At 37.0% G+C, this 144,179-nt stretch overlaps 4 protein-coding genes across 7 annotated transcripts; 3 read left to right on the forward strand and 1 right to left on the reverse strand.

Annotated features, from left to right (window-relative positions):
* The first annotated feature begins 8,690 nt into the window (after positions 1 to 8,690).
* LOC145784587 (somatostatin receptor type 2-like) lies at positions 8,691 to 33,935 on the forward strand. Of its 2 annotated transcripts, XM_082596442.1 has the most exons (11): positions 8,691 to 8,798; positions 24,243 to 24,384; positions 26,135 to 26,297; positions 26,768 to 26,949; positions 27,213 to 27,344; positions 27,765 to 27,978; positions 28,449 to 28,712; positions 29,246 to 29,358; positions 30,774 to 30,967; positions 31,497 to 31,637; positions 31,893 to 32,029. In XM_082596442.1, the coding sequence occupies exons 1-10, from the start codon at positions 8,720 to 8,722 to the stop codon at positions 31,622 to 31,624; spliced, it is 1,611 nt and encodes a 536-aa protein (XP_082452568.1). In that variant the 5' UTR covers positions 8,691 to 8,719; the 3' UTR covers positions 31,625 to 31,637; positions 31,893 to 32,029. The 2 variants fall into 2 exon arrangements, with proteins under 2 accessions (XP_082452568.1, XP_082452567.1); XM_082596441.1 differs by lacking the exon at positions 30,774 to 30,967 and having other exon boundaries at positions 31,893 to 33,935.
* Positions 33,936 to 46,373: 12,438 nt separating this feature from the next.
* Positions 46,374 to 57,219, forward strand: LOC145784561 (somatostatin receptor type 2-like). Its single transcript, XM_082596407.1, has 10 exons — positions 46,374 to 46,513; positions 46,939 to 47,016; positions 47,993 to 48,134; positions 48,454 to 48,616; positions 49,296 to 49,477; positions 51,719 to 51,817; positions 52,105 to 52,336; positions 53,051 to 53,260; positions 54,884 to 54,996; positions 56,148 to 57,219. The coding sequence occupies exons 2-10, from the start codon at positions 46,983 to 46,985 to the stop codon at positions 56,350 to 56,352; spliced, it is 1,380 nt and encodes a 459-aa protein (XP_082452533.1). The 5' UTR covers positions 46,374 to 46,513; positions 46,939 to 46,982; the 3' UTR covers positions 56,353 to 57,219.
* Positions 57,220 to 72,549: 15,330 nt separating this feature from the next.
* LOC145784560 (nociceptin receptor-like) lies at positions 72,550 to 84,173 on the forward strand. 3 transcript variants are annotated; one of them, XM_082596403.1, is made up of 9 exons: positions 72,550 to 72,669; positions 73,417 to 73,552; positions 76,260 to 76,422; positions 76,963 to 77,138; positions 77,892 to 78,002; positions 78,372 to 78,690; positions 81,088 to 81,276; positions 81,733 to 81,845; positions 82,043 to 84,173. In XM_082596403.1, exons 1-9 carry the CDS (start codon positions 72,639 to 72,641, stop codon positions 82,227 to 82,229), a joined length of 1,425 nt encoding a protein of 474 aa, XP_082452529.1. In that variant the 5' UTR covers positions 72,550 to 72,638; the 3' UTR covers positions 82,230 to 84,173. The 3 variants fall into 3 exon arrangements, with proteins under 3 accessions (XP_082452529.1, XP_082452530.1, XP_082452532.1); XM_082596404.1 differs by having other exon boundaries at positions 77,895 to 78,002; XM_082596406.1 differs by lacking the exon at positions 73,417 to 73,552 and having other exon boundaries at positions 72,634 to 72,669.
* Positions 84,174 to 100,314: 16,141 nt separating this feature from the next.
* LOC145784358 (uncharacterized) lies at positions 100,315 to 107,648 on the reverse strand. The gene is made up of 3 exons (XM_082596161.1): positions 106,252 to 107,648; positions 104,106 to 104,324; positions 100,315 to 102,358 (listed from the first exon to the last, which is right to left on the reverse strand). The coding sequence occupies exons 1-3, from the start codon at positions 107,620 to 107,622 to the stop codon at positions 102,098 to 102,100; spliced, it is 1,851 nt and encodes a 616-aa protein (XP_082452287.1). The 5' UTR covers positions 107,623 to 107,648; the 3' UTR covers positions 100,315 to 102,097.
* Positions 107,649 to 144,179: the final 36,531 nt, after the last annotated feature.

Here is a 144,179-nt window from a genome sequence, read left to right on the forward strand (position 1 = left end):
TGTTTGGCGCACTCTTGTTCATTTGTAACCTACAATGTGTTTTGTATAGTAGCAAAAATAACAAATCTTATTAATTTTATGTGTTGAAAACTGTATTCTGTTAATTTGAGCAGCTTTAAAATATGAACTTATCTTGCATTAGAGCAAAACTTTTATGAAAATGCCTAAATCAACTTGACACAGTTGCTTCAAATCTCTAACTTCTTCTATTGATACAATTATGTAGCCTACTATGCCTATTTTGCACACACAAAATATCAAATTCTTTGAATATGGTTACTTCCTTTATGCAACAGCCAAAGTAGCATCATATTGAAGCCCTTTTATTAAATTTTGTATGTCGTTTGGGCAGGTACTAAATGAACATAGTTAAATGAATATTTATATCAATTTTTTTTTTTTTAAGGTTGAATCCTCACATTACGCTTCAATAATAATTAATATGTAAACTTCAGCAAATATTTACTTATTGTTTGCAAGCTAAAACTTAATAATAGCCTAGGTTAAAAATATCTGCAACCCCAGATATTGATTTTAGAAAAGCAACATGAAAATACTTCTTTTAAGTGACCGAAATATTCCTTTACATCTGATGACAGGCCTTCAACAAAGGTCTCAGTTCTTCAAGGACAGTGTCTACGTAAAGTGCAGAGTTTCCATTGACCAGGGCACAGTGGTAAATTTTACAGTGGCTTTGTTTACAGTTATATTATATGTATTCTACAGTTCAATCAATGGCTGTTTTGATGTATTCTGTATATTTGGGAAATTTCAATTAAGTTGCGTAAGTCGGGCATTTTTTGTTTGCCCCCAAAAACGTTTTGGGCCCATATGGAGTATGTGAGAGCTTTCGACTTATTAAAAATTTGATTTTTAAAAGTTAGAGCATAATTGTTTGAAAAGTCAATATAAAGCACTTTTGAGCAGGGCCTCCAAGAGCCCTGCCGGGCCCCGGTGCAGATGTTGCTGCCGGGCCCCCCAGCGCGGCATGTCGCGTGATATCTCACCAATCACAAGCAAAATTTGCGGGGCGCGTTCTTACAAAGGATAAATTAGGTTAAAGTATTAACGCTCCATTATTTCACAAACAATGCACTATTGTAAATATAACTTTAAATTCAGAGATACACACTAGTTATACACAAAAATAAAATGCTGTAAAATGCTAAAACACTACATAGTGTAAATATAGTCTCAATAGCGTTGTCAGATATGGAATTCTGCCGTAATTTGAGGAAAAGTTTATAGCTGTTGAAAACAAAAACTTGTATTTTGGATATTTTTTTTAGTCCTGGGCAAAGATCAAAACCCTAACCTTTCCTAACTCTAACCCTTCCTAACTCTGACAACACCTGATTGTAACCATGGCAACAAGTGGGTAAAATCAGCCATTTCGAAAATAAAAATTGCAATGGCCTATACTATCCTACATGGCTGACATAGCATTGCATATGTGTGCTTACAGCTTTACATTAACATACAATATCATTTCTGACCCTGAAATCTGCAGAAACTAGGGCAGCAAACTTAGGATGAATGCATTAATTGCTATTGTTCATAACATTAAGAAATACCAACTTCAATATGAGAAATACCAACTTCATACAAGAAATACCAACTTCAAAATATTAAAAATTTTTTTATACAAAATTGACCTTAACACGCAAATTTAAACATTTTATTGGCCCCCTGAACGCAAAAAATGAAAATATTGTTGTTCTAAAAAAGGGCGTACCCATGAGGGGGCCATTCAAAATACAAAACTAATATTCTTATAAAAAACAATATTTTATGCAAAATCGACCTGAGCACGCAAATTGAAACATTTTGTCGGGCCCCCCTAAACTCAAAAAATTGAAAATTCTGTAATTTAAAAAAAGGGCATAGCCCAGGCTACCCATAAGGAGGCCCCATTCGACATACAGAACTAATATAAAAACAATATTTTATGCAAAATTGTTGAAATCAATTTTTTATCGCGTGAATTTAGACATTTTGTCGGGCCCCTTTGAACTCACCGGGCCCCGGTGCAATGCACCGGTTGTCCCCCCCTCTTGTGGGCCTTGCTTTTGAGTTGCATTATATTTTAAAATCTAAATTAACATACAAAAATAACAGACACCACTAGTAAAAGTTTTGGTACTAAATAGGCTAACCTATATTTTCATCTGTGTTCAGAGTGATATATCAGTGATTTTTAACCATTGTTTTGCGAAACACTGGTGTTTTGTAAAATTCCAACAAGTGTTTCGCAAAATGTAGTTGCTCTGCAATACGATACAAATGTCTCTAAGTTTCGTTCGAAGATTGGAAACAATTTTTCAATAAAGAAAGTGTTCTATGGCAGAAAAAAGTTGAAAACACTGCTAAAGTTCGCCTAAATGTGAAATGAAGGTCATGATAGGTCAAATCACTTCAGACTTTGTTTTTCTTCTGAACTTCTTAGACATTCTTGAACTAAAGTTCAATCACTTCTGATCACGGTCGGAGTATACTGCACTGTAAATTACAATGACTAAAGAGCAAAACAGGCATCACATCGTGCTGCTACGAATTGCATTACTGAAAGAGTTGCTCGCATTGCTGGATCACTGCCAATTCAATCAAGAGTAGGCTACTTGGCCTAGTTGCAAAAGAAGCTGAGTTAATACTAGTGACGTAATGGCAAGGTATTTTTTGCAAAGGCTATAGTGGATCTATCTATCTGCCTCAATAACTCCAGTGGTTATCCGGCCGACTTCAAGCACGAAGAAACTGCAAGAACAAGCAGCGCTGGTTTGACTCTTGGGGTGTGCGTTTGAGCAGCGCATTTCAAGGAGGGTTTTCCATTCAGCTGCACTTAGTGGATAAGATAATTCACAAGTATCGTAACTTCGACAATCGGAATCTTTACTCTGTTAATCTCCTTGACCGGGCCTGCGTCAATGCAAAACCGCTAAGATAAAGCTATCAAAGAAGCTTTCTCAGTCCGAGAATAAAAATTTCCACAATCAACCTATAGTAGGCCTACAAAACGTGTTTTTCTTTGCATTTTATTCGCAGTTTCAAGTGCAATGGACTTGCAGTGATGACATAATACAGTACGGTAATAGTTATTTGCAGAAGTTTTGGGTATTATGACTGCATTTGCTTTCTCTTATAACTAGTTTTTGTGCTTCACGATTATTGAGCTTGTAGTCACCAATATTGCAAGACTATTAAATTCTAAAAAAACTCTATTAGGCCCTGCACTCTAGCAAGCTGAAAACTAGCCTAATTGATGTTTCGTATCAGGAAATCTTACCTAGGGGCCTAACCAACCGGTGGGCCGCATAGGCCTAACATAAAATGTTTACATGGGTAGACCTATAAATTTCAAATTTTGTACGAAATAATTACTTAGTTATATTCTTTCATTTATCGTTATACCATACCATGGTGGGAGCTTATTAAAGGCTTTTTGAAAGATTTGGGAAAGCAAAATCGTGTGTCCCATCAGACTCAGTAGTTCATAGTTCCAATCGTGCAATTGCCGCGCTTGTATGTTCTAACGTTAACCTTTACCTTAGGCTGCCATAGTTGAAACAAGCTGCCAAAAGGTTACAAATAATGCACTATTTCCCCATTCAAAGTTAATTTAGTAATAGCCTATATTTTTGTATAGGCTTGCAGCCATTTTGTTCTACTGCAGACATAACTGCCGTGAGTTGCCCAATCGGTATAAAATAAAGCTAAGTTGACTCTCTTGGCAAGGTAGGTATCAGTAACCTCTCGTTTTTGAAGTCGGGGATGCACGTTATTACTTACGTAACTGGAACGTTACAACGTAGAAAGAAACTGTCATCTGATGTCAGACATCCGTTTTGCTAGAAACTTTTTCTATTAATTTTTTGCTTAATGCTACGTTTTACACAGGATAGTCGCAAACGGCAAAATCACGGTTGTACGTGAGCGAAGTCACATAAAAGATATTATCACTGAAAGCTGCCAAATCTTTGCATTATGACTCGGTTAACAGTATTTTTTTTGTGTAATAGCCTGTTTGAAATAGACACTAAAATCAACTCCATGTATGGAGTCTGGTCTAAGTCAAAATGTCGTGACGAAAAAAGTTGAACTTTGAGCGAATGATTTCAATCAACATTTATGGACCAGGAGCAAACAGCGTTCAAAAATCTCTTTCAGCAACTTTGTCAATAATTATTTTGTTGAAACAATGCCTTCTATTTCCTGTAAATACTGTGAGTTGGCATTTGTTGCAGCTAAAACGCTGTGTTAGACACTGTTGGAAACCTTTGTCTGACTTATTTCGTGTCTGCCGTGTAAATCTTTTTTGAAAGTCAACGTGTGTTTGTACGGTAGGCTACAATAAACCAGCGCTTTTCAACTTGGGTAGCCTATATGGTGGGTGCAATAGTAGGAAAGAACGCATAGGGGTTTACCAAACAATAGTTGTCCATGACCATGAATCACGTCCACAGTTCAACACATGAAGCGAAATAATCGTTTGCCTTATATTGGCCAAAGTGCAGAAAGAGCTTGTCAATTGATGTGCGTCCAATCACAATTGAAGACCTGATTTAAAGAACTACTAAGTCATAAAATATAACTTTTGAGAAAAACAAGTTAACATCTTTCAAAGTTACTAAATCTTTTATTTCTATGCAAACACCAGCGCGTGTTATAGCGAAATTAAGTCGTTATATAAGTTAAAGTTTGAGGGAGCTTATGTATTGTATTAATTATTAGACAACACATTTTATGATTTTGGTGATGACTCAGTTTCCACAAAATGTGGCTTAGCAGTTTTCAAACGTAGATCATCAATTTTGCAAACCTTACATAAAATTGCAACACCAGCTCTGAAAAGTGCATGAAAGAAAACAAATGTTGAAGAGCAGTACCGATAGCCTACTCTGAACGTGCAAGTACTAAATCAATTCCCTGCTAAGCAAATAAGATTAAATATAGACTTACCGCATAAATCATTTTAATTTTTGCCGGTTGTGACAACATATAGTAGGCTACAATTGCATAGCCTACATGCACAACATTAAACTTATGAGCAGGCTTGCCAGATTGGCCCTTTTTAGAGGTAGTTGGCCCCCAAAAAAATTGTTTGGCCCCTTGGCCCTTTGTTTTCAATATTTGGCTCTTTTTGAAAGCAGTTGGCACATACTATCAAACTAGCTATTTAAATAAATGTCTTTCGGAAATTGAGACTGAAAAGTGTTATTACGATTTTTTAGACAGTGTTTAGCTGACAATGTTTATGCCAATGCCAAAGATTCGAGTGGAAACACTGTAGAAGATAAAGATTTGGAATTGTTCTTGTAGAATGTAGACTGTGTTGTTGCAATATTGTAACGTTATTGACGTTGTTAACGTTATTATGTTTTATTAGCAATGTTATTAACATTATTGAACAATTTGGCTCTTTTTTACCCAGTTTGGCCCTTTTTTCGACATTGTTTGGCTCTTTTTCTCAAAAGCTGTCTGACAACCCTGCTAATGAGGCAAGTTTCTATTGACCTAAAGACTTCAAAAGATTGTCTTCAAAGTTAAAATAAAAACTTCATTCCCCTAGCAAAGTCTTGTCAAATTAGTTTGATGTTTCTTGAGTTTTGATGAACGAAGAGTAGCCTTTTCAAAAATAATAATACACTAACACACACAAAAAGTAACTTACACAAAATATGATAAAAAGCTAGTCCAAGCGAGAGTGCTTTTGTGTTTTACTGCAATCAAAGATAAAGCTTTTGTGGTTCCAAAATCGCCACTGCCAAAAATCTTTGCCTTGGTTTTGTAAGATTTCGAATAAAAAGAATTTTGTTTAATTGTGAGTCCCACATGAATCGGTGCCAATTATTCTGATGCATGTAGGCTATGCAGTAGGCTATGCATGTGCGAAACAAAAAAAATACTGCATTTCGTAATTTCTTCTTTCGGTTCTACTTAAAATGCGCTGCCTTGATCTTATATCAAATCAAATGTTTTTGTGAAACATAACGTAATGTTGTTTTTTTAAATCGTTTCGAATAACTTAAATTGTAATTATTCGATGGCAGCCGCTTGATGACTTTCAACTTTGATTTAACATATACATTTTGATCTAACAATCACACCACAATAGTAAAACGGCTTAAAACGTCTAATAAATCGAAACCTTCAAATTAACATGTGAAATCTATTAATATTATAACCAGAACTCTTACAAAAAACGAATTGTGCAATGAAACTTACCAACATTAGTCTAAGTTTATTGAAAAAAACTTTCCCAAGCAATGGCAGAGCCTCAAATAGCACAAGCAGATGCAACACAGCGGATCGCAGATAACAGCGAAAAACTGTGAAGTTGTCACTTTAATTAGCCTACTCATAAAAACATCAGATAAACCTCTGGCAAGTGAATATGTTTTCATGATTGCCATATACCAGTGGTTCCCAAACTGTGGTACCCGAACGTGTGCTTCAAGTGGTTCGCGAGAAACTCACTTTAGTTGACAACACTACTTAAAATAAAATAGTAAAATTTTAGAAACTCACAATGTGCATTATTGTGACACAATTAATTTCATTCGGAGAGATGAAAGTGTTCATGACGCAGCACTTAAGTTAATGTTTTCAAACTTTTTTGTTGCAATGTGACTCCTTCAGAATAGTTTGTTGGACTTGTGAAGCACCCAGCGATAGTATTTTTTTTTATTTGTTTGCGTCTCCAGCTTTCATTTATCTCGTGACGAAGTGAGTGAGAAATAATTGCGCTATGTGATTGTTAAATCATAATCAATTGCCACAGTTTCGTAATAATAATTTTTAATGCACAAGGAAACAACAAACAAAAGATACTTGGAAACAAAAAATCACTAACGATGAAGTATTATCCAAATTCAATTCAAGCAAAATTCTCTTACAAATAGTCAAAAGAAGAAAATTGAAGTATTTCGGGCACACAATAAAGCAAAACTCGTTACAAAGATCATTACTGTAATAGAATGGAAGATAAACGTTAAAGAAACAAAGGCAGACCAAAAATGATTTGGACAACAAACATCACTAAATAGACCAGATTTAGTTATGAAAGTGCAGTACGAACAACTCATGGTAGAACAATGGCGCATTATACCCAACCCTCAATACGAGGAAGGAACTTAATGATGATAATGAATGCACAAGTTGGTGAATAATACCATCTGTAAGCGTTTTATTACCGCAACTGAGTTTAGATAGAAGCGAAGTTATTGTGCGACGCTCTTGAGAAATTAAATCCACGCACCAGGGCGTTGCCACGCACATTGACCTAGGTTGTTCTACGGAAGCGCCAAAGCCTTGCAGTTTTCAATTTTGCTATTGACAATAGTAAGGCAGTCTATTTATTGATCTTTTACTTTTTCGACGGCTAAATATCACATTTTGGTCAATATTAACAATATTTTTGTCTTGGAGCTCTTTGCTGATTTGCGCTTTAACTAAATGCCTGGTGCAGCCTCATTCAATTTTTATTGGTTTTTATTATATATTTTTGAGGCTTTCTGGATAGAAGTGGTGCACGCATACTGGATAAAACTGCTTATGTTTTTCTTTGTTAAATCTATGATTGTGTTTGAGATTTTACCTACTATCGTACCGTATTACCACGTTATCAGTTACCACATGCAATACAGTGTAATGATTCTCCTAAGAACAAGAAAAATTGACAAAGTGCTGTCAAGATTTCAAAAGCACATCAAATTTGCGTAGCAGGCAGGGGTAGTAGGTTATCTCGCAAGCACTAGCCTATAAGAATGTTGCTAGAGGGAAGTGGTAAACTCCACTCTAAATTGAGAAGTGTGTGATGTCACGATCAATGTGTTGATCACAATGGTAATATTATTTATTCATTACCGATTCAATCACGCACGTGATGTAACACATGCCTAAATTAGAAGGATTGGAGCTCAGAACCTAAAGTGGTTGTAAGTACATTACTAGCTTATAGCTGGCTTTTATTTTCATATTATTTGCAACACAAGTAAGACAGCCTACTGCACATATTTTGCTGGTAAAATCCTATCAGAAAACGAAATAGAACAATAATCTTGATATAAATGATATCTCATATTTAAAAAACTTTTCTTTCTTTTTTGTAGCAAAACGAACGTTTTATGTTATTCTTAGCTTACGGTTCCCAACACAATAATGACAGGTCATGTCATTTGCGAGGACGGTGAAGCTATGCGAAATCTTCATGACATAGCATGTTCCTGTTTTGCTCTAAAACTCTTCTTAGTAAATAGTCGCAAATAGGTTTATTGCAGACAGACAAATTGAGTAAAAGAGAAAGATTTAAAAGCTGTTAATTGTGAATAATGAAAACTTTCCAAATATTTCAACTTTAGATGTTAGTTCCTGTTGCAATAAGTCACAGCAACGTCATGAAAAGTTCGATTTTGTCTCATGCATGTGGCTTTTGATTGAAACAGCAACTGCAGTAGGCCATTAGAGTTGGACAGACCAGCTTTATACAATCCCAGCAAGAGAATTGTTTCAATTAAAAAAGCTTCTGATTCCAGGAAATGTATCAAATGACTATAGCCAGGGTATGTGCCATGAGGAAGTAGTGGATCAATGCACGTGACAAAAACATGCTGCGTTTGCAATTCTCTATTTTTGTTTTCTATTTAAATTAACAAGCACAAAAATTTTTCAGTTTAGTGTAGCCGCGTAGTTGTATATTTCACAATCGCTGCAAATTTCAACCATGCTTGGATTAATTGGAAAACTCCTTCTTTTGGGGATGCTTGTCGAGGTCATGGCCCAAGAACGGTATTATGATGAAAGTAAGTTTCCTATTTTTTTAAATATAAGATAAAGATATATTTATCAAAAAAAGTAGAGAATATCACAATAAATGAGCAAACTGAAGTTTATTACAGCTTTCGCCACACAAGTATGGCTTTGTAAGTAGAAAATCTTATCCTAATATCCCAGACAGCCACTTTATCTGGGCCAGATCTGGTAAAAATCTAGACCAGATAAAGTGTTGTCTGTGATACTTCTATTTGAATAAGCTTATATACTGATGAAGCCACACTCGTGTAGCAAAAACTGTAATAAACTTGTAATACACTGTAACAAAATTTAATTTGCCGATTTAGTGTGGTATTCTCTATTTTTTTCATTATTTTTATCATACTATTCTAGGCGTCCTGTTGGATTATTAAGGAATTCAAAGGGTTTAAACGCAAAGCTTAGTGATGACGTTATTATCAGTTTATTCTACTGATGTTTTATTCTTATACATAGCTGACTTTAAAATGTTATTTCCGAACAAGCAGTCAATTTGAAAGTTTTTTTCTATCTTAATTTGCGCTTAAGTTTTTTGTAAATATTTAGTTTGAAGCAGCAGAATAAGAATGTTCAACTTAAATTTAAAAAAAAGTACTAAAAGTTTATTTTTTTATTAGAAAAGTTTATTTATAAGCCACTTGATTGCAATTAACTCAATTTTATTTCCTACATAAAACATGGAAGACAGAACAGTAATGTCCGATAAGTAAATAAATAAATAATAGTTACAATTGTTGCAGTCCAAAAATTAAAACGAGTCCAATTTTAAGGACAGAATCAATCCCTAGAAAATAACTATTTAGAATTAAAACCTTCATTTAGCTTTGATGTCCAATTCAACTGCGAAACAATATCGAGTTGGTTGGTAAAGTAATAGCCTATACCTCAAACCGGTCCCAATAACTCGCAAATCGCATTAGTAATCGCATCGTCCATTTGTAAAAGGCATTTAGAACCGTAGGCTGCCTCATGGTTGCAATAAACCATTATCGCCGGATGTATCGCACAAAACAGCTTGGCAATTAATCAAGCATAGGTTTTTACATTTTTTTTGCCATAAGCTTGCACAAATTGAAATGGTATTGAAACAATTAGTTTTATCAGAACTAGATTGCTGTAAAATGAAAATTGCCGAAGTTTAGGCAACCAAGCACTGAATTAAAATTCCTACAAGAATTAGCTTGCATTTCGAAGAAGCAATGTCCGCTTTAAACTAAGATAAAAATAATTTTCATCATTAGTTTCGAAAAATTTCGAGATTGTTGTGTTTTGAATAGCCCAATTGCTGACAAGAACAACATTTGTGACGTCTTGATTGAACATAACGTGAAAAATATGCATAAATAATATACATCATAAATTATGTAATACTTACAACATATGGGTCTGAATGTGGCCTAGCCTTTTTCACAAGCTTGAGCCCAAATCGAGTTGGAGGTTAAACGGAGCTGCCAGCTCAGTTTCAACGCTCAAGTAAGATTGCTTTTAAATGTGGCTGGTAAGTTGTACTTGTGCTGAGAATAAGGTTGCTGTCTTGACGTAGCGCATGACTTATAAAAATTATATTTATTTGCTTCATTTTAACGTAATTTTTTTTGTCTGGACTTTCACTTCGTTTCGAACCGAAAGTTTTAAAACTTTGCATTCACGAGCTTTCGCTTTCGATGAGCCATGGATGAGCTATGGAAAGATCTTAACATATTTTTTCTTTTTCGTTTATGGCCATATGCTATTAAATTTTTGCACTGCAAAACAGCATATAGGCGACCGAGAGCACCTCCTTCCATCAAGGTTTGTTTCCACATTCAGAAAATATTTAAAAATGGTCAGCGTAGCAGGTTAGATGCAAAATCATAAAAATAAATCGTATTTGTTGTAAAGATCAAGTCATCTCGACTTGAACCTTAATTTTAATTAAAAAACAAACAAAAACACTTACTCAACTTTGTGGAGAATAGAATAACTTATAATGTTGTAAATTATCTGCTTTATGTAATTTTAAGTTGCTGCTGTCTCATTAGCATGCTAAAATATACAACTATATTGAGTTGACAAATAACAAGCATCAAAATTTAAGCTTCACATCTCATCTACACTTTAGTTTATTAAAAATTCTCTCTAACAATCGATCGATGCAATTTGGATCACGAAATTGAGTTATTTGAGGTTTAAAACCACTTATCAATTTAAGCTTTGCAAAAAAAGCTGCTGCAAACAAAATTTGGATTGCATCATCAAGTTCAATTGATCGCAGGCTTGCAACTGACGAAGATTAGAGGGGACTAAAGAAGGTTGCTACAATTTTCAGTAAATAATTATTGCCAGGAATAAGTCTAAAAAAATGAAATGATTGTTAAATGTTTACAGAATATGAGGGTTGACAATTATAGTTTAATTTAAACAAAAGCTCTGACAAGCTGCCAAAAGCACAACTTTGACCTCACACTTTAACAGGAAACTCATGTATTCACTAATTTTTGTGTTTTTACTATTGATAACTCAATAAAAATAAAAGCGTTGTTTTTCCATATGTTTTGCATTGAACCCAATTTTGGATTCCTACAGTGAACCTTTTTTGGTTCATATTGGCCTAGGTTTAAAGCATACCATTATGAGATGACCTGGGTTTCAATCAATTAGCGCAAATGAAAGTGAAGTGACGATAATCCATTTCAACAAAACGTTTTACGTAGTTTAATTGCAGTTGCTCTAACATTAGCAATACTACGTTCATACATACAAAACCAATGATCGCTGTGAAACAACAATCAACGGAAACGAAACTATTTTCTTCAATGAAGCTACAAACTTTTTCAGCGACATTTTATGTTTATAGACCATCAAGTGTAGCCTATACGTTGTGTAGACTTTCTTGAAGCTTTTACTTTTATTACTTTAATACTTTTATTTCAGAACATTTTTTAGCCCCAAACGATTCGTATCAGCAATTCTTTTATTATTTTATTTACTTTATGTTATTTTTATTACTTCACAAGCATAACTGACAACCCCGTTTGGTTTGACTGTTAACTGTCACTTTTCAGTTTTTGGTAGATGTTTTGTGATTATAAAACATTAGGGCGTTTCCTCGAAATAACCCAATCTCACTGCAACAGAACGTAACCGTCAGCAGTCATTAAAGTCCTTGGTATGGCTGCCAAGAGAACCAAGCTTTGACTTCTCTCCAGCACAGGGGCGCCGGAACGAATTTTGACTGGGGGGGCAGGATTACGAAAAAAGGGCACTTTTGTTTACTAAAAAGCCAATTTTTTTTCAAGTTTTAAGATAAGATATAGCGATAATGCTAATCTATCAGCTCACTATGTATTGAGTAATGATAGCCTACAAGTGTCCGGTATACAAAGAAGGGCATCATGCTATGTTACTGTATAATGATTGATGTAACCTACTGTCAAGCCTTAAAGCAGCCTGTGGACATGGCCGCTAAGTTGTGCTTGAATGACCGTCGGTGCTACCTCCTCAATCGGCCAAGTTTGACCGCCGGTCTCTTCTAGCCAATTATTTAATTTCGCAATAGAATGATCGTGGATTAACTGTCGACAATATGTAGTATCAAAGAGTGACGCAAATTAGGTCAGCGCGTCATGATCACCACTGTTGTATTGTTCGGGAATATTTGTTATTGATGGAAAATATCCATCTGCGATCACCAGCGCTGTAAGTCTTGTTTGTAATTCCCGACGTTTATTTTAACAAAGTGTTAATCCGAAGTGCTAATTTACATCGGCTGGCAATATTGTCGTTTTTATGTCGATTCGATGTTGTAGGACATTGAATCGTTGTTAAAAAGGAGAAATAGGTTAGTTGACATCCGAGGGGAAAACATTTTTTGATCATATTTTGCAAAAATTATGCTTCTTTTAATAATGTCCTTCACATCATTGAAATACTTATTACCTTGCCGTCACCGTCAACACATGTCGAACGTTGTTTTTCGTTGCTAAAAAGAATTCTAGGGGAGTGGCGAAGTTCTTTAAAATCAACCACATTGGAGACACTCGTGCGAGTGTCGTTAGATGGGCCTGCAGTACTGGATTACAATCCCGATAAAGCAGTTATTGCGTGGTGCAACGATTCTATTGTAGGACGTCGCCCAGACTTCAACAACACTAAGTGATGATTTTGGCATTGTTGCAAGTTTAATTCTATTTACTTGTGCTATTGTTATTTTTATTTTGTATTTTGGCCTCCAAGCACGCAGATTTGGCCGCCGAGAAGGAGCTCCCGGTAGGCCACGATGGCTGCCGAAAAAAAACGAATTTTAAGGCCTGTACTGTGTTGCAAAATTTTGTGCCGCAAATATTATTTTGAGGCAAAAATGAAAGATTATAATTAGGCTAAAAGCTAATAGCAGAAATTGTTATATTGCAAAATGTGCAGTAGCTTACATGACTTTAAAAGGGCACCATTGCCCCCCCTGCCCCTCCATCTGCAGAAAAGTTGAGGGCAGGGGGGCATCCGCCCCCCCTGCCCCCCCGCTTCCGGCGCCCCTGCTCCAGCAGTAGGGACAATAGATAGACGTGCTGATCTGGTGAATTACAAGTGTGATCCATATTATCGTTTTAAAGATAAACGTTTTTATATCTAACATTAACATTTGTTATAATCTTCACAAAGAAATGTGAGACAACGTGCTTAAAATATGCATCCTGTCTGCAAACTGACGATGGTAGGAAGAGAGTAAGTAAAACTGCGTTTAATATTATTTTACATACGACTTTTTCGACCTTAGCAGCAGGGCTGTGGAGTCGGGCGAAAAATCTACCACTCCGACTCCTCAGTTTATAATTGGCCGACTCCGACTCCGAATTTAATGTTGCCAGATTTTTTTTTAATTTTAGTCCTTTCTTTTAAATTTTATGTCACTTTAAGTTGTGATCGAAATTGAAACGGCGACTTTCATAATCACTAACAAGAACAAACATTTCTATTTTCTAGTGAAGTTGTAGAGCTCAATACGGGGAACAAGAAGTAATGTTTGAACAAAAATTGCAAACAAAATTTTTTTTAAGTGAATACAAAAAATTTCGGTAACCTATCAAGTGCATGTAGCAGTAGCTTCACACAAAATGAAAATTACATGACTTATTGACTCTTTATTTATTTAAAAAAAATATAATGTAGGCTATAAAAAACACTTTTAGCTGCAGACAGAGGCCAATGTTCTCTTCAGATCTCTTCAGTGCAGCGAAATGAAAGTAGAGAGTTGTCTTGAAGTTTCAGATAAGATGATTGTTTTCAAGAGTGATGATTAATAAGCCAATGACAATTGATTTCATTTTTAATTTCGAACTTCAGCAAAACGTAAACATTTTGTTGTTTATCGTTTTTTATCTAGTTGGAGTCGGCCTTCTTTTTAACGATTCCGACTCAAGGCACTTCAAATTCTTTCCGACTCCGACTCCACATCCCTGCTAAGCAGTTTAACGAGGTTCTCAAACCAGCTGCTACGACGTCATTATGATCATAATGACGTCGCTTATGTCATCTTGGTAGGTGCAAAATTTTTCTGCAGTGCTTGGAACGAAAAAATGCGCGCTTTAAGTGTATTTATAGTTCTTCTTCGTCTTCTTCTTCAAAGCATATTTTGCATACGGATCTAAGAATACAACTTCAAATTGAAACAATTGAATGAAATGAATGTTATCAATTGTTTGAAGTGCAACCTACCACGAACAACGTGTGATTAATTTCAGCAACACGAAGGACTGACTAGGTATCGAGTTAAATCAGCTCATTTGCGCAGTGGTCAGTGTTTTTGCTTCTGACAAGGTTTGGTTGGATAGCAACTTTAGTCATACCAAAAACTCTCGATAGTGTTCTTACGTGAGACAATGTAGATTTAATATGTTTCCATTTACTTGCCAATAATGCGATCGTACCTTTATATATAAAATTTCATCGCATAAAGTAGCGGTGCTAAAAATCTTTGGAATTGTAAACTTTAGAGGACAATATACAAACTGAAACTGTAACCTACAATAGGTATTTAGTGGCAAAATTGTTCCTCAGAGTCAGACCGGATATGACTCGACCGGGACCTCAGCTACCGGTTCTGGTTTTGGAAAGTTTGGCTTTGAATCCGGGTTGCGTTCTTTCAAAGCTATAGTGCTGATTGTGCTTCCTTGTAGAAAAGCAAGTGGGATAAGTCTGAGCAATAAACAAACATAATATGACAATGACACAAATGCGGGCAATGAATGAAAGGACCGTAATTGGCGTAACATTGATCAATAAAATTGCGATTAGTGAGCACAATTTGAAAAGATGATGTTGCATGTGAGTAAAAAGTCATTAAGCACCTTAATTTTGAATGAAGGTATTAATTGCATTGCCATTAATATACGAAAAATTGTTTAAAATACTGTCATTGGTTATGTCATGTCTATGCTTGTTAGCTATGAAGGTATAGGACATATAATGCGTTTATAAAATATAATCATTACTTTTAGGGCGTGGAATTGACTTTATAAATGGTACTAACGAATGGCTATTTATCATATTGCCATAGAAAACCTTCTACCAAATGACTAATTAAAAATCCAAATGGCCTATTTTCTTTCAAATTCTATTTTGCCAGCTTCTTCAGCGTTTGTAAAATTGCTCATTCATGCTGGTTTAAATTACAAACATTCGCTAAGTGGCGCACTTGAGCAAAGCCTTGGTGGAATGTTGCCAGATTGTCAAACCATGGTTGGTGAAACTCAGTGACAGCTTTCGCTCACATATGGACATCACAATGTGTATAAAAGTGTACAAGAATGACATAACAACACCAAATCCTATCGAATTGGTCAACTTTGAATCAACAGATCAGTTCTTTTTACATTGACTAAACATCTGAAAACGTTGAACCAATGTAAAAAACATAAAAGTATTGTATGTAATAATATTGCCATCAAAGCAATCACTCAAATCCTATCGGCTTATCAGATCTGCAATTGCAAGCAGATAACCCGACTACTCAGATAAGTTAACACCAGTCTTTTTTGTTTCTTCAAATAGCCCTCTATTGTAACCAATATAGCCTACCAATCTTGAGAAGTCAACTTTTGCTTCTTAAAATGGAAATTTGGAAATGTTAAAACAACAAATCAATGTTGCTAGATTATTTTTTGCTAGATAATTGTGCAAAGATTTATGAGGGTCTACAACAGGGCTGCTCAACTAATTTTAGCAAAGGTCCAATTTGACAAGTTGAATATTTTTGCGGTCCGGTGAATATTTAACATGCAACCACGAAAATTGAACAACCAGTACGAGCACCAAAACACTTTTCAGGTAGTGTGTAACACATTTTAGATTTTCGTCTGACACAAACAAAGAAATAAAAAAGGAAAAAATGTAGGCTATTGTGTGTCTTTGTAGTGTAGCTGTGTGGATCGCACATCCGAGAAGACGGCAAAGCGTTGGGGGTCTGGGGGCGAAGCCCCCAGCTCCTTGGATAATCACAAAAAATTGCTTTTCCCTAACGGAAATCTGTTTTAAGAGGCCCTAAAATGTGGCAATGAAGTTATTCTTCCGGAAGCCCAAGGTCCACCTTCATCATCTAGAAGGTCCGGATTCGGACCGCGGTCCGCCAGTTGAGTAACCCTGGTCTACAATTTTCGTGTTTGCATTACGTTTTCATCATAAACGGGTTGCAGAGGAAAAAATGTTTCGTTTCAACTGCAAAGTTTACCTATGATCCCACCCAAAGAGGCCATATATTCACATAAGGTGAAAGCTCGCTTCTTGAAAACAATGTTGAACTTTCTGTGACTGCTCCGCGAAACTTACCTTCCTTTTCTGGAGAATTTGCGTCTAATATTTAACATTCAAAAGCAGTTTATAAAGATTTTTTAAAAACTTTGTTTATTTGCAAGCGTCACGTTTCTTTGTTCTAAAACGTCGTAGACAAAAGGAACGAAAGGTAAATACCGCAAGCAAGTCAAGCTTTATCAAAAACAAAAAAAGCAGAGAAAAAAGTAACTTATAGGGCTGCATCTGCATTCAAATAACGTTTTGAAATACTGCTTGCCAAAATATCGCCTGTTCAAAACTTTAAAAGAAAATGGAGCTAAGATTCTAAGAAAACATATCACTAAGCTTTTGAAATCTAGAAAACTTAAGAGACGTAAAGTACACCAATATATAGCTTCAAAAACGAAAATCTGTAGATTTTTGTAGGCTATTAGTCCCATCTGAAAGACAAGTTATAACTTGCAAGCGCTCTGGTGGCTTAATAAGTGGCCAACAAAATCCTGTTAGATTAGTTTTGGAAAGTTTTTTACATATACGTTTTCGGTATCGCTACTGTAATATAACAATTCCGCCGTTTCCTTCATCTGGCAAAACTTTTGTTTAACGCACCTCAGTTCAGATTGTTTTTATTTCTGACCATTACAACGAAAAACAATGTACATGCTCTAAACATAGCAAAGGTCTAAAATAAAAGGTAGAAGCACATCATGTACTGCTAGAAACCCCTGGATGAATCTGATGAATAATTTTTAAATGAAGCATCACGCAACTTGCGCTCTTCATGTTTGCTGCATCCCAGACAACAAAATCCATCATTTTTATATTGATTCAACGTCTGCAGACGTTGAATGTAATGTAAAAACTGAATGTAAAAACGATAGATTTTGCTGTCTGGGATGCATATAAGTTTCTTTACGTTAAGCGTACCACAAGAGTTTACAAAACAAAACATCACTGAAAGTGGAATACCAGATTCAAGTGTTTAACTTTATCACAACACACGCAGGATTTGAAGATCCCCGTGTTGTTAAACTTGGAGAATACTCTCAATAGCGTGATAAGATTATTATGATTAAAATTATGAAATATTTTGGCTCAATCGATATGACGTGTCAAGTGTAGTCACTGCGATTGCGCGAGCTAAAGCCTTAGATGGGTGGAAAGATATTGTTTTTGTGTTATGACGTAGTTGTTGCTGAATGACGTATTCTTAATTGCATTCTGACGAGTGAAATATTTTAATGGTGTCATCATTTGCCAGAAGCAATTTATTTTTTCCTTTCCTGAGCATAGTTTTTGGAATTTAGCATTACGTAATTTCTAGTTGATGAGTCCTACTGAGCTGAGGCGTGGTTTTGTGCAGGGTAGCCTGTTTCTCCAAAGATAAGTTCTCCTCTCGGTGGTCCGGTCAGATTTAATGGCTGCGTTTTTGAGTAAGCCATCTCGTGATTTTTCCCCATGCTAAGACAACAACATCGTTGATCTGCACATGTTACTCATGCTGTGACCTTATGTTTTTCTTATTCCTGCATGGAGCAACACGTCATCATGTTACATCATGCTGTGAGATTCTGAATATCATGAAGCAACCAAGCATGCAATTTTTTTTTTCATATAGTACCACAGTTGTTACATTGTGCATTTAAAATGATAAAAGGCAAGTTATATTGTTTTGATTGCGTTATATTTGTGAAAATATTTTAACAAGTTAATGTTTTTAGTCAAAAATCTCAGTCTTGACAATATCACGTGCTAGAGCGTAAAGTTTTTCGTGATGTGATTCACAACTTTAAGTTCACGCATCAATTCCTTACCAAAGTTCGACATATCAAAAAATCCTTTGCATGCAGAGAATTTATCTGGCAGTTGTTTGTTACTGTAAATCAGGGGCTTGCAACTGCAGCACTTAAAACCATGGGCAGTGGCTTTCTCCCTTTTGACATTTAGGCCAACGCCCTTTGTCACGTGACGCATTGCATAATTGTTGTCAAATGATGAGTTAACAATATATTACGAAGTGGGGTTAATCTCATGGTTTAAACTTTAACCGATGCCGCTTTTTTTTCGATTAAACATGTCGTCACTTTTTCTGTATTTAAAATCATGATACATGTGTAAGGCTGACGGCTACACTTTTGTGAACTTTCTAAAACCTAATCACTTTGAGCAATTTATATTTTGTTTCAAAACTATCTGTTAAAAGAAGGGTTAAAAATGTGTTGCTAGATATTTTTTTTAACCCAGAGACTATTTTAAATAAACGAACTCATCTTTGCATGTAGAAACTAGCCAAGAGTTGTGCGTATTGCAAATAAGTTGAAAAAACTTATTGTAGCTTATCACATGTTTATCGTACCTTTTTTCACTAGGTGGTTTTGGGGCCTGGCATTTTTAAACATCTTCGTAGGACAACATGTTTTTTTTATCACAAAGGAAGAGCCGTCCTCCTAAACAAAGACGTATGATAACTCTACCATAATGACACTTCTGCTGCTTGCTCTTTGTTTCGCCAAACTTGCTTCATCTTGTTTGAGAACGTCGTGCCATGCTTGATGCAGATCCAAAAGGTGCAAAACTTACTGCTTTTTTTTGTCTTGCATTTTGTTTTCTTAAAGTGACTCACATCATTCACAATGCTCTTTCTTCAGAAATCGTAGTTGAGCTAGCAGCGATTTTCAAGGCTTGCAAACGCGTCACCCCTTAATGACATTGCTCATAACTTTACGGTATAAAGAAGCTTGCAAAGAACAAAGCAAGCGGCACATTGCAGTGCTGCCAGTACTTATAGGTTGTCATGTTCAGGCATATGCCAAGTAGTTTAAGATTTGAATTAAGCGGATAAGAAGGCAAAAAATCCAATCGTCTTGTCAGGCTTCAAGCGTGCCTGTGTTTTGCCACGATAGCAGCAGCGAGCTCTCGAAGGGTAACAGAAGTTGTTTGAAGTTTTAGATTCTCTTGACACTCAGCCATGTTGCTACGGTCACTCAGTCGACTCGTAGGAGAAAGTAACTGAGTAAAAAACTTCACAGGACACCCAAAGCAGTGTCATCAAGAAGTTACAAGATTCATAAGATGATAATTTTGAATGATTAATTGATACACTCAGCAACGTTTTGTGGGTTTCGGGATGAAGGTTAATTTTGCATTTTACGAGAGGTTTTTTGTCTTCAAAAAGCAAAAAAAAATTAAATAGCCTAGGTTCAAAGACTAATAGCTTAAACTAGACTTGTAGTCGTCTGACAAACATTTGATGAAAATTATTTTCTGATAGCGGTTATGAACTATTGCAATTCAATTATTGTTCTTTTTCAGCAATATGTTGTATAGGCTATAATTTGAGCCATTTGAAAACTTTCTTACTCAACATATTCAAAAATCGTTTTTTCTAAAAACATTGCATAAATACAGTACTGCAGTTTAAATCGTATATTGATACTCTTTTATTTTTTGCGCAGGCCCTACAAATTTTGGATTCACCAAACAAAAGAAAGGCAAACTTATAAATAATTATTTTTTGCCAAACAATGCAACCCACCTGCAAAAATCAGATACATTTTAAAGAGCAAAAACAAACCTTTTTTTGGGAGTTTTTTGAGTACCTTACAGAAATATTATACTCTAAATCAATACCACAACATTACACAGTGGTTTATAAAGTCCTACTCAAAGTTTAAGGACTGTTGGTATATCCACTTCAAACAATAACGTCGACATAGAAGTCGCAACATATCTTTCAGCATTTTTTAATTTGTGAAATATTGCTAATCAAAAATAAATGTCAATTAAGTTTAAGAATTGTCAAAATTTTGATGACATAACGTTGATCACATGTATCTTGGGTAAATTATGACATAAATCCACAATGACCTTTGACCGCGTTTGGTTATGATCAAATCACTAATCACATGTTGTATTTCACCAACACAGAATGTCAACTTTCAAGCGGTATTTAAAACAAAATCTGTTTGAAAATTTCGTACTATAGTTATTGGAATGATAGAAAAATGTTTAACTTGTAAGATATAACATAACAGCCTAAAACAGAAAAAAATACAATAATAGGTTAATGACTCTTTTTCATCTGAATCTTTTTCAAGAACAGATTTTGTGATAAGGTTTTAAACCAATAATATACTTTGAAATAAATATCATCTTTAAGAAAAATGACAGATGTAGAGGGTACAGTTGGTGCTGTTCAAGCAACATGTAAGTCAACTTATTGTAAAAAAGTGAAATTATACGTGTAACATTTGCTTGATGATACATCTAAGACATTGGAGTAAAAGTTTTATAATTTGTTGGTTTACATTCTGTGATGATGAATGTTGTATTTGAGAAACAATTTAAGTGCTATTACAATAACATTAACCACAGCCCATTCAGAAATTCAGTTTCGTTTTTTTGGTGCAAAAAATACTTATTTACGGGCTATAAAGTTCCGAATTAAAACAAAAAGTAATTATACAGAACTATTTACCGGCAGATGCTCTTTTTGCTGTGTATCTGTCACAGGCTTTTGTCACCCATAAGGTCGTGTTCATGAATGATGAACGCAAACAACAAGTCAGGGGAGAGTGCAGCGTCAAATTAAAGTTGATACCTACCTTCGCCAAAACTACTGCAGAATGATATAACAAACAAATATTACAGTTTTCGTACAGTTAAAATATGTATCGAATATTCCTCATCAAGACTATTGCGTGACAAAAATGGTGTTACTTGCTTATTGCACGAGATCACAAGTGAAGAAACAGCTAATTTATGCGTAATTTGGCAAATTTGCAGCAACCAGCTGAGGTATGCAATGACTCCAAAAAAAGGACAAACAAGTCAGGGATGTTTTGAGATTGCTGTTGCTTGCTTGAGCTGATGCTCAGCTAAAACATGCTCCACGTTTGCACTTTAGCATATTTAGGTGGGTGACTTATGAATCTTGTGCAATCGTTCATAGTTGACGTGATGGAAAACAGCCAAGCTGGTTTGTCATAAACATAAATGTTGCAACACCACATAAAAATAATTTCTAGAAATAAAGCAGCGCAATCTCGCTAGTGACTCACAAAACTATTACGTACTTTTGTCTGTTACTAGGAAAATATGCAATAAACATTTCAAGTTGACAATGAAATAATGATTGCGCGTCCTCGCAATGAGGAAGCAATTTCTTTGTGTTTTAACGACTGGGCTTCGTTTTTCTTTTTCCAACTAAAATAAATCGAAAAACATAAACGCTTCATGTCAACGATTGAAGTCTACAACGATTTTTGTAGATTCTGCAGACGAAACTCAATTTTGCATTTTCTATATCGATGTAGAACAATATTTCAGCCTATTTTACTTGTTCAACAAAATATAGATCATGTCACATTCAAAATTGGACCATGCGATCACCAAGCAACCCAAATCATGTCTTGTTTCTTTGCTGGCTAATATTACTCAAAAATTGAAACGACCTTTAGAGGTTACACGGAAAACAAGCAAAAGATCTTTTGCATACAAAACACCAAACAGGAAGCTCTCACTTATGCTCCATCGTGTGGCCAACTACGATAAATCTCTCTTGCCCTACAAATGAAAAAGAATGTTCGCGTTAGCTGATAACTAATTGCATTATTAAACTAAATTAATATCCCATGCAATACAATTGACTGATAACATTGGTCAACACAAATTTTCTTGGATGGAGTTTTTCAATGGATAGGTTAATTTGGGGGCGCTGAAGCCCAATCTGGTGTTAGTTTTTTATCATCACATCATGTTTTTAAAATAAGAAAACTTTTTTAAAATACACTTATTTAACAGATTTGGTACCGGGTCTGACCAAATCTGGTAAATATGTGTACCAGATAAAGTGGTTGTCTGGGTGCTAGCCTACACAGACGCACCTCCAACTTAAACAATAAATCCTATTGATACAACAAAAGTGTTTAATGCTAAGCAAAAAAGTCAAGCAAAGCAAATTACATCAAATACAGTTACTACTTTCTAAAACCTCTACAGCCTGAATTATAAAATAATTATTCTATTTGAATAAGGACCTTCTGATGATCCCCAAGTAAGAGTGAAACACCTCTAACTTAAATAGGTCAGAAATTATAGGCATCTTTAATGACGTACTGAAAATAAACATGATTTTTTAAAATTTGCTTTGAAAGTTTTCCATTTTGATTTGGTTAGCTCATGTGGCAATACATCACTGGCAGGCTATTGTGATCTGGTTAGTATAACCAAACCAATACTGTTATTTTGAAAAGGAAATATTGCAGACTATCCGCCTACAACGTAATGATGTGAGACGATTTGTAAAAGCGCTTTCATAAACATCAAGGATCTATAACTCGCAAGTCGATCACACCATAATTAGCTAGGTAGCCTACAATGCGTTAGTGCATATTTTTTCATAGAATTTTAGACGAAGCAAACGCAACAGTTGCGTGCAAGTAACTTTTGACGTACCGGTAATAAACGCAAACAGACAACAGAAAGAGGAACGCAAAGCGTAAGCTTTCGCAGCGCCAAACTTCACGAAAAAACGTCTATAGTGTCTCAATGCCATGATGCAGAGCTAAATTGAAAGCGCTGTCTTATAACTAGGTTTAGAATGTCTAAAAGTTTGCAGGAAAAAGAGACTAATGCACTTAGAGAACTTGCATCCAATCATGAAAACCATCAAGCGTACAGTACAAAAGTTAAGGCGGACGTGTTTTTCTACCTCCTTCGTTAAATCAAACAACACCCTTTTTTCAATAATGTTTACTGTATTGTAATAATAGCCAGTGATGTACGCGCATACAAAAAATATTGACGCCGTCAGCGTTAACGCAAACGTTCGAAAAACCATACGCCGTATGCGTCAACGCAACTTGTGAAAAAAGTTGGCGGCGTCAGCGTCAGCGCATACACTAGCGTAAACTAATTTTGTTTGCTAGGTGCCAAACATTCACACGGTATAAACCATTTGAAACAAACGAGTTTTATTTTGAATTTCCACGAAGAAACACAAGCATCTGAATGTGTTCATCTGACATTTTGCTGTGTTTTGGTTGCAATATGTCTTTGCCCATTGAAAACATTCTTTCAACTGCAGCGCTGGAATGTATTGACGTGTTGTAGAGAAAAAAATACATTAAAAAGTATGCGTTGACGCTATGCGCTAAAAATCCGCGAAAACTTTACGGCGTAGCCTCAAGCGCAAACTATCCAAAAAAATGTGGCCGCAAGCGTTAGCGTAAACAAAAGTCTACGCTGCATGTATGCGGCGTAGAATTTGCGGCGTATACGTACATCTCTGATAATAGCCTATAGATTGGTATCTTCCTCCACAACAGATTTATTGGCTACATGAAAAGGCTCCGCATTCTGCACAGAATATTTTGAGGAATTAACAAAACGACCCCTTATTAAGTTCAGTGCAGCAGCAGCAGCAGCACGTATAGTATTTTGTTGCCTCACTTTACAATGAGAGATTTGATCTGCCGTCATTATTCTACAAATAATTTAATGTTTTTAATTTTTCCAGCAGGTCATTGGTCCCATAAAGAAATTTTTGTTCCAATGTAGTCTGGTCGGCAGTTAAATGTTCTTTCTATTATATTGGTATTGACTTGAAGCTAACACCTTTTTTCTCAATGTGTCTTTCGAAATAAATTTAAAAAATACTTTTTTTTCAGTTGGAACTTCTGAATCCCAGTCCGACGAAACTCCCAAAATAGTCTTATCATTGATCATATGCATCGTGGGCTTGTTTGGAAACTTGGTAGCCATCTTTGTCATTCTTGTGCTGAAGGAATATCAAAAGTCTGTGACACATTGGTAAGACAATTAGGAAAATATATTTTTTGTTAATTCTGACAAAAACATGTTCTGATTACTATAAAGTTTACTTGAGTTGTCAAAATACAAGCCTAAACCATGTTTTTTGTCCAGTGCAGTAGCTTACAACACAGTTCACACATCCAGCAGCATTTACAACATAACTTATCAATATCTTTGGGCATTTTGTTATCCTTTGATGCAGTTCTTGAAAAGTTAGTAATACGTGATACATTTTAACTTTCAAGAAAGACTAAAATGTGAGGATCTCATTTTCTAAAGTCCTATGTTTGTATTCACTGCAGGCTCATGACAACGTTGCAAGTCGCTTGCTCAGGCGGTTGAATTGTTCTAAATTGCTGTTAAGTTAACATTGCCCTCTCGCGGCCATAACTGATTAGTTTTTATTAGCTCATATTTTTTTAAGTGAAGAGGACTTTAGTTGAGCTCGACGAATTAACCTTTCATGCGGAAAAAAGTAACGCGAAATTGCTATAGTTAACGCCATATTGTTTAAACTGCAACAATCTAACGATATAGTTCCTTAATTTTGTTTTATGATATAACTTATGCTTACAACAGATTTATGCTTTGAAGTAGATAGTTGTAATAAACGTTCTTTAGCATTTTCATTTTCCTAAATCAGGGCAAACTACTAGTAAGACAGAACTACAGTCCGTTTGTAATGGAAAGATTTCAAAAAATATTTTGCCTTGAGGTCATGTTGAGAGAAAAGCAGTTGCGTATTATTGTGTAGCTTAAACCAAACACACATCTAATAATTTGCCCATCATTCAGACTCAGTACGAGTTTTTGTTGAAGGAAAAATACTTCGAAGTTTCAAAATATTGTGCTTCGTTTCGACGCAAAATTATAGCCTATTGGTCTTTTTTTTTTTTATTTAAGTTTCTTTGAGAAGAATTCCGTTTTGTCTCTACCAACATAACAATAGTGCGTGCGATTCGAACATTAGCAGAAAAACGCATTACTAAGGCAGTAAAGCACATAGCTACAAACTTTTTTTCTACAAACGAATGTATTCAGTGAAAAAGAAGTCTCAGTACAGTATTATTCTAATTTTTAGAAAATAACATTTTTTAAAATATGCGTGGTACTTAATATAGCCTAGCCCTAATACTTGCATAAAAGTAAATCCACGTTTGTTCTTTTTAAAATGTGAACTTTTCATAGATGTAAAAGTTCTCATTTATCCCTGACACTGCATTTGTTGCAAGAATAATCCACAGCAATTCTTTTAAATGTGTTAGTAACTTAAATTTTTAAGTGGAGAAATGCGTTCGTGCAGTGAGCTTGAATACTTTAGCCTGTTATTAACATATCGAATGCAAGAACAAAGCATTGACACTTAACATGGAAACGACAAGTAACGAGAAACTTACGTGATTCATCACGTTGGGCGGAAAGCATGCAAATAGTGTTTCAGGTCCGCTTAAAAAAAACAAGCTTCAAATCCTCCAAAATGTAAAATTGTCGGTTTTCTTTTCAGTAAGTCATGAACCTTGCATTGGCAACCTTCTTCTTGCAAATCAGTTTTGCACCATTTTTCTTACATGCATGTTACAGGCCATAATTCTTACAATATTGGTTGTTTTTGCCTCGGTAGTTTTATTCACAGGAAAAAGGTAACACAAAGGAACGTTGCAATAACATGGTGTGTAATTTGTCTAAGGTAAATTGCCATGTCCTGAAAAAAAGGTAACACAAATTATAAATTATTTTCCTTATGTAGGTACGTGCTTCAGCTTGCCATCGCAGATTCTTTATTTCTCCTTACTCTGCCATTTAAAGTCTCAGAGGATTTGAATAAATACTGGATCTATCCGGAATGGATGTGCAAAGCGAAGGAAACAGTTCTTTTTCTCAACTACTACGCATCGATTTTGTTTTTGATGGTATGCGAAATTGATGTGTAATTGCAAACTTCACTTGTGATATACTTTTCTCGTACTATTGTGCTTGGTGTTGCTTAGGTACCATACGATGTTATTGCTGAAGCTTTTTTAAGTAAAAATTATTTGTGGATGGAGATGCTATCGCCAAATTTGTAAAGTTACGGATGTGTAAGTTTTGAAAAAAAAATGCTCCAGTTGCAACAACTGTACGTACTGCATAATGTGACCTTGAACATTGAACATGACTGTAAAGTTGCGTTTCACAAAACGTGACGCCACTCAACACTTCTCATTTAATGTGTGTACCACTCTCTTCTCAATTGCAGTCGTCAAGCAATGCCAACATGCATGCGTGCTGAAAGCAATCAAGTAGATTGTGGATACTCAAATAGCGCACTCACAAGCCCAAAAAGTGCAGCCTAATTTCTTGCAAAGATAAGAGATAACGATATTGTTTTGTTTTTTTGCAGATAATGAGCGTTGATCGTTACATTGCTGTGTGTCACACATTTACTAACTTTTTACAAAAACTGAGAAAACGCAGCAACGCCTTCATTATAGCGGTTGCTGTATGGAGTGTATCGCTGCTACTGTGCATACCAGTTATGCTTTACAGCTTCAAAATTGGATCAAAGCCAGTTTGTCACTGCTCGTAAGTCAGGGACGCAGCCATTGGGAGGGAGGGGGGCTTTTATCTTGTCCTCTAAATATATGCTTTTAATACTATTACAACATTATAATGATATTGTATTATATTTCAAATAACATTTTGTCAATGTTTCTTTGCATTCAGTAACTTAGTTATATTTTTGAACAGAGTCTTTATTTCAAACATTTATTTGCCCCCTCAACAGTTGCTTTTACTCCCCTGAAAAACTTTTCAATTGTAAAAATTTGTTTTTTGATATGCTGTAGATATGAATTCCCCGACAAATCGCAACCGAGAAATTTTTGTGAAGAGGAAGGATTTGATGGAGCTGAACTTGAGGAGTGCCTGAAAGTCTCCAGTCCAATGTATGCTGGTTTTTCAGGAGAGCGTTATTGCCGGTAAACATGCTAAAACTAATGTTGTTCTGAAAGTTGACTACAATTAAACTACTGTGTGCTCTCCTTCAATGTACAATTTTTAAGTCTTTTAAAAGGGATATTTTTCTCTTTGCATATTTGTTAGTCCGGTTTTTATGCAGTGCGTTATGCCAAATTTTTACGGATTATTATCTGTCTGTTTGTTACAGTATTTATCAAATGTTAATTTATAAACGATTTTTAAACTATGCCTTTCCGATATGATAACGCCTGCAAGCCTAAAAAGCACAAATGATTTTATGCTGCTTTAATGAAAGGAGTTATTGAACAAGCAAAAGCTTTGTAGAACAACTGATGCTAGAACGAACGAATTTGGCGAAAGTGTATTGAGCAAAGCACACAAGCACCATTTTATTTTCACCCTTTTGTATGTTATTTTAGGAAACTTGTTGTTCCTGGAAACATCTCCGATTATTTCTCTGGCAGCTCTAGTGGTAGTGGTAGCGGAAGTGGGGATGAAGGATTTAGTGGCGATGGTTCAAACTCTACTGGAGGCAACGAAATTCAACCAGCATGTCATTACTGGGACAAGCCAGACGGCTGGTTCGCTTTCTTAGGCTTCAACTTTGCTGTCATGTTCATTGTGCCTCTGATAGTAAGTATTCACGATTCTCGTGATTTCGTTCAATTAAAGGCTATAATCATGATTGTTTGGTAGAATTTTTTTTCTGTTTTAGTTGTTTAAAGACTGTGGAATACAAGAGAAAGGAAAAGCATGGGCTAAATTCTTAGCGCATGCCATTAAATAAACTTTTAAATAATTAGCATAAGTTTACACGGTTTGATCAACAGGGGAAGCCATCAGTCATCTGTTCAAGCTATTCAATTTGTCTTCTCATTAGGTCTTTTAGCCTTTGGTGTGTGACAAGGTTAACATCGTCTGTAGACAATTTAGAAAGTTTAAATTTTCACCACTCGTCTTAAAAAGTAGTAAAATCTTTATTTGGGCAACCCAAAGAAATCTGACTCAGAAAATATGAAACATTTTTATACAATTTTAAAACAAGCCATTTTTACATCTGCTGTCGCTTGTAACAAATAATGCGAAACTGTTTTTTGTTTCAGGTGATGGTAATTTGTTACGGGCTGATCCTTAAGCGCCTTTCCACTTCGATGATAAAAACTGCTACCCCCTCGACTTCAAGCTTTTCAAACGCCAACACAGGCTCTGTGAGCCAAAAGAGCAGGAAAAAATCTTCGAGCAAATCAAGCAACGACCGCCGACGTGTGACAATTATGTGCGCTGCTTTGGTGGGATGCTTTGTAGTTTGTTGGCTTCCATTCCACACAGTGCATTTACTCAAGATATCAGGAATTCCGGGTGCTACTGTGAGTGTTAGGCTATGCCAGTGGATTTTAACCCCCTTTCCTCATATTGTACTCCTTTATCAAACAAGATTATCATATAGGTTACTCAAACCCAAATGCACCCAAGCAGATATCTAAAGAAAAACAAAATAATTCTCTGCCAATCGCAGTTGATTACCAGCCACTTCAGTACGAAGTTGTTAACTTAGAGGCACGTGTTGCCATTGCCAGTTGTTGCAAATGATCTACCTACCCTCAATATCAGAGAACTGGGAATTTTCGTACGTGAAACCCAAAACCAAGAAATTTTTAAAATCTGCTAAATCCCAAATCCGGGATCCCCGTTTTATAACCTTAGCAAGAATCTTTTTATTATTATTATTTTTATTAGCAAGAATCTCCTTATTATTATAACCTTAGCAAGAATCTTCGGTAATTTATGACGTCAGGTTTCACAAAGCCATAGCTTCAATTGGAGAACCTTACGTTTGAAAAACTTAGAAGTTGAGAGAGTCAATGAATTGTTCATTGTTGATACCAAATTTTCTTTGCAGGAGACAGCTTGTAAAACTGCTTCAATTGTGGGATCTTTGCTGGCTTATTTAAACTCTGCATTGAACCCATATCTCTACAGCTTGCTGGGAACAAACTTTTCAAGGAGATGGAAGTAGGTGTTGTTGTTTTCACAAAGGCACTTTTTGTAGTGATATTGCCAATCATCATTTTTAAACTTCGTTATGCTGCAAAAGCTGAAAACATGAAATTATTTTGCATTAGTTTTAAGTTGGAAAGACATTAAGTTCAAAACAAGGTCAAGTTTAGCAACCACTAATCACTAACGATTTTTCTGTTCCTTTGTTGCTCCAATAGCAGCCTAGTTTAACGATTACAGTTTAACTTAGAAAATCTTACATCTCCTATAAACTGCAATGTGCAATGTGCACTTTGTGCAGCGTGCAATGTGCAACATGAAAAGCATATTTAGCAAAATATGCGTTTTTGATTAAATGTTGTGTGTCAGTAGTCTACGTTTAAGTTTGAAGTGTTTTGCTTGATTTTTTTTCTGTGATTTTTTCTTTACATTAACATAACATACAGTATGCATTGATTGTTGACAAAATGTTATTGCATACTAACGATACAAATCAGGCGCAGCGAAGAAAGTAACTTACATCTTTACTTTTGTGGCATGCTCAAGCTGAGTTGTATTGCATCAGTATGTATCGACATTTCTGTTGCATTTACGTGTCAAGATAAGTTGCTTGCACGCTAAAACGCATGCAAATCCACTAACCAAAACTATTTCGCACCAGAAAGCACAAATAAGAGTTTAGTCGAAGTCGTGCAGTGTCGCAGTTCAACGTGTAACTTAGCATTTCAGTTCAAGGGTCGTACAAAAATTAACATGTTATCAGCAATTTTATCTAGTCAGATTGTGTTCTTTAAATGTTGGCAACGTTTTGAATGTTCTACAATTTGCAACATTGCAAAAGGGCTGATAGAAAAAGAGGATGTTGCACAGCGAAAATATCTGTGGACAATCTTGCTTTAGTTGCGGTAAAAAAGGTCAATTACGTTTATTTAAAATTTCTTGCATTTAACAAAAATACTACGTTGGGAATTTCGATTTTAGCATAGCCTACTTGCGACAAGGTATTCTACTTTCCGTATAATCAGCAATAAACACTTAACGTTGGTAAAATAAATAATACAGCATGCTGGAAATATGGTTTCATGTTCTGTAAGCATGAAGCAATTTCAATAAAGCAGTTAAAAATAAAATACACTGACTCGAATTTGAACGCGCTTCAAGCATCTTCACGCGTAATTTCAGGAACACACACGTGCATTTAAGCATTAAGACACATGCGTTCCACATTGCACATGTAAAATGTATTGTTTTTATAACGCTAAATGCTACCCCGAATATCTAATATGGTATTGGGAGTTGATCGGAAACATTAATCGAACATTTGTCTCACACAGTAGCAACTAACCTTGATGCCAGCATGTGTCCTAAGGTTACTTAATCTTAATTTGGTGATTGCAACCAAAACAAGGCTAATCCCGACTTTTCTTCAGAATGTTGAAGAAATCTCGTGGAATACAGCACTTTGTGTCCATGGCCGCTTGGAGACGTAGTGATAGTACAGGTGGCAATGGACAGGGAAGCTCGAAGAAATCTAAAAAAGGATCCCAACAATACTCGTCTAATTGTGCACCTGACCCTACCATGACAACTAAGGCCATGACCACCAAAGTCCACGACACCAAAGGTCCGTTTTAACTACTTAAAACGCAACCTTAACGTACCGTACAATCGTAAGGCAAAGGTTAACGGTTTTACTTTTTGGCAAATCGCTTGCCAGTACAGCGCATACACCTGAGATTGAATTGGTGTAAAGCAAAACTGCATGTTCATAGGTTTGCATAAAGGGTTTGAATCAAAATTGCTTTGAATCTTTTTCTTTTGATTAATTATCGTACCCATAGCTACTAACAACATAATCACGTGTGAAAATTTATTAGCATTATTTTACTGTTCAATAAAACAAACGAAAAATTTCTCATGAAAGTTTTCGAGAAATGCATTTATGAAAAAATTTCTTGAAAATTTTTTTTAGTTTATTTTTGTGTGGTTGGAAAATATATTTAGAGTGATGAATAAGTTGAAGTGTTATGACGTTAGGTATGTTTAGCTATTGTATCCTTTCAAACACTTAATTATAACATTTAACTTAAAACTTCATCATGAGAAGAGTGCTTTTAGATGAAATTAAAAAAATTCTATTTTACTCTATTCAGCTCAGCCAGAAATACTTTACGACGTACCGTTAGGCGTACAAGCTCCTCTTCGGGAGTCGGATCAGTCCGAGTCGCCCATAAGAAGTCCACAAGAGAAGGTGGCGCCAGTTACACAACGACTGCTCTAACCAAATTATTCAGGTAAACATCCACTTGGGTTTTTGTTTGTTATCGCTTTTTTTCTCTGTGATTTTTTTATAGTCAATAATTGGATGCTATAGTTAAGGATTAACTAAAGTGCACAAGCGATCATATAAATTATAGCTGGGACTCAAAGTAGCAAGAAATCCAGAAAAAGCCTAATAATACTATCCGCTGTTGTGGCGTGATAACTGATGTCTTCATGCTCTTGGTATAGTAATAGATTTCACATGATATTTCACTCTTTATTTTCAGATCCAGAAATAGTAAGAGCCACTCTGCACAAGAAACTCATCAGTCCATGGACTCAACAGGCCAGAGAAGCGAATCCCAACATCTCTGCAATCTTCACAGTGTGCACGGTCGTAGTCTCATCGGAGAGGATAGCCCACCACCAACTTACGAGAGATCTATGGCTTTGGATAGCAAAGAAACAGCTTGAACAAAAAACATATGATTTTGCTCAGTGTCTAAGCTGCCTATTACTCGTTGTCAAACTAGCATTTACTTTGCGTGCTCAAATAGACCAAAACAGTGTAAAGCATAATATGCAGACCCTCTTACTATATTTTGTATATATTCACGTACGTGCAATTTTTAAATGGCATGCTGAAGCAGCAGCAAATTCTATAACTCCAAGTTATGATGGCTCGATTGTCTACAAATCGTTTTTAATTTTGAAACGTAATAAATGCTGAAGCTTGGTACCGTTCGCTGTTAGTGTTTAGTTCTTAACTTTGCTTACCGGTATTCGTTTTTTTTTCGTTTTATTTTTAATCGTACACAAACATTGCTCTTTTTAAACTTGCCTCTATTGAGAAAAAGTCGGTAGGTGTTTTGCCTTTGGTCTTTCATGTTGCGTTATCATCTGTTGGTCGCTTGATACGTGCCTGCTCTTGTCCAGTATTACAAAACTTACCGTCTTTCTCCAATTTTTTTCCTTGATTGTTTTTGCAAGGCTGATAATTGCAATAAGCCAAGAACGCCCACGTGATATAACCTAGAACCAGCAAAATGTAGTTATTAAAATGTCGCAATCATTCTTTTTATGCTTCAAGAATTATCTTTAGTTATTTGTGGGGTAGCCTTAGCGCAATATGACCAGTCCCAGTTTCTAAAGCATCTTGTTTCAAATGCAAGCGCTTGTTTCTGAGGCTGGAAATAGTTCATTATAGTTTAACCTTCTGAGCCTATAATTCCAACAAAGTATGTAGGCTACATTTTTAAAATCTTTCTATTTTTATGTTTTCTTAAAAATTCTCCACTACTCTAGAATTCCCTTTTCACCATTTGCTGTAACCTAAGCCTATTTTTTTTTCAGGATGAAACCATTTTTCTCTGACTTAATGCTATATGAATTAATTGTAGGCCTATTGATTTTGGCTGATTTGTTTTTCTATTTGCGTTTTGTGTAAAATGCTATGATTGTTTTTGTCGATATAAATATTTGTTCTTGACAATCAGCTCCATTTCACGGCCAGCGTAGTTTTTGCATAAATGGGTTATGAAAATTTGGAGATCATTTCCTTTGCCAAGCGCACTGTCATCTGACCATCATATAGCCTACTACTGCGGTAATGTCAATCTATCACCTATCAAGTTATTACTGTTACTATGTACTTCATGTAGTATGAAAACATCAGACCTAGAAGTAATTATAATTTATAACGCTGGACTACCAGAATTCATAACAAACTACGTGCTAGTAGGAGCGTGTTCAATCAATTTCAATAGAGGGCCGCATCATGGTAAAGAATGGACACCATGAAAGCTTATGATCACTTACAACAAAATCTTCAACTACCTTTGAAAAGGCACTGCTCGATTGCTACAACGACGTAACGAATATGTACTTATATTGTTGCAAACGTCAGTTTTAAGTTACAAAATTTTATCTGACGCAAAATATTTTTGTTCTGGTTTCCTTTCATTTTGCATCAATTTCTTAGTTCAAAATACGCTTTTTTCACACGAACACCCCTGAATGCAAGACGTACCCTAAAAGCTAAGGTAAAATTTAATTTGAAAATTTACCGATTACGCATTCAGGACTGCTAGTGCTGCAAGTTCAATCAACAATCTTTCAAAGGTTTGTCAAAGTTAAACATAAATTGGCTTGGACTCAAAAATCACATCTGAAATTGCATGAAAAGAAACTAAGGTGAAAGTAGTGAATTGATGCGTTGTAGGGCTGTAGTAGGCCTATAATCTTTTCTGCGTTACTGTAAGTTTAATTGTTTATAGTGATTTTAAAGTTGTGTGCGTTCCCGTGACTAGGACTCAATATACTTAAAAAACAAATAAGCAAAGTTGTGTGGTGTGTAGAGCGGAGCGTTCTTCCTGGCAGTCAGCACAAGGCTGAGAGTACTCAGGAGAACAAAGAGCAATTGCGATTCCATAACGGTGTTGCCTCCATGCTAGCCACAAGACCATCCAATCAACTATAATGCATTTCAGCAGCAGCCGAATGCAACAGCAATTGACAGCGATGGATTGCAAATTTGGCAGAGCTTTTTTTGTGTAACGCTCAGGGCTCAAGGTTGATAACCCGGGGTTACAATTTGCATGTTTATATTTTTCTTCCAAACAAAAGGAAATTTGTTACCTGGCTCATCATTATTTCGTACGCTTCGGGAGCCGTCCACACAGCCAAACACTCAGCAGACACACCATAGCCTACTTATTGTACATGGCCATACTTACATGGATTGCTGTACCTACCAGGGAGGTGCATTATACTTACATATTACATTAGTTACGACATACACTTACTCCTGCCGAAGAGGTACATCGTTGTATAATATATATGGTAATTAATGTGTGTATGGATGTATAAAGAAAGTAATATGCTGTCACAACTTTCCTCATGCTAATCTTAAATCAGACTTGGTGTGTGGCAGGTCAATTTATATTTCTACTGCAACTTGAAAGTACAGGTAAATGCTCTCTTTCTAAACAAATTAAACTCTTAGCAGCTTTGCGCTGCGGCTTCAACGGTCAAGTTACCCTTTCGAGATACATTTCTTGCAGCATATACAGTCAGGGTATGGGATGGAATGGAATGGAAGACGTTTTTTCCATCTTCCATCCTGAGATTTTCTTCTATTTCATCTCCATTCCATTTCAGAAATCTTCCATTCCATCTTCTATTCCATCTCAGAAATCTCTTCCATCTTCCATTCCATCTTTACATTTTGTGATCTCCGCGTTGAATATGCCACAAATAAACCTAAAAACCATAGGCTAAATAGCTAAAAATTTAACAGCAGTATTTTCCTAAGGATTACGTACTGTTTGGTGTTAGTAGCGTAGATTGATTCTAATTAAAACAGAGTGAAACAACACGTAGCAAAGTTAAAGAAACTGTAGCAGTAGTCTACGTTGGAGAAGATAACAAAGTAACGAAAATACTTGAGAAGTATCACGGATAATTGCTGTAATAAAAGCACAAGTTAACGTCATCATCAACCGATGATATGGTTGAAGCTAGTCCTGCGTGAGTTTCACAAACAAAAACACTAGTACTGATGGGTGGCAGCCACAAAAAATTGCATGAGCTGCATTGCATGTATCAGTGGCTTAATGGCAACAAAAGAAAAAACACGCAGGAAATTAAAGTTGCAACGAATAAAATCATTCACCCTCATCCAAGTAAGTTGAGATTGCACAGAGATAAGATGATAAATTCTGCCACATTACAAAGTAAGTTATTATTGTATGTAACTGATATTGATAAAGAAAGTTAGCCTAATTACAGGTAGCAACATGGTAATAAGATAGCCTACATTATTTGAAGCCAGAAAAGAATTTCAAAGCCAATAAGCAAATTGATCTGCTCAGCTGCTACAAGGCTTTGTCAGTCCGATGATAAAGATTCAAAACCAACCAACCTATTGCACAACACTACTTTTGTTCAGGTTGCAAATACTTTCAAACGTTTACTTTTGAGACATTTTTGTTTTGTTTCCTTCTGTTTTCTACCAATTTTGCCATTGTAGTTTTTCGTTTCGAAATGTACAAAAATCTATTTCGTTTAACTGCCTTCTTGAAACAAAACCCACGAGAATCTCCAAACATAGAACACAAGTGTCCTATGATGGAATGCTGTCAAACGTCAAGAAGTTTCCTTCTCTTGGAAAAAATGTGAATCGTTTATTGCAGGGGTCACCAACTGGCGGCCCGCGGGCCGCATGCGGCCCACCACGCTGTTATGTGCGGCCCGCGGAAGGTATCAGCATACAAGTATAACCAAAAATACTTTTCTTGAAGAGTTAAAGAGCATGAAGGCAAAAAATACTTTCCGGAAGCATATTTTCGCTTTGCATACGATTCCACCGACCGACCAATCAAATTGTAGTTCTAGGTGGGGTCGCTTAGAGTTATTCCAATGCGATGTCCAGCCACACTGTCCCAGTGGTTGATTAAAACGCGTACAAAGAATTATTTTACGCTATAAAAATAATGAAAAAAGATGGCGGGGAAATGTAAAAAGATGGTGGGGACATGTCCCCGCTGTCCTATAGGGATCGGCGCCCATGTGGCTTGGGTCCAGACATAAATTCTTCGGCTGGCTGAATAAGCAGTTAAAATTCTTTTCGTTCTTCATTGTTTAATTTGTTTGGTCGGAAGGACGTTCATCTGATGAAATAACCAATCAAATATGTTCATTTTCTTGAAGGTACACACAAAAGAACACTCAGTGAACTATGAGTAATGTAACGTGAAATAGTGCTGAGCTCAAATTTGATTGGTTCTTATCACCAACAAAAATTCAGCGTCTTTGTTAAGCGTAACAATGTAAAACACGACCATCGCTCACTCCGGTTCACATTTTTGTGGCATTTTCTTTTTCAAATCCTCCTCCAAATTTGAAATAAGAAAACACATAACGCAGCACAGCATGCTACTGAAAACACACCGCAGCAACAAACAAACCGTTTTCAGTGAAATTCTGGAACGTAAATCGACATGAATTGCTAGTGTACAGAAAGCAGTCAGCACAACGACAAAAGCGTTCTGATCAAAATAGTAAGTAACCCTGAGGAGTTTTTGCTTATCACAGTGTCTTACTCACAATCAGAAAGACACAGCTGTTCAATGAAAAACCTTAACTAGCAAACTCGCCCTTTACTAAATAGATTAAAAGTCTGTCGACGTTGAATTAATGTAAAAAAGGACTCATTTCCAAACTAGGAGGGTGAGCCCATGGGAAATTAGAAAGACGATTCTTACATAAGCTGATAGAGCTGAGGTTGCCTAATATTTGTTTCTTTGCCATCCTAACATCAACTGCAAGCCTGTGTGTGTGAGATCAACCTTTGTTAGCATCAGTATTCAGTATCCAATATTGAAGTGATTAGAAGACGAGAACTAAACCAGACAAACGTTTCTTCTGTAGCCTATAATTTTTTGTGATAAATCAATGCTCACTCAGTTGACTATTTTGATGCCTAGAAAGTCAGTATTTTTGAGTCAAGTTAGTGGCTTAATACAGTCAGGAACAACACAACATATTCAAAAGCGTGTTAAATTATGGCTACATCATATTGCAAGTCATGCAAGAAGAATTATTATACAAGTAATGGCAACCTGAACTGAACATAGGGAGATTACAATGGGCGTTTGTTTTAGATGTAAAAACAAGGCAGGCGAGCAAACAAAAGTTTTAAAGTTACAGCTATGCCAGTGCCACTATGACTTATTTATGTGGATGGCTGTTGGTCGTTGTACAGTCAGTGGCTCCGAGAGGGGGGAGAAGTCGGGCCAGTTTCCCCCCTAGCAAAACATTGTAAAGGAAAAACGAGTAGTTTTTTGTTTTTGCACTTTTGAGGGGGGCCCATTTTTAGTACTAAAGTAAAAATGTACCAACTAAATAATCAACAAATTCTTAAATGAAGTGCGTAGTTCCAAGTATTTCTCAAGCATTGTATATGTCACTCTCGATGTTTCTCATCAAGAACAAATCATTTTCGTGTTAAGGTAGGCGATGTTGAATAGCTTCAAGACGTAAAATCTGAAGCTGAAATGATTTCTGTATCACTGAACGGTTTCGATTGTATTGATAGTTTCAACTTGAAAACTGGTGCTGTTTTAGCTAAGCGGAAACTATTTTTGCTTGACAACTGAACCTTAACTTCAAAATCTGCGTTGGCCAGGCATAGGATGTTGTATCCAACATAAGTTATCTGGGAAAGTTAAAGGTATCGGTCCAAGCACGATCAAAGAAAGTAAATCCTGTATATTTTTTGTTTATGGATCATCATCAGTCATCATCTCCGCCTGCAGCAGATTGCGCATCAACATGAGTTATTTGCTTCCAAGAATGGCGATTTTGAGCCAGCTCGCCCAGTGTCGCCAAGTTGAGTCCGGTCCATGATTGGATGGTGTCTTGCCATCGTTTTGGTTGTCTACCACGTTTTCTTTTTCCTTCTGTGCAAACTTTGCTGATTCCGAATTGTGATCTTTTAGTGTGGCCGAACAGTTTTAAAACTTTTGATTTTATTAACTTATTGCTGCAATTGAATTGAATGTGTAACTTATTGCTGCAATTGAATTGTCTGCAATTGAATGCTGCAATTGAAATGTGAATCGTTTATTGCAGGGGTCACCAACTGGCGGCCCGCGGGCCGCATGCGGCCCACCACGCTGTTATGTGCGGCCCGCGGAAGGTATCAGCATACAAGTATAACCAAAAGTATTTGTCATAGTTATAAGATATAATTTTGTCATAGTTAAAAGATCTTCTGTTTTCATATGGTCAAGTAGCCTTTTGTTGGTCATGCTTCTCATGATGTGATTTTGGAAGGTAGGCTAGTGAGTTTTTTCTTTATTTGAGTTTTTTGTTTATGGATGTTGTTGCTTAAATCTAGTTTGAATTCATAATGTTGCCTACAGACAGCGTTGTTGAAATGTCTTATCATTTTTGGAGTAATTGATTATCTGTAAGCTTGTGGCATCTTTAAAGTTATAGCCCAGTCAGAGGACAAATTCTGAAAAATCTAAAGAAAGCTGTCCTATCATCTTGCAAAGAAAATTGACTTCGAGAGGGCAATCAAGGCGTGGTACAGTCAAACCCAATGCTTTACACAGTGATGTACGCGCATACAAAAAATATTGACGCCGTCAGCGCATACGCAAACGTTCGAAAAACTATACGCCGCATGCGTCAACGCAACTTGTAAAAAAAGTTGGCGGCGTCAGCGTTAGCGCATACTCTAGCGCAAACTCATTTTGTTTGCTAGGTGCCAAACATTCACACGGTATAAACCACTCGAAACAACACACTTTTCAAGCCACTTCGCGATTTCTCGTTACAAGAAATTATCTTTTTGGCCGGAAGGCACATCTGGCATTGAAAATATAAGTTTTTGCCTTTCGAAAAAGAGAGCTTAAAATATTTTTCCATGTAGGGCCATGGATTTGTATTATCATGCTCCATTTCACTTGGAGATTAATATTACCGTAATTTATTCCCTGAATACAATAGTGTAGTGTAAGAAACTGTACCATATGCCTATCAAGAAAATTCTAGTATTATACTAACTGTCGCTCCTAGTAATATACTAACTGTCGCTCCCTGAAAATCCATTATAAAAAACACTATTTTTAAAATGATTCCGTTTGAATAAGACTAATGTTGCTTTTAATGCCATAATTCTCTCAGTAAGCTCTATGCTTTTTTTTGATAAGGTTTTTAAAAAGTGGGTTAATGGAAGACAAAACTGCCAGACACAAGCAAGTTTAGATTCTGAACTGCACAACTCTTTGTTATTAGCATTCAGGGATAGTTAGCATTACTAGTGTTATTAGCAGTAGGCTACTCAAAAGCCTCTCACAATTGGCCCCTGGATGCATGTTTTGCTAAACTACTCATCAAGTTACAAAACATATATAATTACATACTTACGCATCAGAATGTATAAATTGTCAAGTAAAAATTACCTTAGCTTGATAGCCTACTGTATGTAGGCCTACACATTACTACGCTACATAGCCTACAACAAGAATAACCGGCAAAGGCAAAGTAATGTACTACATATAACATACAGAGTACATCATGCAAGCAATCACGGTCGGAGACCAAATATTTGAGTTTGTTTAGATACATAGGCTGCACTGCTCATTGCCTGAGAAGTTTCTGATTTGCCCCAAAATGCAAGACTTAACTAATATAAATTAAAGTGCTCACAATTGCTTACAAACGCCTTCAACACTGCTTGACTAAAAAAACTTCACACTACGAAGCCAAGTCATTGTTTACATTTTACACGGAGCGACATTACCAACCTACCTACTTGCTTGTTTACATTACATTCCTGTTCTGACCCGTAATTTACTAAGTAATTTCGCAGTAGGCCTAAGTTGTTTTAACTAATTCTTTCTTTTTTTCTGCAAGACTTCAGTCTCCACGTGGGACTCGAGTGTCATAGGCAGTAGTGCGATATACAAACAAACTCCAGCTGACTCAACAATAGATGACACTGTGACACAACACTAGAACAATGGGCAATTGCAAGACGTCAACATTTCGCAGTTTGACAAAAAAAATTGCAAACAACAACTAAGACATTAAAAAGTATGCGTTGACGCTATGCGCTAAAAAACCGCGAAAACTTTACGGCGCATCCTCAAGCGCAAACTATCCAAAAAAATGTGGCCGCAAGCGTTAGCGCAAACAAAAAGTCTACGCCGCATGTATGCGGCGTAGAATTTGCGGCGCATACGTACATCTCTGGCTTTACATTACCCTTTTGCAATTGAAGCTCTAAAGACGTTTTTTAAATGCATCAAGTTGAAACCAACAAGAGCTTGATCGGAAGCTGAGTCAATGCTAAAGTAGCCTACAACTAGCCGTTTTGAATTTGTGACTGCTTTGCATTAGCCTATGTGGATTACGGTCCTAAACAACATTTACTGATGAATTTAATGAAATTAAAGGGCGATGTAATCTAAGTAAGAGCTGAGATGAGTAGGCTACTGCTCGCAAGCTAAAGTTGCAGTGGCAATTATAAATTTAAAAGAAAATGATTTTCTTTTCCTCAGGACAGAACGCTTTTATAACTCCACTTAACTAGCTGAATCATTCGAAGGAAATGTATTCTACCGTACATTGCAAAGAATTCGATAGTTGTTGGAATTGACAAATGTATCAACAAACTCAAACATATCGTCGATGAGTTTGAAGTTCCATGAAAATCTCATCGTATGTCTGTTGTGCAGTTGCGGGCATGTGGGACAAATTTAAACCATTTGTAGGCTACAACACTGACATTTTGGATGAGTTGGTACTTTTGACAGAAAGCCACACAGCAAACTTCAGCTGCAAACCAGAACGAACCACCCCATAATCTCTACACAAGGAATCATTGATTGCAACTTTCGAAAGGTTTTTTCAAATAGTTTTGTTATGATTTTTTTTTGTTCCGGTAGCTACCTCCAACGGTTGCGCTTTGAGAACGTGGTTTTAGCAATTACTGAATTTTGTAAAGAATTGTTTGCGCTCCAGTAGGCCTTTGACTCAAAACCTATTGAAAAGCCTAACTATAGGCCTACATGTTGTGCATCAATTCAGACGTCGCAAAATTTTATCATTTGATGCTGTGATCCGTAACTTTGCATTGCAAAATGTCCAGAAAGGGTTGAATTAAATCAGGGATGTCCAAAGTCCGGCCCGCGGGCCAACTCCAGCCCAAGAGACGTTTTTGTATGGCCCGCGCCTGTTTTTGTACAATGTGTTATTTCTGGCCTGCAGACACACAAAAATCATATAAATTCAACTTGCAGTTTTCAGAAAAATTATTGTGGCTGTTGGCCGCGAACACTTATTATCAAATCTTGCTCGCGTGGGAAAAAGTTTGGACACTCCTGAATTAAATGCTTGGTTGAACTATTTTCGTTGCCTGTAAGCCTATTGTGTGTTTACAAAGCTTTCTAGACAAAATAGTTTGCCTCAATGGCATTTTTGCTGCAAGTGTAATCCAGTAATTAATTATTGATGATTTTTACATTGAACGAAGTTCTTTTCATGCTGAGGAAAGTAGGCTAATTTCAGCTTAACACGAACATGCAACGCAAGATACAAATTAGTTGTATATTTGCTAAAAATATTATGGGGCCCATTTTTCGTATTGTTTCCCGACCAGTGCTGACTTCTCTCGGAGGCCCTGTGTACAGTATATCCGTACTCTTGAGGAGGGCATGAGCCATTTCTTATATCTTATTTTTAATAAAACATTAAATTTCTTAGCTTAGGCCTACATATACGATTAGCATTTAGCATACTTGTACTCCGTAGTGCACTAGTGCCACTGTTCGAATTTAAAACAGCTTTACATTGAAAACGAAAAACATAGTAGCAAAATTTTGCTACTTCTTTTACCAGTAACTTTTATCTGATTGCGCGTTTCATTCGCAGATCATTGAAGGCATCAATTCTCATTTGTGCTTGTAATACAGTCAACCCCGCTTAATCGGCCCACGTTTAATAGGACCACCCGCTTATTCGGACCATTTTGCACTGGTCCCGAATCCAAATCCATTTTTCTGTACAATTTTCCCCGCTTAAACGGACCACCCTCCGCCCTAAAATAGGCCTTTATGGTTAACGTTTTTTACTTTTTGTACATTTTTCTGCGAGGTGACGCGTCCAAGAGTTGTTGATGGGCAACGTGCTACGTTCTCGCTAAGCCATTTTAAAGTGAAGTAGGCTACAGATAAACAAACGCTTGTTGTCACGTCATAAGGTTAATTGTCATCTATCAGAATTGCAGTAATTGTGATGCAGCACCGAATGCTGTACTGTACAGAAGAATGAATGAATGCTTTTAGTGCTTGAATAAAAATGGCAGCAATAACTCGCGTACATCGAACACTTAAAGAAAAAATTGAGATTCTTAACAAAATCAAAAACCAGCCTTCGGGAACGTCAGAGAGGAAGTTAGCTGAGACTGTACTTTGTTTTGATTGTTCATGGTGTTTTGGTTATTGATGGTGTTTTGGTTGTGTTTATAGCCGCAATTGTAAAATGCTTAAACTATTTTCAAAAACGATGAAAAAAATAACGAAATTCGTTCTCCCCGTTTAATGGGACCACCCGCTTAATCGGACCAATTTGGCTTGGTCCCGATGTGGTCCGATTAAGCGGGGTTGACTGTAGTTAAAACAACCTACTTCAGACAGCATTCATTAGTCGAGTTAATTTTTTGTTAAAAATTAATGAGTTGCAAGAATTGAAAGGTGCTTGGTAGTCCGTTGGAGTTAGATACAGGCTTAAAATTATAATTAGCAAGTCGTTGTTGGTATGGTTAATGAGGCGTGTGCATGCGCTGCGACATCTGATCAGTGGATTGTCAGTCGAATGGACAAGTCTGGGATTGATATGGTCAAGGTATCTGTGCCCAGTTGTTGAAGATTTGGATTAAGCAAACGGGAAGGCAAGAACGCCAATCTTCGTGTCCTGCTTCGGGCATGCCTTTACGTCAGAGGTGAACGGAGTCAGGTTTTCTGGACTCTTGCTCCACTCCTACTCCAAAGTCTGCGACTCCACATCCACTCCTGCTCCAAATATTTAGAAAATATTGACTCCAAACTCTAATCCGACTCCAAACGCAAAACATAAACTACAATCCACATTTTTTATAAACATACCACATATAACACTTTACCTTCCCTATCCCTTTGTCATGAAGAAAAGGCATATTTTTAAAAGAAAAAATTACTGCTTGGAAAATAAAACCATAGAAGTAGGCGTACACAAAAATAATAATTGTGCGAAGAACAGCGTAAATATTTGTATGCTAAAAGTATCAGCTGGCAAAAAAGTTAGACCCCGGCTCCAATCCGGCTTCTGTTTATGCCAAGAATTTCAGACTCCGGCTCCACTGTGACTCCGGCCGAAACCCGAGACTCCGTCTCGTAAATATTCCAAAAGTCCGGCTCCTGTACACCTCTGCTTTACGTGTCCAGCCACGACACAGCCGCATGCTCTTGAATGGCGTCGAACCGCGACGCCCTTTCGAGTACTATAACAGGGCTCTCACCACTCGGATGTACCATAGCCTTCTGAGGCAACGAAATAAGTTAGTTTTTTATTTGCTTAGTAGCAACGAATGGGTACAATGTGAGAGTGACCTATCTGTAAGGTTAACAGCTTTCTAAGCATTATAAGATCACCTGCTTTTACATTTCGGCTAAATTGGTCAATCACAGTTTATTTACAGTAAAACAGATGAAATACAGTCGGTGCAAACAACGAACTTAAGGTTAGTTGTCAAAAATGAAAATTAAACAAATATTAAAGAAATTAAGATTAGAGGATATTAAGGTTATACCGAAGCTTCAAGCTTTATATCCTGCAATCTAACTACAAAATAACAGCAATGACAATAGCTAAAATAACTGTACTCAAACTAGATTTCAACTGCATCTGGAGTGAAATCAAGAGCAAAATAGGGAAAATATCAAGCTATGTGGTCTCCTGGAGTTAGAAGCCGACAAATGCTTGCTATGTGTGGACAGAGTGGTCACTTTCATTTCACGATTTGCCTCTCCATTGCAGTGATCGGTGGCTGGCATTGCGGATTTGATTTCACTGAGCTTCGCTTTTCATTGACAGGAGTTGTTGTGACGTTTTGCTTACGTCAACTTTAGCATGACTGCTTTTCTGCTTATTCGGTTTTCTTGTTATTCCAATTAGAGTTGCCAATTTTCTCACAGTTTAATGCAAAAAACTAACCACTTTACATGATCATTGCAAATTTTGTTAATCCATGTTAATCGACGTTTTGATTCATGAATATATTAAAAATACTTCACTGTGGACCTGGAATACACAGTTATTGTATGTCGCAAGAAACATTTGTTTTTATTCGTAAAATTTTAATCTCGTTATTTGTATTCTATGTTGTAAATGCTTATAAAAAGAGAAAGGGCAATGCAGTGCCATGTGATTCTTGGTGCTAACGGGAAAACAATAGGCCTGCGGTATTTTGCTGAAATTTATTCTCGATTAAAAGCAGCACAAAACGTAGCCTATTTGGAAATAAAAACAAATATATTTGGATAGCTTTGAAAGAAAAGTAATTTTGCAATACCACAGAGAGATGACAGACAACGACTAAATTGGATTGGACAACATCACTCAAAAAACAATACAATAAACTAACAAGTAAAATAACACATTAAATTCGAATGGTTTTTCCAAAACTTTCTGCCCTCGCGAGGAAATAACCTGTTACATCTAAACAAAAAACAAATAACTTGGGGTATTTTTTGACGAGGGCAGAAAGTTTGTTCAAAAACATTTGAATTTAATGTGTTATGTTACTTTGTTGCATATTTCAAATTAGCTTCAAACTATTTTTAAATTTTAGCAGAAAAAAGATAAAGTTGATCAAACGATTTGAAAAAAAGATCATGACAGGCAAAATTTAAAACAATGGTTACATTAAATTGGAGAATATCTCGTTTTACGGCCAACTCATTATAACATAGCTCTGCAACATAGAAATCTGGCACCCTTGGTAAAAATCAATTTTGTGATGTGTGCTAAGCATGGATGAGTTAGGGATATTGTGTCACAGTTTTTGTTTGTAATATACTTGCCATGTTTCAGTTCACTCTTACTTACTCCATTGGCGGCTCTTAAAAAGCAAATAAGATCACTTAAAATGTCATCGTTTAAGACATTTTTGAAAGGAGGCATGATGCTTCTTCCTCTTTTGAGTACATCACTCTTGTAAGGCTGAATAACACTAGGATCATCCTTTGGAGAATAAGGCTCAAAGGGACTCATACCACTTTTTACAGTTCAGAGAAGCATTTGTGTTTTGGTTTAGTTTCTAACTACACAAAAATGCCTTTAAACTAAATAAAGATTTTTACTGAGAAACTTATCTTGAAATAAAACAAAAACAAAGAAAAGAAATTTACGATGAAACAAAATGTTTTCAAATTACATTTTTTTCAAAACTCTTTTCTTTTCGGCAATCCCGGAGGTCAAGAAGTAAAAGAAATTACCAAGACAGCGTTGGCCCTCCGACACATGGGGTAAATACGAAGAAAGATACGGTATAAAACGTCTGCCAGAATGAAGACTTTTTGCTTAGCGCCAACGCTTCTGACTATTGTATTAAATTTGGCGTTGAGTGCATTGATGGCAAATACAATAGTTAGTTCAACGAAACCTTAATAAAACCTAAGGAGATTTTGAAACATTTGTTCATTGTTAGCTACTGCTGCTACATATTCCGTCTATTCAAGGAAGGATGAAGTCTGTCATATAAGCAGTCAGCAAGTCTTTGTTTGAAATTTTTTCATATTTCCAACTTCCTTGTATTCACTTTTGATGCTCAAAACATTAGTTCAACTCATAAGGCTATTTATATAATCGAAGCTAAAGACGTTGTGCGGTGTACAATGCTTCATTGTTCGCTTTTTCACTTAATTACATCCGCTGCTGCTTTAAAAGATGAAAAAGTTTTGATCTGTTCAGCATCAGATTTAATATGGCTTACTTTTCTGCTTCGCTGGCCTGTTTATGATTTTATTGTAGCATACAAGTAGGCTACAGTTAAGGCAGGACTTAACTGATAAATGGGCAAGGGTTTCTCCCAGCAGGGTAAATGCATTAATTAGGCGTATTTGAATGGTTTGCTTTACAATATAGCATTTGCATCACTGCTGAAGTCAGTAAATCCATTTAATTTGTGTTTCCTATATTGGACCGGTTTGACAGGGATTTGTAAAGTAGCTACAAGCAGCTTGAAACAAGTGCGTTCTTGTAGTTCTTGTAGTTTTATCGAACTTGCCAAACTTGAAAATGAAAAATCCTGACATGTGAACTCAAAGACGGGCTCAAACAGAAACTAATTAAATTGGTAATTACAACTCTAAAAATATTTGCATGCTTTGTGAATTTTTCTCTCACAAGATTGAAACGAAACATGTTTTTTTAAAAGTTGCGTATAAATCGAATTCGAAATATAGTCCAGGCAAATCACCCTATTGTAGGCTAATCCGTTCTTTTCCTGTGGTTTCACTGCCTTTCTGTCTATTTCTGTCGGCTGCATAGCCGAGTGGTGAGAGTCCTGGGACGGCAATCGAAAGGGCGCCGGTTCGACACTGCTTAAGAGCATGCGGCTATGTCTTTGGCAGGACACTTAAAGGCATGCCTGAAGGTGGACACGAAGATTGGCTTCCTTGCCTTCCACTTAATCTAAATCTTCAACCACCGGGTGTTAAGCCTGGATACGACGACGGCCTTTCTTTAGGCTTATTTTCTTTAAATTCCATCTCATTGCAGATTGCTTGATGCTTTTGTTTTATTTTGCTTATTTCTAAAAAAACATGGATGAAGAAACTACAATTCCAAGCCCAACAGGTAAGAGGATCGTAAGGATTTGCAAACTGTTAAGAAAAAAACCATTGTTTTGTGTGTATCAGTTGCCATAGCTTAGTAATTTTCATATTGTTTTAGTATTTATTTGTTGCAATTGAAAAATTATAACTACTGTTCACCTTGTTGTAGCTTATTGCTTTATAAATAAAAAAAATTCAATGCTGAAGCGAAAAGGTTTATATTTAAATTATTTTAAATCGTTTACTAAATTACTTTGAGTGAATTAAACTTACAACGACCGCAATAATATAGTTTGCTTTAGTGCACTGTTTTTCAAACCCTTTTGCTATTGACTACGGCGTTTTTACTTTTGAAGGAAATCAGGGCATAAAAATACTACCAATCAAAAGTTCAAAATGCTATCAAACAGTAAGCAATAGTAAGCTTGAATTCAATACTAATTCTCAATTTATTTATCAATTATGTTAAGTCGATATGACATTGTGGGTTGTATAATTTTTGGATGGAGGACCGTTGAGATGATATTTTGGGCCGGTACCAATCAAAATCCCAGGCGCCATGAACAAGACATTTTTGAAGAAAACAATAAAGCAGTAAAGAATACGCCGTGCTGTGTTTCCAAGCCCACTGGAAAGATTTCGGGTCCCTGAGATGATCTTGTGCCGAGGTAGACCAACCTCTTGACTTCCTTGTTGATGCTATTGTTCGAAGGTGCATCTGACAGGGCCATTGAGAGAATAATGTGGGCCCAGTACCAATGACATCCTCGGGCTCCAAATAAAGACATTTTTAAGAAAGTCTCACTAGGCTATATGCAAGAAATACGCGGAGGTTGCTTCAAACCCCCGGGCCCCTAAAACCATGCCGGGCTCGATTCCAAAATACCCCTTGGACTCACTTGTCAACGCTATTGGCATCTGCTACAATGGCGCAATTCCGTGTGGCGGTACAATAATTTTAATCATAGCTCCAGTGACTAATCAGTGTATTTCAACAGATGCTTATGATGGCTTGCCTACAATATCTGTCATTCGAGTGATAGTGTTTCTTATTATCTGCACTTTCGGTCTGCTGGCAAACATGGTGGTGATTTTTCTTGTTTTGGTGTTGAAAGAATACAAGAAATCTGTAACACATTGGTGAGGTTTACAATCTGTTTGAATAGGCCTACACCCAAGTAAATTTTTTTTTTTTTCAAAAAGTGATCATGCGATTGCAGCATTATTTTTTGAGTCCTAAATAGCCTACGCAGTGTTGGTTTATTAAACATAAATGATTAAATTTAAATGTTGGGGTTGTCTCTTCAATAAATTGTGCAAGGCGTGATCAATTTCAGAAATAAAAAAAAATACCATCATAGAATTAATTTGATGCATAACAACTTCATTATTGTTGTATTTGTTACTGCAGTTTGTTAAATTTTGATGTTTTTTCAACATAACAATTCATCTTGCACAGGTATGTGATGCAACTTGCTATTGCTGATTCTATCTTTCTTATGAGTCTTCCATTCCAAGCGTCAGAGGATTTGAATGAGGCTTGGATATATTCCATTTGGCTGTGCAAAGCCAAGGATGCTGTACTCTTTATTAATTATTATGCATCAATCATGTTCTTAATGGTGAATATGGCTTGATATTTCATAGTTGATTTAGAAAATTTACTAAATTGATAGAAGTGGACAAAAGATATTTTAAACTTTTTTTTTACCTTGTATTTTTCACATAAAGATATGATTAATCAAATGCTACATCATGAAAAATGACGGGATAATTTGGAAACAGCTGAATTTGTTTTTTCGGTTGTTTGACAAATGTTAAGATGATGGTGATAGCCGTTGATCATTTCTTTGGTCTGAGACACCCACTTTAAAAGATTAAGTTCTAATTGGTTTTGCGTTACGTCTATGCTAGCAAAAGATTTGTTTTAAATGTTTTGGTTGATTTAGTATTGAATTCTTATCCTTGGACTGACAAAACTTTCCTGGCAGTTTCGCATACTTGTGGAGGCTTTGAACCACTGACGTAAGGCCGGTTACCGAGATTGACAGAGTGAAGTCTCTGTTTGTTGAAGTGTTGTTGGCCCGGAACTATTTGACCTATTCTGTGCCGCTGAATGGAGAGCAGTCCTGAAATGCGTTGCTCAAGCGCACACCCCGAGAGCCGAACCAGCACCGCTTGATTTTGAATCGAAACTAACATGAAAGCTTTCAATTCAAAACCAATCGAAAAATTATTCCCTCAGAAAGTCTCCCAGGAAAAATAGAACTAACCAGATACTTTTATTGTACTGTACTTTAGATTATGAGCATTGATCGGTACATTGCCGTTTGCCACCACTATTCGAATCGTCTGCAAAGCTTCAGAAAGCAAAAAAGCGCTTTGATCATCACTGCTTGTGTTTGGGTCATTGCAATACTTCTCTCAATACCAATCATGCTTTATGGTACAACTGCTGGTATAGAGCCTAACTGCCGATGCACGTAAGTTCCAGGCTAAATGTATAGTACCGAGGATAAGGAACCTGCAGTCACAAGAGCATTTGATGTGCCGCGCATAAGAATTCTGATTTTACAATATATCATAAAAAGAGCAAATAGCCTATCATGTCACCTTAGGTCAAAACTCAAAGCCACGAAACATTTCAGTGACTTTTTGTTCACTCAACCTCATATGTATTTGTAGCAACTGCGTTTTGATTTGACTTGTATGGCAATTGAAGTAGGATAAGTTCTAAAATGCGCAAAAGGCATCTTTGAAGAAAAGACTGGTGAAAGTGCGTAAAGTGAGCAAATAGATAAGTAAACTGTACTGAACTTAGCATCGGTTACTTTTGAATTTTTTTCGTGTATTGAGCCTATTCCAAGCTAATGCGTTCTTGCACAGTCTTTTTTCTTTGCTGTGTTCAGTCGTATCGAAATTAGTCATGGATAATTTTAAACTATGCGGCAAAAACAGCATTTATTTGGGCTTGGATATTTACAACATTTGGTAGGCCTATAATAAGCTTAAAAGCATCCCCTGTTGCGAACAATATTTTTAGTGAAATATATCTCACGAAAAGTCGGTTTAGCTCCGACTCTTCTGATGAAAATGTGAAAATCTACTTGCTAAGAATACTGTATATAGCCGTTTTCAACAGTTATCATACGCATCATTAAAGAGAACGTTTATCCATCTCACTTAGCGTGAAATATAAGCTAGAGATGTTAAAAAAATGGTAACGCATGGGCTTAATTTGATTAGAATATTTATTAGCTTGCCAGGCGATATTTAAAGTCAAAATATTCGTCGCCGCCAATAAATATTTCAAAACTTATGCAGCCCGCAAAAGCAAATAGATCCCTCACCCTTGGTGTAGTAGGCTAGTTAGATTATCTTAAATCGAAAAATTAACTCCTTAGGTGACAAAATGTAGAAAGTAGACTACGTTAACTTTGAAGCGATAAAAAGGGTTAACAAAAAGATTTCATGACTCATATTCGTTTAAATGGTTCTCAGCTTATGTGCCACGGCACACTATTGTATCAGAAGTTTTACAATTGTGCACTGTGCAGTTTAGGTTTTTTAACAAGATAAACTAGTGCTTCTATTTTGATGCATCTCAAAATTAATGCACATATCAACAATATCACAATGTAATTTCATTCGAGGCATAACCTATTCAATCGAAAAAGAACAAAAAATGAATTGAAGCGGACCTAACGGAATGCAAATCGTCGCGTTTCGGCCTGCAAAAAAAACGCTTGAACACATCAATTTAACTTTCGAGGATTTTTTTGTACTACAGTATAACTGATGGAAGCATTTTAATTCTGAAATTTTTGAAGCGAAACCTACCATTGAGCCAACCATTATAGGCCTACTCTTTACTCTTACAGCTGTTTTGATCTTACGTAACTCATCGCAAGTGCTTGACAGAGATTTTTTGAGATGTTTTTACTTTTTGCGGTTTCCTAAGGAGATAAAACTTTTTTGTTGCCTTGGAGAAGCAATAGAAAATGAGAAAAAGTAAGTTGAAAAACGCTGAATCAGACTGTTATTGAAAAATTAACAGTCTGACTAAAATCTTCGAATTAAAATTTTCTTTGTTTTTCAACATGTGAGGATGTTAAAACCTATTGTGTCATCTGGGGAAAACAGTGAAGAAACCATAGAAATCTAATTTTTATAAAAATTTATTTAAACTTTCGCCCAAAGTTAGAAAAACCTGGAAATTTCTGCAAAATGTGACAAATCAGGCCGTATCTTTAGGTGGCCATGCGTAACTTAAATGAACTTTTCATCCTCTGTTGCAGCATCATTTGACAGAGTTTTACTATTGATTTAGGCTAAAACTGCTTTCAGAATGCGCAATTTTAAGATATTTTTTCAAAATTTTATGACTTATGAAGGTCCCCCATTTTCGTTTCATAAACTGTTATTCAACCTACTGCAGGAGTGCGACATATGTTCATCGCGAAGACTTTATTTTAGAGACAACATTGCAATCAACAATCTTCACAAACCCTTTAGAAAATCCGTGAAAATACTCTACTCTTCTGGCTGGAAGTGTCACGTCACTTACATGTATATATGTCTAAAAAGTTCAACTCTCAGATATAGCCTATCACCTCGAAAAAGCAAAAACATTCAAACCCTTCCATGAGCCAGTCTGCATGGCATGCGCTTTATTGGCATCCGTTAACCTCAGTTGATGATGTTAAAAACCTTTCCGTTTGCAGAGCTATGTTTCCTTACAATAAAAACTACACTGCGGATTGCTTGAATCAGGGAACGCCACTGGAAGAATGCGAGATGATCGATCACACCATAACCTGCCAGTACACCATTGCTTATACTTTTTTTAATTTGAGCCATGGAATTTTTTTTTGGAAGCTTATATAAACATTGTATTACGGAATAAAGAAGTGGTCTTCATTCAATTTTTTTTAACGTCAGAACATTAAGTCTTGGAAGTTCACTTTTAAGTAGATTATCGCCTATCAAGATGCGATTTAGGCCTAGCATTGTGACACCATTACAGACAATTTTTTGAGCTTGATTTGCCATGTTTAATTGTTTTGTAACTCTATCATCGTAATTTTGTAACATGGTGATCTTTTAATAGTAAAGAGGAGAACGGCGATTATTATTTGGGAAACGGCGGCAATGGAAGTGAAACAAGTGGATTCAATTTTGAGGAGTACTTCGAGCAATATGGAATAGGGAATGGTTCTTACGACGAAAAAGATTTCATCGAAGAGGGAATAGCTGAAGAGTGCCACTACTTAGATCGTCCTTCTGGATGGATTGCATTTATTGTGTTCAACTTTATCGCTATGTTTATTGTGCCGTTTGTGGTAAGAATATTTAAGAATCAAATTTGTAGCAAATATGTTAACATACACTTTGTATTTTGTTGAATGGATTCCACTATCTTATATTTAGAATTTTAGATCAGCAACCAGTCACAATCCTTCCTTTTTTTTTGCAATATTTCCATAGCCTCAAATAGGATGGTGTTTGCTCTTCGTCTTCGATGATGGCTAAAGCATCTGAATAAGACTTTAAAACTGAATCCGGCCTTGATTACAAAGTAGATGAAGACAGTTAATTCCATCAGTTTTCTATAAACTGCTGTCATGTGGTATGACCTTCATAAATGGAAGCTACGATCACTTAGTTGATGCTTTCCCTTGATAGTTCAAGTTTAAATTCTTTGTAAATGATCAAATTACTCTAGTTAAATATTAGAAAAGATATCTTAATCTTTACATCACTGACATCTATCAAAACTAAAGTATGCAAAGCATTTCAAAAGTGTTTGCAACTTGCATTAAAATTTATAAAGCTTTTTCACTGTTAGCAGCATTTTTCTGAGTTTTCTGTGTCGAAAGAATTAACTTGGTTGTCCTTGCCCTTCTGACGTTTGAAACTAGGGCATCTAAAGCAGATAATGCATCCTAATTCTGAAAGAGCCACAAATTTTCGTTTGTTATGCACATTGCATACATAGGCCTACATCAGTTGAAACTTGGCTATTTTTTAATAAATCATTTCTAAATTTTCACCAGGTGATGATAATCTGCTATGGACTAATAATACGAAACATTAAAAGCGTGAAGCAAAGTGTAACGAGGTCGAGAAAAGGATCTTCTAAAAGTGATGATAACCGTAAACGCATCACTTTGATGTGTGCCATGTTGGTGATGACATTTGCATTGTGTTGGATTCTTTTCCATGCATTACATATATCTAAGATCCGAGGAATTCAGACAAGCCATGTAAGCCTTTTTTTGTTTTCAAAAGTGCGTTGAAGATTGACAGTTAAACGCCTAACGATACATTTATAGAAAAGTGCATCTTCTACTCAAACTACTTCAATAGAAAAAAATCCCCACATAATTATGTTTACTCATGTGAGATTGTCATGCTCTCTGCATAGGGATGTATCTATTGTACGCAGCGGCCATCAGGCTATAGCGTAACGTTGGAACTGCACTGTATTGAGTTTGTCCTGGTAAGGGATTGGAAAGTAAAACATTCACCATAACCCAACAGTAGTCTCAGTAGCGGATCCAGTGGGGAACCTAGACACGTGTCCACACCACCCTCCCAAAAAGAGAAAAGACATAGTTTCTCTGTTTTCAAAACATAAAAAATTTGTTCCACGTTTCATTGATCTAATCAGAGGCATAGGAAAAAGTGTGCTTTTAAAAGTGGGTGGGCTACAAGGCGTACGCGTTCTTATGCTCTTCAAAACTGAGAAACTAATAGCAAAATTCCGAAGTAAAATATATTGCTCACTCAAATGATGAATTATTGAATTAAACCTACTCTTGTCTCAATAGCAGTATTAGCTAAAATGTACTGTCTTTTCATACTTACTATAACTAACCTATCTGGTGAAATGGACACACTGCGGTAAAAATTGTCGATTATCTTACACTATACACAAAACTAGACAAAAAGTTCATCAAAAACGCAATTATTAAAATCCTTCTGTTAACCAAGAAAAAAAATCATGATTTGAAACTTAACTGAAGTTGGAAGCCAATCCTTGTAGCTCTAACTTCTAAAGAAATTTGATTTTTAAGTAGATCAATTCCCTGGATCAATTTAGTCAAACACAAAGTGTGCGTCTTCAACAAAAAGACAAAAAAATGGAGGACAAAACATAAGTGATCAAAACAAGGTAAAAATTGTCAAACTGTTTTAGAGGGGCAAGCTATTAGGGGGGCTTTTCCATGATCCCTGTCATCCTGTTTTAGATCTCAATATTTACATTTTTATTTTGATTAAAAAATTTTCGTTGCTAAAGTTTTGGTTTCCTTCCCACAAATAATTGTTTTTCTAAATCCGCTTCTGTTACAACGAAAAAACACACAATTACAGTATATACGCCCATCAACATCAAAGCAGTAGGCCTAAGCCTTTTAGTAACTGCGCTAGTAGCTGTTTTCTAGGTAGGCTACATTTTGCGTTTCGTTTTCGCTTCGAATAAGTTCAGTAAGTTTTTGAATGACAAATTACGGTTTGTTTAGTTTCGAAGTGAAAGCTATTTCATTTCATTGTCTATTCGAAACGAAAACAAAATTACGAGAAGTAGCCGCGACCTTGCATCAATTTCATGAATTAGGACTTAGGGGTAACTTTAAAAAAACATAGTTTCCAAAAATATGTTCTAAAAGCTTTTCCGTCGTCGTTGCAAGTTAAGGTTTTTCTTTGCTAAAGAAGATTTGTTTACTACACTTTTGATGAATACATTCTTGTTTTGCTTAACTTTGTGATTTTCAGGAAGCAAAGTTACTGAGCAATTGTGTGTTTGCACGCAACGTTTGTTTACAGGAAACTTGAATAAGTTTTCCGAAGTTGTTACAATAAAATATGCTCATGTTACTTTTCAGGGTAACTCATGCGTTATTGCTACGACCGTCAGCATAATCTTGGCTTATCTAAACTCGGTTTTAAATCCTTTTCTGTACAGCTGCATGGGCTCAGAATTGAAGCAAAAACTCAAGTAAGCATTTGTATTGTTATCATTGTCACAGCACTTAAACTTTTTTAAAATTTGCGATTGTCACTTTTTTTAAATAAAGCATATTGGTGTTAAACAAGAAGGGTTAAAAATATTGCATGTCTTCTGTACTTTCAACTTCGATAAAAGTTTTGTTTCCGTATATTAGTCAAATTTCATGCTGCCTCACATAAATATGTTAAAATAAAAACTTTGCACATTTCACGTGACAGTGATCTAAATTAATGTACATTGTAAGCTTGATTTTATGCTTCGTTTAGCTTTTTTATTTTTAACGAGATTTTTAAATTTACAAACACAATGGCTTTTTGTTTTCTCAGCGAGCGATGCAAAAATTCTAAGTAATTAAATTTTAAACTGTGAAACAGTTTCGATTTACGTTCAAGGCATATCGAATCAAAATAAAAAAAAAATTCCTAACTCTGCTGGAAAATAACAACAAAATATTGGAAACCTGACCACTGCTGTGCTGTTATGCTTTTACAATTTAATGTTTCATGAGTTTATCTGATTGTACAATTTGGTTTCCATTCTTTTCTTTTTTTTGACAACTTGATACATATTTAATGCGCTAGCCTAGTGTCAATATTTCCGTCTCGGTTTTGCAATAGGTCTATGTCTTCTTATTTTAGATGTTTTGCTTTAGCAAAAAAGCTTCTGTTGTGACTTTTCTTGTATGTTTTGGGATGGATAGATGGATGGTCATTTTACTTTTGTTTGGATGCGAAGCGTACATAAAACAAAAACGTACAGTGTGCAATGCATCCAATGAGAGAGTGCGAAAGACTGTAGCCATGAAGGCGTAAGAGGTCGTCGAGTCTGCACTTTCTCTAAGGTCGTCGAATCTGCACTCTTTCATTGTCGTGTACAGGTGCAATGGTGCAATGCAAGGTGACCAACTTTGGTGTGTTTCTTTATTCACATCATCAATTAAGTGTCTTGCAAAGACGCAAGCATTCTCACTTCTCGATGGAGTTTTCCAAAGTAGCCTATATATTAATCTATTCCCATCCTCTATTAACTTATAATTTTCTATCTTCTGGTTTGTTTCTTACCTTTTTCAGGTATTTTGCAACTGCCGTAAAACCAAGTTCGACTTTTCAAATGTTTTTAATTTTTTGCATTTTTCTTAGATCATTGCAATCAGTGCCGGCAATGAAGCCTTTGATTGCCATGACATCTCTGAACAGCAAAGCAAAGCGGAAAGCTAAAGATCGGACGCGATCGAAATCATCGGGAGAAACTGGAAAGTTTTCAAATGAGAGAGATCTTTCAAGTTCTCAGAATCCCTCTACAATGGTGACCAAAGCCGTTATATCCAAAGTCAGTGAAGCATAAAGCAACAAGTTGAAGGATACACATTGAAATCACGTAATTACTTTCAACAACATGTGTGTGACCGTAAAGCGGAAATTGATTTGGTGTCATGATGAAAAGATCACATTTTTACTGCATCACTTTTGTAAAAATCCTTCATTTCATTGATTTTGATTTTTGAAACAGCGGCAATAGCACTCAAAATTGTTATGGTAGAGTTATTGCAATTACTGTTTTGAAAACGAGGCATGCGATTCGATTTAAAATTCTTTGCTACTGTGAAAAAAACAACGTAAAATTATCTTAGCTCATTCAAAAAAATCTGTGAAACAAACAAAATTACAGAAATTAGAAATTGAGTAAGTTTCTATTTCACACGTCTTGAAATTCGTTTTTCAAAGAAAGTATGATTGGGATTTACTTTTCTTACGGCACATCAGTTGCGGAGCTCTGCTGTACAGTGAAATATGTTGTAGTAAAAATGATTTTATGAATAAGATATTTGACATATTCTGTAAGAAGTGCATTTACATTGTACCGTGACCGTGAGCCATATTACGTATAAAGCAATTACGTATGTTACGCGACTGCATTCTTGTGAACAATGTGTATTGGTTGTGTTGTGGCTGACGACTTCTGCTGACTTAATGTTGGCGACTTTTTGCTCTGTTTCGTTTCAAATGATGTAAAGTTTAGAAAGAAAAACTGTACCGGTAAAATGAATGTAAATATGTAAATTAAAAGTATGTTTTCAAAGACAAATGCTACTAATTCCGTGATTCAGTGTGTAGGCTGCTTTCCAGCGTGTTACTTTGTTACCTGGGCTGGGCTACAGCAGTCTAATAACTAGCAGAATTGTTTTGCCGCAACTATTAAGTATCTAAAGATAAAATGTGGCAAATGGGATCGAAGCTAAACGGAAATGACATCAATCTTTTCTACCATTCTGTTGGAACTGAGTCACTTTCGTCACTAACAATGACTATATTAACAACAGTTTTAATGCGTTCTTCTGCAAAAAGAGAACGGGACTTCAACATCGAAAAGTGCCATTTTATTGTAGGTTAATAATGCACACAAACAATTTAAATTGTATTTTAACTGATGTCAACTGCGCTGGCGAAAGTGGCGAAGAAATCTCGCCAGTAGCGGATCCAGAGGCATCTGGTCAAGTGTCATTCAAATAATAAACACTCGTTACAGGGAAAATTAAGGAACACGTCGGATAGATTTTCGAAATTTCTCTGTTACGTGGGAAATCATAAAAATAAAAATAGCCTGCTTATTAGTGCTTATCTTCCATAGATAAAAGTACCATAAATACAACTTAAACTTCTTTAAGAAAATTAATCATTAAAAAATTCTGTTGTGTCGGTACTCAAGCATGAGTATAAGGTTAAATCCAGCATTGAACCAAAAATTTTAACTCCAATTTCTACAAAAATCTGTAGACTACCTTTGATTATTGTGGTCAAATAAAAAAGTGAGCGTCGTAAAAAAAACGAATGAACCACAAAACACGTAGAAAACGGCAAAAATTAGGTAAAATTTAAAAACATTTCTATGAGTAGCCTAAACCCGCAGACACTGCCTGTGTTTTATTTATCAGCCACCAAAATTTTGCATTGTCCATTTTTTCTTAACAGTTTTGATTCATCGGACCTTTGGTGCCTCTTCCCCCAGAAAAACACTTTTTAGATCTGCTGGCGAATCTAGTAATTTAGTTGCTTGATTTTTTTGTTGCTTCTATAGTCAAGCCCATGTCACAATCCATGAGTTACATCAGCCCAAAAGTTACCAGGGCTGCCAAATGCTTTAATAAATTCCTTAAAAAATAGATGCTGAAATGCAACATTGGCAATTATAACCTAACTGAGCACGAGTATCACTTTGCAGTAGAAAAGTCGGCAACACTTCATATTCTTAGCGACAATGACGAACAACTTTCAAATCGTTTGAATGTATTACAAGTTGTTTACTTACATCTTTCAACATTTTTTAGCCGATAAATAAGTTAGTAACAAACTCTTTACTTCCAATATTAAAATCCCCCCCCCCCCCAATGTTTCTTTTACCCCTCTAAAATTTTCTTTATGGCTACGTCACTGTACAGCAATAGGTCAGGAGTAATTTTCAATGTTTTTAATCTTTTTAGTATTTTGTCAAATTTTTAAAGATAAAGTTACCCCAATGAGTTTTTTTGTTTTTTCTTAGATTAAAGCCTAATGGTGCATGGTATTTTTTCAGCAATTAAAGTGTAATTTTACTTGCAAGCTTAATGAAATTTCTCCAAAGGGAAGAGAAAAAAATTTGCTTACACATAAAGAAAGCAACGTTTATCTCTGATTGAAAATCTTCTCTCAAGATCTTTCGTACGTAAAACGATAGGTTGGATTTGATTAGAAAGGCACCCAGGGGTCGCAGCGATAATTTTGTTGCGACCAGGTGTGTGAGAAAACATCAAAGACAATTCTCCACAAATGGCGCTGGTCATCTTATCTGTTGCATATAGTGAGCTTACCAAGAGTTAAGCGATGCGTGGTAGGTGACTATTAACGCTTCTAAGATACTCTGTTACTTCTAAGATAGGTTATGTAAGATTGAGTTTCGTCTTTTGCAGCAATGATTGAGTCACGCCTTATAAATAAGTCAGTGAGTGCAGGTTCTGTAACAATTTTTTCCAATGTTTTTTTAATTTTTTGTTTCCAATGTTAGGGGGCTACGGACACTTCAGTTGTCCGTGGTAACTTTTTAGGCTGTCCGTTCCAGCTCGGCTGTGTAGCCGAGTGGTGAGAACGTCTGCGCGACGTTCGAAAGGACGTGAGTTCGACACCGCTCCAAAGCACGCGGCTGTGTCTCGGCGAAAGACACTTAAAGGCAAGCCAAAATAAAGGGAGCAGCTGACTCGAAGACTATATGTCACTTCGCTGCTTCCTGTCGTCTGTTGTATCGCATCTGTGATCGCAATGGGCGCAAATAAAAGCATGGTTATTATTATTATTGTTCATAAATTAGTTTTTGTAAAAATTACTGCACTAAAATTTAACCATCTCACATTTAAAGAAACATTTTTTCAAAATGCTTTCTAAAGAAACATTTTTTCAAAAAACAAAAGCATAATTGGTGCTCAGTGACAATACATTTGGAACGAAGTCGTGCAGTTGGGTCTTTGTTTGTTGCTTGCTCGTGATATAATTGTTTGTTTGCAACGCATTCTCTTTTTTTTTTAATTGCCTTGTCTGAACCAGGCATCGACGACCTCGGATGAGTAATAGTTAATTAAACCAAGTATTGCTATGATATGTTCTATCAAGGCCGACTCAAGAATTCTTTAGTGCGCAGTGGTTCTATAAATGCTTGTTTCTGCCTTGTGGATTGTTTCAGATGAGATTGTCTTTGTTCGCCAGTGGCCTGCTTTCCAAACATTTTACCAGTTATAAAGAGATGCTTCAGTTGTTGCGTTCCTATTACATGACCGAGAAATTCATACTGTCTTTTTTCATATTTTTAAACAGAGATCTGTATCTGTAGTTTGGTTCACTTGATGTAAAACTTCTTTATTTGTCTTCTTTGCATGCCATGGAATAGCCTACGTTGCATTCTACGGAAGCACCACATCTCAAGAGCATTTTTTTTTTTAACTTTTACAATGCATTTACGAAGCAAAAATATTTGAAACCAGGAAACATAACTTAACCGTAATTTTAACCCAACTTACTAGCCTACTTTGGTAAAGCCCAAGGCAGACATGCGCTTATCAGCATTTTTCAGTTTGTGATACTGATATCCTGTTGACTCAGTTTACCTTTAAAATTTGTGTTGGTGCTCGTAATATATCAGAGAATGACTCAATATCTATTTTAAATGACATTATGCGAAGGTTTCAATTTGACATGAGTCAGGAACAATTCCATATGCTTTCTACCATCTACCAACATACGGTGTAACATGCCACTCCCAAAGCTGATCTATTAAAACAATCAGTATACACCACAGCTGTAGCGCACCCAGCATGGGGCTAAGGGGGCTCAAGCCCCCCCAAACCCTCCACTAAAAATGAAGTTTTTGTATATTTCCCATTTATACACTTTTGCTCACAGGTTAGGTATGAATAAGATACAAGAATATTATATTTTACATATTTACAAATAGTTTTAACAGTCGAACGTTTTCGGTTTAACTTAAGCCCTCATAAGAAATCTGAAAATATTTATAAAAAAGCAATGAATTTAAACTTCTTGAAGGTAAAAATCCATTAGGAAAAGGCAACTACATACAGTTGCGTAGCCAGAAAAAGGGAGGAGGGTTGACGGCCGGCGGGCAAAGCCCGTCGGCGTGTTCTCCCAAAACGACACCCAGCGGTGGAGGGCCTCCCCCAGAAAATTTTGAAAAATTACTTTGAATTTGGTGCATTCTGAGAGCATTTTCAACGAAAATTTGGTTATGAATATTTCTGTAAAATGGTGCTGTCCGGTGGCATAGCAAAAGGATAAGATCATGTTTTCTTCGGCATTTTTCGGAAATAAAGCTAAGTCTGTATTTTCTTGTGAGATATTTGAATGTTTGGTATTGGCAAAACTCGCTCTTTTAATGCAGTTTCGTTTAAAATTAGGCAAACTTTGTTTTGGAGACATAAAGAGACTGAATGTATCATTTTCGTGACGTCACACGCGTGCCAAAGGGGGGATTGAAACCCCCAAAACCCCCCCTTTGCTACGCCATTGACTACATAAATAACTACTAAAAAATTTGGACCACAGGGAACTTGACACATCAAGTAAATATTTAAGAGAATGGACGCGCCTCCAGCTAATAATTGTTTGTTTAAATTTGAGTTATAGCGTTGACTGCCTCGTCACCCATGTATGGGTGACGGCCTATGTTTCATTCAGGCCGCGTCACCCATATATGGGTGACGCTATATGCAAAACGCAATGCATTATTTTTTTCAGGCCTGTGGCGCTATTTTTGGAAAATAGGCTTGGCAGTCAATGTGTTAACAGTGCTTCCTAAATTTTGGTGTCAATTTGGGATTTACCTTTGCGTAAAATTTTAAATAAGTCGGCAGATAATTTTCGATCAGAGCAAAAAGAACACTTCATGATATGGTCTTTGATGGTACTTTTCTCTCCCTAAAGTTCAGATGCTCCTGTACTCTCGTGGTCAAATGTCTGGTGGACATACCGATGTACCGTACGTCAATGCCGAATCACACGGACATGTAAAACTGCATACGACATTTGAGCAGAGAGACGAAGGCGCCTGGGACTTTAGTTGAAAATACGAACTAATTTTGAATGTTTTGTAAGGAGGAAAAACGTCCACATCAAATTCATTGTTTACAAAATTGTGTTTTGTTTCAAACTGTTTTCGTGCTAGTTGTTGTTTTCGCACTTATTTGTGTTGGCAAACTGAAAGCTAATTCTATTTTGTCATACTATACAATGTACATGACGAAAAAGTAGAAATCCATAGAAGATTGCGAGAGTGGACGTAGGGATGAGGATGCTGATGATGCTAGTAGCATGGGTTCACTAGAACAACTTCTAATCTAATTGAAAGAACGATTCTGATGATTCGGCAACCGGTGGGTTGTGAGGGCCTTTAAATATTAATCAAAGGGATAGGCATTGTTACTGTCACTATTGTCGCAACTCACTCGGCCGACATTTCTGAATTAGCCTCCCCCCTAACTTTTTTTCTGGGTGCGCTACTGCACCACAGTTAAGGTTGAACTAGCCAACGCTTATTCACATGTAGTTTCACAGGTCTCAGTAGTCAGTGGTTTGCATTACATCCAGACGAAAACCTAAACAACGACATCAAAATTTACCACTTCGTTGTATGCCAATGTTGGTTTTCGTCAACTTCAAGTTTACATTTTCTTCGCAAAAGTTTAAACGTTGTTCAGCCAACTGGAAAGCATGACGAACATTTATTGGCATTTGTGAACAAGTCAAACTATAACGTAACCTAATTGCGTGCCCACTATAACTGCGTAAAGTTGCAATTTCTTGTCAATGTCAAGGAAAATTGTTAAAGTTTTTATTAACATAAAAACAAAGGTTCCGGTAGGCGGGAACTTTCCTACAAGGCTCCAAGTGAATTCTACTTGCATAGCGACTCAGAGATATGTTCTGTATGGAAATGCGAAATGCCTATTTAGAAAGTTGTCAAGAAAAGCACAAATGGTAGCCCACTAAAGTGCTTTTGGACTGTAGTAGACCTGATCAGCAATTGAACCAAGACTTTTAAAACCAAACGATAAAAAATGCTTTTAAACTTCACTTTGGTTTGGAGTCAAAACTCTATCCAATTGATGCAGAAATGTTTCATAGATTCGATGGCAATGGTGAAACTAAAAAATCCGAAAAAAGGTGACCAAGATAGGGCAATTTTGTTACAAGTTTCTGAGAGGCAAGCCCCCAACACACTACTCTATTCACGTCTTTCATTATCCGAATCTCAGCTTTTACATTGTCAACTCCATGTCAATTTTTTTTGACAAAGCTATGGTTCCCTTCAAGATTTTCTTTTACAGCCGTAGTTTCGCTATTTATTTATTATTTATTTGCGTCAGACAAAGTTGTCTATATCCAAAACAAAAACAACGAAATAATACACAAACTGCAAATGTACAAAGGTCACAGAGAGCCACTTTGGATGCCGCCGGTTTAAAAGCTCACTAAATGGGCTATCTACTGTTACAAATTTAAATACAATGAGCGTTGGAAGAATTGAAAGTATTCAGAACGATAAAAACAATCAGATGACATCAGGTCTGATATAAAGCGATTTGAGGCGCGATTCAATGAGAAAAGTGTTTTGGCACGGTCGCAATATTTTGAGAAATCTAAAAGTGAAGAAACTGTGAAAGAAATCTCAAAAACAGGTTTCCAAGAAAAAAAAAATCTATATAAAAATAACAAAATAAAAACTTGATACACAATTGTTATGTTAGTCGCGCTGTGGTGCGGTATCAATGGTTTCAACGTTAAGGACACAGCTCTAAATGCTCTAGTGCAGTGGTTCTTAACCGCCGGTCCGCAGAAGATCTTACTTTCTGCAAAGCTTGTTTTAATGTGGAGTCATTAGCATATTGTAAAATTGTGATCGCACTGTAAAACATGCACAGCTGTAGAACTGACATATCTCCACGTAAAATTGCTTGATAATAAAAGTGAACTTTTTGATGACCTAATTCTGTGCCGTTGATAATATTTTGTGACAAATTGCGTGTAGTTTTCAAAAAGTTTTTGAACACAGAAATACATAACCAAATGGGGAATTTTTTCCTTGATTTTGAAAAATTTCAAAGTCGTTGGAGACGAAAATTTGGAATTAGATAAATTTGAATTTCCGGGATAAAGTCAGGCCTGCAATGGAAATTTGCCAGAATCGGAGTTTGAGAAAGCAAAGATCTTGTTTTTCAAAGACTTTGCGGAAATTAGCGCTTCGGAATGAAATGAAGACAAGCCGATTAGCTGTGGAAAATGCTGATGAAATGGAGTGGTAAAACAAAAAGACGTGCTGAGCATTGTGAGTCAACACTTGAAAGAGCTGGCTAACAATTTTGACGATTATTTTGTGTAACATGAAGATCCTCGACATGGAAACTTTTGAATAAATAATCCATGCATCGATGATGTCAACACATGCGACCTTAATCTTCATAAAAAGGAAAGTCTGATTGAATTAGCCTACAATATGTTGTGTTTCTACTTTGCAGTCCAGATTCGAAAAACATCATTGTCACACTTCTGGTTATCTCTTGCAAACGAATTCGTGCCTATAACTTTCAAAACAATCAATTTGATGTTTCTCAGCAGCCGATTTGTAGCAAGAATTGACAGCGATAGACACGTGTTTCGCCCATGAGGCTAGGCTCATTAGTATCGAACCGTGTTCTGCCACAAATTTATTCGACCACCGCTTTACCAGTCAGTTTAACTCTTATCTTTGTGGAAACAAAGAAAGAGCCAACAAAACCAGCAGGCGCCAGGGCAGAGGACATTGTGAAGAAAGGGGCGTTCTTCCCGGCTATCAGCACAAGGCTGAGCACTCACTGGTCTGAATGGCTAGCGTGGAAGCTACACCGTTATGGTTGGCGAATCGCAGCTGCTCGCTGTACTAGTGAGTGCTCAGCCTTGTGCTGATAGCCGGGAAGAACGCCCCTTTCTTCACAATCGATTTGATGGTAATTGTTTCAACTAGCTATTTAAGAAAGACAATTCTTTTTCATCTCTAGCTTTAATAACAAAGCAAAGAAATCGCCTGGATGCCGAAACAGAGCTACGTATTTTAGAAACTGCTTTGATATCTCGTTTTCCTCACATAGGCATAGGCTATGCTGGCAGCGTAACAGCAACAAATTTCCCACTGACATTGATTTTGTATGCAAATGGATTGACATTTTTCTGTTTGAGTTGATTAGGTTGCAGTTTTATTCCAATTTTTGTCCTGAATACAAATCATATGCTAAAACCTTGCATTATGGTGCGCAACGACAACTTTGGTTAACAAAACGTTACAAATATTCATTCTATTCACTACGATCTTTGATTGCCGGTCCGCGAACATTATTTTAAAAGTTTGCCGGTCCCCCACTGTTAAAAGGTTGAGAACCACTGCTCTAGTGCATTGAGGGATTAAATCAAACATTATTTCCGAAAAATCTATGGACTGTTGGTTGGCAGCCACCCCTCTGAAAGAAGAAATTCAAAGATTAAACGAAAATTTTTAGTCTTTTACTATTTAACATTAATGAACAGCATAAATCAAAGCCAACTCAATTTCTCAGACGCATCATAGGGAAAGAAGAATACGAAGATCTCGGTCCAGGTGGTGGCTTTCTCCGGTGGCATGCCCATTGCCGGTGGCAGACAACGAATAACATTTTCATCTAACTTTCAACAAAATAAATCAATTAGCCAACCAAGAACACGTTTAGACACTGTGCGATAAAGGGAACGCTGAAAAAAAATCTACAAACTGAGCATCTTATCTACTGAAGCTTATCAAAGGTCACATCGGCTATGACATATATGACAACTCTTCCAGCCTAGGATAAATGTTATGGCCAATAAATAGCTCATCTCTCATAGCTTTTTTAGTACCCGAGTAAATACCTGCCTACTGCTGATTTAATAAGCGTAATTAGAAGAAGAGGCAGTTTTGCTGAGATATGTTAAAAAAAACGATTTCGGCAGGTTGAATTTGATTAATTACCGTGATAATTGCTCTTGACTTTTTGTCAAGGTAGACGTAACCACAATACCTGCAAAATACGGTCTGCATACAGAAACGTCTTCTTGCAAATCAAGCGGAAAAGTTCATCAATTTATGAGACATCACGTGACCATCACTGTAGGCTGGCCAATGTTGTTTGCAACGTCAGTCACTGTAAGTGTGATGCAAAACTGATAATGAAGAAAATCTACACTTTAGTCGCATGAAATGAAAAAGCCAGCTGCATATTCAACTTCAGCATATCATTATCATGTGTTGGTAACTTTTTGCACGAAAACTTACAAAGCAATACTTTTTCTTTTCATCGACAACTTAATTGTGCTGGTCTAGTTCTTTAGTTGCTTAGCTTCATTGCTTGAATGAGACTGTGAAAAAATATTTGTTCAAAAATCAAAAGAGAATGCAAATTTGTGCCTGTGTTTCTACTGTCTACGACTTGCATTTTAAAGCTGATTTACTCTTTCTGGGGGCACGATTTAAAGAAGGAAGGAAGTGGCCAGCGCATTAAATTTGTTCATGTTTCAGTATTGTGATCATTTTATTCCAAAACAATCATGTTGCAATTCAAACTGCAGGCTATTACGTGATTAAGATTATATTGTAAGAGTTGTGATGCTCGAGGCTAAACTGCTGAAACAAAAGTGATTAGAATTGTCGCAAGTATGACGTCATAAAGCGTAGCCTGAAAGCGAAAGATTCAGAATGAAGTGAATCTAACTGAGGTTGACTGGTGTCACAAAGATTATTATGTTGAAACAAGCTTCGTTTGGCTGTGAAGCAAAATTTCTCTCCACGTAAAGTGTGATTTGAAACGAAATGAATTCACGAGCAGGATGTTTGCGCTAAAAAAAAACGAAGTTTGTTTCAAAAGACGTTTTGTTTTAATCTTCAAAAACTTATCAACCTCGGAAATTAGTTATTTCTCAAAGTGTGTTACTTAAGTAGCCTATGTCAACCCAGTCAGCCAGTGCATTTTTTCACGTTTGTTTTGCGTTTCAAGATGATTATGTGTTGCGTTTTTTTTTTAACTTAAAACTCAAAACAAAATGGAATTGTTTGAATTTTGAAACGAATTAAAACAAAATGCTGCACTATACCTTTAATTTAAAACGACAAACAGTTTTTTACCAAAACAAGCACTTGAAAACATTTTTCAACTTCAAATAACTGGATAGATATTTATTCAAGTACTTGTTTAAGAGTACAAAATATTTTCAAGCTCTTTATTTTCAATGTTTTCCAAGTTCGAGTTTAATCATACAGTATTCTATTGACTTTAACTTTTTGTCGAAAAAAATATGAAGTTTTTATATCCCTATCGAAGGTTCATGATTACCTTGTTTTAGATTTCGCTGCCGTAGTTGCTGACAAGTGGTAGGTTTATTTCTGTAGAAGAAAAACATGTTTTGGTTGAGTTACATAACAAAAGAGCGGAAGGGGTTACCTAACAAGTTTGAATTTTTAGCTTTGAAGTGAGTAGATTTTAATGTTTTGAAAATGCGTAGCCGAAAGATTACGTCGATATGTCAATGATTGAGTGCAAACAAACTGCACGTACTGTACCTGTAGACTGCTGTTCAGAAGCGTTTCAATCCTCCCCTAAGCGTGAGCTCAAGCTCAGCTTCGGTGAACGATGCTTAAGTTACGTTATAGTTTGACTTGTTCACAAATGCCAATAAATGTTCGTCATGCTTTCCAGTTGGCTGAACAACGTTTAAACTTTTGCAAAGAAAATGTAAACTTGAAGTTGACGAAAACCAACATTGGCATATTTTGTTCCAGAAAGACGAAGCTGCTTGGGTGTTGTGCTCGAGTTAGCAGAGACATTAAAAATAGCTTACTCAGCAAATGTAGGATACAATAGCAGGAAATAGAAGCAAAATTTCAATTCAGACATTCACATATTTGAAACATAAAGAAAGGCAGTGAAGATATAGCCTACTGCTTAAAATCACACCAAGAAATCAAAAATGTTAATGGAGTTTGGAAAACGCTGAATCAGAGTTTGAATTACCCTGGTTTTTGCATTCGAAGTTGCTACGAGATGAGAGATGATTGTTACAGGAAAAGGTCTACGTGAAAATGGAAAACCAAAGGACAAGTTTAAAAAACAGGAAAAATGTAGCCTAATGTAGCGCTGTATGAATATGCAGGTTTGCACACGAATATGCAATATGCATTCACACACGAAGTATAAATATGTGGGGTCGCACACGCACCTGTGATGAAATTTTCCTTCAAGTGTTCTTCCAATGGGCCGAAACAAAAGTACAAAGTTTTCGGACCTGTGCTTGGGCTATCATTGGTTGACATATGGTGCCGATAAGAGGAAACACTTCTAAAAGCAGTTAAGTAAGACTTAAGTATTTTTTCAACTAAGCAACTAAACTTGGCTTTATGTACACTACAAAATTATAACTTTCTATCAACAATATCATCCGCCAGCACAGCCCTCTGAGACATGTGTTTAATTAGAAAGATATAAATAGTTTTAGTTTTTGCGAGGATGTCACTTATGCTTACAATTAAAATACTTCAATCAGCTTCATGATTTAAAGTGGAGTGTATGTATTAATACTTTTACCAGAACTGCGTTTCAAGAAATAAGCTGTAAAATTGACTCTTTTAAAACGAAAGCTTAAAATTGTTAAACCAAAACAACTTTGACATTATTCACAGCAACGACAAGTGATGCAACTCCGTCGGATTTCTGCTTGATTTAACATAAACTTTATTTAGGCGTGTTAATCCAAATCATGTAACACGAGCTTGGTAGGCGAGATTACATCGTGTCAATGTAACTGCACAAAGCGTAGGCTACTGTGACGCATTTGCTACAAAAACGTGATAAAACTGGTTGCATTACTAAACCAATTAGTTTTGCTTCCTGTATTCGATATCTTGTTATCAACATCAGATAGTTGAGTATTTAGAATCTTTTCAATGAAGATTCTTTTACTTAACGTTAAATAGAAATAACAGCACCAACCCAAGTCGCAGGAGTTGTACGGCGTGATTGCGTAACTGTGAATAGGAAATTGCAAAGTTGTGAATAATTAGCTGCAGCCTGCGGCAAAGATATTTCACCTGGTGCAGTCTTTTTAAAGCGTTCTCACAAGCAAAGACACTGATTTTAAACGTTTGTTTCGATGTGAACTTATTTCGTTAATTTTGACTCGTTGAAAGCTTCTTAACAAAAGCAGAACGGACGAACATTTCAGAATGAGCAAAATGCCGCCGACTGCATGGCAAGTGGTGAGAACGTTTGCGCGACGTTCGAAAGGACCCGGGTTCAACACCACTCCAAAGCACGCAGCTGAAACAAAACAAGCAACCAATGTCGAAGCAAAATAAATTTTGGTTTCGGTTTCACAAAGAGTTTTTTGTCTTAGTTTCATTCAGAATTTGTTTTTTTGGTCAAATAATTGTAATACCAAATTAAATTTTGTTTTCAAACACCATGGCCACGCAAACACCTATTACTAGGTTGGTTTTAGCGTTCTAAATATAGGTTGTCAAGTAGTTTTTCAGCTGAAATAACTCAAAGCAGCTGCATTTCAATGTTGTCGCTTCAAGTGTATGTAAAACCATACGCACGCTTTTCTATATTGAAAGAAATAGTTTACATTTTTAGTCTTCATGTAGATTCGATTTCTATTGAATCCAACCAGGGTTTTTCAGAAGCACGACATGCGAAACTGCCTTAAATGTGTAAAAACAGTTTGCCAAGTGTTTTTCTCTTTATTACACATTGCTGAAAAAACTCAAAAGTATATTAATGCTGGCTTGTCAATACCACTCCAAAATTGAAATTGAAAAAAAAAATAGTAACGGACAGCGATATTTTATTATTTTTATCAACTCCATCAATGCAGTGTTGATTGTAAATTTTATTTAGCCAAATTGCCGTGCGAAATTTGCAACTTGAAATTATAACTTTTTTTCTAATATTGCATGAATCTTTTGATAAAAATACGCTGTAATATTTTTTTTTTGTGGCATTAATGTCTTTGCAATTAGCCCAGGTTTCCGGGCAATACTGTTTGCAATGTGTTAAAAATTGTTTTGGATGCTCTTCTAGGTAGTTTTAATTAACACGCTAGCATTTATTTGCCTTTGAGGTAGTTAAAAAGTTAATTTGGACGAAGAACATCTGGCAGCATTTTCAAGCATCTCCCAACATGTGGTTTCGCATGTGACGTTTCCAGAAATCTTAAATTGAAACTTGCAAAATTTTGACAGAATGGCGTTTCTATCAGGGCTGTTTAGTTGGGCAAAAATATACGACTCCGACTGCGACTTCTTGGTTTATAACCTGCCGACTCCGGCTTCAGTGTTGCCAGATTTTAGAAGGTTGCTAGATTTTTCTGAAATTTTGACAAATTTTATTTTTCTAAAAATTGACTTTATTAAATTTGCAATCAAAGTTGAAATAGCGACTTTCAGAAAACAGAGAAGAACCAACACTTCTATTTTTGGTGATACTGGTTTATTGACTGAATCACAAGAAGATTTTCAAAAATATTGGACAATGTTAACTCAATTGGTAAGGAAATTAATATGAAAATTAACGCTAAAAAAAAACAAATCAATGATAATCTCAAAATCACCAGACACTCCAGTACTCCAAATTATAATTGACAATGAAAGTATACAAAAAGTAAAATCTTTTTCCTATCTTATACATTTAATAACTGAAGATGGGAAGTGTGACTATGAAATTCTAAGACGGATAGAAATTGAAAGATTTACATTTGGAAATATGAAAAATGTTTTAATCAATCAAAGTTTAAATTTATCAATGCGTCAAAGGATATTAAAATGCTATATCTGGTCAACCCTTTTATACAATTCTGAAACTTGGACAGTGTCACAAAAAATGGAGAAACGGATCGATGCCTTCGAGTTCTGGTCATACAGGCAAATGTTAAAAATTTCATGAAAACAAAAGATCACTAACGATGATGCATTATCTAAATTCAATTCAAGCAAAATTCTCTTACAAATAGTCAAAAGAAGAAAATTGAAGTATTTCGGACACACAATGAGGCAAAACTCGTTACAAAGATTACAGGAAGATTAACGGTGAAAGAAACAAAGGCAGACCAAGAATGATTTGGACAACTAACATCACTAAATGGACAAAATTAAGTTATGACAATGCAGTACGAACAGCTCATGGTCGAGAACAATGGCGCATTGTATCCAACCTTCAATACGAGGAAGGAACATAATGATGATGATCGTTTTTTATCAAACCAGGGTCGGAGTCAGCCGTTTTTTCAACGACTCTGACTCCGATTCCGGACACTCCAAAATCCTGCCGACTTCATGACTCCGACTCCACAGCCCTGGTTTCTATGAGCTTGCGCATTTGTATTACAGGCTACAAACTCTTGGTACTACCAAATAAATCTTGGAAATTTGATGTAGGCTACTTTAATCAGGTAAAATTAGTAAACTTCCTAATGAAACTGATATTTCCAAGTAAAAAGTAAGATTTAGTCACACCATCGGCTAGTTGTCCATTCATAAGATGATGTTGAATATGATACGTAGCAATTCAATCAAGAATCATGTCGCCAAAGTTTGAACTAAAGCGTCTAGGAGAAAATGGAAAAGCTTTGTATTTTTCTTTATTCTTTTTCAGCGTATCACAGCATATTCACTTTGAAATGCCAATCATGCAGTGCGTCACCACGAACAGGCTAACATACACAATTTCACTGCAATGATACAAAGCTATAAATAGTTGGTTGTCACTGGTAAATCAATATAATCATGACGACGTCAAAATATGGGGAATTTTTTTCATGTCGGATACAAGTGGCAGTTCTGAGAAGTCAGTTGACAAAGCTTGAAATAATTTTCTGTCATAAAATTTTTTTGTGGCGACTTGATACTGTAGACAGAAAGTTTTGATTTTGAAGGAAGTGCATATTATGTCATTTTGATAAAAAACGATAATTGTTATCAAGCCATTAAAGAACTCAGAAAATACCCCATATCGTTTCAAATGGAGTTTTGTATAAAACCGGTTCTCTCAAGACAGTAACTTCAGTTAGTGACGTTTAGGTAAAGTCAATTTTGCTGGATTCGGTCAGGCCAAAAAGGAACAGAGCTGAACCGAAAAACAGGTAGTTTGAACTTTGAAGAATATAAAACCCTGATCTTCTAGACCAGAGACCACTTATCTTTTTGACAAGGGGCGAGGTGACTGTGAGAAAATACTAGCGTGCCGGATAAACATTTTGTTTAATAGGCCTACCGTCTACACTTCTATAGCTTGTGAGGATGATTCAACACAGTGGGTGTGGTTTATCCAGCTGTCAGCAACAGTTCCCACGTTCGGTTGTTGCAGACGAATGAGTTGTGGAGAACAAAATGATTGTTTTATCACCAACTCTCAAAACCACATTTAATCATTCAGAAATAGCTTTTTTCAAAAGGTGCTAGTAGAAAACAAGGGCGAGAAACAGCAAATTCAATATACATAAACGGTTCACACAGATTTTTGTTCGGTGCACTGTGCCAATATGTCCACTATGCTGGTGCCTATATGCCACATTCTTTGCACAGTTCGGAGAGCTGGGATTCATGAACTTCACGGGCCAGTTCTGACCCGCGGGCTGTAGATTAGTAACCCTGTTCTGGACTCGCATTCAATCGGTTTCTATATTTTAATGATTGAAACCAATTCCAACACAGTAGTTTTGGTTACTCAGTCATGATGTTATCTGAATGCGTGCGCAGACATTGTAGTCGTAGTGAGTGAGATAATGTCAAAGCCTTCAAAGTAGTTTTTTGGTTTTTTTTTTAAAGTAGTCACTTTGAGAAATCTTTCATCGAATATTTTTCGTAGCTTTCATTTTGCCATGATGGGTTACCACGTCATAAGTTATCTACGTCATAATTTAAACATTAAATTATTAATACGAACGTCAAATTGTTTTTTTCATTGCTTGCATAGAAATTTATAAAAGATATTACATTTGAAATATAAGCTTCACTTCTCACCGAGCCCTGATTGTGGATGCATTGACTATTCGAACTCAAAAATGGAGTTTAATGAATCTCTTCTGCCGCCTGGTAAGTTATACTTTTGCAGTTTGACATTATTGTTATTAAGTTTTTATTTAAAACCTTGCGATCTAAATGAAGCAGCAAGAAGAATTTTACAAATTCACTTGCATGCAACATGCACTATAAGGGAGAGATGAGCGGTGTTTTTCAACAACCAGCTCCAACAACTAGGAGTCGAACCAGGATTGCATGATTAGAAAGCGAGCGCCTTATCCGCTGCGCCACCCCATTGTGTAAACACGACAAAAAGGTTGAATACATTTTTCAAAAATCATTTGGCAAAGGTGGATTTAAGTTTTTCCAAATATTTGTTCACAACTGTGTTGAATAATGGAAAACTCAGAACATCGAAATCATCTCAATAACTGACAAGTTTTAATATGCAACAGAAAAAACAACATATGTTCCTGGGCAGGCGCGGATTTATGGGGGGGCCCAGGGGGCCCGGCCCCCCCCCCCCCGAAATTTTGTGAAAAATTGTATGTGTCCGCATCAAATGGTTTGATATGCTTCTAAACAGCTGATATTAGTCCCTCGGCATCACAATTGATGAAATGGTTGTTTTAATGTCTATTTTCTAGCATATCGTATATGTCGTACAGTCGTAGTATCATTCTTCATATCTGTTTAGCTTTTTCTTTCTTTTTAATTGATTTTTAAATTTTCTGCCCCCCCCCGAAAAAAACTTTTAGATTCGCGCCTGTTCCTGGGCTTATGGTGTTGGTATGTTTATGATATATTTTCACTTTGCAGATGACTCAGACCACGCACAAACTCTTGCCAAAGTGGTCGTTACGCTACTCATTTGCGCTTTTGGCTTGATCGCTAATATAGCTGTCATATTCAGCATAGTGATATTGAAAGAATACAACAAATCAGTTACTCATTGGTAAGTGGGTGGTTTACTATCTTGTTTTGATATGTTATGGGGATGAACGTTACTCGATGGCTTTATCTATCCTAAATAATGCGCTGCAATTCAAGAGAGTACAATTTATGATGGTCTGGGAGCCGTCTCCGCATCGAAGCTCGAGAATATCGACTCGATTCTCTTTTGGCTCGTGGGCATAATATTAAGTTCATATACAAGCTATTATATAGCCAACAGTACAATATCAAGTTCGTGTTACTTAATTCATAAAATTTACCAACTGCCATGGGTTTATTAGTAGGCTATTTAGTATTCACATTAACTGAAGAATGGTGCAATCAAAAAAATATTTAATCATAAACAAACACATAGTTAAAAGGGCAATTGCGTTGTTACTGAGACTTATGCTGATTCAACAGAAGTCATAGATTTTTTACTTGAATACGAATCATTCAATATATAACAAACAAACTCGACTTGCCGAATGCCGATTCGTTTTGGTACGATTTCAGAAACACAGCCTTCAAAGAAACAGCATTTCAACGGTGTTTTGAACAATTATTGTTTTTCTTGCAAAGCACTTGGATTTGTAGATTCTTTCAAGTGTATGCAACGTAAATGAGAATCACTGTTTTAGAAAAGCTTAAAATAGTAAGTGGCAATCTTCTTTTTATTTCAACTTCTGGAATTTCCCTCTGGTGACACCGTAGGTAAGCAAATCTTGCAGTAAACACCCAAGTTGTCACGGTACGATGAAACAATAAAAAGACAACTTTTGCAAAAAAACTTAATTAGGGGAAGTTTTAAATTTTGATTGTCTAACCTAAAGTTTAGTTCGGATATCCAGTAGTCACACAAGTTTTACTGACTATTGCAGCGGAAGTTACATGTCATTTGAAATATTGATGATTGCTTGACCTAGAGGAGTTTGAAATTCCTGCCATGATATAGCAGTAATAGCAAGTTTTCATTTTCCCCTATATTTCTAATAGGTTAGGTATGTCTTGATAGGCCTACATGTCGTAAACAGCAAATCAATACCTCGTTACAACACTAAAATTGTGCACAGTAGCTTGCACTTAAAATGTGCCATTTCATACATACATTACATAAACAAAAACCATTGCAACCGTAACGGAAGATGGCGTTGCCTTCTACAATTCAGTCAATAAATGTTGCATTATAACATCGCGGGTGTAGGTTTAGCCCCGTTGACATTAACTGACTTTATAAAAGATTTTACATGAGCCATATGAGTTAAATGATTGATGTAGGAGGTTTATCTGAGTTGCTGAAGTAAAAAGAACGCTTGAAAAGACGTGCAATAGCCCAGAGGTTGGAGTATCAAAAATTCAATTCAGTGACTGTTTTACTATTCAGTAGGCTATAAAAAGTAAAGTGTTTTTATTAGGAGTAATTTTTTTTTAGTCTGATGAAGTTTAATGCATTGTCAAAAGAGAAATCTCTGTATGTATAATCAACAAAGCCACTTTCATTGCAAGTCTGAATAATAAAATAAGTATTGCATAAATGTTTAATTTTTGCCTTTTCACGTACACTTGGGAGTTTAACCAATTCTGTGGGTATGACGTAAAACACGTCAGAAATGTTTTTCAAACAGTTTGCATCACGTGCTTTCGTGACGTGTAGTTTGCACGTAAAATCATGCTACCCAGTAGCGTCTACAGGGGTCCAGGAGGTGCTTTTAAACTCGGGCCCGGGATGATTTAAGGGGCCCGTAACCTTTCCAAGGGCGCGGAACTTTATGATACCATCGCGTTTCTTTGGATTTAACTCGTTTTTCTTAGAAGTGTCTTGACTTGGTGCCCAAAGATTTTATTGGTACAGGGCCAAAATTATTCTCTAAACGACCCTGCATAAGTGCATATATCATCAAACCGTTCAAAAGCTTATCTGTTAGAACAACATGCAAACTCCTTTTTCAAAACGAATGCAAAACGCATAAAAAGTGTCTGACGGTTAACCGGAATGCATGACAAAATTTGCAGAAAATGAACCGACGAAGTAGTTGCAGTTTTTATAGAAAAACACACGAGATCAACATTGCACACGTAGTAGGTTTATGAGTTGCATTGCTATTGAAATTTCAAAAATTGTCTTACAAAAAGTTGCAAACAGTATCACTATCAGGCATTTTATTAGGCTTAGTCATGTGTAGCCTACAATTGAAACTAAAATCGTAGTGGGAAGCTGAAAAATAAACAATGACAAAATCATTTTCTAGTGAGATTTTGGCATTTTGGTTGGTCGTCGGATCACTCAGCACGCAGCAACTCAACAAGTGCTTCAACTCAGCAATTGCATTTCAGCTAGGCCTACTGCCAATTCAGCTATAGAGATTTACTTGTTCATGTCGGACTTGCTTGGTCATCGCTTGGAACATCGCCAAACTGAATTTGCTGACTTGTGTTATGGCTTGCTCAGTTGTTACTCAATCAGTTTAATCATTTACAAACTTCAGCCACTTGCCGAAATGTTGCTAGCTCAGTTGTCACTTGCTCAGTTGTCGCTTGCTCAGTTCACGCTTGCTAAGTTCACAACTGCTAACTTGTAGGAGACTGTTTTGGATTTGGACTGTATTTCGAATAGAGCAGTGAAGAAAACGAATTTCGTAGTTACTTAAATTGATAAAAAATATATGAACATCTTATTAGCCTACAAAATAAAACACTTCAAAATAAACAACCAGATCACATTTTTGCAGGTATGTATTGCAACTCTGCCTCGCTGGTGCCCTGCTCATGGTGACGCTCCCATTTCAAGCCACTGAGGCGCTAGAAGGTCAATGGAACTATGCAGAGTGGCTGTGCAAAGCAAAACAAACTGTATTTTATCTCAATTTTTACGCCTCGATAATGTTCTTAATGGTGAGGCGTATTATATATTTTTTGTTAAAACTGTTATAAAACGGTGGTGACTGCTGATAGCAGATAGGCAGCGCGTTTATTAGCAAAAAGTTTTACAAGAAATCTCACTGCAAACCTTTTCACAAGATGGAGCTGTACTCTAACAACATTTGGTTTTAAAGATGTTCAGAAACAGTTCCTCGAACAAATAATGTATGAACATGGGATAGCCTACTTTGTCTTTTAAGTTCACAGTCGTAGTAATACAATCGTGCGGTGTGCACACCTCACCTGCGGTCTTGATGATGCACCAACCAGTGATTGACAATATGGCCACATCCATAGTAGCCTACGCCTACGTGACAAAATTGTTGTTACAAGCGCGATCTTTTTGCTAACGTACCGTTTCAGCTTTTTATAGAAACTCTTTTACCTATAAACAAGTGGAAATGCTGTATATCAATGAAGCTCTGTTGCAGAAAATTGTAACAACGCTACGTTGATTATATTGTATGAGGCTATTCGTTTCTAATTTTAAATCAACAGAAAATAATATTACAGGTCATGAGCATTGATAGATATGCAGCAATATGCCTCATTTTCACGGATGTCTTTCACACTCTAAGAAAAAGGAAGTCTGCTTTTATCATCTCACTCTGTGTTTGGAGCATAGCCTTATTGCTAACCGTACCAGTGATGATATTTTCTTCTACAAATAACATGAATTGCATTTGCACGTAAGTATTAGATATACATACAGTGGCTTATACAGTAGATTTAGATTTTACAGACAGTGACTCAGTGAGGTAGTCTAACTATGACAGATTATACCAGCAGAGAGCATATGCCTCTGAAGGATGCCTAGTTTCCACAGTTTTGATTTAGTAGATCGCGTTTTTCTTTTAGTCCAAAACTGGCAAGATAAACCAATTTTTTTTTTAATTTAACTTGCCAAAGAGGTGGTTTACTCTTTCGCGCTCTGGCAATTTATATTCTTTAATTTAGTCCTCATAAATTTATAAGAAAAGTTTGTAAAAGTTTCAAGTTTATTTGTTGAGGACTCTGAAGTATGATCTAATGCTATTGAATGATAAATTGTAAAAAGTCAACCGAAATGCTTATATTGCTTATTACCGTTTCAAACTGAAGTGCTTTGCCAGAAAGTTTTTACCTCAAGTTCAAAATAGGTTTTGTTCTCTGAAGGACATAACTTTGTAACCTATGAGTTTCGGGAGTTTTTAAATCGAGATTCGTACCTGGTTCGGATGATGTCTGCAAACGTAACAGCAGCTCCCCAAACTGTCACTTTATTTGGTTCAGATCTGGTAAAGATATGGCAGATCCGTACCCGATCCGGCAAATATCTTAACCAGATAAAGTGGTTGTCTGGGAGTAGACTTTAGCATTGTAGCGTATGACGATAGCGGTTTCAAGTAATTTGAAAAATCACAACTGTTCTAGCGTGAAAACCAATAAAATATTTTTTGTAGAAGCGTATTTCCGCCAGAACGAGATATTGACGCTTTTTGCATAGAGCAAGGAATTGAAGATTTGGAACTATGCAGGGAAGTGATTGGCGATGGGGGTGGCAATGCTTGTAGGTAAGACTACTCAACATCAACAAACCAATTCCCAATTGCAATGACACTAATTGGTCTGCTGAGTTTGATGTAGCTTTTTAATTGAGTTAGCCTCACCCTATTCGTAATTTCATTTGTAGCTGCTTTAGTTTTCATTTGCGCCGTACATCAAAGTAAACTCCAGTGGAAGGTAGGTCACGTGGTTGCTGTGAGGTCACTATTTCTTTAAAATCATTCCAACAGTCGCATTATAGTTAAATACAAAATGTATTGTCCGATGAAAGAAATTGTTCAGGCCTTTATTGGCCACATAATACGTATAGGCTGTTTTTAAATCTTATGTTCTGCTTGTGGTTCTGCCTAATGCGCAACGATGTTTTTGCTTTTAAGGAAAAATGAAGAGGAGACAGGTTCTGGTGACGAAAATGGAAGTGGATTTTTTTATTACGAAAATCCTGATGACAACAATACGGATTCTGTTTCTGTGGAAAACGCGACATCGACTACTTTTTTTAACCCGGATTATTCGTACATCAACGTAAATGAAACAGCTATCAATGAAAGCATAAACACGCCTGGCGTCTTTCCCGATGAGCCCGTAAACCCAAATGATATTCTTCAACAAGATTGTAATTATGTCAACGAACCGCCAGGATGGACAGCCTTTATTGCTTTCAATTTCTCAGTGATGTTTCTTCTTCCACTCATAGTAAGTATGCAGGCTTTCTCTGACATGTTACAAGTACACTGACAAATTTAAATTTGCTTTTCAAGTTAGTTTTTGTAATATTTCTGTGCGTTGGTGTTTTTTTTATGGTATTCAAGTATAAAGCTTTTAATAATCTAAAGATGTTTAATTTTTTTGAACATATTGTTCTTTCAGCCTGGCATGAGGGTATGAAACAATCAAAACTATATAGGTCTGTAGTCAGAGATGGGCGTGATCTTGATCCTGAAGATCACAAGTGATCTTGAAGTTAAAGATCGTGATCTTGATCTTGATCTTCAAGATCACTTTTTTTTGGTGATCTTGATCTAAGATCACTTTTTTTTGTGTGATCTTGATCTTGCAGAACAGTAAGATCAAGATCACTTTAGAATTGAAGTTTACTTACTAGATAGAGGCATTTTTTTAGAACTCGTACTGTACAAAGTAGTTTTAGTGGCAACTACTAACATTAAGCCACTGTTAATATGATATGTGTCCAACAAAAGACGATTTAACTTAGTCTCCAACTATTCTGGTCAGTGTTGCCATTTCAAAATTGAAAAAGTTTTCTGTGTTGGTCATATTAAAGAAGTCAACTTCCGTGTACTTTATGTTGACGCATAATAAAAAATGATTTAACTTTGTTCACAATTTCCATGTGTGAGTTTTAAAGAAATGTTTGCTTTTTTTGACCCAATTTTAGATGTTTCAAAAGTCTAGAATGGCGGTGTTAAAAAATCTGGACTCTAGCCGACTTTGGTCATGTAAAGTGGTTTATTGCAGCAAATCAACCTGACCAAGGCTTGTTTAGGGTCTGAGTATGGAGCGGTTTGTCTGACCACAAACGTCTGAACTTTTTTGATAGCAGACTACAGTATCAAGATTGCCAGATGGGTAAATGGTGCAATAAACATTGACATGTAGCGGACGCGTCGGTTAGTGCGCGCGCTCATATGCTGCCGTCCGTGCTGACGGCGACATTCCTGGGCAGAACGAGATTGGGACTGGCAAGGAATGACCAGGACACGGTGGCCTTCACATTGTCTATTTACTGACTGGCTTGACAGCTAATGGTTGACTACGAGATTGAATTCTCCAAGGCTCCGTCGTTTATTAATTGATCCACTATTTTCAGGAGAACAGAAATTTAAACATAGCGAACTAAGAACACCGAACTTTCAAAGAATAGAACTTCAACTTGCAGAAATCAAATAGCCAGCTTGGTTGCAACCAGAAAATAATAGCGAACCTTCTTGAATCGTCTCCAATAATATAGTTGAATAGTAAAGTAAAATCTATTACAGTAAAGGTCTAGTAAAGTTCTCGATTACAAGTACCATATCCTTTACACCAAAACTAAAATTCTCTGTCTGTCGAATGGTTGGCCAAAACGCGATATACATAGTCGCTGAGGAATGAAACATCTGTAAGCTATAACGTTGAAAAGACGAAAACTACGCATATGTGATTGAAGCTACAGGTTGTAAGAATGCTTTTAGCTGATTGGCGAACGATTTCTTCAGAGGTAAGCAAATTCCTAATCATACTTCAGGAAGCCCGAAGCATACTTGCCAAACTACCTGAATTGGTTGACTTACAGAGTAACATTACATATATGCAACAGAACAATGATATCAAGGCGGTAACAAGCGTTAAGGAAGATTGAAAAGACCTAAAGTGAAAACGCAGGGCGCTACAGACATAATGCAGTGAAAGTTAAAACTACTTAGTAACACAAATAAAAACTCCCACACGGACCAGACAAAAATTTCGTAAAAAATGATGTACCGGTAGCTCAAAATTTATTTTTATTTATTTATTATAAATAAAAAGTATAAAACTAATTGAAAATTTTGTGACTTTTCTGTACTGTAATTAGTTACCTTCGGCTTTGGGTGTGACGTTGCGATTTTCCACAAACTACGATAACGATTGATAGACCTAATAGCAACAGTCACTAACTTATTACAATTCTTAGGCCAGCGATCGAGTAGTTAAAACTAAAAGTTGGCAATACCAACTATATACCTTTACCCAGGTTGCTTATAGTAATTATTTTTTGCAACATCATTGATCAAAAACTTCATTTTTTTTTTCAAGTATACAAAAAGTGATCTTGAAAATGATCTTGATCTTCAAGATCACGATCTTGATCTTCAAGACCACCTATTCTTGGTGATCTTGATCTTGAAGATCACCAATACTGGTGATCTTGCCCATCTCTGTCTGTAATGATGAGTTAAAATGTACAGTCATTAGTCAACCTTCTGTTTTATGTTCGTTTGCTTCTGAACGATTTTTATTTCTCGTTAATCGACTTGTTGCAATTCAGTCTGTGCCCTGTGGAAAAGTGACCCACAGACCACAAGCAATACAACTGGGGTTTATTTGCTACAGGTTATTTGTGTATTCTACGGCTTGATTGCACATCACATTGAAACTACAAAAGTGAGAACAGCAAATCGCATTCACAATGACCGTAGACGTGTAACGATCATGTGCGCTTCATTGGTGTTAAGTTTCATGATATGCTGGACTCCATTTTATGCGTTTCATCTTGCAAAGCTTGAGGGAATACAAGCTACGGTGAGTTTTCGACTTTTCATACAGTAGATTCTCTATCGTGATTGATTGATTGATTGAATCTTTATCCTCGGACAGGGAAAGCTTCTTGCAGAGCTTAATCCTCGCGGCTTTGCATACTTGTAGAGGCTTTGCATCACTGACGCAGGCCGGGTCACCGAGATTGACAGAGTGAAGATTCTGATTGTTGAAGTCTTGTTGCCGGGAAATTATTCCATCCATTAGATGCCGCTAAATAGAGAACAGTTCTCCTTAACGTGCGTTGCTCAAGTGCACACTAGGAGAATCGAACTAGCGCTGCTTGATCTTGAAGCTTCTTCGTTCCAGAAGTCACGCGCTAACCAACCGAGCTAACGGGGCGGACTGATGTCATCAACTTGTGGACAACCCGACGCAAAACGGAATTCATAATTCATGATGCAAACATTTTGCTAAAATGCTATTTTTTTTACGTCGCAGGGAAAAACATGTCGAACTTTATCTGTGGTGGGTAATATGTTGGCACTTTTAAACTCTGCCTTGAATCCTTATTTATACAGCTGCTTGGGACCGGGACTGGCGCGAAGATGGAGGTAGGTTGGACACTTGGACAGTGTTAATGTGCAGCCAGCCTATATATATTAGGCCTAAAACTTTTCTGCGGCCCGATGTAAGCTAAGTAGCCTAATGCTGTAAATCGTTTAATTTCACGATTAACTAAGTTAGTGCAAATGAAACCTTTGATAGATACTTTAGTATTTTGGAAATAACTATTTCTCCTGGTTTGCAGGACTCTTAAGCAAGCACCAACGCTGCAAGGTATGTTTTTCAAGAAAAGTAGACATCAAAGTCATAATTCCAACGAAGAGCAAAGAAATAATCGCACACGGAAATCAAAGGAATCTCCGAAGACTCGGACTACTGCCTTTTCCACAAAAGCAGTCGTAACTCATGAAAATGAAAGTCACGTCCAGTAGGGTCCTACTCTTGAAAACCGCTTGTCAAAGTATTTATGGTCATTAGCGGATCTACTGTATAGAAACAATTTGTTGCAACACGATAATTCTGACAAAGCAAAATTTCTAGGAGGAAATGGACGAAATATATCAACATTGAAGGTAGAAGATGCAAGGATTTAGTGAGGGTGTGGGTGATTTCCACCCAAAATAGTATCTTCTTTTAGTCGCTTTTTACATATTTTTGACCAATAAAACGTTTTCTTTAAAACGTAGCCTACGCTCTGTGGGTCTGCTACTATTCGGTGAGTCCGATTCGGTGAGTCTGATTCGGTGAGTTCCTAACCTCTAACCCCTAACCCTAACTCCTAACCCCTAACCCTAAAACGGCAATGATAATTAGGCTACGGTACCGGATAATTTAAAAAAAAAAATTGAAAAAATCCCCCGTTAAGGGATCGGACTCACCGAATCGGACTCACCGAATCAGACTCACCGAATCGGACTCACCGAAACGGGCCATTCCGACGCTCTGTAGCCTACTTAACCAAAATTGAGCGAGCGTGAAGAGCAAGAAAATTTTGTAAAATCAGAAAAAAGTGCATTTATTTTTCAAATTTTTGGGGGGCAATAAGTGACCAATTGCCTTAATAGGTAGATCCGCTACTGGCTTTTGTATTGCATTTAGATTTGTAATGGTAAATTTAATAATTTGGTTTTTAATATTTGCAGTAGGCCTATGTCAAAGGCTACGGACTATTGCTTATATGACTATACGGTGTGACAACAAAATATGTCACACTGCAGTGATAGTAAAACTACTGTCTTTCTTTGATTTCAATACCACTTTTGTGAAACAATTGCCTACCACTGTCAAAGCATTTCGTATGCAAAGTTGCAGACTTACATTAGAAGATTTGTCTTTCGTACCTCAATGAATGTATAAAATGTGTGTCTTATCAAGATGTTTCTTCAGTGTAGCCGAGGCTTAAGCCAATTTCATTCAATGTTCTATGTTGATCCATGTAAACATAAAGGTCTTTTCGAAATGATTCAAAGATGACACAATTGTGCCTTTATTTTCATACTCCAACCTGCAAAAGTTGACGGCCAGTGTTGTGGGTCTACTATCGGATAGACTTGGGCCTTGTGGCCGTGCTAACTACTGATATATAGCCTACTACATGATTTTCCATTCAGGCACGTTTTAAACCTTTCAAGATCTTGCCACCTTTTCCCGTTCATTAACGTGCTGGTAGGTCTATATCGATTTTTGTAGTTAGTATATTTTTCGTCCCGGACTTGTTAATGAAAAATAAAATGATTGATGATTGATTGACTTCTCAGTCCGCCCGATAGCTCAGTGGTTACACGCCCGGCTCAAGATCACACGGCGCTGGTTCGCCTTTCGGGGTGTGCACTTGAGCAACGCATTCCAAGGACAGCTTTCTATTCAGCGGCACCTATAGTGAATGGAATAATTCCCCGGGAACAACACTTCAACAATCGGAAAACTTCACTCTGTCAATCTCGGTAACCGGCCCTGCGTCAAGAGCCTCTACAAGTATGCGAAACTACCAGGAATAACCTATCAAGGCTTTGTCAGTCAGAGGATAAAGATTCCAAAACCAACCAACCAACTTCTACATTAGAAAAATCATATCCCGTCTGCTTAAGGTTTAAGCTGTTGAAATTTAACGCCAACTTTGGCTTCTCGAATCCTGGTTTCAATACTTCCTTCAATATGACTTGTAGCCTGCAACTTCTGTGTTAAGGCCTACTTTTATACTCTTTTACTGTTCGTTTTTTATATTATAGCTTTAAAAAATATGCATGTGACTTGTGTGAAAAGATGTATGTTGCAGTGGGCTATAACCTACGTAACAGATTTTTGCAATTTCAAGCTGTGTTGGTAACATTTAGTAAATGTGATCAGTAGTGTATGTAATAAATGTGATCAGTGGTGTTGGCTGCGCATGATTTTCTTGAGGTTGCGTTCTACGAGATTGATAACCATATATCTTCGCAGAGATTTTGCATTTAAAACGAACAAGATACTGATAACAAACGTAACAGCAAAACTTCGCTACCTTTCTAGAATACAACTTTTATCTCGTTTCGTCTGTAGGCTTATATTTTCGTGAGATTAGCGAGTTTGCTTTTACAGTCACCTTTGATTTTTGATTGAAGCATTTTGTACTGTAGGTGTATAGGCTACTTGCTTTGGAGAAAGGGCAATGCTAAATGTATTAAGAAAAAAACAAAAAACGAGCAGTGAAAAAAGACTGAAGAACTGACTGATATGTTGGAGATAATTTGCCTTTGGAGATAGATGGGAAGAGGAAACGGGGACGTCAAAAAAGAACAGATAAAGGAAGACAAAGTCAGACTGAACAAGATGCGATAGACAGAATGAGATCGAAAATAGGAGTGAAGACAATTGCTGCAAGAAAAAAAATTGGCCACTGTTGATGGAACCACAAGCACCAACCAAATTGTGTGACGTCATAAGTGGTAGGTGTCGTATTCTTAGTTCTGTGTTCAGAGTAATCATTCTTTAGTTGCACCTAGTACAGTTGACACGTAATAAATGTTCTTCCTCTCACCCTTTTACTAACAGCCACCCTCACAAGTGAGGACAAAACTGAATTTGAATGGTCACTGTCAACACACATTTTGGTGCCAAGAAAGTTTTAACAGTTTTGAGGTATTTTGATGCCGCTAAATCCGAAAATGACCTTGGTTTTTGCGAATTGGCTCTAATTTTTGAGATATTCTATGGTTGTAGGGGAGACCGGGGAGATTTGTTACAAGGGAGGGTTGTTACAGTCGTTTTAACTTTTAAATTAGTTCACATCAACCGCTGAAATTAATTTTTTTTGTCAGGTTTTTAGTTTCCATGTGCAAACGAAGCTTCAGCCATTTTGAAGGCTGCAGTAGAAAATTATTGATGAAAAACTGTTTTAGGGTACAAAAAGTAAATTTTTGCTTTGTCAAAGAAAATGTTATTGCTACAAAACTATGAATGATATTTAACTGGCTTCAAAATTAAATCAGACTTGAAGTGCAATACCTTTGGTTCATTATAAATATTTTAAAGCTAAGTGTCACATGTTTGACATATGTTGATCTTATCCAGCCAACTACTATTGGGGTGAGTTGTTACACAGTGTAATGCTTGCTCATCCAGACTGGAAAAAAATACTTAATTTGGTACTCAAATGACAAATTTTGTATTATTTAGAATAGTTGATTACATTTTTAAGTTCTATTATTATCTGTTGTTGCTGGGGGAGAGTGGGGTTAGTTGGAAGGCGGGGTTAGTTGAAAAGTGGTCATTTTTTTAACTCTCGATAACTTTTTGAAATATTTACTGCCAACATGTGAAGTAGTTTATAAAAACACACAATCCATGTTAGTTTCGATTTGTTGAGTCAAGGTATGTTTGTTTGGCTGACAATTTTGTATTTTCTTACTTTCGAAGTAAAATTTTTGGCGTATTGAAAAACATCTCATGCGTCGATATCGTTAAAGATAGGAAGAAGTTTTTTGGTGTGTGCCAGCTGTAGGTGTTCTAAAACACTAAGAAATAAACAAATTTTAGTCCAACGCACCATGCTTCAATATTTTAAGAAAATAGTTTGTCATATGCTAATGGGGCTAGTTGGAAAATAGTGGGTGGGGTTAGTTGGAAAACGTTTTGATAACGGTATGACTATGTAGTATGATACGAGTATATCGTCGTGGTACGATAATAAGTAGTATAAGCTCGAATGTACTTGTTTTAAGCAGACATACATTGTAAAATTTTAATTTGAATAACTTGGAAAGTGCTATATATGCGGCATCACAAGTTTTAACAATGCGTTTATTAAAAAATGTTTTTACGATGATTTGATGTAGAATTCATTGCATTTTGATTTTAAAGCAAGTTAACATATTTGCTTACAACCCCATGTAAATGTTTATTGGTTGAAAAAAATAGTATCCAGTTCATTGGTGGGCATCAAACTGACGTTTTTCAACTAACCCCAGGCATGGGGTTAGTTGAAAAATCAATTGTATGTTTGTTTATTTTAAATTTTTATTAAAAGCTTGATTGACTCAATACTTATTTTTGGTTGTATGATAGAGGACACCATAGGTGATAATTTAAGCCGCTTCAAGTTGTCAGGTTATGCACCAATTGTTTTAAATTTTACTTTAAAAAAAAATCTTTCCGACTAGCCCCACTCTCCCCTATCTGTGTCTCAACATGCCAAAAACTAATAAAGGGTGCCTTATTGAGGCCAAATACCATGAATGTTTGAATGGAGATCATGTGTTTGCAATCCTGGTGACAATGCATTGTCAATAATGATGTTATTTGGTTGTTCATGATTTTTTTCTATTAAACTTGGATGTTCAATAAATTCAAGAATGCTGTGTCAACGTATTCCATCAGTTATAAGTATTTTAGTAAGAAAAATTAGTTAATAGATCAGCCTATTTGAAATTGTAACATTTCACCCCATCTGTGTAACAAGTCACCCCGATACTGGGGTGACTTGTTACAACTGACTCATTGATATATTAAAGCAAATATTTTCCTGTAAGCATAACTTTGTTAAATTTTGAAGTTGTATTTATAACAACTGGTGATGTGGCAAGATTCCATAAAATTTTCAGCAACTTTGTGCAAATATTGAAAGAGAAATCTTAGATTTACTGAAAATTGTAACAACCCTCCCAGGTCTCCCCTACTCCAAAAAAGTGCTAAAAATATGCAAACTTTGACATTGGTATTTTCTTTGTGCTATAACTTTGATGAGACCTTCTCTGTCTTTTACAAGCATGTCCATGCCTTATTCTTACATTTGTGATGCGATTCTATGAAATATGACAATTTTTATTGCAGACAGCCTTCTATGGGTAAATCATGTTTTATGTCAAATCAAGCAAAAATTCAAAAAATTAAACAATAATAGCAGTAAACAACAGATTTTCGTTTGCAAAAACAGGTGGCGTCAAAGCACAAGCACTACTTTTAGTCTTTTAATAACAATCGAAGTAGCCTACATTTCGTAAATTGTTAAAGCACATAATCAATCATACAATGCAAAAAGATTAGTCGATGTTTACAAATTTTCTTTAGTAAGACTTTCTGAAATGTGAAGTGGCCAAGCAGTCACGTTGGAGATTACAACAGTAGTCATTCATCATGTGGGCATCCCACCTGCCTGGTACCGCTCTTCTATGACCTTAATGTCCTGGTGGAACCTTTCTCCGTGCTCTTCACCTACGTCACCAAGGTTTGCAGGAAAACAATTTAAGTGGCTGATGAGATAGAAAACCTTGATACTTATCTTCACACCTAAATCTTTGAACTTGGAAAGCAGAGGCTATCTTTCACCAATTCTTGGTAATTTTCAGCTTTTTTGTTTTCAAAAAATTTCTGTGTGACTGAAACAAACGATTGTCATGCAACAGACTTCTTGTCTGTCATAGACTGCACAAAACGCGCATCATTTATGATTGATTGAATCTTTATTCTCGGACTGGGAAAGCTTCTTGCAGAGCTTAGGGGAGACTGGGGTAAAGTGTGCAATGGGGTAAGATGAGCAACCCCAGTTTTTGGAGCAACGAGTCGGCGGATTTTTTTTTTTTTATTCTGGATATATCACTTATAATGCCCCTTTATTCTATGTATTTGTTATGTCCACTGAGAATTGCATTTTACAATGGCACGCAATTATATTGTTTATGTCGAAAAATCGAAATTTTTATTTTTTTGCCAAAAACTGAATAACTTTATTGTTACATTATGTAAATCAAATATGTTTTTTTGTATTGGTAAGTATAAAGTGTGAGGATAGTCAAAAATAACGTTCGGGTTGGTTAGTCGTGTAGTTTTTTAAATATTTGTAATTTTGTCACAAAAATCAGGATGGGGTAAAATGTGCAATGCTATTTGAAGTATCTTGGAGCAGTTGCTCAACTTACCCCAAAAGCAATATCCTTAGCTTATTTAATGTTTGATCTGTTGAATTTGTGTCTTTTTAAGTTCGTATTAGATAAAAAACAGTGTTGTGTTGTAAAGCAGAACGCCTCGCAATTATACAAACAAACTGACAGGGGAATGCTTCAACTTAATCGAATTGCTCAACTTACCCCAGGTCATTGCTCAATTTACCCCATACAATTTATGCCGGGGTAAGTTGAGCAACACGCGAATAAGTATCAATATAAAAAAATATAAAAGTTGCAAGGTGATAAAACTCAATCTAAAATGTAGCTGATTCACTAGTGCTTTAAGTTCACCCTATTAAAATGTTCCAAAACAAACCGTTCTTTTGTAAAAACGACTTAAGCAAAAAGGTGCTCATCTTACCCCACCCTCCCCTAATCCTGGCAGTTTTGCATACTTGTAGAGGCTTTGAATGACTGACGCAGGCCCGGTCACCAAGATTGACAGAATGAAGTTTCCGATTGTTGAAGTGTTGTTGCCTGGAATTATTCCATCCATTAGATGCCGCTGAATGGAGAGCAATCCTTAACCCTATCTGTAGCGACACGGAGCTTTATGAGGACGCCCCATTCTAGTAGTGAAATATTTCACAGAAGGAAATATCTTAGAAATGTCAAATTTCTTGACTTTTAGTTTTTATTCCTTGCGAATTTTCTAAACCTAAACTGGTCATTTTTTAACTTTCCTGCCCTTTACAATAAGCATTTCGTCTCAGGTGGCTAAACATTTTCGTGCAATGCTACTTATATATAATTTAATGTTAGTGCAATATAAATATTAGTGCAATTACTTTGAAATGTAAAAACGCCTAAAAATGGCTTATACCCTATTTATGAGAAAAAGTAATTTTTTATTTAATTTAGCATTACTCTATGTTAGGCTATTTATATATTTTATTTTTTATTTATTTATTTGGTTTAGACCAGAAGATAGAGATCCATAGAAACACGCCAGCACACACATACAAATAAAATAATTGAAAATCAAACAACAAGCATTGTACGGTTATAATGTTGTAAATACATTGAACGAGCGAAACACTCAGAGGTCATTAACGCTTTGATATAGGAGTTAGAAGAGCTGCAACACCGATTTACAAAGCTAGCAATGCTCTTCCGTAGCAGGGCATAAAAAGTGTTCACGTTGTGGTTTACTTGGATGTGACTAATGCTGCAAATTTTAGGCAATTTGAACAGAATTCTGAACGAATTGTTATATGCAACTTTCAGACGATTAATAGCCGATATTGAATAATTAGACCAAAGGGGAGAAGCATAAAATGCAGAACAGTAGGTGCGAAAAAGCACTACATTTGTTGAATTTATATCTGAGCATGTTCGCTATGCAGTATGAAGATCTGGTTTGCCTTGCAATGTCATCATTATCACACGAGTTATTGGTAAGAATAACACCAAGGTATTTACAGTCGTGGCCAAAAGTTTAAGACCAAACCGCAAATTTCGCGAAAATCAGTTCTTCGACCTATTTCTTGTTGTTTTTTTACTTATTTCTTGCTAAACTGTATATAAGACAAAGTAATAAGCATTTATATTGTATTTTGCATCAAAATCTCAAATTTTTAATATTTGGTGTGTCCTCCTTTCGCTTTGATGGCGGCCTTGATTCCTCTGGGCATAATTTCGATTAAATTTTTGCAAAGTTTTTCAGGAATTTCGCAGATCCAGACTAATTTGATTGCTTCAATTAGGGAAGGAATACTCGGGGGATGTTTTTCAGCAACTTTATTTTTGAGAAAAGTCAAAAAGTTTTCGATAGGGTAAAGATTGGGACTTTTTCCCGGCCACATCAGAAGAGTAATTTTCTTAGCCCTAAAAAACTCTGTTACTATCTTTAAACGATGGCATAGGGCTCCATCTTGCATAAAAATCATGCACTCGTACACCGACATGTGCATTATTATGCAGTTGTAGCTTCTCCTTCATTAATCTCAAGTATTTCTGGCCGTTCATCGTGGTTCCTGGTTTTAGAAAAAAGAGTTCGGCTGTACCTTTGGTCGAAATGGCTCCCCATATCATCACACCTGGTGGATGTTTCATCGTTTGCCGGATATACTTTTCATCAAATTGTGTCCCTGAGGGTCGACGGACATTTTTTTTCTTCCACCAAACTGTTGGACACTTGATTCGTCCGAAAATTAAACTTTAGATCATCGGGCAGAAGTCCAGTCTTTGTGCTCCAATGCAAACAGGGGGCGGGCCCGTCTTCTTCATCACTGGTGTAACCCTCGTTTTTCGTGCTGGTTTTCGTAACTTCAGACTAAATTTTACAACTAAACGGCGGCTAACAGTTCTCCTGCTGACTGGAATACCGGCTTCATTCAAAGAGGCCCTGATTTCTATGGCTGAACATGTTGGAGACTTCACCACTTCTCTTTTCATGAAGATGTCAGCTCTAGGAGTTTTTTTTTTCAAGGACAACCACTGCGTTTTGCATCAGCATAAGTTCCTGTTTACTTAAATTTCACAATTGCCTGATGCACAGCAGTTTTACTAAATCCAAACTGCTCACCAATTTGACGTTCTGTGTAGCCTTCCCTGTGGAGAATAACAATTTGACATCGCTGAACCTCCGAAAGAGAGCACATTTTACCCATTTTAGGCAGACAAATAATACAGAAAAGTAATCTCTACTGGCTAATGTTCAATTGATATTTGCTAAATAATGACTGATTACATCAGATTTCGACCCACAGTAAAGATGATGCAAGTGAAACAATATCTGATGCAGTATTATGATGTAATGCAAAAACCGTCATAAATCAAGTCTGGTCTTAAACTTTTGGCCACGACTGTAATTCTTTCTACAAAAGAAACGCTTTCTTTGCCAAGTCTGATTGTAGGCTGGAGTTTTCCCCTGGGTTGTTTAGTCAAAAACATCAATCCAACAGTCTTAGAACAGTTAAACACAATATTATGCGTAGTTGCAAATGTATCACATATGTCAATGAGTTTTTGCAGACCTTTGATACCGGGAGCTAAACAGCAAAGATCGTCAGCGAACATAAGATTATTTATACAATAATTACCAATACTGCAGCCAATTTTTAAGTTAATAAGCAATTTTGACAAATCGTCCATGTATACATTAAACAAAAAGGGACTAAGAACTCCTCCTTGCCTCACACCGTTAGTGACTTGGAATATTGCTGAGAAGCAACCACCCCATCTAACATCCCATCTAACATCCTAATAATTACCAATACTGCAGCCAATTTCTAAGTTATTAAGCAATTTTGGCAAATCGTCTATGTATACATTAAACAAGAAGGGACTGAGAACTCCTCCTTGCCTCATACCATTAGTGACTTGGAATATTGCTGAGAAGCAACCATCCCATCTAACAGACATGGTCTGCTGGGTGTACCAGTAGAAGAGTAGACGGACAAATACCATCGGAACATTACGTTGAATTAATTTCTCAAAAAGTATATAATGGCACACCCTATCAAATGCTTTGGATGCATCTAAGAATACCAAGAATACCGGGCTTCCATGTTGTACATACTGAGAAATGGCTTGTTTTAATTTTTTTTTTTTTCAAAAATTTTTATTCAAAAATTTTTGAAACTGCCAGTTTTTTATTCAAAAATTTTTATTTTGTTTTTCGAAATTACAGTAGAATAAAAACCGACTTTCTGACTTTTTTTTATCTCAAGTTTTAACAAGAATACACACATATCAGTGCTGTGCTTGGACTTAAATCCAAATTGATTATCAGTGGTTTGCAAAAACGGTTCTATGTGGTACAGAATAAATTTTTCAAACAGTTTGGACATAATAGTTGCCATAGCAATGGGCCTATAATTAGAAACATCTGAAATATCACCTTTGTTACTTTTTACAATAGGGACAATAATAGTACTCATGCATGCATTAGGTACAAATCCATGGGAGCTACACATGCTAAATAATAAGCTAACATAGAGATGAATTATGGGATGGGCATAAGAGAGGAGTTCTGCACAAATTTCATCAGTCCCTACTGATCGGTTGGGCGGTAATTTATGTAATAGAAGGTTAACAATGTCAACTGTACATTTAAATTTGTCATGGTTTTCATAAGCCTTCTCATTTGCTATACTACTAGCTACAAAATGTTTTTCAGCTTTAGAGTTATCATTTGAGGAACTTAACAATGCACTGTACTGGTCTCCCCACATGTTAGCTATGTTGGCACTGCCAGTTTCTCCGCCTACCGTGAGTGATAGGGATGTATGTTGTTTTGTATGCTTGATACACTTCCAGAAATCATTGGTAGGGCATCCAGCCACCATGTTTTTTGCTAACACATCAGCTTTGTGCTTTTCTTTCAGTCTTTTACAATGGCGTTAGAGCATGCTTAAATTGTCTTCTTGTAGTGGACATATGCCAGCAAATGGGGCCATGTCTGGGCTTGCCGTGATCCAGCCAAGTCAAGTATGCCTCACGAGCTGTGCTGTGAGCACTTCTCACCGCTGTGTTCCAACCGCATACAGAGCACCTTCTGTTGCTGCAAATACTGCGTTGGAATGAGTTATGGGAAGCACTGGCCAGGGCATGAACAATACCATTGTAAAAATTGTTAATTTCTTCTAAATGTGATGAATTGCAGCACATAGGGCTGTTGCAGCAGATAGCAGTGGAGGGCAATGAAATTTGTGAAATTAGCTGTTCAGTTTCATCATAGTATTTGACTAACTGAAGCTTGGAAACTTTGTCCCAGTTTATCTTTTGACATGGTGAACTAGGGAAACCAATACTTGGGACAAGCCGGGGGAGGTTTTCACATTGTATGGTAATATGCAGGAGACGATGGTCAAATATAAAGTAGTCGCTCAGAACAGAGATATTGCTGATGGATTTGTGGGCTGATTCAGTACATAAACAATGATCAAGCCAGCTTTTTGTTTCATGTGCATCACTGATGTACGTAAATGTACTCGCTGGTAGTAATATCTTGTCAGAGAGGATGAGCTCCTGTTCATCACAATACTTTTCTGCTGTTATAATTCAAAAATTATTTCAATTTTGAAACTATTTTTTTGGAAATTACAGTAGAATAAAAACCGACTTTCTGACTTTTTTTATCTCAAATAATTTATTTCAATAAATTTGTTGGGTAAAAATGTAATTTCTATAGGCACAATACACTTAGCTATTATCTTTTTAAATATTTTGACTCTGTGATTTTCATAGCTCCCGTTATTAGCGATTAATTAGCACGGGCTAAGATAGCCCGTGACGTGCTTTCCACGTACGAAAACAGCTCGTATTAAGATAGGGTTACCGTGCGTTGCTCAAACGCACACCCCGAGAGTCGAACCAGCGCGGCTTGATCTTGAAGTTTTTTTCGTTCCAGAAGTCAAAGCAGGAAATGCTCTGCAAATATTACGCACCCAGCTCAAGACCATGCGGCGCTGGTTCGACTCTCGGGGTGTGCGTTTGAGCAACACATTCTAAAGATTGCTCTCCAGTCTCCATTCAACAGCATCTAATGGATGGAATAGTTCTCCGGCAACAAGACTTCTACAATCGGAAAACTTCACTCTGCTAATCTCGGTAACCGCTCTGCGTCAAGAGCCTCTACATACTACATGTATGCGAAACTACCAGGAATGACCTATCAAGGCTTTGTCAGTCCGAGGATAAAGATTCAAAACCAAATATAATTGAAGCAGTCCCCAGTTGAAGGCAAGGCTTTCACAAACTGCTTCATCAAACCTTGTTTGATGTGTAGTGGTGGAATGATGATTTTCTCTCTGGCAACTAAAGGTTCATTGATAATGTTAGCTTCACCAACTCTCATGCAATCTGTAGGTGGCTTGTGGGACAGCATAGCTCGTTTTCACCAAGTGATTACGAGCTATGCTGTCCAGTGGCGTAGCAACGCAATATGCCGCCCTTGGATTTTTGCACGAAATGCCGCCCCCCATTAACACCGTCGTAAAAGCTGATTAAAATTCCACACAACAGAAGAATTAAAGCAGTGTTTGTTTAGTTTTATTGAAAGTTCAAAATCCAATACGTCCAGCTTTCATTGAAGCAAATTCAGAAATCAAATCGTCAAAAGATGATGTCTCGACTAAATCACTTTCAATAGACAGTAGGCTATTGCTAGCCCAGACAGCCTGCTTTCTCCCGTAGTCGATCTCAAGTGAGATTTTATCAACTTAAGTTTTGAAAAACTTCTTTCAGAGCTTGCGAAAAAACGGCAACAGTGAGGTAAAGCTTAAGACTCATAAATACGGTGTTGATTCACACAAACGATGTTTGCTTCCAACGATCCAACTGCGTGAACTCCTGCAAGTTAAAGTGAGTGGTTTTCACATGGGACAAACAAGGCCTCAGGAGTCAGGACTAATATTTTTTATTCTGCATTTTACTCCAGTGCGGACTCCTGCCATGGTGGAAGCATTGATGCTTGGCCTCTACACATCATCATGTCTAAGCCATTTTGCTGAAGCTCATTGAGAATAGACTTAGTAATTTCGTCTGCATTTTTTCAGTGCAGTGGAAAAAATTCAGAAAAGATTCCTTTATTTGTCGGCTACCTCGTTATTGCTGTCGATTTTGAAGTATCTAACAATAAAAGCCATTTCATCGATGAGAGTCGTCAGGAGTAGGCCTACTGTCAAGTAACATTGAGAAATACTTTGCTATCTATCTCCTCCAGTATGAGATCTTTTACCTTTTTACCAAAAAGCTCAATTGATCCATTTTGGATAGCTGGTGAAATATACGTTGTCACGCTCTTTTTGGAGAGTTTGGTACTAAAAATGTGTTTCGTAAATGATTGTAGACCTACTGTAATTTGCAAGGAGTTTTACAATTTCAATAAAATTTCCCTGGTTCCTTGAATTAGAATCTTCCCGATGACCACAAAAAGGAAGATTTTGTTCACTGAGAAACTTTATGACTGCGATTACGCTCTGCAGGATTTCTCTCCATCTATTTTTTTCCTTGTTCATAAGAATTTGGATTTCTTTGTCAGTTGTTTGATGAACCTGAAGCCTCAGTGCGAGCTCATTCTATTTATCAAAGCACTGCTTGTGAAGTTTTGAATTTTCATGAGTAGAAATGCATGGATTAAGACGCCAAAAATTTACAAAAGGCTTGAAAACAAATGGAGAATTATCATTTTTCGATCGAAATAACCTGCAACAAAAACAATATAATCCGGAGTGGCTATCAGAATATAGGCCTAGCAACCATGATCTGAGACCTTTATCACTACTCTTTAGCATCTTATAAAACCCCTTTTTGCTCGGAAAGCTTAAGGATTCCTTCTCTTTGTCTCCTTCTTTAATTAATTACTAGCCTATATAGGCTAATCGCCGCCTTAATAGCCCTTCTTTATTCTGAAACCTTTCAGGCCCTAATTTGATCATCTCAACTCTCATGTTATGAGTTCATATTTCTGGCCAAGTAGCGACATCGTTATGAGAAGAATAGATATCATCGGTTTTATCTTTATCTGAAATGTTTCATTCATAGGTTGACTTCTTTCAATGATCACTTCTTTATTGTTTTGCTTGAGGTATACACTTATTCTTCCGTCTCCACTTGAAGTAGCGATTTACTGTGGCTGCTAACCTCTTCTGTTTCTTTAGCAGAGGAAATTTTTACGAACTTCAAAATGGTACCTTCATTATTTTTTAGTTCCTCTTCTCTAGCTTTCTTTTTTTTTCTAAAAAAGCTCCACTTTTTTTACTTTTTTCATATGCAAAAATTATTTAAAAAAAATTTGCTACCGCACTTAAATATTGTTCTGGAATCTGCAGCACAATAGTTAAAAAAAACAATAGCCTACATGCTGAGTTAAGCTAAGTGATCTATTTCAAACCTGAAACTTTAAATCTTTCACAAACCTAACCCATCTTCACACATGAAGAATGAAGATAGAGGAATCCCATCTAGACCTATCCACCACAAACAGATGGTAAAATGGTAAGTCCAAACTTAACTACCGGTACCAAAGCTAAATTGACTTAACAATGCTACAGCTTACAAGTTACAACCGACATTCTATTTATGACTTCAACATCAGCATGAGTATCATTATACCGCCACGAATACCACATAGTCAGTCACAATCCAAAAAAAGTTGCAAATTAGTTTACTGTTAGAGGCATAACTTGTGTAATTTTTTGGCTTCACTTTGATCAGTATTAACTTAGGTCGTTTAATTCTGAGTCAGTTTGAGAATAAACTAATGTGACTGTCTTTGTTCGTTTAAAACGTTATCGTATTTTGCCGCCCTCCAGCAACGTGCCGCCCCTGGATTTATCCACAAGATCCAATGGGTAGTTACGCCACTGATGCTGTCCCACAAGCAGATGAAACATGGACATTTTGTGTAGTCGCTTTGCTGGCCAAGCAAAAAATTACCATTTTTAAGTCTATACACAAATTAATTATCGCGAGAGTCGTAATCCAGTTTCTGTGATATCGTTTTAATGTTATTGTAGCCTACTCTTCTTTTAGTTTTGTTGAATGGCCAATTGGGAGAGATGCATATCTGTTACCGTTATGTAAAAATGCACATTTTAAACTTCTTTTGAACTGTCTATGATCAAGCTCCACTCTTGAACTCTTTATTGTGGTTGCCTACTCTCATTTACAGCAGAAGCCCTGCGATGTCTTTGCATTAAACAAATTCATCTTGCTGGCAAAGATATGGAAGCAATTCTTTTTCTCTCGCGCAGTAAAATATTATGAATGCTCCGGTTCCAAGTCAGTCTTTGTCTTTGAGTCGGGATGCCAAAATTTCTGCAGCTTATTTGGATAGGTTAAGATCCCTGATGAGATCACTCAGCTCCTCCCTGTTTGAATGTCTCTGAAATAGCTGAACTACTTTCAAACACATTTCCACCGCTGTCACTTGCAGAGCTTTCTACCTCTTCATGAACTCATCATATCCCATGGCTATGTGAAGTAAATCACTAAATTCAGGCACAGGCACTTCCATGCAGTGAGGCACAGGTCGTCGAGCAGATTCGAAATGTGGGTAATTCCAAGTAGTGCTTTTCTTGTGACAATTGAACCCCTGTAGGTGTAACAAACAGAAGTAGCAGTCATTGGAATGGCTTTTTGGTTCTCTCCAAACCATTGGTACACCAAAATTAAGATTTTTAAGTGTACCTTTAGTCTACTTTCTCAGGCTTTCTACACATGCTTTGCAGACAGTATGAGGTGCCCATGGCTTATCTTGGTCATCTAGCCAAAATTTGAAAATATCGATATCTCAAAAACTGGAGCCAATTCAAAGAAACCGATGTTATTTTCGGATTCAGTAGCCCGAAATTGCCCAGAAACCGTTAAAATATCTTCGGCACTCAGAAAACCGTTTTTTTTTGTTGGCCAGTGTTTGAGTTAACTTAAATGTTCAAGCAAATGCTTATAGACTATGGATTTATTTGAGGATTAACTTAAGAGATACCAGGCGTTATCACTTTTTTACTAAGATATGAAGGAATGAAAGTTTTTTTATTGTCCATTAGCCTACCTTACAAAATCGTTTAGCCTACTTAGAAATTCTCCATAGACTACTGTGGCAAGCGTTGGTTCGATTTCAGGTCTGGTCATCTGATACCACAGACTTTATATACAGAGAATGGCAAAAACAACACGTCGACTGTGTACAGAGCACGCAAGATCAGATCCTACTATTGCTTTAATAGCCTACGCCACTGTAAAAGTCTTGCTTCGCAAGATCAAACGGTTGGTTGGTTTTGAATCTTGATCCTTGGACTGACAAAGCCTTGAAAGGTACGATAGCTTGGTAGTTTCGCATCCTTGTAGAGCAGTGGTTCTCAAAGTGGGGTCCGCGAAGAAATATTCTAGGACCGCGAAGAACTTTCAAAAAAACGCTGAAAATTTTTCTTAAACTTTTGAACGTGCTTGCAATATCCAAGTTAGCAAACTTCATATTTTCTTTCCCTTAGGCTACGCCAGACAGTCGCGTTTTCACATCATCTTCATTACCGTACGGCAGATTGAGCCGCAGACAGCCTTTTTCGCTGTTGACATAGGCCTAATAGCAAGACAAGCCACCACACGTTTCCACTCATGGAGATGAAATTTACCATTACTTTTCCAACCTAAAGGGTATTCAAAGATAGTTTCATCAACAACCCATTTGGAGCAAATGTTAACACTCTTCCTTCGGAAGACAGCTTTATTCAAAACATTTATTGGTTTGGGTGAATGATAGGGATGCAAAGCCTATTTTCTGAGGAATGTGTTGCGACTTTTGAACTGAAGCGGCGGAGCCTTATCCAGATATATCGCAAAGATGGCACTAAAACTGCTGATTTCCTTTCCAACAACTTACGAATGTGAAATAGCATTTTCAACATTACTCGTTGTCAAAACAAAAGCTCGAAGCGGGATGAATATGATGCGTGATGTGAAAGTCGCTTTGTGCAAAACACAACCCAATATAGAAGAACTGAAAACACCAAAGCAGGTGCACTCATCTTATTGACAAGTGAATTTCTAATTGCATCTAACAAATGAATGGTGAGGTTAATTAACGTTTTGGTGCAAATTGATCTTAATTTTATGGTGGACTGTGTGTCATTGAAAAAATTGCAAGGGATCCATTACACATCTTTTTTGAAAAAGTTTGAGAACCACTGTTGTAGAGGCTCTTGACGCAGAGCCGGTTACCGAGATTGACAGAGTGAACTTTTCCGACTGTTGAGAAGTGTTGTTGCCGGGGAATTATTTCATCCATTAGTTCCAAAACGTTGGACCGTATTGTTTTTAGTTAGGTTTGGCTATATGATGAACAGGTTAACTTGGAAACCTGGTGGATGACTTGTCACCAGTGACGTTCGGTGGCTTAAACCGTTGGGAAAGCAACTTGGAAATATGCTGCGGCAAGGTAGTAGGCACGAAGGGCGTAACCGTCGGGCGAAGCCCGAAGGTGTGTTGCCGAAGGCAACACTTCCAGCGGGGGATCTGGGGGCCTCCCCCAGAAATTTTTGAAAAACACTTCCAATTTGGTGCGCTCTGAGAGCATTTCCAAAACAAATCAAAATCTGTCAAATTGTGCTTCGCCTATGTCGTGATCATACATCCATTTAATGTTTAGAAGTCATGAACAATCTTAATTTTAACGTTGCAGGACCAAAATCCAGTGTTAGACATGGAATAATAGTTGTCTAAATATTTAATTCGTCATGAATGTTCATTCTCAGATATTCAGTTAGGCCTACACTACAAAAACTAACACTTAGGCCTAAACATTACAACCGCAAGCAATTTGTACAAAAAGCTGGATAAGTTTGCCTCCTGCGTATAAAAGCTTAACGAACTAAATATTGCATCCGCACCTGAACGTTCATTGGCGAAGTAACGTTATATCAACGCTGTAAAAAGGGCAAAGGCATGACTATGAAAGCTAGTAGGCTAAAGTACATGGCGAGAAGACATCAAAAAACAGCAACAATTATTTCGGCATTATGATGCTGTGTTCTGTACCGTGACGAGAGACCATTCTGACGAGTTAGTCTAGCCGCTCTAGCGAATGTTCGCATTGACGTCACTGGGAAAGCACAACTAACCATACCATAACCATAACCATGCACCATAACCATAACACATCTGATTGGCTGAGCAGCTGGTGACGTTTTGCAAAACGGGTGAGGATTGGATAAAATGAAGGCGTTTTTTGACATTTTTGAATCTGGGAAAGCAAGTTTGATAGTTGCTTACCTGGAGCCTCAGTGATTGTTTTTGACAGAAGCGTTTGCGTTAATTGGCATTTATAAGCAAGACATGCGGTTTGGTGAGGACTTAGACTACTCACAAGCGTTACGAGTAATTCTAGTCACGAATACAGTAATTTTCAAGTTAAAATAGACGTGATAAAAATGATAAGTTAAACCTAGAATTCAGTCATTATATTTTGCACAGTTTTCGCTCAGGTAAGCACCGCTTTCCTTGCTTTCCCTCACCGATCGTCACTGCTTGTCACGTGCAATCTTATCGAATATGTCGTGCATGTATTTGAGTAAAGACAAACTTCATTATCTTATATAACTTCAACTTCTCACATAAAAGCACGCAAAAATGAAGTCTAGGCCTACTACAGTAGGACTATTAGTTTATTTGTTAAAATATGGTGGGTTAAACTTTAACATTTCCACCAGGAAAACGAAACATGTGGAGAATTTTTCATAATAAATATTTTGTTGTAAGCAACACAGAAATAACAGTGGTTTTCCATACTGAATGTTAGTAAAGGTCTTTGTTAGCCTTAGGCCTACTAGCCGCCTACACATCGTCAAACCGATACAGAGCATGACTTTAAAATCGACATCCAAACAAAAAGCTTAAATACAAAAATAATAACGTAGAAGCTGGTGCAAATGGAGAGTGTTAAATCATGCATGTACGTTTAGTTTAAACATATGGTTGAGGATTCCAGCAATGCAGTCTGTCAAGATGTAACAAATACTGTAAGTAGGAGATCAAAAGCTGGATGGAAGAAGTTTTATACGTCAGATATGGGATTTCTACTTATGGTACATATGCATCACGTTTCTCTCTATCGCCACGGTGCAAAATATTACATTGGAAAAACTTCTGTTTTGTGTGGTGTCTAAACAAAATCCAAATGCACTTGCAAGCTAACCATTAACCACAGATTCGTCATTTTTTTCTTCCACCTCTCCACAATCCACATTTAGTTAGGCTGTCATCACTTTGCTATACACTTTTGTTTCTCTTCCAAGGCACAATAAAGTACTTCCAACATAACTAAGAAAAAAAAACATCACGAGTATGCACTAAGCCATATTATACGTCGATTCACATACATAAAACACCTAACAAATCCTATTCCGTCCGTGGATAACATTTTGGTCAACATTGTTATCCTTGTCACTATTTTGTCAAAAAAACATTACTACACCGCAAACCACATATCTTAACAACACCCCTTAGAGTCAGTACTGATACGATACAATTACGCATGAAACCAGTTATAGGTACGCTACAACAGTGCTGACACGAGTTTTATACCACACACTTTACATAAAATGGACAAGGTAAAGTCGCAGAAGATGTTCATAAATGTATTGAATAAGAGCACTTTTACAAACTAAAGGTTGATACAGCTGTATGCTTATTATTCATCTATTATTTGAAGCATTTACAACTGTAACGGAGCATCCATGAAATGGAACACTTTCAAGCAAGTGCTTAAGACGTAAGTGGGTAAAAAAGTGATGTTGAATTTTCAGAATGTTTTGATTTTTTTAGAATTCATACGCTTCTAGCAATGATTTTTGTACGCTGGCTTAGTTAGACATTTTTCTTTGGACAAATGTTCGCGAAAACATGAGGATCGTAATTATTGTTTTATTCTTGATATGTTTGTGCTGGCAAAGTTTCAAAAAACCAGCGGCAACGAATTTTTGACATTGCTCTCCTGACTATAAGGAAGATACCTTGGATTGATTGGATTTAGAAGCAGATATTGAGCATTTATTGAACAATTCACTTTGTTGTGGTGATGGGAAGACACGAGATCGATACAAACCAGACAGCAAAATCCGTCAGTTTTACATTGATTCAACGTCTGCAAACGTTGAATCAATGTAAAATTGACGGATTTTTCTGTCTGGGAAGCAACGACAAAGCAGCAATTAAATGCACAGCACATAAATGCACCAACCTTAAAAGCTACATATAATGCATAAGTATTGAGAATATAAAAATATATTGTAAGACACGGAAATAGAAGCGACCTCAAGCATACCTGGAAATAAAAACTTACTCGGGCAAGGTGCTAAAAACACTCTACAGAACAGAAAATATATCGATCAGAGTTGGTAGATTCAACTTTCCAACCGCTTGCTTTGGACACCAGCTCAATGTCTGCCTTTTGGAACTTTTGTTTTTGGAGGAGGGGGGCGAGACCTGATGTCTTTACAGCGAGGTATGTGCCGTTCTGCTACCTTTGGAGCAAAGCGTCGCTCACAGTACTGGCAAGTAACGTAGTCAAGATTCAGAGAAGGTTCCGGCGGAGGTAAATCCGCTAAGTTTCCCCCTCCAGCAACGTACACCGCCATCATCTTCGCTTGCTTAATCGTTTTGATAAAATCGTCATGTTGATTCCGCCAGTTACTTTTCTGCAACGACATGCGCGGTTTGTGTGTCATTGTTGGCGTATAACAATATATATAGGGTGATTGAAAAGTAACTCCCTATTTTAAAATAAATACAATTTATTCAAATGCTATATCATGTTTCTCAATTTTTGTGTATATATTACTTAATGTATGGCAATTTAATTTATGTTCTTGTTTTCCTTTCAGATTTGTTTAAATATTGTTCAATTTCAATCTTTTCAAATTTATTTTATTTCAAAACCCTACAAAAATGGCTGGACGTCTTACTCTACAGGAACGTTGGCTTGGCTTGAATGTTGGCTTGGTTTAGAGATTGGCCCAACCTCTTTAAAAATATTCTATGGAGTGATGAAGCTGTATTCCACATAGGTGGATTTGTGAACCGTCATAACTGCCACTACTGGGCGGAAGAAGACCCTCGTGTTACCTGTGAAAAAATGCAAAATCGACCCAAAGTAACGGTATGGTGTGGAATGACTTTTGATAGGATTGTGGGTCCTTTCATTCTTCGCGATACCATGAATGCCGAAAGGTACCTCGCTATGTTGAAAGATGAAATTTGGCCAATTATCAGTGCTTGGGAAAATATTGAAGATTTGATTTTCATACAAGATGGAGCTCCTCCACACTTTGCTATTGTTGTTCGTGAATGGCTAAATGCTCAATTTCCTGGAAGATGGATGGGTCGTCGCGGTTCACACGAATGGCCGGCCAGAAGTTCTGACTTAACACCCTGCGACTTTTTTCTCTGGGGTTGGCTGAAAGAGGAAGTCTACTCAACCAAACCAAGAAATTTGGAAGAACTTGAAGGGCGAATACGAGAAGTTATGATTTCCATCCCGCAAGAGTTTCTTGCGAAATCAGTTGATGCGATTCCTGGTCGACTTGAGAAGCTGGTGGCAAATAAAGGCGCCCATATCGAATTTTAAATAAAAGCCCATGCATTATACTTCCTTCTCATATTCATTAATTGTAGAAATTATATTTAAAAAATAAATTATAGTTTTTTTAAAATAGGGAGTTACTTTTCAATCACCCTGTATATATAACATATAATGTCACAATGGTTTAATTCACTTCAGGCATATACCTGATGGTGAAAACTTGGATTAAGAGGAAGACCGGAAATTATCTTCAAGCATGCCAATAAGCTTCTTGCCATGACACAGATACGCGCTTTCGAAGTTTGGCTTCCTTGCCTTCCGTTAAATTAACGTAAGTTTCAGCCAAACAGGTATAACCCTGGACACGACAAACTAACGACTTGAGACGCAAAACTTCTATTAGGTTAATTTTCCAGTTTTACAAGACTATTTTCTAAAACATTATGTAAACTTGCGTTTTCCAAAAAGCAATTTATATAAGTATGCATCAAATCTTTTGATCAAGCGACTTTTTTGTCGTATTCAGACGTTCGTCTGTTGGTGGAGATGTTAAAGTAAATGAACGGAAAAGCAAGGAAGCCAAATTTTGTGTTCACCTTTAGGCATGCTTTAAAATATCCTGCCAAAGACAAAGCAGCATGTTCTAAAGCGGTGTCGAACCGATGCCCTTCCGATTGTTAAACAGGATTTTCACCACACGCCTTTGCAAACACAATTCAGTGACAGCCAGCAACTGGAAATCGGGTAGCATTTTGCAAGTTGTTTTATTTCTTACAAATACAGTAGTATTTCTGTTCAGTGTTCAAATTCTGATAAAATGATTAAATTTAAGAGTTGAATTTTTAAATTTTTATTTTACTCACGCGCGGTATTGAAGTTGTTTTGAGTGAATTTCCTTTCACAATGGCAAAGGTTTCTAATTCCGTTCCTTTTCGTCTTGCACGAGACATATTAAAGATCTTCCTTCTTTTATTCGTTGTTTTTATGCACACTGCTCTGTGTTTGTCGAGTCGGTCGCTGTTGAATTTCCTTCCACACGTGCTGCATGGAACCAATACAACATCTCCTTGTTCTGGGATAACCTAGATATGCAGCGTAACTTAAAATAAGGCCAGTTGCAAAACGTTTATCAAAATATCACAAAATATCAAACGCTTATCAAAATATCACAGAAAATTGCATTTTAGCTCGGTGTGTGATTTTATTATGATCATCGTCGTATCCAGGCCAATGACTGTGACGCTAGTTGACGAAGATTAAGAATAAGTAAAGGAAGCCAATTTTGTCTTTCTTTTAGTTTAGAGCATGTCTTTAAGGGCATTGCCAAAGACACAGTTTTATGCTTTCGACAGGTTTTGAACCAACGATATTTCAAACGCCAGTCCAGTACTGTACTTTTATCTCCGGTGGTCATGCAGCTGATTCATTTTTGATAGAGCTCGACCGATATATCGGTCAGCCGATATGTATCGGCCGATATCAGGTATAGCCGATATATTGTATCGGCTATTTTTCGCCGATAAACATCGGCCAGCAAAAGCACACTCACAACCAGCCATACATGCCTTTAGAACACAAGTTGCTCAAACGTGCTTACACAGCACGAACAATTGTTGCGAGAATATAATTTCCTGCCCATTCTAGTGCGCGCATCTAGAAAATGTTAATACTGTATCCCTTACATTCCATTCAAGTAGAAAAACGTTCGATTTTTACATTGCTTTAACGATTGATGACATTGAATCAGCATAACAAAGGTGAATTCTTCCCCAAGAATCGATGGGAGTAGGCCTACCGGTACTTCTACACTAATCACGCGCAACTTAGTTCTTACGTCACAACTGGCTTTGATCTCCGAGTAATATTGATAAGGCAAGGTTGATAACAAAATTAGATTATACGAGTAGGCTATTACAGCAAGATGAAGCAAAATTTGTAAAGTTTTGGTTTTACAGTAAGAAAGAAAAGGCCCATGGAAAATTTACTTTCGCTCACATAACATGCAAAAATATACCTAAAGAAAAATACCCAGTGAAACTTTGCACAGCAGAAAATAGTAGCGGTAGTGTAGAAGTTTTCCGACTCGTGTCCAGAGCATTGTGACGCAAAAATCCACACGACCTCGTTCAGTGGAAGTTAATCAGTTATGCGGCGTATTGCAGCTACACGGCGCTTTGACTCTCCAAGCGCACCTCGTTGGTCTGATGAAAGCCTTCGCTGAAATTTTAAAAAGCCTTCCAAACCGTAGCCATAGATCTTAAATGGCAAAGAATTCAAACCGGACACGTTTGCCCGCCTTCAGCAAAAACGAATTTCGAGGCCTGGGTTGTTTCTTTTTTGTTCTCATGTTTTTTGTGATTAGTATTAAGAATGATTTTTCCATTACAGCAACTAATGCATAAACTTTCTTGGACTGGTTTGTTGCTTAATAACTTGGTTGGTAACAAATTTTTCGTAGCTGATATATATCGGCCGATATATATCGGTATCGGCCTAAAAATTTCATAAATATCGGTATCGGCCTGAAAAAGTGATATCGGTCGAGCTCTAATTTTTGGTGATTCTAATGTATATATAACACACTGATAAAGATTTGGATCGCAGGAGTTAACACTTCTCTTTTCAATGTTCATCTCGGGATCATAAAAAATTAGACTTCTCTTTTCAATGTTCATCTCGGGATCATAAAAAATTAGCAGACAAAAACACTAAAGAAATCGCAAAACTTGTAAAGAGCTTTGAAAATGAAAAGTGCCAAACACAGATCTGTTGATCTCAGATGTGCGTTTACACTGCCAAACCTCTATTTTCAATATATATTAAGAAAGTCTATTTATCATTATCTATGTAAAGCCAGTTTTGTACTAAACGTGTAAGGGCTGATATAGGATCTGTCACAAAGGTTCAAAGTTTGGCGTTTAAGTTGTGATTGTCATAAAAAGATTAATTTTCTGAAAATACGGAGTAAAATAAGCTGCCCAAAAATAGTACTAAAATATACATACTAACTTCAGAACTGTATTGGTTGAGTGGTATGTCTTCAGAAAAAGTTGACGATAGAACATTTTGATCAGAACTCTTTCTCTTGGAACTGTAATGTTGTTTTTGATTGTCCTCAGGGAAATTTGACACCTTAGAATGAGAATAAACTGTATTTCTAGTTGACGTTCTTGAGCTTGTAGCGCTTCTTCCATCGTGACGAACCAGCACTGGTCGTTGCAAACCAGGCATTGCTTGAGCAGATTCATTTGACAGAATGGCCTGTATTTTATGATTATTTTGATAGATATGTAATTGTTCAGATAACCCACTTTGTTTACTATATGTTTCATTGAACATTGTAGCCTTACCCCTATCACTCTTGCTTGTGGTGTGTTCATTTGAAACATTATTCAAGGATGGAGATAAGGTATGCTTTGGAGGACAATTAGGGACATTTAGATTACTGGTGGACTTGGTTTTGGCAGACGATAGTGCATTTGCATGCTTAAGATGAAGGTCTTGCTTCGGCAGAAATACTGTATCAGTAGAGTTGAGAAATACTTCGTCATTATGGTTAGTTTTGTTCTTGTGCCTTTCAAGCCTGTTTTGTCTTTCTTGGTCTTGAGTGAGTTGCCACTTTTGAAAGTCTGTCAAACTGCGCTGCTGAATAGCCCCATCAACACCTAAATTTGCATCCAAGGTTTGTTCAGAACACGAAAAACGTTTCAGCTTTAAAAGTTGCTTTCTTTTATTACTTAACATGCGTAACCTTGCCATGTTGGGAGGTGGAGAATCATCTTCTTCCATGGGTTTGTCTCTAAGCTTGAATTTCTTACTTTGAGTAGCATTTTTGAGATTGAGTTTATCCATTGATAGTGCTTTGTTGTTAAAAGTTTGTACTGTGGAATAACCAGATTCTATTGTACCATCACTTGGTGTGAGTGTCACATCTGAGTTTAATCTTCCTTTTTTTCTTGAAGTAGTGGTTTTGTTGTATCTTCCTGCATCACTGTGGCATCGAAGTGACAAAGGTGGTAACCTTTTCGTCCTGACTGAAGATCCTGACGACGTGTTCTTAAGTTCAGTGAGCTCTCCATTCTTATGATATTTTTTGACAAGTTTTTGTCTTGTTTCATAAACTTGCATTAATGACTTTTCACTCTCTGAGGATTTATGTTTTGTTTGACCCGTTTTATCGGTCTTCATCCGAACGGCGAGCTTCTCCCGAAATGCACTCTGCATTGCAAACAAAAGTGATGAATGTTCATCGACGTGGGAAGGTATCCCATGCATAGTCTGCTTTTTACTTGCATTATTTTTTGTATGATCCATAATGTCACTAGAGCATGATTTTAATCTGTCAGCTGCAATCCCCAATGCCATTGATAAACTGACCATGAATAACGCAATCAAACCTTATATGAACTCTTTCTGAACTAAAAAGTAAACATTTTATTTTATTTGTTGATTTTAGACAAAGAAGAGTAGACAATACATTTTTGTGCAAAAACAAGTCTTTAACAAAATTTTGTACCAAGGTGTCAATCTACAAAGCAGGGTTGAAACAGTGCTTGATCAATGCTCATAAATAACCATTTTGCATTGACAGCAGTAGCAATACTGCATTTATGTAGTTACCAGTCAAACAACACCTATATCAAAAGCTCTTCTTGAAATATTGAGGTCATTTGATTGCCTTAATACATCAAAGTTGTCTTGGCTTTTGTGTTAAATTATATGATACACAGTGGCTATTCGTACGATATACTCAGAGGTGGGCACCCGCTACTTTTAAAGTAGCGCGCTACCCGCTACCGCTACTTGGACCAAAATAGCGCGCGCTACCGCTACCCGCTACCAATTTACAAAAGTAGCGCGCTACCCGCTACCGCTACTCGGACCGAAGTAGCGCGCGCTACCGCTACTTCTACCGCTACTTTTGTCTAAAATGACACTAGGAAACACTGTTCAAGTCCCTAGTGACGAAAAAATGACAGTGTAAACGAATGCTATTAGTCGTTTACAACGAATGCTATCAATCGTTTATACTGTCATTTTAACGTCGTTATAGAAAACACATAAGGGAAATTTATTGTCTTTCAGAAACAGGAGCATTTCAAAGCAATAACACATCTTTCATAAACACGAGCATTTCAAAATGGGTGTCACTAAGTCCTGCCCGCTTTGGCTTGAGCACATCCTTTCCAACAGAGAAAAGTCTCTCCACCGCAGCACTGGAAGGAATGGGGGTGTTGTACTTAATGAAGAGACGTTTCAAATCGGTATTCGAGAAGTTCATGGACTTGCTCCTGTCCGAAAAAAAGGTGTCAACGATTGCTGTTTCCTTCTGCAACGACGTTTCACGGGATAGCGCCAACACACCAAAAAATTCATCTTCGGATTCGTGACTGGTGTTGGTGTCACTCTTCTCGGTTTCAACCTGGCTTGATGTCTCTCGCAACAGTCGAATTAAATCCGTCTTGACTTTTTCTCGCAGTGCGTCAGCATCATCCGTGGAAACGTAGTGCAGAAATTGTAGCCACGACGTCTTGAAGGAGGGATGAAGACATGATGCCATAACGCACTTCATGTCGTTGAAGCACTTACTGAAACGTTTCTTCACTCCTTCAAGGACTTTCACTCGCAATTCCTCACAGGTCACAAGATCACTGATCTCGGTCAACTTCTTCGCGCAAATTATGATGGTTGGAAGCAAGACTACGAGTATTATTATTACGAACAAAAAAACGAGTATTATTTTCACTTTAAATTAAAAAGTAGCGGGTAGCGGGAGTGCGAGTGCGACTGAAAAAAAGTAGCGCCTCTCCCGCTACCGCTACATTGGAAAAAAAATAGCGCCGCTACTGCAGCCGCTACTCCAACTAAAAAGTAGCGCCGCTACCGCTACTTTTACCGAAAAAGTAGCGCCGCTAGTAGCGCGCTACAAAAGTAGCGCGCTACTGCCCACCTCTGGATATACTGTATTGTGAATACAGACGAAATCGGTTAATAGTATACCGCTTAAACGCATCAATCGTTTATTTGAATCAAAACCTGAAATCCTAAACCAAATCCAATCTAATGTTAAGTAAAAACATTGGTTAAGCGTATACCGCTTAAAAGAATAAGTAGAATAAAAGCATCATGATTTGCTTCTAGTTTGCATACTTCATTCATTTAATCGTATAATTGTACCCGTTAGCAAAAAGAGAATGTCTCTTTTTTGCTTCGCATAATTGTCTGCAATGTTTAAAGGCGAAATGAAGCAAAGGTGAGACAGACGCATGCGATCAAAACAAAGACAAGTGTCTGTAATCCCAGGCAATAATCTTATGTGCTAGACATCGCACTACAAAGAACCATTTTTTGCACAGCTGGGCTTCATTAAAACAGAAGAGCACACAAAAGGAATAATCACACTTCCCAATAAAGAAGTTTAAATGCTTTTGATGTCCTCCGTCGGTGACTGGCCTTCCAAGGAATGGACACGGACAAATTATTTCGGCTTGAGAGTAGAAGTGTTGGAAAGCATGTCTAAAAGTTTAAACCAGAAAACTTTGGAAAATTTTTTAAAAATTGCTAAAAAAACTAGCCTACTGTTGTGAAATGCAGTGCGTAATTTCATTTGTGCTGTTTCGTTCAGTTGAAGAACATTGCAAATTAATTATTTTACCAGACAGTGCAAAAGACTTGAAAAAAAACCTTTGCGATTTCAAAACAATGAGTGTGAGCCGTGTTTTTCTATCATACCACTATTTTCGTAGGCCACGTTCCCTACTCAAAACTACACAGCTGGTACGAAGCTAAAAATAGCACGCTTGAATCAAAAAGGTCAACGTCAAAGTTCGCGTTGCACTGACATCACAAAGATCGGTGAGATTAAAAGAAGTCCGATTGCCGCAGTTTGCAGAAAAATGCTTTGATCGTACATGCTCTCCCAGTCAGCAAAGCTGGATTGTTTCAACGTCTGCAGACGATAAATCAATGTAAAAAAGACCAGTTTTGCTGGCTGGAACATACAGCATAGTGTTATGTAACACAGAACTAGTAAACTCTTTAAAGTTTAACCAGAATTGTGAACAGTTATAGGAAGTATCAGTTGTAATGTGTGTTGCAGCCGAGTTAGCACCAGACATCTTCTCAACAATTACGCCCATTCACAATAAAAATTTTTTTAAGTAAATTGGTTAAATGAATCAATCGTATAATCGTATCAAAACATCTGGCGAATAGGTGATTCGATTAACCGATTTCGTCTGAATAGCCTCAATAGCTATATGCGCCTGTTCACTCAAGCATGGCATATTTTTTCTCGCTTTCTCTTCTCTAAACAACAAAAAAATTGTTATAACCTCTAAACTCAACAAATTTTAGCGTGAATGTCTGTGGCTCATAGCAACTGCATTGGTCTCAGATCCCAAAGAGTGTCGGTTTGACGCCGCCCAGGAGCGTTTTTTTTTTTAACTTTCTAAATATTGATAATATCATAGTGCTTTTTTGCTGTTTCCAGCTGTAACAATATGGATAATCAACTTTCGTTGTTAGGATAGAATTTTTAAAATATTGTTGGAGCTGGAGAATTTCTCTTGGTGAATTTTCATTTGCCAAAAGGGGTTGACCACGTTGGCCCAACAAACTTGCACGTGATCTTTACTGCACAACTGCTTACTCTGAGTCACTAAATCAAATTTCTGTTCATGTTATTTGCTAACCAAGTTTACAAAAATGACTGACTTTATGCTTATGCACTCTATTTTTAATGTCAACGACAAGGGTGCCGGAACGGTTTTTGACTGGGGGGGGGGGCAGGATTATGAAAAAAGGGCAAATTTTGCTAAAAGGACAATTTGCTAAAAGGAAATTTTTTTTTAAGTTTCAAGATAAGATATAGCGATAATGCTCATCCATCAGCTCATCATCGAGTAATGATACAACTCACCGGCGCCGAGTCCCGGGCGGGCGGGCTGCGCCCGCCGGACATTTCAGGAATTAAAAAAAAATTTAATGCAATTTTAAGTCCAAAAATTTCTGTAACCACCTGCCACCTTCTGATACTAGCCTACTTACCTTATTCGCAGGGTTTTGTCGCCATATGATAGGCCCTACTAACTGGGTTTATTTTTTCGCTGAGACTTTTCGGTCATTTGTCCGAAATGACTTGAAAAAATTCGGTCATTTTTAGTCATATATAGTCAATTGACTATATATTTTTTCGGACATTTTGACTGAATTGACTATATTTTTTTCGGTCATTTTGCTAAAAAATCGGTCAATGACCGATAAATGACCTAAAAAAAAAACCCAGCCTACTAATTAAGCGATTAGTTTTTGTCAATTATTGCCATTGTTACATTTATGCAACGTTAAACAACGTTGATTCGCCGATAAACGAGCAAAAGTGTCCAGCAGCGCCGTTTGTCTCCGCTCTGCCACTCGTAGCCCAGTGCTATAAATCAAGTAAATTGCGCAAACCTGCGAGGAACTTCATTCGTGGCAAAACTCTGACCGCAATTTCCACTGCTTTTACATCGTTTTAACATCGCCAGATGTTAAATCGGTGCAAAACTGTAGCATTGTTCTTCAAAGGAGTAATTTTCTCTCAAACGACTAACTCTGCTGCCAAAATGCTCTGTTTTGTTGTCTCCAATCATCACAGTTTCGTCTGTTACGTCACTGATATTAAACTTGTGCAGTTGTGCACACGTGTTGGTTTGGCCGGATGAAACCATTGGTTGTCATTAGTTGCAATTCAGCTCCTTTGTTCTATAACCAGTGGTGCCACTCCTAGTGTTGTTTTTTTTTGCTATCTAGTGTTTTTTAGCGATTTACTGCTATGTTGGTGTGCATAAGTTTGGACAGTGTTCAAAGTAGCCCCACCTATTTTTGTTTGGCTGTATCAATGTGTTTGTACTTGTAGTGCTTTTCAAAGTGGACTCGAGTTTTTTGTCTAGTTACACCCAATGATGACCAAATTTGAGATATTTAGCATAAATACTTTAAAAAATACACACGAATGACTGTGAAAAGTGTTGAAAATAGACTAAAGTAGGTAGTTTAGCCTACCATATGCTACCGGAGGCTAAGATTTCATTTCGTCGCTTACATTTGATGAGTGTGGAGTTCTTAGACTACACTACCTCAGAGATGATTGTGAGTAATATTGCGTTTTTGACAATATATTTGCAAAGGCTAAATTTGGGGAAAATTTTGTTCGTCCCCAAAATGTTTTACTCTCCAATGGGCTCTCACTTTGACTTCACTCCTATGACTTCAGGGCTCTCACGTTCAAGGAAATTCAGTTCTACTTTGAAATTTAAGGACCTTTAACACTCACTAACGCTATTGGCTGTCATTTTTGTACATTATGCATGTAAATGATCAAGTATTTATGATGCTAGTGTTTTTTTTTGTGAATCTAGTGTTTTTTTTAGTCAAATCTAGTACTTTTCCATGACAAGAGAGTGGCAACAGTGTCTATAACTGTTCTAATTGTAGATTCAATGTAAGCTCGGTTCCATAGCGCAGTTTATCGCTAGATGGCTTCTCGGGAGCCGAATTGCCGTAAAATCGCTTCTGCGTTGCATCTTAATTGTATCTTATCTGTGGCTTCTGTGCGCCCGCTAGGAGCGACTTATCGTATGAACCCACCGATGTATTATGTGTGTGTTATCGTGTTGTATCAACAATAGTAATGTAATTATGGAGCTAGTACAGTAGGGTCAAGCGGGGTCAAATGGGACGCGGGGGCAAACGGGCCATTCTGTTACTCTGTTTACTTATCACATTTTTTTCCTACTTATTCTTTTCTAAAATCGGAAGTTAATAGCTCATTTTAAAGCTGCTTTCCCATAGATTTGCATCATGTAAAACAAACACAGATCTAAATTTGGAAAATATACTTTAGATGATGCAAAAAGTGGCCAAAAAATGTGAAAATATTAAAATTTGAAAATTTACCAAAAAAACTTTGGTATACCACAAAAACTAATTAAGCTGGAATGAAAATTTACTAAACAGCATACACCCCAGAATGCTGAATTAGTATGTTGAAAATATTAATAGTCCCACTTTTTTACTTTTTGTAATTTTTCTGTTTAAATAAAATGGGGTCAAATGGGCCACATTGGCTTTTTGACAAGTTATAGCTCACTTGCATAACTTTTTTAATTCTATTTAATTTATATGGTATTTTTTAAGTAAACAGGCCTATTATTACTATTAGACTTAGCTGTTGGTTGCATGATTAGCTCTAGACATGCCTTTTCTTCTTGAGCAAAAAGAAAATAGAAAGCATAAAACTGAAAGTGGTAAAGGCTTTGAAAAGTCCAAGATTTGAGAACCCTTCTAAACGTGCCATTGTGGACTTGATGACTGTCAATAGGACAGAACTGCAGGACTTCATCACAGCAAACAACACACGATTTTTAAAAATTATTGAACTGCATTTTGACTTTTTGAGTCAAGACCCAACTCTTTAGGAACCCAATGACACCTACATTGCTACAAAATCGACTCTACTTGGCATGAGAGTTGTGAATGACATAACTGAATGTGGTGTGGCGAATACAAATTTGAGCATGATGTGCGAATACAATTTTCTACACACCAATGACAAAGAGCAAAAGCAGTTCCTCCTCATGACAGTCTAAACCTTCAGACAGCTGTATCCAGATAGGAATAAGTCTACACTGATGCAATAACTATAACTAATAACATTCTGGACATCTGTCAACACTGAACTAATTAATTTTGAGTAATTTTGTCATTATATTCCTATCATGTAATCCCGTGTTGCTATTAGTGTATTCCGTGAAGCTTTCAAAGTAGGTAGCAACCTTAAAAATGTTTTCAGTTGCCCCAAAAATTTGACAGGATTATTTTTTCAAGTATTGACATGATGCGAGAGGGTGTCAGACTTGAATTTCAAACTTTTAACTTTTCCCCAATTTATGAATCACCCTATTGTATAGTATCCTATTTCAATTGTCAACTATAGACCCTGCTGTTTGACTTGGTCCTTTTTACTTTGTTTATGACTGCCCGTTTAAAATTGAACATTTGTAAAATGTTTCCTTATTCATATCGTTCAATTTTAGTTGCAAAAAAGAGCAGTGCAAATTATGTGTTCTACCTTTATCTGAAAAAGGCGTAGAAGGCCTTTATTGCTAAAATTGTTGAGCATCACTTGAACAAAATACATGCCACCCAACAGGTATGTGATAAAATAGCAAAATTAAAGTTCTTTCCTTACCATTTAGACGTTTAGAAGTTGTGGCCCATTTGACCCCACAGCTGATGGGGTCAAACGGGCCACACCTACCCCAGCTTAGCACATTTTTTTATGTTTTTGTAAGTTTTCAATTTTTTTGAAAAATGTCTTATTTCATTGCTGAAAGGTGTAATGCTCTGTGGTAAATATTTTTTTTGTAAATTTCATCATAGGTTTTATGTGGCATTCAAAAAACTGAAAAAGTGTCCCGTTTGACCCCGCATGACCCTATTGCAGTTTTCGTCCCGCAACCCGCACATACCAATCACAAAAAATATGCGGAACTGAATTATCAGGACCAGACGTTGTTGCGTACCAATTATATTTATTACTTGTTTCCAAATCGTGTTAGAGGAGACATAAACTTAAATGTAAAACTAGGCTAGCCCAACAACCTAGCAAAATCGCCCTTTTGAAAAACGCACAAAATAACCTTAATGACGTGACAGTATGTGTTTGCCCGCCCAGCTATTTTGAAAACTCGGCGCCTATGATACAACTGTCTGGTATGTATACATTACACAAAGAACAATGGCAAGGAAAGGCATCATGCTATGTTATAATGATGTCCAGGATAACCTACTGTGATACAGAATTTTGTGTCGTGAATATTATTTTGAGGCAGAAATGAAAGATTATAATTAGGCTAAAAGCGAACAGCTGAAATTGTTATATCGTATTGCAAAACGTGCAATAGCTTACATGACCTTAACCACTTACGCTCGGCGAGCGTTTATAGACGCGCGCGCGTTTTGCTTGCGCCACTCGGCAAGCATCTATAGACGCAAATTCTTGTTGCTTAACTTTGGAACAACGTTTACGGTCGTATACAACTTGTATCGTTTCGGTGAATACCCTAAAGCTTCTGTTATCTATCAGAAATAGTTTGGCTTCAATAAATCATCGTTATAGTTTTGCTTCGTAAGGAAAAAGGTGGTCTGTTTACAAGCAGGTTTGAGAAATTCAGTTCAAACTGGCTATTCAATGAGTCTTTTCACGTTGCTTTAAGGCCTGGACACATTGAATTCATGTAAAAACTGCTGATTACTCCACGTCCAATGAATTGCCGAAGCTGAATAGGTTTCGCATGAGTTCATTTGCCTTTAAGGAGTGGTAAAAGGCAGAGCCCCTCGACCCTTGGAGTGGCGAAGAAGGTTCAAACGAAGAAGAAAAGCAGGCCAAGATTTGTTTCATCACAAGGGTTTTTGAACAAGTCATTTTACATTTATTGAAGGCCTGAATACGTTGAATCTATGTAAAAAAAGCTGATTTACGGTTTGAAGAAGAAGATATGCCATTTGGAGTAGTTTAAAATGAGTTAACAAGTCCATATTACAGCCAAAACGCCGGCAAAAAGTTTTGCAAAAAAAAAAACGTTGGGATGGCACCATGACGTAAGCAAAAACGCCGATGCTAAATGGTTAAAAAGGCCTCAATTTTGGGGACTGGGCCTGTGTCAGTTGAACCACTGACACAGGCCCAGTCCCCAAAATTAAGATGGAAGTTTCTGCTTCTTGAAGTGTTGTTCTTTGTGAATTATTTCATCTACTGGATGTCACTGAATGCATTGCTCAGGTGTACGGTACATCACGAGAGCTTAACCAACGCTGCTTAATCTTGCAGAGCTATAGATACAGCCACTTCTTTTTTTTCCACTATCATACTATATTTAATGGGAGTGATGTTCCAACTCTCTGGTTATGCAACTATTTATTTATTTTCTTTTTATGTTTTCCTTTCTAATCTTAAATTTTTGGCTGTGGCTATATTTACACTATATAGTGTAAGAATAGCCTCAATACTGTTGCCAGATAAAGAATTCTGCCCTAATTTAAGAAAAGTTAAAAGCTGTTATAGCCTAAGCAAAACCTTGTATTTTGGAAATTTTTTAGTCCTGGGCAAAGATCAAAACCCTAAACTTATTCCTAACTCTAGCCCTTACCTTAACCCTTCCTAACTTTAATCCTTACTCTGGCAACACTTCATTGTGTAAAAATAGCCACTTCCTTAATTTTTACTTCGGTCACAAGCACGTTTTAACATTTACATTTTGTCGCTTCTACCTTTTTTCGACCTTAGCTATGTTGTTTCGACCTTAGCTATGTTGACGTGTATTGTTTTTGCTGTGATGGTCAGAAATAAAAACAACTGAACTGAACTTGCGCAAAGCAACTATTTTTAAGAACACCTTTCTTTTCAAAAGCACTTACTAGATAGAATAATTCACCGACAACGCTTTGACAATCAGCAACTTTACTTTGTCAAATTAGGTAACCAAGCCTGTGTCAGTGGTTCAAAGCTCTACAAGCATATGGAACTGCCAGGAATAACCTACTGGTATCAGACGATTTTTCAGTACGCTACGTACAAGTTGGTTAGCGCGTCACTTCTGGAACGAAGAAGCTTCAAGATTAAGCGGCGCTGGTTCGACTCTCGGGGTGTGCGCTTGAGCAACGCACCTTAAAAACTGCTCTCCATTCAGCGGCATCTAATGGATGGAATAATTCCCCGACAATATGACTTCAGCAATCGGAAAACTTCACTCTGTCAATCTCGGTGACCGGGTCTGCGTCAGTGATTCAAAGCCTCTATAAGTATGCGAAACTGCCAGGATTAAGCTCTGCAAGAAGCTTTCCCAGTCCGAGGATAAAGATTCAATCAATCAATCATTTAAACAAAGTGATTCCCAACCGCGGCTCTAAGCTAGCCTTCTTGCGGCTCTCATTGACCCCAAAAGATCCCATCAAAAATAGAAAAAATCTATTCATAATAATTATAGGGCAATTATTTTTTGACTTGTCAAAATTGTTTACGAAGTCAAAACTCTTTACAAACTGCATTGTCGTTGTGTCGTAGAGATTGCACTGTCAGTGAACTTTTCATTTTTCATCTTACACTGTGATGCCAGGTTGTTTTTTGAAAACAAGCAAGTGAATCTAAAAAACAAGCCCAATAATTTGCAACCAATACCAATTAGCATAAAGCACACGGTTTAGCAGTTCAAATTTTTCAATGCTTTACATGCGGCTCCATACGTACTCTCATGTTTGAAATTCGGCCCCGACACCAAAAAAGGTTGGGAACACAGACATCTTATTATAACTAGACTGCGCTTCTCGTATTTCGATTGAAGAAATTGAAAAAAGGCGGCGGCCATTGTTAGTGTCTCAAACTCGCGTGAAAGCTGCGCTGTTAACGATAACATTTCTGAGCTGGTTGCGCTTCTGCAGAAAACTAACTTGTTAACTATAATTTAGAACTTTGGTGTAATAGAGGTTTTATTCATCTATGAAATGAATAAAAGCATGTGTTAAATTGCACAGAATTATACATACAGTCTATAATATAAAGCAAAAACACTGCGATGCGAGAGCACGTATACGATACACTGAATGCATCATTTCCAGCAGTTCAGCAGAACTCTTACCGTATTCAATTTGGCGTTACAGCTGAGCTGATGATTAGCCTATTGTAAAAACAGCAACAAACAGTGTATTACATCAAACCTAAGCAAATGATACGCTATATTATAGCGGCTATAACGTAGGCCTATAGCTCAACAAAATCAAAACAAATTAAATATTCACCAATACTGATGTGATGTCGAAAGGAAGTAGTTTATTGGTGTTTGAAAAGTACTGTTTTGTTAAGCGTTTTACGAACCAATTTGCCTTGTATTTGCTTGCAGGTTTCCTTACCAATGTGGTAAAACCTAATTTTTAAATAACATTTGGACACAGTTTTGACTAGCGTAAAAATGTGATTATCGGTAACGGTGCATTCAAACACAAGATCCGTGAGATTAGTAAATATCTTGGAATGGTTTATATTTCCAAGCACAGCTACCGCAATAGCTTCCACAATGCCTGGATGAAGAGGTAATCTCCCAGCTGTGGTAGTTAGTAACCGTTTAATGCATAATTCAGTTTCTTCACAAATATATACAACACTGAAAGAAGGTTTAAAAAGTCCACTTCTATCTTTAAATGATAAGAAGCTGGGTTGAACAGGTAAAGTGTGTGAACTCAGTTCAAAGCGGCACCTTGCACATAACGTTATCTTTGCGCACATTTTGGCAGCATAAATTAACAAATTCTAACAATATGTTTGCGATTGTAGAACAGCAAAGGTGAAATCATATAAAGATTTCGTCATACTAGGTGAATTGCGGAGATATTTATTAGTTGTTATTTCACAGCAACTTGAAACTGAAGCTATTTCTTTAAAAGTTATTGTTGATGAAATCACACGAATTTACGTCATAATGCAACGTTTTGCTACAACGGAGAAAATCGAAAGCCATCAATCTCTATTGAACAGAATCCTGGTAAAAGCTGCGGTTGTGTTGTTGCATAGAAAACTATTTGTTTTGTCAATTATTTGTTCACAACAACTGAGTTTTTTAAGAAACGCAAATATTATAGGAGAATTACATTTTGTAGAAAGTTAAGTTGTGTTCAGTCGTGTTCTCATTGCTTTAAGAATTGGCGCTCCAGTTGTTTCAGGAACGAGGAGGCGACTGATTCTTAACTAATTAATTCATCTACTTCTACTTGTTTTAAAGTATCAGGTTTGGTGGCCGTGCTTAACTACTGTATATTTATCGATTCATATACCGCAATATTAAATCCGTTCATGCACGTCTTAAACCATAATAGTTTTGCCACCTTTTCCTTTTGTTGGTTTTGTTCCTGTATTTCTTTTTCACAATATCATTTGTTTTGCATTCTGACAAGGAAAAATAAATTGAATTGAATCCAAAACAATGAAAATTCATTACGGGTCCCTACAAAAGCATTGGCAAACGCGCGGAATAGGTACACTAATAATGGCTGACGTCTGAACCTGCTTTCTTCAAAAATCGTAAACGAGAGAAGTGACGATGCGCGGTCTAGTCTATGGTTGGGAACCACTGATTTAAACCAACCCAACCACAAGATATTTATCTTTTGCTGCCTGTTGTTGAATTTTTTTTTTACCTTGGTGTGCTAGTTTTATACTGCATTTAATTGTATCATGCGTTCAAGAAACGAAATGAGTATTTCCTCTCCTTCCGAAACATTTAGAAATAACAAACACACTTGACAAATCTTGGTTTTGTTTTTGTCGCAAGAAACAGCCATGTTTGTTCAAATGTTGCTATGACACAGGGGTTCCACATTTTTCTTTCTATTTCTTCTATTTCATCTTTCAAGCAAAGTTTTTATTTATTCTTTTGCTTCAGAAATGCATATATGTAGGCTTGCCCTACGTTCGAAAGAGAAAATTGCATTGAGTCCTGTCTTTGTCATGAGTTACCATGAGGGGGTGGGGGGGAGTTGTATACCTGGGACTGGTACGGTATATAAGTCCCCCACCCCTCTTGGTAACTCATGACAAAAACAGGACTCAATTCAATTTTCTCTTTTGCCTTAGTTGTGTGATGTTCTAGTCTTTACCCTCTCGCCCGGTTAACCAGTTCGTCCCGGAATTTTCAATTTGAGATTTGCAAAACAAATCTTAAGTTAGCCATTATAGCAATTCTTTCTCAAGTGGGTCTGCGGAAAATATCAACAAAATGTTTCAGAAGCAAATTGTCAATATCGACTTCCTTTTCGATGAGCACGTTTTGGTAAAGAAATACATGTCTGAGAGTGAGAGGAAAGAATCGTGGCAAAATGCAACGACATCTCTTGAACAAAAGTGGGTCCAATTGTTCCACACTTTTATCCACAAAAATATTACCTACCATTCCAAACTTTCAAAAACTTGTCGAGTTTGTGTTTTGTTTGCTTGGGACATCAGCACCAGTTGAGCGAATTTTTTCAATTATGAACAATATGTGGACTGATGAAAGAGGCCAAATGCTTGAAGAGAATGTCAAAGCTCTCTTCACTTGCAAAATCTGACTGTGGGGGACATAGTTTTAATCGCAGATAACACACCCCGAAACAATTGGCTCATGGGTCGCGTAATTCAAACGTTTCCCGACAAAAATGCCATTGTCCGTAGCGTCAGCGTTCAAACTAGCAAGGGCAGGTTAGTTGATACAGAAGGTTAGTTGATACACCGCTAAAAACGGATTCCAGAAAACGGATTTTGTACAAATACCGCCACCAACTGGTGAAGAATAATGATTGAGTGGTGACATGATCATTTCGCTGTTATCCATTTCAAGTTTGTAAAATAATGTGAAATGTTCAAAAATTGAGTTTTTTTGTAAATTTTTTCAAATTTAGGCCTACAATTCAGTTAATTTTGAGTGTTTGAAAAACGGTAAAAGATTAACTTATTGGCGACAGGCAGTATATAGGTGTAGCCTATAGTATCATTGCATAAATCAAATCATTTTTAACCGACTTAGTCAGATTGATGGCAGACACATTTTTGATAAAAGTAAGGAAAAGGTTAGTTGATACATTTTAGCCCAGGCTAGTTGATACACTGTATCAACTAGCCTGCATTCATGCATTCAGTAACTTGCAATATTTCAACCATATTTTCAGGTAATAGGCCTACATGTGAAACTCTGTAAATTCGTTTCGAATTAGTTGTTGAACTTTTGAGCTGTGTGTAAATGAAGCTGCAGAACCTGTGAACTTGACAACGCCACAGAATTAATAAGGCCTCTTTGACAACATGCCCCAGTTTTATAAAAGGAAAACTCATCTATGCAGTGGCGTAGGCGTAGCCAGGAATTTTGAAAAGAGGGGGGTTTGACGGCCGGCGGGCGAAGCCCGACGGCGTCTTCGCCAAAGACGACACCCAGCGGCGGGGGTCTGGGGGGCCTCTCCCAGAAAATTTAAAAAAATTACTTTGAATTTGGTGCATTTTGAGAGCATTTTCAACAAAGATGTGGGTATAAATATTCCTGTAAAATGGTGCTGTCCGGTGGCATAGCAAAAAGATAAGATCATGTTTTCTTGGGCATTTTTTGGTAATAAAGCTGTCTCTATGTTTTCTTGTTAATTCCTGGCTGAGATATTTGAATGTTTGGTATTGGCAAAACTCGCTCTTTTGATGCAGTTTCGTTTAAAATTAGGCAAACTTTGTTTTAGAGACATAGAGACTGAAAGCATCATTCTCAATATCATGACGTCACACGAGTGCCAAAAGGGGTTGTAACCCCCCAAACCCCCCCTCCCCCCCCCCCCCCTTGGCTACGCCACTGGATGCTACAGATCAACTGAAGACTCTCTTACTGTACGTTGTACGTAAACCCTGGCTGTCATAAGAGTTGACAATTATGTCAATTTCCAAATCTGTGTAACAGGTTGGCGTTAGGAAGAACATCCGGATGTAAAATATCTTTATCACATTTTACACTAGATAACACTATAAGACTGCAGCATTGTCATGGATTTTGGTTAACCCTGACCTGGCAATATGGTTCTACTATCTACACTACAGTAGTTTGAGTATAAATTTCAAAAGTAGCTTATAAAGTATGTTATATTCTCAGTATAGTTGAGGCGTATTTTGATCGTATCAACTAGAAGTTCCCTGTATCAACTAGCCTCATAGGTGTATCAACTAACCTTCTTGGAAGGTTAGTTGATACAAACCGGAGATGTATGTTTGACTGAGTCTGAACTGATAACCAGTGACATCAAACAGACTAAACTTGGGGGAACGTTAGCCTAACAAACGAAGTTTCTTTAGCACCATAAATGGTGTTTCTATATCCAACAGTTTTAGTAAAATCTCACTAAATGTGAAAATTGTATCAACTAACCTGCCTTTGCCCTAAACAGTCCTTGATTGTCAGACCAATTCAAAAGTTATGCTTGATCGTTCCTGCAAAACCAATGTAAATTTGTGCTGATTTTGTTTTCTCATATTGTTTATACCTGTGTATTTGAACAAATGTACGAGGCCTAAAGGGGAAGGAATGTTACTGCCAAATTTCTTATTTAAGCCCTCTGCATTCATTTGTGACTCGTTTGTTAATATTTGGCTTTTTTCTCTTTGCAAGTCTACTGTAGGCCTACTAAAAAAGCCACCTGTTTTGGCCTCTGTCGCATCTGTGTTTGCACCTGTGGTTTGTTTTCGTTAAATCAATAACTGATTAGTCAACGATATAACGTCAGTTTTTCATTGAATTATACAACCATTATGACCTATTCGTTTTTCAATAATTGCCAATCCTTGAGAACAGGCTTGCCAGATTGGCCCTTTTTAGAGGTAGTTGGCCCCCCAAAAAATTGTTTGGCCCCTTGGCCCTTTGTTTTCAATATTTGGCTCTTTTTGGAAGCAGTTGACAAATACTATCAAGCTAGCTATTTACATAAATGTCTTTCGGAAATTGAGACTGAAAAGTGTTATTACGATTTTTTAGACAGTGTTTAGCTGACAATGTTTATGCCAATGCCAAAGATTCGAGTGGAAACACTGTAGAAGATGAAGATTTGGAATTGTTCTTGTAGAATGTAGACTGTGTTGTTGTAATGTTGTAACGTTATTGACGTTGTTAACGTTATTACGTTTTATTAGCAACGTTATTAACATTATTGAACAATTTGGCTCTTTTTTACCCAGTTTGGCCCTTTTTTCGACATTGTTTGGCTCTTTTTCTCAAAAGCTGTCTGACAACCCTGCTTGAGAAAGGGAGTTGGTAAATTGTACTGTAAATCGGTTTGTTTCATTCTAAAAATTGCTTTTCTCTAGACCAGTGGTTCTCAAACTTTTTTTTGTTGCGACGCCTCTGGAAAAGTTTTCTGGACTTGCGACGCTCCAGCAAATAAAAGTAAATGAAGAAACTTATGATTAAAGTTTTGTTCCCGCAATGCTGGATAAAGATAATAAAACAAACAAAACAAACAAACAACAAAAAGCAATGCATATTATTTAATGTGACGTGTGGGCTTGTTTGTTTGTTTGTTTGCACAAAGTTCATTGAATCTTGGTAGAATTTTTGAAATTGCCACCCGCATTTCTCTTTCACTGTTTATTCGTGATCGATATTTGGTTTTATCACCGCCAAGGCAGAAAATTTTGCTTCACATAAATACGACGTGGCGAATGTGATAATAATTCGCAGTGCTTTCTTTTACTAAACCTGGATAATCGTCATTCATTGAATCCAAAAATTTGCCGGATTTCCTGCTACGAAAGGATCACGAATCCATTCGTATAGTTTGAAAATATTTCAGGGAAGTATTTTGAAAATTTCGACTCGAGCTTGGACAAATGAAAATAAATATGCTTCGCAAATTTGAAGGGAAAAAACGCACTTGTAACCTCAACTCTTCACTGTTTTCAAACTAAAATAACACCAAGAAAAATGATTCACAGTTTCCAATTTTTTTTTAAGGATAGACATCCAATACTACGTTGGGGTATCAGCAGTGGCAAAGTTTTTAGTTAATTGTGGTGTAATCGGATAAGTGCATGGGACACATGTGTCCCAGCGGTCCTCAAAGGGTTAACCTCATTTTTATAACCTTAAACTAAGTTCAGCCATGAAACGGAACTATCCAGCGACACCCTTGGAAAAGTGAAACGACGCACCAGAGCGTCGCGACGCTCAGTTTGAGAACTACAGCTCTAGACGGTCACAAATTAAGAAATCTCAAAGTTACCTGTGTTTAAAAGATTGTCTAAAAACGCACAATAAGAACACGTGAAACTCAATTAAAACTCATGTGTTGTGTTGTTGGTAGCAATCTAGACAGTTCAAAGAGAGCAAAGGTCAACAACGACAAACAAAATACGTCACTGTAACGTTGCAATAAAATAGACAAAGCGGGCGTTACACTTCCATTGGCTTAGAAAGCAGTGTAATTTCGATCTTGCAGAGGAACTTCTACTTGGTGGTACGCACTTTTTAAATCTAGCGTTGTATAGATGCTGTTCCTAGCGACATTGTTCACTACGTCTGACATAAGAGGTAAAGGATACGCGTCCAAACAAGTGAATTTGTTTATGGTTTGGCTAAAATCGATGACCATACGCTTTTTGTGATTTTCTTGAGTGACCACAAAGAGGTTGTGCTCGCCATGGCGAACGACTCGGCTCAATTAAACCTTCCTTATAAAGTCGCTGCACCTCTGAAGAGATAAAACTTCTATCGGCTTGAGAATACTTTCTAGGCTTTGTAGCAATCGGATGGCACTTCTTCCGTGTTTGAAAAGCTGTATTGAAGTAGACGTTTTAATAGCTTCTAATGCTCCGATCTGTAACGTTGGCATGGGGCCTCCAAATTGAATATTCACGCTTTTGTGCTGTTTCATAAAAGTTTGTCCGATAATTAGGACGGTGAGCAAATTTTTCAAAACAGTGACTCCTACATTATCATATTCTTGTCCAAAAAGCGCAACTTTTACGTTACAGATTCCTAAACTAACCAATGCGGCATTGCGGCATTCACTTTCTTCAAGATTTAGTTTTAGACGCTTTCTTAAACGGTCGCTCATGTGACAAAGGGCAAAGCCAGTGTCAATGAAAGCATTGGCTTGAATTCCGTTAACTGTAGGCTAACAGGGACGTTGACCTTTGCGTGGGTGTCGAAAGATTCGGTTGTCATATTCATAATGACATCTCGTGGAGTAGAAGCAGATGAATAAATAGGTTTTCGATTTACCCTGGAAAGACGACAAACTTTTGAGAAATGTTCTTTTTTAGAACATTTGAAACAAATAACTTCACGAGCAGGGCAATATCTTCTACTATGTCGCCTATTTCCGCAATAGTTATATTTTTCAACCAACGCGGCGCTAACATCCGAGCTTTCTTCCTTATCTGAAGAATCTTCAATTTTGAAGGTAGGACGTGTTTCAAAAGCTGTTGCGCCACAACCAAGTGAAGACGGAGTCTGGCTCGCAGTCATTTCGAAACGATTGCAAAACGTTTGGGCATCATCTAAGGATCGAGCTTTATCAAAAGTTTGTTGTAGCGAAGCATGTTTGTCCTCTAGCAAGCGTTGTTTAATGTGATTTGACGAAATCCCAGCGATAAACGAGTCACGCATAGCTTCCTCTTTATGCGCAACTGCCGATACGGCCCGAAAGTCACAGGAGAGGCTCAATCGCTTTAAGGTTTACATGTACTCGTCTAGTGATTCATCTGGCTTCTGCTTCCTAGTTTTTAAAACAAATCGAGAAAACATGGGGTTAGAAACCTTTTTAAAAAGGCGCTTCAGCTGTTCGATAAAGATAAAGATTCATCCGCGATCATCCATCCGCGATCTGTGAGTGTGGCATGGAGGAACAAACCGTAGACCACACCATCTGTAACTGCGCCATCTACCATGCGCCAAATGGTGTGCGTGGTCTGCGTGAATTGGATGACGAATCAATTCAATGGCTGCTCGACACCTGCCCAAACATCTAGACCGCGTCGCCGCCACTGCCCAAGGGTGGTAAAAGGCAGAGCCCCTCGACCCTTGAAGTGGCGAAGAACAAGGTTCAAACGAAGAAGAAGAAGCTGTTCGATAGCTTGATCATAACTTGTTGTCTCTGTCACAATCAAGGTGCAATGCCTCGCGATGGCTTGCTTTGTATCTTCAACGAGCGTGTTGTTTTGATTGTAGAATTCTGGTGCGATGTGTTATTATCGGTTATGACCTGAAGTAACCTCTGATGACGAAATCTGTATTATGTAACGTGTTTTCTGGAATCATTTTCCCTACGTGACCTTCCAGAGACTTCTGTTGTTTACATTTAAATGCTACGTGACCGAACGATGGTTCTTTATGATGTAACCTTCTCGAAGTTACTGGACTGAACAGCCAACTATAAATAGTGGTGTAGTTTGTGTAATGTATATTCTGAGATTATTATGGTGATTATTATGAGTTGGTTATGAGAGTTGTGCTATGAGTTGTGAATTGGTAGTTGATGCAGAAATTAGAGTTATTTGAGAAGCCGTTCGTTAAAGTTCTTCAAGAAGTCAGATTATCATTTCGCTAGTAGAATTATTCGACATTTAATTGACTGCTTTTCGGTTGACCCATCAAACTACGTCATTGAATCTTTCCAAGTCTTTTTTCTGGTAAGAGATAGAAAGAAATCGTGACAGTCTCACACACCAGTTCATATATTAAGCGTCTATGTGATTTATAAGCAAATTCAATTTGTCTTCAGCTGAAACTTCTCCAAGCTTCTCTACATTAATTGTAAAAGACTTATAGGCTACCAATGCACCCATTGTCGTTTAGCGTCTTTACTTTGCGGGTCCGCAGCTAAGAGTCTAGGGCAGGGGTTCTTAAACTTTTTTTAACGCGGACCCCTTAAAAAAAAATTTGGTTTGCGTGGACCCCCTTTGTGGCCTAGTCCGAGAAACTTTTTTTGATCAGCATGAATTGGACATAACGCAATAAAATTAAAGTGAATTGGTAACAAAATTTATGTTTGAAATAGCGAATGCAGATTGTTTTTCAATATATTCGATTTAATTTCAGCAATGTGAAGGATGCTGCTGTTAGTTTTCAACAAGAATATGAAATTGTGACTTCGTCTTTGATAGGGCAACACGCATGTCATCCTTTGCATCCAACCGGTTTCGATTCCTTGTTTTGATAGTTACCAAGGATGAAAATTGTGACTCACATAAATAGCCTATGTAGGCTAGTCCCAAAGCGATAATACATAGCAGCCATGACACTCTTTACCAAAAGAAGATATGCTTGCGTCAACGCACTCCAAAAATCGCCAATACTTTTCGAATTGAAGGACATTCTTAATGATTCCATTGCCCTTAGTTCAATGAACTCATCTTTTGCAAGGTCCTCCTCATTCTGATAGATTCCAGTTCAACGAGGAAAGAGTAAAGTATCCATGCTGTATTTTTAATATCCTCTGCGGCTGAGCAGTGGCCTCACAAAGTGTTTTGCAAAGCTTCCAAATGACTGCACATGTCTGTGTGCAGAGAAGATGGTAGAGCATTACAAACTGCAGTCCATTTTGAAGCATCAATGCTTCCGACGTTGAGAAATAAGAATAGTTGTTAGTCTCCAATGTCCTTTTTCACAGAGATAACTTGTCCTGAAAAGCTTTAAGTTTTTCAGAAGCATCCATAGTTGTAACGGCAGGGCCTTGAATCGAACGATTTACCTCATTCATATGAGTAAAAACATCCGCCAAGTAAGCTAACCCTTGAATAAACTCTTCACTGTTAAACTGCTTTGAGAGTTCAATATTTTTGTCTCTTAGAAAAAAAGAAACTTCCATTCGAAGTTCAAATAAGTGCTTCAAAACTTGTCCCCTTGACAGCCAGCGAGCTTCTATATCATAGAGGAGAACTTCATGTTCCGCTCCCATTTCTTGACATAACCTCTTGAATATTCGATGGTTCAAAGCCCAAGCTCTGATAAAATTAACGATTTTCACACTACCCGACAAAATTTCTTTCAAATTTGTTGGGAGAGTTTTCGATTCTAATGCATGGCGATGTAAAAAGCAATGAGTAACGAAGACCTGAGGAAAATCATCAGCGTTATTTGAACTTAATCTCTTTTCTTTTGAAAAATTTATTCTATTGTTGAAATTATACACTAAGATTTCCATTGAGCTTTCATGGACCCCCTAAAACTAGTCCGCGGACCCCTTGGGGGTCCACGGACCCCAGTTTAAGAACCCCTGGTCTAGGGCGTAAGTCTTTCAAATCCATACTTTTTTTAGCGGAATAAAATGTAGTGAAACCATCTACAATTCCTCTATGAAGAAGTTTATTCCGCTAAAAGACTGAGACATAAACTGCAAACTGAAATCAGACTAAACATAACACACCAGTAAAAGCGACAAAGGAACTTAAGGCAACGTAGCAACAAAGCAATCAGCAACAACGTAAATTACAATACAACTTAAAGCAATAACATAACAGGGCACATATGGCAAAAACCCACAAGCCCATTAAAATAGTATATGGGGCCCACATGGGCTTGCTGGCTGGGTAGTTACTTTCAAAGTAACTGAGTTACAGTTACTTCGCTCAAAAAGTAACTAGTTTCAGTTTTTTGAAAAGTAACTACTGTAGTTTCAGTTACTTTTCAAAGAAAATGGATGTGTAGGTCTACTGATCTACAACTACTCTTCTTTGCGTGAAGTAGCCTACAAGTTGAAAAATACATGATAGGCTAAAGGGCAAGATGATAGAGGAAAAGACAAAAATGTTCATAGATTTAGTTAACCATTGTATTTTACTCAGATGTAGTTAAAGTTGTATGTATATTATTCCTGAAGAGGACAACTTTTTCAGAAATGAGTTATTTTGTGAGAACTGTTAACAGACAATGGCATTCATCAGACAATTAGCTTGCTACTTTCGTAATAGGGCCTACATGATATAAAAAAAACTACCTCAAAATCATCTTCAAATTATCTTGTATCATCAATATACAACATTCATAGCAACAAAGGATAAGGAAATCACTTTATTTTGACAACTAAATACCTAAACGTAATATGGGGCAAAACGGTCATACTATGTCCGCTTTGTCCCAGGCCTGGGGCAAAACGGACAATCACAATGAATATCATTTTTGTAAATAAACAAAGAAAAGATGTCAGGTTTTATACTGTGAGCAGGTATTCTTATGTAAAACATCTAATCAACTAAGGCGGTAGATTTGTGATATCTGATTTATTTGTTGAAATAGAGCATTTTAAAGTTAGCATGTCCGTTTTGCCCCGCCTTCCCTAAATGTAATAAACTTGAAGATGTTAAACTTGATCACGTTGCTCGGCTTCGTATGCCTATGGCTCAACAAGACAAAATCTCTACCGAAGTGTGATGAGAGGAACAACTCTTGTTACAGTTTCTGCCTTGAGCATCAACTCCATTCCTTGCCGTTTGCTGTTCACGACTTCTGCTAAAAGCAAACGTCCTAATTTAGTTTCTCTCTCTTTTGTTGTAGACGGTCTTTCAGTTAATGCTGTCAGCTGTGACCAGCTCAGTGGCCGAGTGGTTTTGCCTTCGGCTCTGATGCTGGTAGATCTGAGATCGATTCCAGATCGGGTCAAACCGAAGACTTTAAAAACGGTACCGATTGTGTTCTTTCTTGCATAGCGCAGTGAGAATGAGTCGGGTAATAATGTGATAACATCGTAAACCTGATACAAATTAAAAATGAGCCCTGTCGCTAAAAGACCTTAGCTGTTGTAGAGCGACAATAAATAAAAACCATAACATTATTATTGTTGTCAGCTGTGAAGATGGTTGTGGTTTGGTGTAAGCTATACGTAAGAGTATCTTATTGTATTGTACTTTATGTTTTCAGATGTTTCGTTTTAAGTGAATAAAGCCTGACGTTAGGTTAATCTTGAGTCTACTTTATACGACAATTTATTCACTTAATAACATGAATAAGCATTTGAGGCCAAAAGAATTTGATGTTGATCCAAATGCACCTGAAGCTGCTGGGAAGTGGGAACACTGGAAACTTACCTTTCAAAACTACGTCAGGAGAATCGACGACGCTACCGACGATGACAAACTGGCCGTTCTGATCAACCTTCTAAATACTTCCGTGTAGGCTACTCGCTCATCAGTGAAGCCACAACCTATGACGATGTCCTGGCACGTCTTGAAGGGATGTATCTGAAGCCGGTAAACGAAGTCTTCGCTAGACACAAGCTTAATACATGTCGACAAAAGCTGGGTGAGCCTCTCGAAGATTTTTTTCAAAGGCTGCAGAAACTTAGTACCGACTGCAATTTTAAAGCCGTTAGTCTTAAGGAAAACAAAGAAGCAGCCGTTCGAGATGCTTTTATTGCTGGAATTAACTCTGCGTATATTCGTCAGAGACTGCTGGAAGACAATGTGCTGCAACTTCAGCAAGCATTCGACAAAGCTCGAGCACTTAACGATGCCCGGTTAAATGCCGAGTCGTACCATACACCAGATGCTCAGGATGTTATCGCTTGCCCTCTTGCTGAAAACGTTTCTACCGCAAGGACGCCTTATAAAAGTGAGTGTGCTGCCATGAAGCTAGAGATGTGCTTCTTTTGTGGTGCTAAACGGCACTCTCGGGCAAACTGTCCAGCGAAAAATTGCATTTGTTTTAACTGCCAAAAGAAGGGGCATTTCGCTAAAGTTTGTCGAATGAAGAGGGGTTTGTTTGTTTGTTTTTTTATCTTTATCCTGCATTGCGGGAAAGCGGACTTGAGCGCTATGCATCGGTGTACACCTGCCGACATACACGTGACCCACGCTGCAGCCGACGACAATGTCTGTATCCGGTTGTCTACTCTACTTATGACTTAAATTTGGTACTACCCATTACTCGAAATCGATCACAGGGTAGAGGCAATTATCGTGAAGTTTCTTGCCCAGAGAAACAACAGCAAGTGCGGGTGGCTGGAGTCGAACATGCAGGCTCTCGACTGGGAAAGGAAACGCCGAAACTTACAGCAGCTGCTTGTGACGAGTCAACAAATTTTGCTGTCTTGTGTCCTATGCAAAATTCTGATGACGACAAAGTTAATGTTGCTGTCAATCAATGGTGTTTCTGGAAGAGGGCTCATCGACACAGGTGCTACCCGTAACCACATCAAGATGGACTTTGCTCGCCTCGCTAAACTTACTGTTGTCAAAAGAAACACGGAGAAAACTGACTTAGCAGTTGAAGGCGCATCTGTAAATACTTTTGGGTCTTGTTCTGCCTCAGTGGATCTATTAGATCGGAGCTATCGAGATATCGAATTCTCAGTGATGGATGGTTTGCATTGGGATGTCATTCTCGGCCGTGAGTCAAGTCAAGTCAAGTCAATTTATTTTGTTTTAACAGCGCCATATATTAACAAATAATCAGAGTAAAATGTAATTGTCAAAACAATGCATTGTACAACTGTTGGTTAGATTATGGCGCAATCAGGATGGTAGCGAAAGACCATAAGCAGTCATCTAGTCAGCCACCACCCCATCACAGTAAATCTAACTACACATTCATACACACTAGTGTGCAGAGGCAGGCACACTACTTCATTGAATAAAAAGGGTTCGCCACTGAGATTGAAAAACAACTACTGTTGGTTTGAATCTGCATTCTCAGACTGAGTAAGCCGAGGATGAAGATTCAAACCAACGACCAAGAATTGACCAACCACCAATAATTAGTGATTGTGTGCTATAATAGGCTACAGCACTTGCGAAAGTTTTCCTGAAATAACGAGGAAAAACGTGGATACCACCACCGAATTGCAACAATTTTTATGTGAAGCATACAAAAACAGGGCAATTTGATACTAATAACTGTAGAGAACAAATATTAATAAGTAACTTACGATATGATGATATAGGCCTACTGTAAAGGTAAGTTATCCTTTGTATTGAGCACTTAAGGTACGCATGTATATTCATGTAACAGTTGGTTTTTGAGATTTTTTTTAAAGCAATGGAACGGTAAATTTTTTATAGCGTGTGAAATTTCACTCCACACTTGCACACACAAGAAATGGAGTGTTTTTTTGCCAAAGTTTGTTTCAAACCTGGGAAGAAAAAATCTGGTTTTAGCCTTATGTCTTGTATCATGTTGATGTATGTCGTCTAATTTAACAAAGTAGCCAGAGAAACATGCTGGCAAAGAATTATTTTCGTACTTGAACATGAACTGTGCATATGCCAGCTTTGCAAGGTCACTCACTTTTAATACCTGAAATTTGCTGTACATGTAGGTCGTCGAAGTTTTCCTGTCACCAAACAAACACGCTCTAATAAATTTGTTCTGAATCACTTCCACCTTGTGTACTAACGTTTTGTTGGCCCTACCCCAATTAATTATCGAATATTGAAGATTTGATTTAAATAATGAAAAGTAAATTAATCGTAATGTGGATAATGGGACATAGTATCTGATTTTGTAAGCAATGCCACATACTTTACTCAATTTTGTGCAAAGGTCAGAGATATGGGCGTTCCAGTTCAATCTGTGGTCCATCGTTACTCCAAGATATTTTACTTGATCAGTTTTGTTAATGCTTTGGCCGTTTAAGGTGAGAGAGAACGATTTTGCAACAGGAAGATTTCTACAAATGATCATAAAATTAGTTTTAGTGTAATTAATCGATAATTTATTGGTTCTCATCCATACATCAATCTTTTTTATTTCTTCGTTGGCTTGTTGTTCTAGGCAAGTCAAATTATGGTGTGTCATGTTTAGGCTGGTGTCATCCGCAAAAAGAGTGGTCACGAAAGAGGACGCAGTAGGTAGATCGTTCACGTATAATAAAAATAACAAAGGACCAAGGACTGACCCTTGGGGGATGCCGCATTTGACCGTCGAAAAGTTTGATGATAATGAGTTAAGTTTGGTGTATTGTTGTCTGTTGGTTAAATAAGACTTCATCAAGTTCCATATTTTTTCACGTAAACCATAACAATATAATTTGTTCAATAAAATTCCATGATCAACAGTGTCAAATGCTTTACTCAGGTCAAGAAAAATGGAGCACGTATAGTTATTGTTATTTAAGTTTTTGAGTAAATGATCATATATGTGAGTTATACTGAGTTCTGTCGAATCGTTTGTCCTAAAACCATGTTGACTGGGAGTTAATATATTATTTTTATCCAGAAATTTAATCATTCGTTCGTACAAAAGCTTTTCAAGAATTTTAGAGAAAGTGGGCAAAAGAGAAATTGGCCTGAGATCGGTTAAAGCGGTGGGATTGGATACCTTTGGTATTGGGATGATTTTAGACAGCTTCAGTGGATCTGGATAGGTCTCTTGAGCAAAGCAGTTGTTGTATAATCGAGCAAGAATGGGTGAAATAATACAGTTTGCAAGTTTGATGAATTTTGTCGGGATATCGTGTATTCCAGGAGAAGTTTTTGTTTTCAATGTCATTATGATGTTTGAAACCTCACTGGAATTGATGTCTTCAAGTAAAAAACTGGATTGGCATGTTGTTGTTAAAAAATCTGAAGAGGATACGCCAGTTGGTTTAATTTTACTTGCCATATTAGTACCAATATTGGTGAAGTGCTCATTCAATAGGTTTGCAAAGTGGGTTGATTCAGTTTTGTGTAAAATGTTATTTATTTCCATATTGGTGGGAAGCGATGACGTTGACTTGGATTTGCTAGTGATCAATTCGTTAATTACTTTCCATGTTTTCGATGCTTCAGCTTTGTTTGCTTCAAATAAATAAGTGTAGTGTTGTCTTTTAGCTATTCTTTTTATATGCACCAAGCGGTTATTGTAAGCTTTATATTTCTTTATTTTCATGTCATCTTTGTGCTTATAGCACGCTCGATATAGTCTATTTTTTGTCTTTATGGATTTAAGAATTCCTTTTGTGATCCAGGGTTTGTTTTGCAATTTAACTTGTTTACGGGATAATTTCCTTACAGGTGCGTGTTTATTGAGTGTTTTTTGGAACGCATCTATGAATTCACAGAATTGTGTGTTGACGTTGTTTTTTGTGAAATCAAGGGAGTTCATAGCAACATGCATTTCAGATAAAAAGTTTTCATTGTCAAAATGCCGCATACATCGTGTCAATTTCGGAACTTTGGTTTTAAGGAAATTCAAATTAGTTACGCTCAAGAACACTGGTAAATGATCAGAAATATCATATAAACAGATACCGCTGGTTTTGTGTTGTTTTTCAATGTTTGTGTAAATATGGTCCAATAAAGATGGTTCACTAATTTTAGAAAATCTAGTTGGATGGCTTATCACGGAATTACAACCTATGGCCACAAGTGAGTCCAAATATTCTTTTACTTTAGGGGTTTTATTTTCATGCATAAGGTTGATGTTGATGTCTCCGCAAATGATATATTGTGATTTCGTCTTCTCAATTTCCGCAATAGTTGATATTATCCTGTTTTGAAAACTATCAATGTTTGGTCCAGGATGCCTGTAGATGACACCCACGACTGCGCTGTCTTGAGAATTACTTTTTATCTCGATCCAGAGGTCTTCACAATTTGGTACATTTAAGCTAATATCATTACGTATAGAATATGCAATATTATTCTTAATGTAAAGTGCAACGCCACCAGCATTTGTAGGAGAGTTTTTGTGTGAAAATTTGTATTCGATGAGGTTAAAGTTATCAACACAATTGGGTTTTATTTTAGTTTCAGAAATTGCAATAATATCTGGTTGGTGATTAATTTCGGCCAAAAATTCTTCGAGTTTGTCTTTGTTTTTGCTTAGACTGCGGGTATTGAAGTGGAACAAGGAGAGCTTTGTTTTTTTACTTTCTTGAAAGAATTTTTTAGTATCTGATGTAGAGAGGTAGTTTTTGGAATCGAAATTGATGTTAGTAGTGGACATTACAACAAACACAATAAAAATGACTGACATATACATGTGCAATGAATAATTACAATATGACTGGTTAGGCTACGGAGTGACTTTCAGTTGATAGACGAAAAACTTTGAAAAATAAACACTATTATTGCGTTATGAAATATTTAATTTAGCAAGGATTTTACTACTAAACAAATAAGTAAATAAACCACCAACACGTGCATTTATATCTTATAGTCAAAATAACAGAACTGAGAAATTACTTATGGATGACAAGAGAAACAATTCAACGGAAGAACTTGTAATTAATTAAGGCTAAATAAAACATATGACAAATCAAGTCGAAGTGGTGTGAGCAAAACCTGGAAATAAAAGCACTATTATTACGTCATAATAAAAATGTTTTACAAGAAAGTTGAAGATTAGCCTTGCACCGTACGCATTAAGTTAATTTTTTTTAAGTAGAAATTTACAACAAAAGTTAGTGCAAAACTACAAACAATTGGCCAACAAAAGAAAATTAAATCAAAAGCTGAGTTGTAACATACAGTAGCTACTATGAACAGTCCAAATTCAATCCTTCTTTAGAAATTTGATTTAATAGTCATAAGAACCTTTTTCTGAGTCAATGGTTACTGTACCAAGCCTGGACAGGGTTTTATCTTGTTCGGGGTGGAAATGAAGGTTGACTACGGTTAGGTAGAATATAAAGAAGTCCAAAAAGATATCTTGTGACTTTTCTTCTCTTTGTCTTCAAAATTCAATTATCTATGAGCGATCCAACTGAGAAATGTAAATTGCAAAATGGCTGTCAAATTCAATAAATAGCTTCTAGCTGGCCTAAATCAAGATTTCTTCGAATTGTTCTGTCTCTGCGAGTTTTTAATCAATTTTGAAAATTTGAAAAATTGAGTTCCTAAAACAACACCTTAGTGTTGTTTTAACACCTTAGGATCTTCATACATACACCATAGGACCATAGGATCTTCAACAACACCTTAGGATCTTCATAGCAACTGTCCATACAAATCTTAAATATATCAGCTAAAGCTATGTGGGCTAATTAAGCTATAGCCTAAATATATGTTGTTTATTTGTTTGTTTTTTTTTTGTAACATTTTCTTTTTTTATTTCCCCTTTATATCTTAAATTTTTCTGAAGGTGTTGCGACCGTGCCAAATTTCTTTCAAATCAATAACTTACTTCGGTCTCAAGCACGTTTTAACGTTCGCGTTTTGTCGCTTCTACCCTTTTCTCGACCTTTGCTATGTTGACGTGTATTGTTTTGATATGATGGTCAGAAATAAAAACAACTGAACTGAACTGAACTTTACACTTAGGTGTTCTGGATGCGTTACGATCAAACCAGTGCAATTATTCGAACATTTGACCTCGAATTGTCGTCCAGTTGCAGGGTTGATCTCTAAGTGGTCAAAACTGGGTTTTGACCACTAAGCGGTTTAAACCTGGTTTTAACCGGTCAAAACTAGGTTTAAACCGGTCAAAACTGGTCAAAACCCTGACCTGACTGGTCAACACCCTGACCTGACTGGTCAAAACCCCGTAATGAGTTGCTTGATCGTGTTCGCCAGAAAATCACTGAAAACGTGAGGGAGATGGTAGAAGGTGAGGGAGGAGGGAGAAGGAAAAGATGAAATTGACTGGTGAATGAAGCATTTGAATATACTGGAGAGACTTGTTAATTCCAATTGTTCAATTGAGGTGTTCTACATAAAGTAGATAGGCATAAGGCATCACAACTTCTTCCTTTTCCGATAATCCTTTCTTGGCTTGACGTGTACTTTGCTTCAAAGAACGAATCATAAACTATCCTGTCTTTAATTTTTAAAGCATCTTAGAATATGCATTTGCATTGTTTTATTTTAACTGTATAAAATTTGATGGCAAATGTTTTTCATAAAAAAAAATTGTTGGAAAAAATTCTTGTACTTCAGTTGGCTGTGCAAATTGTTCATCGTTCTACCAAGCATTTTTTGGTTCATCAGAAACTTATTTTTAGAATTTGAATTTTCTCAATAATTAAAATAACCAACTGATTGAAATATCAAAAACAAACAGAGAAGTTGAATATTTTTTGTTCCAAATCCAGCATTTAGGTTATGTTGATCAAAATAAAGTATAGTTGAACATCATTACTAATAACATGGAGGGTAATACTTTTAATTCAATTGGAAAGCAACTTGATTCATACACTAAAGGGGTTTTGACCAGTTTTGACCAGCAATAGGTGGTCAAAACTGCCCGGTTTAAACCAGGTTTTAACCGGGCGGTTTAAACCCTATCAACCCTATCCAGTTGCTTCAAAATCTAGACGCTATTCAAAAGCTGATCAGGAATTCATTGGAAGTCAAGTTACTCAACTCCTTAAGGACGATATCATAGAACCCAGTTCTTCACCATGGCGGGCGCAGCTGGTTGTTGTCAAAAACGAAAAGCACAAAAAGCGAATGTGTGTGGACTACAGCCAGACCGTAAATAGATTTACACATCTGGATGCGCATCCCCTTCCCAGTATGCAGAGTATTATCCATAATGTCTCACAGTACAAGTATTTCTCCACTTTGGAATTACGGAGCGCCTATCATCAGATCCCTCTTCAACCAGAAGAACGCAATTATACAGCTTTCGAAGCTAATGGACGGTTGTTTCAGTTCAAGCGGATTCCATTCGGACGGAAAAATGCAGTACCCTGTTTCCAACGGGTTATAAGCGATATCATTTCCACATACAAATGCAAAGGAACCTACGCTTACCTCGATAACGTCACCGTATGTGGCAATACGCGCGAGGAACACGACGACAATTTGAAGACGTTTTTGGATGCAGCCAAAGAATGTAGGTTAACCTTAAATGAAGACAAATGTGTTTATGGTACAGAGACAATAACATTGTTGGGGTACTACATATCACATGGTGTAATGAAACCCGACCCTGACCGTGTTACACCTGTCCTTGACATGCCAATCCCAACAAGCCCGAAACAGCTCCAGCGCATGGTGGGAATGTTCGCCTACTATACGCAATGGGTACAGAGGTACTCCGAGAAAATTAAACCTTTAGTTGCGGCACGAAGATTTCCACTCGACGACGAAGCACTGCAAGCAATCAAGGCATTAAAAAGAGGATCTCTCAGCAGCTGCACTTGGAGTTATTGAAGAGCAGCTTCCTTTTGTGCTAGAAACTGATGCCTCAGACAATACTATCTCAGCAACCCTAAACCAAGGTCGCCCTGTGGCCTTCTTCTCAAGAATGCTCAATAAGAATGAACGTCATCAGTCCAGTGTTGAATAGGAGGCCTTAGCCATTGTGGACTTGTGGAGGCTGTACGGAAATGGTCGTATTTCCTGGCAGGTAGACATTTTACCATAATTACGGATCAAAGGTCAGTAACATTCATGTACAACTCAAAGAACTATGGTAAAATCAAGAATGACAAAACTTTGCGTTGGCGCATGAGTCTTGGCGAATATGATTTTGACATAGCATACCGTGCTGGACACTGTAACGCTGCCCCCGATGCACTTTCTCGGGTTTATTGCGCCACTACGCATAGCAACGCCTTGTATAAACTTCACGATTCATTATGCCACCCTGGCGGTACTCGTTTGTACCATTTTGTTCGGGCGAAAAATTTACCATATTCTCTCGATGAAGTTCGTAACGTTGTACAAAGTTGTAGTATATGTGCCGAAGTAAAACCCAAATTTTACAAGCCTCCTCCAGCACAAGTTATAAAAGCTACACAACCGTTCGAACGTATCAGTTTAGATTTTAAGGGTCCCTTGCCATCCTCAACTAAAAATCGATTTGTACTGACAATTGTTGATGAATTTTCACGCTTTCCATTTGCGTTTCCTTGCCGCAGTACGGATGCACAATCTGTAATTTCTTGTTTGAACAAATTGTTCTTTATGTTTGGAATGCCTGCCTATGTTCATTCCGATAGGGGCTCTGCATTCATCTCACGTGAACTCATCACTTACTTACATAGCAGAGGAATTGCGTGTAGCCGTACATCTGTATACAATGCTCCTGGTAATGGTCAGTGTGAGCGGTATAATGCATGGATCATATGGTCCGCAGTAACACTTGCTTTGAAATCACGTAAACTTGACATATCGCAGTGGGAACCTGTATTGTCTGATGCTTTGCATTCAATTCGGTCACTGTTGTGTACTCAGAGATGGGCAAGATCACCAGTATTGGTGATCTTGAAGATCAAGATCACTAAGAATAGGTGATCTTGAAGATCAAGATCACCAAACTATGTGATCTTGAAGATCAAGTCAAAATCTGTCCATCAAAATGGACACGATATACTAGTACGGTCCAACATTTCAGAGTTACTTTCATAGACGTAAGCTACTATAAACTTTTGAATGTGAGCCTTTAAGAGCGGTCAAAATACTTCACTTTATGGCGAACTTCACAATTGAAAACATCTCGTGCCATCTCTGCGATTTCAGCATCGTTGGTAACCTCTTTCTCCACCAAAATTTTGTCAGTAACAGAATTTACAGCACCTTTGATGATGTATTTGGTGCCAAAAATCATCGAATAGCTAGTATCGCCATACATATGCATGATGATGTTATTCATCATCAACCCATTCATGTCATCTTGGTGGACATCACATTGATGCTGAAAAGCTTCAAAAGGCTCTGGGTTAAGGCAAACAATAAAGAGCATTGTCCAATGTGTGGACTCTTCTTTTTTGCATTCGTCATTACAATACCCATCAAAGGCATTTCCAGGTGCTGGCCCTTGCTTGAGTATTTCTCCTAAAAACAACGTTTACTATCAACATACAGTTTTACAGTATAGCATGCAAAATCAAACAAGGACAGATGATAGAATTTGTTAACATAGCCTAATTATTGAGTTTTGTAGCCTAAAACAGCTGTGCTTTTAAATCATTTTGCAATAAATTATCTCATTTAAGGCAAGACTTGGAATTTTAAATTGCTACTGAGACTTATACCCTGTAACAACTCTAAAACTTGCAACATCTCGAAAAAAACTGGATAAAAATGATTTCATTTCAAATAGGGGTATTTTTGGCAAGAAACAAATTTTCATGTTTGACTTTGCATTGAAAAAAAAACTTGTAGAAGCTTTTAACACTGGGCCGGTTACAGAGATTGGCAGAGTGAAGTTTCCGACTGTTGAAATGATGTTGTCGGGGAAATTATATCATCCATTAGGTGCTGCTGAATGGAGAGAGCAGTCCTGAGATGTATTGCTCAGTCACACGCACACCCCGACAGCTGAACCAGCGCCGCGTGATTTTGAGTCCGTCGCTTAACCAGAGATAACGGGGCGGACTAGAAGTTCAATTCGTTGCTTTATGCTGTTTTCTAAACTTGTCCAATTGCGTTAATAAAAGCATCTGAGGTAGTCTACTTTTAAACTCAAAACAGGAATGTGTTTAGGGGTCCGAAAGCTTTTCAGGGACCTGAAAGTTTTTATTGTTTTGTCACACAGCATTTGCTTCAAGTTCGTTTTATTTCGGAGACAACTAGCTTTTTCTTGATGATTGTACTACTTAAATTACTGTTTTCTTAAGTGACCTGTTTTTCAGCCGTGGGTTGTTTTAGGACACTAGGAATATCTTACTTAACGAAAGCATATTAGCTTCGCAAATGCTCTGTCCATGCATGCTATAACATTTGGTATAACATGGTATGATCTTCATAAAGCCATGTTTTTAACTAACAAATTTAAATTGTGAGAACATTTGGCCGAAACCAATGAAAATTGCAATTTACAAATGCACTTCAACTGTGAAAATTCAAAACCTAAATTCTGCTCTTACAGAATTTAGGTCACTCTTCCTGTTAACAAACGCCACTCTCACGGAATTTACCTCACCACATCCATATTTCTGAAACGACATAACTGTGTAACCGTTCTGATTTCATAACTCCCATCATAGGATATTGCTGATAAAAAGGCACTGTATTATGAAACAAGCGGGGAATTGATAAATACTCGTAACATATATAAACCAAAAAGATTTCTATTTAAAAAAGAGACGGCAGGGAGAGAACAGACCGAACGACTCTCGAACAAGAAGGTTTTGGTCGACTGGTTGGAAGATACTTACGTTGGTAAGAACTGCCATTTTCTTCATATTTGCTTGCGTTTAATTCAGAACGACGGAATTTCATTTTTTGCAGTTAGAAAAATTTTGAAAATTTGATTTTTTTTCTTGGGCGTTACAGGGTTGACCAATGTTACAACCAACCTTTGTAGCCTATTCTTGCATTGCTGCTGAACCACAATGATGCAAAAAAATAGATTTATCCAAGGCCATGAACCTGACCACAGCCACACACACGCAGCTTACACATACACCTCCGGCCCGGAGCCGGAGTTGAAAATAAAGTCCGGAGTTTGGCCGGAATCGGATTGTTCAATCACTAGAAGTAAGAAACACATTGACGCAAAACCCGAAAGGTTGATTGATGGTTCTTGCCTATGTAGGCTAATTTGTTTTTGACTTGCGATATGGAAAGGCAAATAAACATTCTCTCTTTTCTGATATTATGTCTTAGTTGTCATTGAAGTTGACCATTTAAATGCTTGCGTATGTTCACAGGTCGTCCGTCTCGTCAATCGAACGGTGGACGTCGGCCGGCCATCTTTCCAGTTCCAATGTGGAATGTCCATGACCGGGTGATTCATGACCAAGTAAGTGACGTTGGTAAAAGTTCTTGAGATTTGTAAACACATTTTCGTATACCGTATAGGCTATGCTCCAATGTAGGTCCAGATTTTCAATTTGAAAAGCAAGGGTCGACCTATAAGCTGCACGGGACAAGATTTTGTCTCCAACTCTGCATGACTAATTGACTATTGGTCGCTAGCTCTCGATTTTATGTTACACAAAGCGTACCGTAGCCTGATCATAAAAAGTGTAACCAGGTTGAATGTAATCTTTTATTCCCTTAAGGACAGAACCAACAATCACGCAGAGGCAGCTCATCGGCGCCTCAAATGCGAATTGGGCATGGAACACCCAACGCTGTGGAGGTTAATCGACGGATTTAGGGCAATCCAAAAGTCAAGGGATATGGAGCACGCCCGAATGATTGCCGGCCATAGTCCACCTCGCAAGTTAAAAAAATACAGAGATGCTGACGACCGCATCAAGAAGCTTGTCGTTCGGTTTGATGGGCATGGCGAAGTTCCACCTCAGTCCATGTGGGACTTCCTGTGTGGTATCAGCCATAATTTTCAAATGGACTCATGAATTGTTGTTTGTTTGCTTTGTTATTTCACATTGATTGCATTGACTTGTTATTAGGGTGGCTCGAAATTTGGACTCTAGGACCGTTTCGAAGGTCCGTTTCGACCCACCTTACTTGTTATGTATTGATTGTATTGACTTGTTAAACTAGAGATTGGAATTTTCTAATGGTTGAGGAATCGAATGTATTCTAAGTTTGCATACAGACGGTGACGCAGGATACATGTCAAGTTTATGTGAATGTGAGCAAACATTTTAATTTAATAGTCCAAAAATAAATTTAATTCGCTTTTTATTTTTCGATAAATTTCAATTCAATTTATTTTTCTTTGTCGGAATGTAAAAGAAACGATTGATGATGATTATGTGTCTGATCTGATACAGACGTTGGCGATCATGGTCTTCCAAACTTCTCTGTCATTTGCCATTCGTACAAAATCGTTCGTTTTGATTGTTGTGTTTGTGGCCCATTGATTCAACCTGTTTAAATAAGTTAATCTTTGTCGACCACTGCTTCTTTTTCCCATCCCCAATTTTTCCAAATCTCCATGTCTGTGAATATGACCTACAAATTGCATCTGGCGCCTTCTAACTGTTCTTATTATCATATCGTTACTTATTGTCCAGCATTCACATACGTAGGTTAGAATTGATTCTACATATGCTTTCAAAAGTTTAATTTTGGTCTTTGTTGTCATGTTGCGATTCCTGAAGACTGTGCTCATTTTACTGAAAGTATCCTTTGCTATAGCGATTCTCTTTTTAATTTCAGTGTCACTTTACCATCGCAAGTTATAGTGTACCAAAGATATTTCAATTTATCAACTTGTTTCACTGCAACACACCATTGAGTGTAAGGTTGCAATTTGGATAAGTTTTCTTTTTTGATACGGTCATACATTCTGTTTTTGAATTTAACTCTAAACCCATTGGTGTACTGTTATTGACAGCACAATTTAATAAGTCCTGTAGATCGTTTGCAGATTCTGCTATCAGGACTGTATCATCATTCATCAGCGTATCTCAAGTTTGTTACATTTTGTACCCTAACCTTTACTCCATTCATATATTCGATGTCTCTCAAAATCATCCCACTGTAAGCGTTGATAAGATCTGGAGATCGGACACATCTATCATTCTCTCTGTTATCATTTTTAATGTAAAAATTCCCTTTGTCTGGAACAAATAAAAACTGTGCTGTTGAAATTTCCGATTGTAGTTTTGGTCTCAATCTCATCATCATGATTCGGAATAAGCTGTTTGTTACGTAATTCACAAGGCTGATTGTTCTGTGGAGTGAGCATTCTGTTGCTCCGGTTTTCTTAGGTAAAGTTATGAATATGGAACGTACCATATCACTAGGGATGTTACCGGTGTCATAAATATGATTTACGATCTCAGTGGTTAGGTCTAAACCCCACTCGTCTAAAGCTTCGAGAATTTCAACTATTGTGAAATAAATCACAAAACTCTCTACTGTAAATAAACAGAAGGCGTCGTTGGATTTAGAATTTTGTAATAGTTGAGGATTCTAATATATTCTAAGTTTGCATGCAGACGGCGACGCATGGTACATGTCAATTGTCAATTTTATCTGAGCAAACATTAATAGTTCAAAAATAAATTTAATTCGCTTTTTAGTTTTAAGATCTCAATGGTTAGGTCTAAACCCCACTCATCTAAAGCCTCGATGATTACAACAACTTAAACTGGATATCAAACCTCAATCGTCTTAGGCTACTGTGTGATGTGCAGTCTAACCATAGAAAGAGCTCAACACCTGCTCTCCTGGGCCACATCGAAACGGGCTTTTGCCTGAGGATGGGTTTCTTTTATGTCCGGTTTTCTTTCTCCATTGTATTATTATTATTATGACTGCTCATCCACATCAATATTGGAACTGGCAAATTCAATCCACAACACTTTTCTTTAGGCTGTCATTCATTACTACATGTGTGCTTCTCTCTGTTTTTGTTTTATTTTTTGTTATTTGTTTTTTGGGTTTTGCGGCCGTGCTAACTACTGATATATAGCCTACTACATAATTTTTCATTCAGGCACGTTTCAAACCTTTCAAGGTTTTGCCACCTTTTCCCGTTCGTTAACGTGCTGGTAGGTCTACTGTATATCGATTTTTGTAGTTAGTATCTTTTTCGTCCCGGACGCGTTAATGACGAAAAATAAAATCATTGATAATGATTGATTTCAACTATAAAAGAAACGATATTACAACA

This window comes from Aplidium turbinatum, chromosome 15, assembly GCF_918807975.1.
Source record: "Aplidium turbinatum chromosome 15, kaAplTurb1.1, whole genome shotgun sequence".
NCBI classification, from domain to species: Eukaryota; Metazoa; Chordata; class Ascidiacea; order Aplousobranchia; family Polyclinidae; genus Aplidium; species Aplidium turbinatum.

Coding starts and splice junctions, on each gene's coding strand:
- LOC145784587 (XM_082596441.1), top strand. CDS start 8,720: ATGCTTGGATTAATTGGAAAACTCCTTCTTTTGGGGATGCTTGTCGAG. Junction 27,345..27,764: donor TCAGGAGAGCGTTATTGCCG/GTAAACATGCTA, acceptor ATGTTATTTTAG/GAAACTTGTTGTTCCTGGAA. Junction 28,713..29,245: donor CAGGAATTCCGGGTGCTACT/GTGAGTGTTAGG, acceptor TTTTCTTTGCAG/GAGACAGCTTGTAAAACTGC.
- LOC145784561 (XM_082596407.1), top strand. CDS start 46,983: ATGGATGAAGAAACTACAATTCCAAGCCCAACAG. Junction 47,017..47,992: donor TACAATTCCAAGCCCAACAG/GTAAGAGGATCG, acceptor GTATTTCAACAG/ATGCTTATGATGGCTTGCCT. Junction 54,997..56,147: donor GAATTGAAGCAAAAACTCAA/GTAAGCATTTGT, acceptor CATTTTTCTTAG/ATCATTGCAATCAGTGCCGG.
- LOC145784560 (XM_082596403.1), top strand. CDS start 72,639: ATGGAGTTTAATGAATCTCTTCTGCCGCCTG. Junction 72,670..73,416: donor TGAATCTCTTCTGCCGCCTG/GTAAGTTATACT, acceptor TTCACTTTGCAG/ATGACTCAGACCACGCACAA. Junction 78,691..81,087: donor TGTTTCTTCTTCCACTCATA/GTAAGTATGCAG, acceptor TATTTGCTACAG/GTTATTTGTGTATTCTACGG.
- LOC145784358 (XM_082596161.1), bottom strand. CDS start 107,622: ATGGTCAGTTTATCAATGGCATTGGGGATTGCAGCTGACAGATTAAAA. Junction 104,325..106,251: donor TCAACCAATACAGTTCTGAA/GTTAGTATGTAT, acceptor CTGCATATCTAG/GTTATCCCAGAACAAGGAGA. Junction 102,359..104,105: donor AAACAACTTCAATACCGCGC/GTGAGTAAAATA, acceptor ATGTCGTTGCAG/AAAAGTAACTGGCGGAATCA.